The sequence below is a fragment of the Mugil cephalus genome, chromosome 10 (genome assembly GCF_022458985.1).
Source record: "Mugil cephalus isolate CIBA_MC_2020 chromosome 10, CIBA_Mcephalus_1.1, whole genome shotgun sequence".
NCBI classification, from domain to species: Eukaryota; Metazoa; Chordata; class Actinopteri; order Mugiliformes; family Mugilidae; genus Mugil; species Mugil cephalus.
Window position 1 is genome coordinate 7,688,786 of NC_061779.1, and position 122,163 is coordinate 7,810,948.

The 122,163-nt window shown below is 41.2% G+C and overlaps 2 protein-coding genes across 5 annotated transcripts; both read right to left on the minus strand.

Moving 5' to 3' along the window:
* Positions 1 to 5,508: 5,508 nt before the first annotated feature.
* On the minus strand, positions 5,509 to 93,467 carry nrn1la (neuritin 1-like a). Its single transcript, XM_047595339.1, has 3 exons — positions 93,236 to 93,467; positions 30,954 to 31,104; positions 5,509 to 12,342 (listed from the first exon to the last, which is right to left on the minus strand). Exons 1-3 carry the CDS (start codon positions 93,291 to 93,293, stop codon positions 12,054 to 12,056), a joined length of 498 nt encoding a protein of 165 aa, XP_047451295.1. The 5' UTR covers positions 93,294 to 93,467; the 3' UTR covers positions 5,509 to 12,053.
* Positions 93,468 to 94,665: 1,198 nt separating this feature from the next.
* Positions 94,666 to 120,237, minus strand: edc4 (enhancer of mRNA decapping 4). Of its 4 annotated transcripts, none has more exons than XM_047596664.1 (30): positions 120,048 to 120,237; positions 117,185 to 117,344; positions 116,984 to 117,095; positions 116,620 to 116,719; positions 115,508 to 115,694; positions 115,171 to 115,318; positions 114,856 to 114,960; positions 114,164 to 114,276; positions 113,972 to 114,055; positions 113,761 to 113,856; positions 112,024 to 112,120; positions 111,647 to 111,827; positions 111,489 to 111,555; positions 110,826 to 110,917; positions 110,431 to 110,615; positions 109,902 to 109,981; positions 109,371 to 109,503; positions 108,988 to 109,283; positions 108,627 to 108,857; positions 107,919 to 108,020; positions 107,662 to 107,805; positions 107,139 to 107,175; positions 105,905 to 106,052; positions 105,516 to 105,671; positions 104,311 to 104,426; positions 104,052 to 104,217; positions 102,280 to 102,466; positions 100,358 to 100,577; positions 99,291 to 99,454; positions 94,666 to 96,760 (listed from the first exon to the last, which is right to left on the minus strand). In XM_047596664.1, exons 1-30 carry the CDS (start codon positions 120,133 to 120,135, stop codon positions 96,577 to 96,579), a joined length of 4,179 nt encoding a protein of 1,392 aa, XP_047452620.1. In that variant the 5' UTR covers positions 120,136 to 120,237; the 3' UTR covers positions 94,666 to 96,576. The 4 variants fall into 4 exon arrangements, with proteins under 4 accessions (XP_047452620.1, XP_047452621.1, XP_047452618.1 ...); XM_047596665.1 differs by having other exon boundaries at positions 113,972 to 114,079; XM_047596662.1 differs by having other exon boundaries at positions 117,185 to 117,374.
* Positions 120,238 to 122,163: the final 1,926 nt, after the last annotated feature.

Genomic DNA, 122,163 nt, shown 5'->3' on the forward strand with positions numbered 1-122,163 from the left:
TCTTTTTTTTTTCTTTTCTTTTTTTAGCACGCCACAGAGAGTGAAGCTGCAGACATGTTAAGTGACAAGTGTACCCTGTGATGTGCATCTAGTTCATCTACTTACCGCTGGATGTCTTTACGTCGACAATAAATGAAGATCAGCGGAGAGCAGCCCTTGCGCTCAGGAATGTAAGATCTGTTCTGTCTTCGTTACTTTGGCATGAAGCAGAACGGACGAGAATGCTGCGCCGCTTATTGATGTCACCTTAAAGGATTCCTGAGTACCAAAGTCCAAAATGCTAAGATACTTATCTCTTGCAGCCATTCGAAACAGTAAACATGCTGAGTTGCCCTGCAATGCTTTAATTTAGAGGTATGAATTGTCACAGAAGGACAAATAAGGGTATTTCCTAAAATGTGAAACTATTGCTTTGTCTTTGGTTATTTAATGTGCATAAGTCAATTAGTGCACCTGGTAACATATTTTGTTTGGAAGGAACATATCTGAGGGGTTTTGGTGTAGTTTTTTTTTTTTTTTTTCCTATTTCCTGTTTCATTTTCAACAATGGCGACTGAAACTTTGGGCTAAATTTCACCGAAGACGAGTCATACAGATGTTTGTATCTCCGAACCACCTCGGTGAACCTTTCCCCAATGTGTTCCATCTTTATTGATCGAAAACAATGAATTGGAGGATGGCAGAGATGGAGAAGCATCCGGAAATCAAGCCGACCAATCTTACGTTCTGTGTTGACATGACACGTAGTTCTATTTCTGGGGGTCTGCATGGTCTAAACTGCCTATCAGTCTCTTGCATCTTTAATTATCCTATACCTTCGACCCCTCTCATCCCATTCCCTACCTTTCCTCTCCTAACCTGGTCAAAATGAACTTGGTTGTACCTGCTGAGGTGTGGTTGTATTAGTGATGAATAAATTAGCGGTAGAGACCATCGCTGCTTTTGTACTAGCCTATAAATGTGGTTAGTTCTGCTGTAAAGTTAGACATTTTACCATGGATTGTGAGAAGTTATTAGTACAGTCTGTACATGGGAAAGGTCATCAGACGTTGCCCAAATATTGTCCAAATGCCCAGATGTCTTCTCATCCTGCCATTTAATCACCAGTCACACAAAGTACTCCAACTGCAGAATCATCATCCGACGTCCTCCAAAGTTTGTACCTCAGTACCAAACTTGCCAAATCCGAAGTTTGTAAACTTTTCTGCATACAATGCCTACCCTTGTGTTTTTTTTATTCCCCACCAAGTCATTGTTTGTTCCTCCCTTGTGTATATTCCCGTCTTTTGCCAGTTTGTCTGTTGACTCCCTTATGTTGCTGCTTGAGTTTTTTTTTTTTTTTTTTTTTTCCCGGTTCCTAGCTGGTATTTCCCAGTGTTTCCTTCCTGATTCTTTGTATCTTTGGCTCCCCTTAGTTTTATTTGGCTTTATCCTGCTGTAATGCCTTGTGTTTGTTGCCTTTTGCCTTTTGTTTATAAAGTGTTAAAGACCTTCCTCCTTGGGTGCCCTGTGCTTGGATCCCACCATTTCTGTTAGGAAACCTTAAACCTAACATCTCTGGGGTTTGCCTATTGGTCTCCCTGGTGACTAGCTGCAGCACAAGTCATAAGCTCCACCCCCTCCATGTTAGTGGATGGGACTTGGCTCAAACTAAAACACTAATACACGTCAAATATTTCAAGTAAGTTTCAGTCATTATTAATATAATATTGATGCATATTCAAGTATCCATTTCTCTGAGAAGTTTCATTTTAGTTTGTTATTTGACCCTATAGAGGATGTGACATAATGGCAACCACTAGTTGCCATGCCAACCACTCTGCGAAGGAGTCCCGTAGGGGTGTGAGAGTTGGAAAAAAATTATTAAATAAAAAAGTACAGTCTATAATCCAACATGTTCTTATAACTGGTAGAGGTAAAGAAAAGTGTAGGATTAATTACATGAAAACGTGAAGTGGGAATGCACTGTCCATATTTATATACAGTCTATAAGACTGAGTCACTTTTGGAGCCAGCCTCAAGTGGACATTAGAAGTAACAGGAAGTACAACGTCACTATGGAAACGAGACATTCTGATGACACATGACCACTGTCTGTGTTGTACTCTATTTGGATCAAATTGGATGCTTTAATTTGTAATTATGAGAAAAAATCTCTAATTTATGTTTTTCTTTGTGAGAAACACTTGGCTGCGCACTACACACTTGTGTGTACAGCCTTGTGTTCACACTGAAGAGGTCCAGATAGTTAAGGACAAACACGAACACTTGTGAAAGTAATGTCTGTTGCAAGGACGCGGTCAAAATTGTCTAAAATGTAAGAGTAGCTGCTACAAATACAACACAAAGACCCGGCCACAAAATACTTGGAAGCGTGCAACCTTAAACAGTGTTGAAAAAGCAGTGAGAGTGAGTGCTCAATGTAGAATTTTTATTCAGTGACTTTTCCTTACAGCTTATCTCTTTTTAAACCCATAAAGATTGAATATTAGAAAATAACATGAACAATTAATCAGTCAGCACCAGTTTATGGATTTTCTATAAAGGTAGCAAAACCTACTACACATAGACGGATTTAAGGGTATACAGTAACAAAACACAAATACCTGTAAAAAGAGCATAATGGTGAGATGGGCAAGGAAAGACGAGAAAAGAGGAAGATAAGCCGACGCAAATAAGACGACAGACAGTCAAGGATAAATACAGAAAAGCTTCATTAACATCCTTTTAAAAGCGGAAAACGATACGTCTGCATCGTTTGAAAAGACTCTCGACTCTATGCACCGATGCACAATACAGAGCGTTGGTTATTGTCCACAGTAAAATGCAAGGATGTGATGAGGATGTGCACAGACCTTTTTTTAAAAAAAATAAAATAAAAAAAAACTTTCAGCCCTGGAAAAGTTCATCCTTCATCAATGATCCCAGATGTTCGGATCTCCATTGTGTTTGATTCAAAGCCTCCAAACAGCCTTGACACATGAGCGTTTTTTCTCCTTTCTTTTTTTTTCTAAAAAATTTAAATCTCAACTTCACATTTAATGGAATTTAATGTATGTATGAGTCAGAGGACCCGTACATGATGTTGCTTTTAGCCTTGCTGTTTTGTGTGCCTCTGTCACGCAAAAGAATTCAATAAAATCTCTGCATGCTGTTGCTGCAAACAAACAAGCCCACAAGCCCAGGGACGAGTGACATGACGAGAAGAAGGTTCACTTTAATCAGCAACAATAAAGCGTGTCATGCAGATAAATGATTGATTCAACAAGCTCATTCATACCACGGTGAAATAGCTGATCCCTCTTCACAGCAGCGAACGCAGGAAACAAACACAACGGTGAGAAAAAAGACAATCAAGTTAAATATCTTCATACATTTTTTTTCTGCACACGTGTCCGTCTGAGTGAGTTTAACTCAGAACGTGACACGATGCCGTTTTCGTTAATTCAAATAACACAGCATGTGTTCGAGTCAGCCTGTGCACGTTATTCCTCGCCCCGTGAAACCAAGTTTCATCAGTCTATGAGAAAAAGCTTCGCGGGAAGATTTTCAGACGATTTATTTAGTTGTTTGCCTCACGCATTTATCAAAACACATTTGTCCTGACGTCTTAAATCAAACCAGATGAGCACAAACGGCTTCATTCATATTAAAAGAACGTAACACAACCACGTTAGATACAGAGAACAACCAAAAAAGAGACGGTACACTATCACAGGGCCTCCAGCCAGAGGGTCTCCCTACATGACCTCGCTTCTGTTTCAGGTTTTTGTGCTGTTAAAAGGGAGTTTTTCCTTAGTGTTTCCTCTAAGGGTTCAGGCAAATGTGAAACCAAAGCAAGTAGAGCTCCCCCTGGTGACTGGAGGCTGTAGTGTAGGTCATAAGCTCCGCCTCCTCCATGTTAGCGGAAGATGCACAGTTGTCCGTCCAACTAACCAGGTGTGGCATTAATGTACTAGGCTAAACAGTAGGGTTGAGACAAACCAAACCCAGCTCAAGGAGCTACCTACGGTGATGGTAGTCATCTCGTATCAAATTTGCATTTGAATATGCTGCCGACAGCCAACAGCACAAACGCTTTGCATCTGCATGGCAGGAAATAGGTCTTCCAATTTGAATTTTGAACTTGTTTTGCTTTACCGTTGTCATTTTCTTTTTGCGCTCTGATTGTCTAAGCTGAACAACCAACCAGAGTGAATCTCTCTGACCGTCTCGTCCAGCCACCGAATTGGCTAAAACGTCACCATCAGGGGTTTAACTAGTGGCTCCTCCACGTGTGTCACAGTGCTTCTTTTTCACAGGAAGAGGAATAACGTAGATAAAATGTGAAATAGAAAACGTGAAAGCTTTAAAAGTAGCACTTGCCAGGCATATATGAGCGAATATTTACACATGTGTCCATTATATACATTAAAATTAATAATTGTATCAGCACTATACACAGTGATGAGATCTTGTCAGTCTGTGTTTCTTGTCATGAAACAAGTGACTTGACTCTCTGTATTAAGAAATGACTTTTTGTGGGGTGTTGTATTAATGAAGGCATTTCAGTTCATTTGAATATTCCCTTCTGTATTTGTAATACATTCATGGGGAAAAGTAGAAATAATATCTATCATTGCCTTCCTCAAGTTTCACAAAATACAGGTGTACGCGGGTCCCTAGAATTCTTATCTTGTACTTTCCGAAGTTTTTAGTCTCCCGTAATTTCTTTTTTGTCTTATCAGTAATTAAAATGAGAAGGAAGTTTGACGTATGAGCCTGATGAGAGCGCTTCCGTCTATCTGTCTGTCTTTTCTCTAGTATGAAAATGTCTTAAAAGATTAATCCCAGTTAATTTACTAATTTCTCCACCTTTGTTGTGGAGATTCAGGGAATCAAGGAGTCACAGTCTCTGGGGCTGAGAACAGCTTCCAGAAAGTGTCTCTTAAAAGTATGTGCAGCCCTTTAGAAATTTATACATTTCTGCTTAAAAATGATTCAAAACGTCAGTGGATTTTCACACAAGTCCTGACAGTGGAAAAATATTAGACTGGTGTGTTTGTTTATTCGGGAAAATGAGCCAATATTACATATCAGTGAGTTGGAGATGTTGTTCCAAGTTAATTTCAAGGCCAAATTAGTATCCATCTGTTGAAAAGTGTATCAGATGGCGGTCAGCGTCTCATTTTGTTAAAAAGTAAATCTGGGATTTGTCTCAGCCTGATTTTGTTGGAAGTGTGTGATGCCACGGACAAAGGAGCGTTCTGGCGATCCCAGACTAAAGGCGCTTTTATGGTACTGCAGGACTTTGACGCCGTAACCTACGCACGTAGCCAGCGTCGGTGCGAGCCATTTGGTTTTGTGTCTTCATCTGTCTGGCTCGCTCTCTGAGACAAAACACCACCCAAACACTGGTTGGTGATGTGTCTTTTTGCCAGTTGGGTTAATTTTCCGACTTCACGTTCCACTTCCCGCTTCACTTTCAAACAACACGAGACGTACAAATGTCTGTATCTCCAAACCTCCTCAGTTAAACTTAGTAATTCTTTATTGATCCAAAACAATAAATTCAAACATTTATTTAGTAGTTACATTTCTGGGGAGGATACGGCGCTAGGCCCTGAGAAGGCTTTGTGTAGATGTCTGCATTGTCGCCGCAGCCTCTCCACCAACTTTATGCAGAAACACAAACCGCCTATAAGAGTTGGTGTTGCTCATCAGGCTGGAAAAGGTTGTTGGAATCAACAAATCCACAGTCAGGCAGATTGAGAACAAATCTCTTGTTGTAGAAGGACCCAGTGCAAGCAATTTATGCCAGGAAACCCACTGACATGTCAGAACTGAAGCAGTTCTATATTCAGAAACGAGCAAAATTCCTCCAAGACACTGTAGATGACACGTAATGGAAATATTTAGCTGCTGTCTCTGCAGCATACCTGAATATATAAATGCACAAGTATGTATATACAGTATATTCATTTGGATTCTCTTGGTCTACGTTCAGGACTTGAGTGAAAATGCATCAGTTTTATGCAGAAATGACAATAATTCCCAGGGGCGCAAATACCTTTAAAGCGATATTGCATGTGTTAATGTGTGATGTGTGAAGTCTAGAAAGCACGCCTGCATCTCTCCTTTGTTAGACAACTTCTCATCTAAGTCTTGAAAAGAAAGCAAATAAGTGTCGCTGAGCTCCTCTCTGTTTAACGTCACTGAACTGGTTCTGATGCGCTGACGTTAATCACTGTGAACAACTGATTTCTAAGAGGATTAGCACAAAGACAAAACTGTCACCTTCTACTCTGTATTATAGCTAATGATACACCAGCGAGAAAAGATAACTGCTTTACTCTGAAGCTCAAAACTGAGAGAAATGTTTGTGTAAAGAGTGAAATATTAAGGTTTTTTTTTTATACTTGAAGGATATTTAGGTCTGGCAGGCAGCTTCATTTTTGTGTTTTTAATCACAATGATTAAATCCCCAGATACGTTAAGCTCTGGTGCTTTTCAAATCAAATGAACAAAAAAATGAATAATAACTAAAAAAAAAATAGACATACACACACACAATAGGGTAAAGTTAACAAAATTAGCAAAAGTTGGCAGACCGTGGCAGCTCGGGCTTAATTGTGATTCGTGCACACTTTAAAATCTCCCAGTGACTTGATGAGTTTCGTTAAAACTAACATAAAAGTGCGGGTGCTAGTAGTAGTAGTGTGAAAATAAGGCTTGTGCGGGGGATGTAATAAGCATCTGTTGACCTTACAGTTATGTGGCATTCAGCTTAACCATAAGACAAAAAGGACAAATCTACATCAGCTACTTCAAAACAAGCCTAATAACAAAGTGCATTTGGTGCTCGGCAGGTTTTTATTTATCTTTATATCTGATGAGAAATAAATCTTAAAGTAAGACACTGATGCAGGTAGGCGGACGACTCTCTGTTGCTGTACGGTTAGTATTTCTGCAGCCTGGTGTTCCCTGTTGGCCGAAGATCGATTGAACTCTGCAATGTCAAGTGGATAGTAAGTGTTCCTGCAGGTCAGAGTAGCCTCCACTCAAATGTCATATGTGGTCTGATTGTTAAACGCTGAAAATAAATGAATTAAAGATCTGTAGGGATTCACGTTTGATTAACAAAAAAAAAACAAAAAAAAGGAAAGAAAGAACATAAAGAAATGGCATCATCTCCAGATGTAAAGTGCCACTAATAGGACAATGATATATCGGTGTTTCTGACGGTTTCTCTTTCTCCTGCCATCATTTCTGTTCCAATTGAAACTATTTGTCAGAGCTGCTGCTACTGGAGGCGGAGAGATGTACAAAAGCCTCAGATGCAGCGCTGGAAAATAATTCCTGCTCTGCTCCGATCAATAATGTTACATTTACACCGCGGTGTTATTGAGAACCAACTCTGAAATCGGATTTGTTCATACAGCATAACTTCTCATAAAAGAGATTTCATGAGTTTTTCCTCTGTGTTTCGGAGCAACTCTGTGCAGAAATTGAACTACTTCTATTCCCATAAAACAACGCCAGCTCGTAATGACTCATCTCACTGTGCTGTAGGTGTGGATTTACACGAACGCGCATCCAGCCCGAGTGTCCTGTGCAGGGTCGTGTTTCTAGTCGACTCAGATTTAGTATCTTATCTGAGCTCCGTGGAGACACTTCTGAAACTGCTGCACCTTAGTGAATCAGCCGCGGAGGCCTCTAATTGCTAATTCTGTCAGTTTAATTAAAGTTCAAAACTACGGCAGCCTCTTTAAACCATTCAAGCATAACTCCGGTTGAAGTCCCTTAAGTAAAAAGAAAAAGAAGAAGAACAGGAAGCAGCTTTGGGCTGATTGGGCTTCTTTTCTGCTTTGATTTTATTTTCTGCCGAATTGTATCAACCAGGGTAAAAAAAAAAAAAGTTTCAGCTTCAGTGTGACATGAAAACACAGGTTGAGAAAACTGCTTTTGACATTTAAACTAAATGACTCTTGGTTCAACCCTGTAGGTCTATTTCACAAAGTTGCCAGTGGCGAAGGTAGTCGGGCTCTTTCAGCTCTTGAGGTGAAACACATCTCTCTCTGGAACTCTTTGTCTAATACATTTTTATTTATTTCCATCCTCTCCTAAAGTTAGTGCAAGGCTGTGGCCTTTGGGGATTTTCTGCTTCTGCAAAAACTTGGCTTTTAAAGTCAGCCCTGGCTTTGATTCTATTTTATTTTATTTATATTTTCTTGAAGAACAAAAGGGAAAAAGAAAAAAAAAACATATATCCTAAAGCCCCCTTGTGTAAGACGCACTCGCTGCTAGACAAGTGGATCCAATCTTCAGCTAGGCACAACTGTGTTTGTTTTCCAGGTGTGCTCATCTCTCGCTGGCTGTCTCTAATCTGATAGTGTTTCTGATCCTGCGCCAGACAGAAACAACTGTTACCTGCAACCATTTAGAATAACAATCAGTTTCATCAGGCCTGCAGGGCCAAGCTTCGACTGCGGGAGCATGAAATCCAGTTGGCAATGTGAGTGGCTTGTGATTATGACTGGAGAACACGCTGGTCCGATACTGTAGGACTACAACACGGGCTGCCAAGGAAGAGCCTCGGGAGATTTCATACCTGGGGAAGCACCAGATGAAAAACAAGCCCGGTACACTTCAGCTCAGAGAGCTCAGGTTTTCTTCACTTCATTATTGGAAGTTATTATAAGTTGATAAAGCTGATTCTTTTGTTCATGTGTGAGTCTAATCGTTTTAAAACTCCACATGACTAATTTGAGAACTGCTTGTATCCATCATTCTCCATCTTTCTACAGCTTTGCAGATGTTCCTTCATGGGTTTTAATCAGTCCTGTACAATCATCCTGTTTGACAGTAATGTTCAGTAGCAGGTATTGTAATTGATGGAGCAGTCACTGTCAGTTTGATGACTCTCACATTCCCTCAGATGATGTTCATCAAAGCCAGCTAAAGAGTGTCTAGTGCTCTAGTGTTAATTTGAAGCAAAGAAACTAGTAAAATAAAACCCAGTTTATAATGTCGTATGCATATTAGCTAATAACATCTAAGGACTTTAACCTCCTGAGACCTGAACTTTTATTTGGCATGCAGGTTTAATTTCTCCAAGGTATTATTGATAAGTAGGACCTCAGACGTCTGAAAATTAAGCATCATCTTTGAACAGGAAGGAGCAATTTTTGAAAAAACAATGTCCTCATATGTGGACACCGGGATTATTTCATTATTTATATTATGATAGTCAAAAGTCACCAATGTGTGACAAAATATAAAACAGTTTATTTTAATACCTGAACATGGCTGAGCAAAACCAGAATTGCAAACTATGAAGTCCAAACGTCCTCAAACAAGTACCTGCTAATTAGAAACAATTGCCTAACTTGTTAAATTTGCACGTCATATCAAGCTTGATCAAAAGCATGATAAATAGGTTTTAACCTTTGACTAAGACTTAAGTGTCCACTAATGAGGACAATGGGTCTAAATGAAGCTAAAGAGGCTGAAATAAAACCTAAAACTTAATGCCTGCACATAAAGACGCAGGGTCTCATGAGGTTAAGAAGATGTAGATTAACAGTTAGAAAACTGGACTTTAGGACTGGAGGGACATTGGTTCGAATCTCCTCAGCAGTTGCAGGTGAAGTGCCACGGTGTTTAACTGCTAAACTGTTCCCTGGGTGAAGCTTGTGTGGCTGCCCAACGCTCCAAGTGTGTGGAAAAACAATCGTGAGTGGTAAAGAACATTTACATTTTGGTTCACATTTACGGAGACAAGATGTTAACCATGGAAGTCTTTGGTCCATTTTCTAGTGATTCCAAATTACGGGAGTATTTGTACTCCTGTAAAATATTAAGCGAGGATTCCTGACTGGAATTAAGAAGGAATTGTCTCATATAACCACACGGACAGAGAATAGTTTACGATTGTATTATATTTCATTTTAGACTGATAGCTTAGTTTCCATGAAGCGGCTTTGTATGAGGATCTATGGGAGGAGTATTACCTACAGTAGATGGTGGTCAGCTTGGAGAAGCAGACAGGAGTATTAGCTCAGAAGCTGAGCGATGAACTACTCACTGGGGAAACGTATTTTTAGCCACCTAAAACGATCATGTTAAACGTGAGCTATATTTAGACTCTTATTACTGCTTTACCGTGCCATTAGACAGAACATTTCCAATGGGTAACTGAAACGTTGTATTGATCTATGCTCTCTTAGCCACGTCTCTCCTGCCATCAGACTCTATTGAGAACAACAGTAATTTAACTTAGCAGAACACAGACGTTGCAGGGCTACAGTTTCTTCTATCCTTTGGTTTCTTTGTAGTATTTTATGACTTATATGCATTAAAAAACTCACACAGAGACAAGGAACTTGCGTTTTGCAACGTGAAATCGCTGAACTTGGAAGATTCAGCTTTAGTCTCATTAGAAAAGATTAATCTGACGACCAGGTGAAGTGTAATATTCAAAATATGGCGAAAATTTAAACTGAGGTGGGCTTTGTTTGAGCTTCTGTGCTGTTACTCATCTCAGTTTTATAGAAGCTTTGTATTGGCACAAAGCTGCAGCAAAATGCATTTTTAGCCACCTAGATCAATCGACATACACTTGAGCTATATGTAGAATATTATAACTGCTTTACCATTAGACAGACCATTTCCAATGGGTAACTGAAACCGTTACATTGATCTATAGCCATCTCTCTCCTGCCCCCAGACTCCATTGAGAAAAACAGCAATTTAACCTAGCAGCATATGACGTTTGCAGGGCTACAGCTGCCTCAAGCTATAGGTTCATGAGTGACTTTTTTGTTTGACTTGTGAATAGATTTGTTCAAAAACTTGCACATGCTTTAGTCGATGGAGTCTGGAGGCTAAGAAGCCGTTAGAAACGTTTCTCTGATGAGCAGGTGAAGCAGTAAAACTCAAAATATGGCATGCGCTTGAATTAAGGTGGTGCTTGTTTGACCTTCTGTGCTGTAACTCATGACTGCTTCTTCAAACTGGAGGCGTGGCAATCTATTTTAGGTAAAATGCTAAATATGAATGAGTACAACCCTACTTACAAAAAAAAACAAAACAGAATTACCTCTTGAAAACGACTGCACAAAATGAATCATGCCAGAGCTCCTTTGTTGCAAAATATAAATGTTTCAGGAGAAGTGGATGTTGGACTCAAAGATGGTGTCTGGTTGCTGAAATTAAAATAGTTTGTCTAGAAAAACACTGGATCTGTGATGGGCATGAACTTGCAAATTTAAAGAAAAATGTCTAATTTCAATCATGTTCACAGGCAACATGATCTCAGTGCACCCTCTTCTTCTACAGGTCTTTAGTAGATGCAGATGGAAGCGTCCATTAACGCACATTTTCTTTTGCCAGTTTTTTTGGAGGGGGGGAGTTGATGTGAGCTTCGACATTGGCAGTGCTCAGAGACCAGAACTTTTTTTTTATGTCAATCCACTGGAGACCTAAGAGAGAACTAAGGCTTAGTGAGAAATGTTGGATTTTTCCATTTATCAGATGGTCGATCAAGTGAAGCCCATTAATCAGGGAGTTTAACTGGAACTGGTTGGGGCATCTGGCCTCTTCACCACTTCAAGTTCTATCAAACAGGACTCCTTTTATTATATCTCTCTTATATACAGACACGGAGACAGGCTCTCCCTGAAACCAACACATGCAAGCTCATACTAGATAGATTTAGAAGGAGCGACAGATGACATGAGGCTGCTGTACGCATCTGTTTAACTATGTATGTGTTTGCAGGCGTGTTTGTACAGTGGCTGTGTATCTCTGCATGGATTTTTGTGTGTGTTTCGAACAGAGAGGCTAATTAAAAGGCAGAGAATATGCATGAAACGACACAGGCAGTTTAGAGATACATTATCAAAAAGACTGTCGGGCCTCGCAACATGCAGTTAGAAATATTCAACCCCTGGCAGAGCAGAGGAGGAAGAAGAAGGAGTGGAAAGTCTATGGATGTGTGGAGGAGGAAAAAATAAAAATACACAAAGTTTTTTTTTTAATCTATTCACACTAGTCCCATTTCTTGAGGGGAGTTATATCCAAAACAACAAGAGCAGTAGCAGAGGAGACAGGAACAGGGGAAGGTGGAGGCTGCTGGCCAGGTGATTGGCGTGCCCTCTTAGAGACTCCTGGTTGATCTCCTCCTTGTTCGGGGAGACTGAAGGTGCTGGGTGGATGTCGCGGTTGGAGCACATGTCGTAAAGGTTTCCGGAGAACTGCATCTTCTTGGATTCCTGGCGGAGAGACTCCCAGACCGCCGCCGCTTCGTCTGGACATCCAGCCATCGCCACGTTAGCGCAATCGTGGAACTCGTCCCATGACCTGCAAACGGAGATGTGAGGAAACCAAAATCAGAATAGAATATAGAATAGAATATGGCTTTAATGAAATTGCAATAGAATAAAAATGTTATTGCGCAGCGTCTTTTTTCATATTGTCCCATGGTTGTCGGTGTGATTTGTTTAGTGACTGGATGGCTCTCGGGAAGAAACTTTTCATGACCCTGTGTGTGTTTTGATGGCTCTGTACCGCCTGCCTGAGGGCATGAGGTCACGGATGATTCTATGACAAATGGTGTGTTACAGTATATACTGTGAACATACCAGTAGTGGGCCATCAGGGCCTGCAAAGCCTCCTCTGCTGTGCATTTTTTTAATTAGCAGGGAGTTCGGTGGTGTTAGGTCATTCTCTCAAGATGGCAACAACCAGAGACACCACACTGAGCTTTAAAGCCACTCAGGTGACCTCCAGAAGGTTTGGCAGTCTTCATAAACACTGCCTGATTTTGCCAGGCATAAGATCAGAACATCTCAATGCACAGATTCTGCTTGCACATGACATCAGTGTACGTCTTTGTGCTTCTCTATATATCACCACAATTCAGACAACTGAATGTGCAATAACTTATCATGACAAATAGACAATTGTTTTTGCAGCACGACTTATCTTATCACTCTTTTTGTATTATCAAACATTGCTCCTCCACATATCCGTCGTACAGCATCTACCCAAAGGATGCTCCAAAAGGTTGAAGACTCCCCCCATCTACCAATCCATAAAGATATTGCCAACCCAATAAACATCTGGTGACAGACCCCACACAACAGGTCCCTGGCACCGAGCTTTCAAGGAGACAGTGGGCAGCTATAAATAGATGTAGGACTGAACATGGTCCGTGCTTGGCCAGCCTTCACAGAGCCCTAGCCCACTATGTACTCATAGAGAGGAGCAGACAATGGAACACATCATCGAAGTGTACCCTTTCCAGAGGATGAGAGGAGGATTAGCCGCCCTTCACTCAGCCAACCAGGAGGTAACAACTTGGCTGAAGGATTCTGCATTCGCTATATAAATGAATAAAATCAATTTAATGCAGACTGAAATATATATATATAAATGTATGGTACCCAGGAGCTGAATCCTAGACATATGAATCTCATGATGCCACATGTTTTTAAAGGCAAATCTTAAAAACTGCTTGAGGGTCTGTTGGATCCCTGCAAATTCAAAAGACATTCATGATCCCCAGATGAGATGAAATAACTTTGGTGATCCTTTTTCATCTCTAGTGTGCTTTAGCCTTTGACTAATTACCTTCAAATAATAATGAGGTCTCTGTGTGTTTTAGGAAATGGATGATAACACAGCTAAGCATTAACATAATGGCTTTGTCAGTTACCCCATTAGCATGCTGACATTAGCATTTAGCTGGGAGCACCCCTGGAGCCTACAGTAGTGCTCCATTCAAATCATGTTGGATGGAAACTTCCAAGTTAGCGTGGATGAAAGACATCTTCATCTGTCAGGCAGCAACGAATATTTGAAAATGGATGTATGTGGACGGCTGAGTTGTTTCCTGATGAGCTGACTCTCCTGCGTTGTTGATGGGTTGTTTGGTTTCCCCATTGTACAAGACTGTGCATTCCTCCTTGCAGTTTTGATGCTGATGCTGCAGAAACAGGATGTGGGATCATGATGGCTACCAGTTGCCATGCCAACAGATCCAAAAACTCCTTGTAGCTGGTGCAGGTAGAGCAGAGTGCAGTATTAATTAAACAAAAATGCAAGTGTGGGCGGGTGGACGCCCACAAGGAAGTGGGCATGCATTGTCCATACTTATAGAGGTTATGCACTGAAGTCACTGCTGCCCGGGGCCACAGCCCCCTGAGTGGCAAAAACATGGTGAAATGTATCTGTAAATACAGCGAGACCAGAAAAATGTGGATTTATCAGATCAAATTAAGGACAACTGGACAACTGGAATCCATATGAATCAGTTGGAAAAGTGGATTAGCCTTCTCTTTTTTCTTTGGCAGTAGGAGATATCTGTAAAAAATATATCTCAGACTGCTTTTCAAATCTGTTGTTACAGTCAATCGTACAACTGCTCTTCCTCATTTTTTAAATTAATTTTTAATTTTTAAATTCATTTCGATACTATTAAAGCCATTGATTGAAAGTAATGCCGCTAATCTCCGTGCTCAACTGTTGTTGCCACTCACTGGCCATAACCACGGAGACTTTGCTTGCTGTGACGTCATGTGCATACCCTCTATATGTGGTTTATGGTTTTACAGTGTCACAGAACCACTAGCAAGCTTCAGAACAGGGGTGTCAAAAATCTGGCCAGTGGGCCAAAACCGGTCCAGAAAGAGTCCAATTTTAAATTAAAAGTAGCTCCACTTTCCACCAGAGATCACACTGTTTTAGTCATAACACAACACTGAGACACAGAACTAAACAGCAGACAGTAGCAATGCGCTTATTTTTCTTAAGTAATTTCAAGTTGCTCATAAAATGTTTTGTAAATGGATAGTTCATGAAATTAAAAAAAATATAATATACCTCCTTTTATTAAAACATTTACTGAACTAAAATCAGAATAGCTTTTCAACTCAACATCTAAATATCTGATTTTCCCTCCAGAACCCTCCAAAATTTTCATTCCCTTTGCTTTTTAACATAATAAACTCATGAAACCCGACACGTGTCATGCTTTAAGTATGAAGAAGTCAAGCCAATCATCTGCAGATCATCCTGACTGACTCGAGCATGCTTGAATGATTTAACTAATGAACATCTGAACAGGCAGCCCCCAAAATAGCTGATGGAGATGCGGGTGACAGTGAAGCATTAGTCCTTTCACTGAGTAAATCAAACTCAATCTGTTTGTTTGCACCCTTGACTTCCTCTGGTAGTTGCCAAGAGACCATCTGCTGATCTTTGCCACTCTGAGAGCAAAGGTTGTGCTGTGGGCTAGACTGAAACGTGGAAAAGCCTTCATTAATTCAAGGAATGGAGCTGGGTGTTTGTCGGATCACTGCTGTGTTTTATCCGTCATTTCAAATACTTCTTTAGACATACTGAGAAGGGGACAAAACATAGGCATAGGCAGCATACAAGACAAGAGGTAGGCGGGGAGGAGGAGGCATAAAAGGAGTAATATCATGCAACAACGATGTCTGAAAACTTATTTTCTTAGTAAAACCCTGCAATAAAATTTGTTCCAACAACCTTCAAGCTCCACATCCACAGCCGAGTCTGTCTGACTGTAATTGGCTGCTAATTCTTCCTCTAATCACGGATGTGTTGGCTTAAACTGTCTCTGCAGAGAGTTCAGCAAAACAAGCGAGACGAGGAGGGCTGGTGGAGAAAGCAGAAGCAGATGACTGTTCAAAAAAATCTGCCACAGAGACACTCCAATGCTGAAAAACATGAGTGTTTTTATAATTATTACCAACACAAGCTCGTCCACATGCAGCATTCAGACTTTCATAACTGGAGAGACACGTTTTAGTTCATATCATGCAGCCAGTTACCCGGGATGATGGTGTTTCTGCCAATTATTTTTGAAGTGTGCAAGTCAAAAGCTATTTTGTTTTTGGCCCCTGGTGTTTGGTGGCGGTATAGGTCATGAAATCACACTAAAATATAAAAAAAGACTAAAAAAAAATACAACAAAAATATAATTTCTGACTTTCTAACTTAAATTTTTCCAGTGTTGCGTATTTTCAAGTTTTGGATTTAGTATTCAATGCTATTAAATGGTGTGTGTTGTCTTGATTGGAAACGTAGCACCTGTCGGCCCTGTCCTTGGTAATAGTACGTTTAAAGGCAGCTCCCTTCACTGTCCTTCTGCATTAAACTACACTAAATGAACCTCATTCAAAAGCTCAATAAGCAGGAATCTGCTCACACATTCTGTCTCTATCCCTCCACGTTCAATTTGGACTATTTCTGCGACTTAGGGTTATCTCTTCCTACACTGCCAAAATCCCATCACTCTCAATTTCAGCATTGCTGCTCTGTTCCAACTATCTGTTTGCCCACATACTCTGAGTCCGGGCCGACTCAACTGAAGTCAACCTGTCTGCCGGTTCTGTCCATGTATACTATCTTCATCTGAGACGTCACTGTATGTGGTCAAAATATTCATTCTAACAAGCTGCTGTTATTTCAGAACCGAAAGAAGCAACTTGCGTAAGTGGACAAACTTGTCCAGTGGCTTTAGGCTGGCTTTAGATTTGCAGTGATCTGGATGAGTGAGAATCTCCACAGACTCTTCATGATTTTGTTAAGTTTTTCCAAATGTAACTCCTTATTTAACTGATATTTTGAGAGGGCATTTGCAGCATTTACTGGATTAATCATTTGTGTTGTTAGTAGTGACAGCACCGACCAGACCAGATATTGTGACCACCTTCCTAATATTGTGTAGGTCGCCCTTGTGCCTCCGAAACAGTTGTGCCTCATCAGAGAATGGACATGGGCCTTCTCACAGTGTCCTGTGGTGTCAGGTAGCAGAATGTTGTTAGTGGGGGTCTTTGGGTCCCATTGGTTGAGGAGATTATCCCACAGATACTTGATCAGTTTGAGATCTGGTGAATTTAAAGGTCAGGTCAACACCTTGTGATGTTATTCATGTCTTTTGAGTTGATCCTAAACTGTTTTGTTTTTTGCTTTGTGTCTGTGCCAGGCTGCATCCTGATGGGGATGGCTCCTGCCATCAAGCAGCATCATTGTTATGGGGTGGGGGTGCCTGATCTGGTCTAGGTGCTACATGTGTAAGTAACATCTACACCAATGAATACCAGGTCCAAAATCCCAGCAGAACAATGAATTGCCACAAGATGGTTGATGTTATTTACTTCTCCTGTAAGTGGTTTTAATGTGAATAGACCTCTTGAGTTCACTGAGATTTAAAGAGAATTCATTGGGTACTTCCAAGAAAAGTCCCAACCTCATCACTAGGTGACAGAGACCTTTCTCTTACCCAGGCTCCTTTAGAAACAATGATCTTTGGACATAGTTGGGACGTAACCTGTACACATAAACATAAAACTACCGTAGTCTCCACAAAACTGCTGTGATTGGATGTGCTTGCATTTTGAATGGCAACGACCACACAACAATGATCTTGCCTCTTTATAAATTTAACATTAGCCCTTACGACAGCAGGACGGGGCTCCCCCCAATGCCTCTGCACGACTGTGTTTTTGCGTCCCTGGCTTTTGTCCAGGACTTAAACTCTTCGATGGTCCAACTCAGACAAAAACAGCTGCAGCAGGAGGACGACTGCTTACCTGCTGCTGAGGGAGGAGCAGCTGAAGGAGGGGAGGGCGAGAGCGATGGCAGCATCTGGCCATCGTCTATGTTTGAGTGTGTGCAGGACGTGGAAAAGCACAAAGTCGGAAAGAGAAGGCGCGATGTGTAGAGGTGTTTTCGTGTGTTTGTGTACGGGTCTTTGTGTCCTCCTGAAGTGTTTGTGTGGACATAAGAGAGCTCACAGTCACAGGTGGTGCAGAGGCAGCAGAAACAGAGTGAGGACCTTGACAGACAAGCAGCTGCGTTAACAATCATAAAAAACTCCCGGGAGGATTTCCGTTCCGCTGCTAACATCCTGCTGCTGACATCCGAAAACCTCCAAACCACAACTCTGAGCTTAATTTTTGTTGAATTTTATTTCCCCAATATGGTCATCTGGGTGATTCAACTCCTGACATGTGGGGGAGCCTATAACACACTGCTGCTTCAGGTGATTTGAGAAGACAAAATTAGAGCGAGAGGGTAGGATGGAGGAGAGGTATTAGAGAAAACAACAAAAAGCTTTCAAAAACTATAAATATAAATACACAAATTGGGTGTATATTATGTATTATGAGCAGAATTATCAGCCGAACAGAACAAGAAAATTTTACTTGTCAAGACTTCCCAAAACAAGTTAAAAATATCTAACCTCAATAGACCAACAAACTCCTTAAATTAGTGTATTCTCACTGATAACAAGGACAATTTTATTCACTCAAGAAATATATCAAAACTATTTTCTCAAGTTATACTAAAAACTACTTCATGTTTTGAAACATGACTAATCACTAATAAAAACCAAGTAGAAAGTAACGCTGTGCAACAATGAAATCTATATTCTTGATCAATATGTTGTGATCTGCAGATATGTATAGCCTGTATAAAAACAAGCTCAACACCGTCAATAGCATTTAATAGTACTCCACAGCAATCCTTCTCTGTGTACTGCAGCTAAAGGTCTAATAACAAATAATTGATGTGCAGCCTCCTTTTGGTGAAGTTTGGCGAAGTTGTTAGTTGTTGTTAGTTCATATCCAGAGGATTTAAACCATTCCTATGCGACCATTGGTGTTAGCCCTTTCAGATGCATTTTTTTTTTTTTTTTTGTAAAGATCAAATTAAGGACAACTGGACTTGACAATGATCCATACGAACTAGTATGGATTTGGAAAAGCGGATTAGCCTCGATTTCAGTTAGTTAGTTTTAGGTCATTTCAGTTATGATGAATGTATCTAAATGAAAGATGCTAACACTAGGAGCTTTACAATACTGAAGCATACAACCAGATGTTAAAAGGATGACAAGGAGTGATTGCACATTGCATAGGGAGCAGCATAGCAAAATGCCCCTTTTTCCCACTGTTGTGAATACTCGAGTGTCAGTCAGTGTAAGAAAGTCAGACGATCGTTCTTTATCAGGTAGTTTCCTAGGTAGGATGGGATCACACCAAGGTTGTTGTATTTCAGGACTAACATGTTACAGTAATATGGCCTTCAACTTCAGTGAAGTATTTCCATAAACTTGATGCTGATAGTTTCCTGCAATGACCCACTGGACTTCACACACTTGTCTTCTAGTAGGCGTCCATTCTGTTATTGTCATGTGATCGGTGAGTAGTTGACTTCATGCTTAAAGCACATTTAAGTAAAAGAAAATGGAGAACAGAGAACTTCTTGTGAAATTTCTTTAGCTAATCTAAATGAAAAAAGAAGGAACTGACGTAGATTTGCGAGTGCAACCCATCTACTGGGATCTTTCAAGTGTCTTTCAAACCGTTTACCCAAGCGTCATTGTCAGAAAATAACTCAACATGGATGTAAAAAAAAAAACTTAATTGTCAGAATAAGTGGCTATATATTTTTACATCCTGCAGAAACCAAAGAAAGCAAATCAGCGTGACTATTCTGTCCAAGGTTGATGTATTAAAAGGTAAAAAGTAAAAAAAAAAAAAAATCTGTCGCAGCCTCTGAGCTCCAGCGAGTTGCGCGAACTGAAAAGCAGCAAAGGAATAAAAAGAATTCAGCTATTCTTGGTTGAGGAGTTTGACAAATCTTTCATATTAAAACCAACACACTTCAGCTGCAGTGGCCTTCAGCGGGGGTAACAGGGTTGACATGCTTCGAGAAGGTTTCCTTCACTTTGTAGAAGAGAAAAAAAAATGTTTTTCTATTTTCCACTCGCGCATGAATTGATCTATATTTTGCTGCTGCGGTATCTAAGCAGCACTATTAAGTTCTAAAAGACTATCCTGATACATGTTATAAAATGAATTTCATGTGAAATGTATAAACAGCAAAGCCTTTTGACAACCTCCATACATTTTTATTTATTTTTATATATATTCTGCAGCAAAAAGAAAGGGAAAAAAATGTGAAAACATGTGACACACAAATCTACTTTTTTGTCACCTTAAATCAGAATACTATGGCCTCTTTGTTTGGCGCCAGCTCCAATCCTAACTGCTTCTCCACGAATGAAGTGACTTTAAACTGAGGCCAGAAATAGGAACAGAGAGAGAGTTGCAATGAGATGCAGTGAAAGCATGAATGGCCTTATCTAAATCTGTGGAGAATAGAAATAGAAAGACAAAGGGGAAAAGGAAGACGGAGCAATCGTCAAAACTCTCCTTGTACAAGGGGAGTTTTGACAATCGCTAGACTCACGCTTTTGTTCCTGCAACCAAGGTGACAAACACTGCGTTTTTATTGAGCTCCTTTATTTATTATGCAAAGAATGAGCACTTTTATATAGGATATCTGGACATTTAAAAGAGTTTGGTAGAACCGTAATAGGTCCTAGTCTTTCTTGTACGTCTACTGTTTGTTCTGTGTTTGCGTCTCTTCGTGTCTTTCTTCTACCTTAAAGGTACAGACACATCAGAGAACTACAGGCAACAAAAGCAGTCTAAAGCTTTACCTCACAACACATGTGTCATTACAAAAAAGTTGCACTCAAACACACCGCAAAGACCCCAGCCTACAGCCCTGTGGCAGATCCTGAGTGAGAGGAGATATATTTTCGTACCAGCAGGGGGCAGTAGTCTTTGTTCGTTATTTAAAAGGGTAAACTGGAAGAGGCTAGCTGGGAGGCATTGGAGGCTAGGAAGCACTGCAAACCAGCTGACCTCTGATTAGCTGATCTACAGTTATTCATTCTAGATGATCATTTTGTCGTAAAAATATTTTGAATTTTGAATGTGCAGATCATGGACTGAAGAATAAATGGATGACATGTCACGCCTCAAAAGTAAGGACCTAGCATGTGGAACTCCCCCTGGTGGATGCCTTCAGCGTAAGTCATACGCTGCACCTCCATGTTAATGGGTCGGACTTAGGCCAAACTAAAACACTAAAGGAAATGCCAAATACATTTGAATGGTTTCTGCCATTTTAGGTAGTTAATTTAATACAGATGTACGCTCAAGTGTTCATTTTTATTTCAGAAGTTTGGGTTGAATTATTTGATGCTATAAAAAGCAGGATGCCAGTGACAACTGAACTACAGTTCAGTAGGACAGTGAGAGCTGTTACAATAATAAAAATAATAATAATAAAAAACTTATCAATTAAAAGCAACTACCAGTGAGTCTAGAGGAAGTGTGTCATTGATAACGTGGCTACACCCTTGGAGATTTCAAAACAAACTTGCAAGATGGTGCTGCCCGTTTCCCTGGGATACCTGTGCCAGTTCGACCAATTGGAGGACATGGAAATGCTGCGTCCATTTTTTTTTTACAGTCTATGTTTCAAATGAGATAAAGATGAAGTGTGTGTGTTTCTGTGTGTGCCCTTTGAAAAAGATGCAAACTGGGGTCCAACCAGCGCAGGACACACCAGTAAAACTAGAGTAACAGATACTCATCGGTGGCCCGACATTGACAAACAGCTGTCCATCAGCTTGGTGTGTCTGGAGGCCCTAAACTTCATCAATCAACATAGATTATATACTAATTATATACAAATCTACCACTGCAGTAAATCTACCTAAGCAATACAGTTTCAGTAACCAAAGTGGTTAGGGTGAGTTCTTTTAAAGTTTTTGTCTGTGATTCAACCAACTGGATTAAAGCCTCCTGTATCTACGCCAAATTTACTCCTTTAGATTTCATATTTAATTCTCTCATTTTTAAGCTGCATTTTTGATAATAGATTTCTATATCGCAACTACACCTTGCCTCTTTTTCTCTCCGTACCATGCTGTGTGAATGAGCACATTATTTGGAAACACGAAAAATGGGTAACGCTGACCTCTGGCTCGAGGCCTCTGCCATTCTGATCTCTGAAATCTCAAAGCTGACCCTCGTAATTAAATTCTGTGTCGGCGCTCGTGGAGCGGACTGGATGTGAATGTGAATATGTAGAGCTTTGATGCTTTGCAGTATAGGCTTTCACGCTGTCACTCCACACATGAAAGCGCTGGGCTCAGGACAGCAGGGAATGGGAAAGTGACAATAATAACTTGCTGCCCAGTAGATGGGCTGGGACGGACGACCCGACGCTCAATGGGGCGAGAGAAGACTTTGCTGCTGCAGTGTGAATGGCTTCTGAATTAAAATATGTCTAAACCATTTTTAAGGTGCCAATACCACAGTAGCAATAGCTCGTTACTTTTGTTATAATATATATCTATATATATATATATCTATATAGATAGATATCTATATAGATAGATATCTATATAGATAGATATCTATATAGATAGATAGATAGATAGATAGATAGATAGTGCATGCACATCAAAGTAGCTTTTATGCAACTTTTATGTTGTCAGATATAGGATTCACACAAAAAAAGCTTCTCCCAAGAGAAACGGTTTCTAAAAAATAAGGTGGATGTTAAGGTTTTCTTTTGTCCTAGACCCACATCTTGGTGAATGAGGATGTACAAAACACACTTGAACGTCAACTGTCCTTAAAATCTGGACTACCTTGGATATACTGGCAAATAATGTGGACTAGGAGATAGAGAGTTTTATGGAGTTACAGGACCACCCGAATAGTCTCCTAAAACTAGATTTTGACACACTTCTATTTCCTCTACAGTTATAGTTTCTCATTTATTAATTCAAATTATCCTCAACTGCTACGTCACTACTTTCATCCAATTAACTATTTGCCCTCCTCCTCCCCATCTCCATCTTCACGGTTAAACTCTTCAACCATCTCCCAACTTATCTTCTCTAACACAGTCCCTATCTAGAGTCATCACCCCAGATTCAGGTCTATGACACCATTCCTCTTAAAGTCATGTTCACGTTTCCTCAATAAATGTTTCTTTCACCCACTTGACCTCTCCTCGCTGAAATTCATTAGCCTAGAAATACAGTAATGAGCTGGAATGGGCACGTGGTCTAAAGAGCCAGGATAAACCAACCGGCCATTTGCCAGTGTCGGGCAGTCGGTAAGTGTCTGAGACCCTAGTTTTGGCAGCGTGTCCTGTACTGTTGGCACCAGTCGGACCCCCGCTTTTCAGCTGGTTTGGCATGTTAAATTAAAACAGAATGAGCTGATTATGATTCAGAGGAGGTCAGCTCTGTACGATGGTTTGTAGCTCTTCCTAACTTTCCAGCTAATAGTAGCTCTTTCAGTTTCCCCTTTTGACTGACGAATACAGGCACCTGCCATCTGTTATTTTCTTTAATGCAGGAAGTGAATTTATGTTTCCTTGTTTCCTTGTTTCCAGTATCCGGTTTTGTAGCCTTTTCCAGCCAGTTGAGCAACAAAAACAACTCTTTCTCTGAGCACTTCAGAAAGATCCTTTGTCTGGCACATCACAATCTTCCACAAACATGTGTTGTGTTGTGTGAGCCAAATCCCTGATTTTTTTTTTTTTTTTTTTTTTTAAATGAAACAGGACACTGAATGACCCCTGAGTCTCATTGTAGAACACAACAGCTGGACAATCATTTGGCCTTTAAAGGACCAATATTATGCAAAATTCACTTTATAGAGGTTTTCTAACAGTGGATAGATGAGCCCGTCCTCTAAAATTACCGAGCGAGTGCCATTTTTTCTCGCAGCAAAGATACGAGCAAAGCACGGCTGTTGCTCTTTTGTCGGCTGCATCAACGAACCGTAACAATTACCAGAAACTGAACTTCTTTCTTTCTGGGTCAGATTCTGGTTCAAACTGGTAATGTTGAACGACAGCATCTCTACCAGCCACATTCATAGATCCACCGTAAACATTACCCCATGGCAACATCAGCGAAAGCCACATCCTTTCCCTGAGAGGGGCGTGGAGTAGGCCTGGACAGACAGAGCTCATTAGCATTTAAAGGTACACCTTGCAAACAATGATGCTGGATCTCCGAAACCTATATGAAATTGTTGAAAAAATGTATAATATGGAACTTTTAAATTAATTTATAAACCTAAAGGTGCACTTACTTTTGCACCTCACTGATATGTAATATTCCTTATTTCTCATTCCTTACTTCTCATTTTCCTTAATGAACAAATACACACACATCATATTTCTGTCTCACTTGTTTAATTACTACTTTCAGGACTTTTTGAATCGTTTTTATGCAGAAATGTAAAAAATTCATTTAAAAATAAAACATTTAAGCTGCACTGTATATGCCAGCTGGCCGTTGGGTGTAGTCTCTGTCCAGACACAGGTGATGTGAAGCACCATCCCATCACAATCGGCCTTCATACCCAAATTTGATAAAACTCACACATTTGCAGGTTCATACAGCCATGAATTACGGTTAAAGTCAAGTTTTTAATAACGTTTCACCCGGAGACTCCCCAGGACGCCTGTAATCACAAATGAGAAAGGAAATCCAGTGCAAGACAGCAACTCATGTACGGAGGCGGGTAAAGACACATAAAGCAGCGTTAGTAGCTAACGCTAAATGCTAGTGCATCTACACTGAAAACATCAATATGAGAAGGGTGATGACGCAGACTCAGGAGCTGAGGCCAAAATGTTGTCCAGTTCATTCTGACTGTTGCATTACACCACTTAGCAAAAAGCATAAATAAATAAAAAAGAACCTCATTATTTATTGTATTCACACAGGATGTACATGCACCATTTGTATGTACATGTAAGTGACAAACTATAAACCCTATATAACATAAAGCGGCAACACTTATTCATCACGAACCCCCTCTGCTCCTTCTAAAGCTCCCACAAAAGGTTACTCTTTATTTCTATTGAGTGTAATTTCCCAGTACGTTAAGCCCAAAATATTTCCTTTTCACCTCACCTTCTGTGGATCCACAGTGAGTGATTGCAACTGCATAATGCCTATTGTGGATATGAGGAATAAAAGCAGTGCTCCTGCGCCCCTGGGACAACACTGACAATGGAGCAGCCTTGGCCTAGATGCAAATCATAGCCTCTCATACGAACTACACTGTAGCGGAAAACGGGTGCACGGTCGAGCGTGCACGTGCTTCTGAGTCTTCGGAAAGGGAGCTACCTCCTCATTAGGTGAATCTGATGGAAGCGCTAAAACCATGGAACCAAGGAAAACACAGAGGAGGGAAGGAGGGAGGCGAAAGAAGACAAGAGGGAGAGAAAAAGGGAAACAGAGAGAGTGAACAAAGAGGAGAAGGAAAGAGAGCTTGAAGAGAGAGAACAAAAAATAATTAAAGGAAGACGTGAGGTGAGGACACAGAGAGCGAAATTGGGGTAAGTGTGCGTATGTGGACATGAGGATGTGTGTTTGTGAGTATGTGCCTGCAATAGGCAACACTCACACTAAGGTGGCTGGTTGCAGGATTAGTAGTTTAATTGGTACCTCAAGGAATAGAGGAAACTCAACAACAGTGGAGTGGTACCAGGGGTGGGCTGCAGGGCTGCAGGGCCATGGTGACACACACACACATAATTATTTTTTATTACGATTATTCCACTTGCGAGGAAGTTGTCTTGAACTATTCCCTTACTTTTAATCAGATGTCACCATTACGGTGGTAAAGTGTTTTTTGAAAACACAAAGCAATGCACACATGCGCACACACAACCCAGGGATACAAATGATGCGGAGAAGAAGAGGAATTAAAGTATAAAAGAGAGAAGAAACGTGAACAAAAGGAGTCAAGGTGCGAGGGGAGCAAATAAAGCAGAGAGCTATGAAACACCACCAAGAGTCTGAAGCCATGCCAGCTGCCCTCCGAGGCTGCACTTGAAGTGCTTCATCAGAGCTGCTCGGGTGGTTGAATAGCTTCAGAGACATTTTTTCCTCACCACCAACTTTCCGATGTTGGAATGAAAGTCATTCGCCTGACTGCGTGTGGGTTTGAACACAATGAATGTCCTCCAACAGGAACCGTATGGATGTTGTTGTTGTTGTTTTCTTCACATTTATACGAGCACAGAGGTCGTCCGCTGTGTTTTCTACTGCTAACGCGTGGAGCATTGCTGCCTGACTGCAGTATGCACTGAAGCCTGTGCAAGTTTATTGTGTCTGAGTTTGATTCTGCAGCAGTCTGCAGAGAAAGGAGGGAGAGTTCATGTGCTAATGTGAACAAAAGTAATGGACTTAAGATACAGTATAAATCTCTCCAAATATCTGCCCCACTACCAGGCCATGATTGATTTGGCTACAAAACGCCCATAAAGGATCTCAATGGCCGGGGTTTTTGAGCCACTACTAATTTTCTTCTATAGAAATACACTGATCAGCCACAACATTAAAACCACTGACAGAAGACGTAACTAACACTGAGCCCCTTGTGACAACCCAGTGTTCTGCTGGGAAATGCCTGGACCTGGATTTCGTGCGTATGTTACCACCCACTTATGCTTTTGCGTCAGTTTGACGCCATAGCTACCGCAACAGCCCAGACTCCAAGCAGACCCTACTGCTGTAGCCTGACAGACACCTCCCAAGAAATGTAATAAGAGCTGGGATTGATCCGTTCAGTAGTAGTGTGTTTCCACTTTTCCGCTTTAGTATTTCCGGCTGCTTCTCCATCGCCGCAATTTTTGAATTGATTGTTTTGGTTCAGTAACTCCTCTTTGGCGAAAGTTTCAGTAGTTGTTAAATGGCGATTCTTTTCATATCAAACTATAGATGTCCTAAGCAATGCACAAGACTGAACCCATGTCAAGAAGATCAACTTCTCAATCTAGTAAATGACAGTAGTCATAGACTCGAAAGGCACTGAAAACGTTTTCGTTTCAACCTCATATTTCTCTGAAGTGGGCATTTTCTGCAGTGAACAAAAACTAAATTTATGGCATGAGGGAGTAAACTGTTACCGTCTCCCATTGAGATGTATTCCTAAAAAATTAAAATTAAAATCAAAAGCTGCGGTTCAAGGTAAAACATGCATGAGTACCTGCACAAACGTTTGTGGATATTTCATGCAATAATTTTTGAGATATAACAGCCACTGCCACCCTTAAAGCTGCACTTGACCCTGCAACAAAAAGGTTTTCCCATAAGCTGCAGTAAATAATATCACTTAGATGACTGATGACAGCAACAAGACACTCACACACATACACACACATTACCAAAGGAGGATATTTCCAGTATACCTCCGTTAGGTTTTTCCTCAAGGACTGTAATGACATGCTTTGTAGACCTCAGTGAAATGTTTCTTGAACAAAGCAAGAATCCTCCTTTGAGTTGGATTCTGTGAGTCACACGTAGCGAGCTGAGCGACCTGTGAATTATACAATGCGTGTAAGCTGTATTATGGGGGAAGCGTGTATGCTGTCACTGCCTCATCGAGCGCTCTTTAGTTTGCACAAGCCTCATTCATAATGTAGCGAGAGGAGAGTGCTAGGTGGTCACAGTTGCAGCTACGGTTCATTAAATCACTATTTAAGCTGTCAGCTCTGCAGTACGACAACTTTTCCAGGGTGTAACTCCCAGTTCCACCTCCCTGGTTGACTCTGGGAGTTCAAAACGATTATTTTGGCTCGGTACAAATTTTTGTCAGACTGGAACAGAGGCCCTATTCTAAGACACTTCCCACGTGAACATCTCCTTCCTCCGGCCGAGAGGACTTTTTCATGAAGATAGATGACAGAGGTATGTATAAATAGAGTGGGGAGCGGACGACAATAGAAAGCGAGGGACAAATGATGGATGGATACAGGATATAGGGAAATGAAGTGGTGAGAGATGGAAAAGATGGGAGGAGAGACGGGAAGTGAGAGTATGTTTAATCAGCGCCGTCCAAGAAAACGAGAACCAAAGAGTGAAGATGTGCAAGGACGAGACCAGAGGCAGCCCTGCTCATAATTAAAATGATTAAAATGCATTGTGGCTACAAAATCAGTATATTCCCATAGTAAACTGTAATTAACAAAAAGAGGAAATTAAAGTTTTCTTTGTTTTTCTGCATAATGAATGTTTGGTTTAATGGTAATTTGAATGGTGCAATATCTGTGAGTGGGCACTAAAAATAGTTTTTAATATAACTTAAAGGAAAAGTTTGACATTTCATGGAAATACACAGAAAATGCAAGAAGATTTGTTTTCTAAAGCTGCTGGTTTCATTTATTGTTTTGATATTTTATTCCCTGTGCAAAAAACATGAAAATGTAAATAATTTTTGGGAATCAAATGTCGGTTTTAAAGCATCAAAGTCAAATTTACCGTTGATTGAAATTAAACGCTGGAAAAGATAAAACTTGTTGAAAGTGATTGTTCGTCCATTCTGTTTGTGCAAATGAAAGCCACAGTCTTTGTCTCATACAGTACTAGTCAGTTAAATTGCTTTTTATTTTATAAGGCCGTATTCACGGGCCTGTGGTGCTGGCCTGTCAAAGCCACAGCCCGGAGGGAAATGAAAATTTAATTTGCAACAGCGGTGGAAGAAATTAAAGAAATATAAACAGTTTTGATGCCAGATATGTGTCGCGACATCTTCAGTACTGTGCTGTTAATGGCACAGAAGAAAATCTAAATGCTGCTCTCTGAACAGAGTAAGTCTGCATCCATAACTTATAAACTCCAATGCTCGCTCTGTGTATTATAGTTTCATAAAAGGTGTTTTTCATATAACTACAAAAGACTTTTAGTGAAATGTCTTTCATACTGAATGATTCAAATGTATTTCAAACCATGGATTTTTTTTATTGGCTAGCATTATGAAGCTAGCCGCTAACATCCCAATGTCCAGTCAAGATTCATAAGCTAGTCAATATTGTCCAAAGGCGAGCCAGTAGCATTGCTATGCTAGCCATTAGCAAACTTAGGCTAGCCACTACCATCTGTGGGTTGGTCAATCATAACCATAGGCGAGCCAGTAGCATCCCTAATCCAGCCATTAGCATTCCCATGGTAGCCAGTTCTATCTATATGCTCATCAGTAACAATTCTAGCTCAACAATTGGCATACCTAAGGTAATCAACAGTATCCGCAGCATGGTCAGGCTTACCTTTAACAAACCTAGACTAGCCACTAGCATCCATAGAGTAGTAAATAATAGGCTGTCCCTGTCGAGCCACTGATATTCATCAGTTGCTTAATATTATCCATAGCCTTGTCAGTAGCATTACTATGGTCGTCACTTGCATCTCCAGGCAGGACAGCCCTCTCCCTGGCCACATCCACTAGCTCCTCTGGAGGAATCCCCGGGCACTCTCAGGTCAGATAGGAGATGTAATCTGGGCCTACCCCGAGGCCTCCTTCCGATAGGACATGCCTGGAACACCTCTAACGGGAGGCGTCCTGGAAGCATCCTTATTAGATGCCCAAACCACCTCAACCCCGGTGCTGTGGAGGAGCAACGGTTCTACTCTGAGCTCCTCCAGTGTGTCCAAGCTCCTTACCTTATCTCTAAGGCTGAGCCCGGCCACCCTGCAAAGGAAACTCATTTCGGCCACTTGTATTCGCCACTTGTTCTTTCGATCATTACCCAAAGTTCATGACCATAGATAAGGGTTGGAACGTAGATCAACCAGTAAATTAAAAGCTTTGCCTTTCGACTTAACTGTCCCTTCACCACTACAGACCGACTAGCAGCTCCGATCCATCTGTTGATCTCCTGCTCTATCCTACCCTCACTCGTGAATAAGATCCCAAGATACTTGAACTTCTCCACTTGAGGCAGGACCTTCTCCCCGACCCAAAGTTGGGGGACGATGGCTTCAGACTTGGAGGTATTGATCTTCATCCCAGCCGCTTCACGCTTGACTGCAAACCAAGAGCTGGAGGTCGCAGTTCGACCTCTATCCACAAAAGCAGCCCCCACATGATGCCTCTGGGGACACAGTCGGAAGCCTTCTCCAAATCCACAAAACACATGTGGACCGGTTGGGAAAACTCGCATTTCCTGTCCCGTGCCTGAGTGAGGGTAAAGAGCTGGTCTGTGGTTCCACAGCCAGGACGAAAACTGCATCGTTCCTCCTCGATCTGAGGTTCAACTATCAATCGAACCCTCTTTTCCAGCACCCTGGCGTAGACTGTCCCAGGGAGGCTGAGGAGTGTGATCCCCTTATACACACCCTCCCAACACCCAAATCCCCTTTCTTAAAGATGGGGACCACCTCCCCAGTCTGGCACTGCCTCTGATGTCCATGCAATGTTACAGAAGCGTGTCTGCACCTGCTGGTGCCCCTGAACCTGACTGACTAGGGCAAAGTATTTATAAACATGATATCAGACTTGATATTGAAATGAAATCTATTGACAATTTAGTCTTTATACTATACAACTAACCTACTACTACTACCACCCATGGTTTCAAGTGGACAGTGAAAAATAATATAAACACTATAAAGCTGCAATATGGGAAATGCAGTTTTTCCTTTTTATCTCGATGCACATCAGCAACTAAAAGTCTGGGTTCATCTAAGTTTGGCACATTCAATTTGAACTCTGTGGTGAATCAACTCAGTTATACTGTATATGCAGCTAATTGTCTCAGCAATTAATTGGGGTAATAACACTGAAGAGTCTAATAAATAAAGTCTGAATCACGTATTAAACACCTTTAAAGCCTCGTTCAATGATTGCGCACATTTACACCATCTAAATCTCCTTTACAGTGACTTTACTGCCATTTCTGATATATGTTTTAACTTTGGAAGTTTTATTAATGTTCACACATTGAGAGCATGCGGAAAAGTCATGACTAGTGAGACGATAAAGAGCCAAGATTTCAATCTTGTGTTATTGTACTGATGTTCAGTCTCGATGCATGTCATTGATATCGGATAACAGATTGACATTGTGGAGACGTAAAATGCTTATCTAATCTTTTCTTTGCTTCTTTCTTTTGCCTTTGTTTTCCGAATCCACCCTCCAAAAGCAACTGGATACTCACTTAATACTGAGCTAAGTGCCCTGCGGGTGTGAGAACTGAAAGTTGGCAGACCTAAGAGATAGTGTTGAATTTGGCAGCAGTGTATAACAGTGAATGACCTGCAGATGGAGTGTATCTCGTGCGTGTCCTCGTCCTTGCGAGCGTTGTCGGTCAGACTATCGCCAAGAGCCATCAGACATTGTGCGAATCCCTTGTAGATAGAGTGACACCTCCTGGCTGAGGCTGCAGCGACAGGCCACGGGCTCAACACTGGAAAACACACACAAAAACACACTAAGCGTAAAAACTACATGTGCAAAAAAGAAACCCCAAAAACATATCAACAGAGAGAGAAAAAAATAAATTGAACGCTCAGGTTGAATGCTTGGTGTAACATGAATCAATGAGAAGCAGACATCCGCAGTAGCCGACAAAATTTTAATTTCTCTCAGTGTCAGTAGAGTCAACATCTGTTGCCAAATGGGGTTTTGAAATAGTGACTCCTAGCCACAGCTGAAATCATATGAAAGTCCTCATATTTGCAGTATTCTGAATTCACCCTTTGTCAGCATTGAAAACCTGACAAACAGAGTCTAGACATCTAGCTTTCGCAGACGTGCTAACGTTAGTAGCCTCTATACCAGTCTTCAGGTTTTTTTGCCATGTGATAGTAAATCAATTTTACAACTTCAGAGGGTACAAAATTCACCTTTTAGGCTTTTAATCACAACTAGTAAAAGGGATCATATCACTCTGGCTCCCAGTATGATTTAGAACGTTTAAGATCCTACTAATTACTTTTAAAGGGCTGCATGGCCGAGCTCCCGGCTATATCATTGACCTTTTAGCACCGTGCAGGCCAATGCATACCTTGAGATCCACAGACAGAGGTCTGCTGTCTGTTCCAGGGGCCCAGCTGTTATCAAAAGAGGACAGGGCGTTCCCAGATGGCTGAGGTATGATCAGTCTGAGGAAACCAAGTCAGCTGTTCTCCATTATCTCCTTGAAATCTCTACTTCAAACATACTTTTATTGGAGAACTTTGTGGTTGTAATTTGAGTTTTTTAAGAGTATTGTTGTGTGCTTTAATGTTTTCATTGTTTTTATTTACTTAGTTTCATGTCACTTTTTCTAAAATTAGCCATAAACTGCATGTTTTATGGGCATGGACCCCCTCATTGCTATTGTTTGTTAGCAACAGTAAAATAGGAAGTCAAACCAATCAGAAGGCCAACAGAGGGTCACTTTAATGTCTGTGGAGGCACCGACTGAGGCTATTTGATTTAGGAGGTGATGTCAGACAGCATCCCTGTAATTCCCACTTATTAGCACAGGGGCCGTCAACTTCCAACTAACACTGTGATCTTTAAAACTGGTGCTTTAATACACTGCCTGGCTGAGGTCTGGACTCTGTGGGGGCAAATGCATGTGTGAAAATGATGTCTTTAACAATGGCTGATGAATCCTAACATTGTCATCTTGGAAAATGCTCGTGCCATCAGGGAAGAAAAAAATCCATTGACGGAATATCCTGTTCATTCAGTATATTCAGGTAGTCAGCTGACCTCAGTCTTTGAGCATAATGTTGTTGAACCTAGACCTTAGCAATTACAGTGCCTCCAGATCATAACATTGTCCCCCAATGCCCCATCACTCTGGAACAGGGTAAATCTGGACTCATCCGACCACATGACCTTCTTCCATTGCTCCAGAGTCCAATCTTCATGCTCCCTAGCAAATTGCAGCCTTTTTTTTTACAGATAAGTGTCATTGATTCGTGGTTTTCTTAAGGCTACACAGCTGTTCAATCCCAGTCCCTTGAGTTCCCATCACATTGTACAAGTGGAAACACTCTCACTTTCACTATTAAACATAGCCCTGAGTCCTACTGTTGTTTTTCTTCAATTTGATTTCACCAAACGTTTAAGTGACCGCTGATCACGATCAATCGGGATTTTTTTCTGACCACATTTCTTCCTGGAAGACCATGGTTCCCACTATCCCTCCAGTGAGGTGTCTTTCCACATGGTTGTTTTAAGAAATGAGAAGCTACTCATTGCATCATCTCATCTCAGGACAGGTATCTGGACAGGTCGCCAGTCTATCGCAGGGCCTCATCGCATCAGTTGGGGTTAAATAACTTGTTGTCAGCTGAACAGTAATCACCGAATGCAGTAATTATTCTATAGGGGGGTTCATACCTGTTTGCTTAGTTAAATCCAGGTGGTGACGTTTTTTTTGGCCAGGCAGTGTATTTGCAGCTGCCAAATAGAAGACAGTTTGTGCAGAGGGGGGGCTACTGCTGTCTATGCTACTGTTTGTTCTTTGTTGAGATATTGTGTATTATCCATCATAGACACATCGCTGCAGCAGACAGCTGTGAGCCCAACTTCAATCCTCTCCCCTCTCGCTCATTCAGGGTTTAAAGTCTGCTCCTGATCTATTGTTCACAACATGAGACACGTCAAGGCTCGTTGACCAGGAAATGGAAAATACATCAGAGGAGAAAAGCCCAGTACGACTCGTTTTCATCCTCAGCAACAACACACACAAATCATGTTTGAATACATCCGTCACTCCACACTAAATAAAGCTCACTCACACACACACACACACACACACAAGCAGCCTATTTCCACCAGCGTATACAGATATTTTAGTCCTGACATAGAAGAACGTATACTGAGAAACCGAGCCATTATGGAGAACAACGTACTGGATGAGACAGAGACTGTGGTTAAAATATAAGAAACACTTGCAGCGTCATTAAGGTAGCCTGGCTTCACACTTGCAAATCAGCATTCATCTCAGATATTTGTTCAGAGATTGGAAGTCTGGTATTGTTCCTGCTGGTGGGTGAAGAACAAATTAGACCAATTAGAGCAGGGTACGTGGTTGCATGCTACTTCGACACAAGCCTTAAGCCGATCCCTGAGAGTGCAAAGACCCTGTGACCCCAAGTCAGACATACTACTTGGTGGCAAAAAGTGAATATTAAACAGATGTAACTTTTCGAGCTAAGTCAAAATGAAGAAACAACTATTTGTACACGTAGAAAGTGATTCCTCTGTAACAGCATTTCCCATCATTTTAAATCTGCTAACAAACATGCAGTAAAGGTAAATGGGAATTATGTCAGCTTTTTAGTGGCATATCCCAGAACCTAAATAGAAACAGACCTCCATTAAACACTGTTTTTCACAGTCCTCTGCTACTATACAGCTGTCTTCACACATGGATGTTGAGAGGGCAAGTTGGCCTTTCACACATGCGGCACACAGCAGGAGACTGTCAGATGAAAATCTCAGTGCTGGAGGTACTCTGTTTGGTTTAGGGTTTACGCTTGTGTAGAAAGTGCACAAGGTAGAATATAATGCAAAACAGGCAGCAGCAATCACAGTGTTTTGTTTAAAGTGTATTAAAGACAGTGGATAAGACTTCCAGCTCTTCTGTAATGAGTATTGTGTATTTGGAAGTTTTTAGAATATCAAGAGCAAAGAAGCAAGCAAGAATGGTGACTGCAATGTAATGAATTAACAATAGATGACCAGACGGTACAAAAGCCTATTAGGGCCACCCATGAGAAAAAAAATTAGAGGTGGTAGATTTTTTACCATTGTGCAGAAAAAAGTAGAGATTATGAGGTGAAAAAAGACAAAATGTCGAGGAAAAAAAGATAAAATTTCGAAAAAAAAAAAAAGATCTAAATATAATTTCAAGAAAAAAGTCATAAGTTTGAGAAAAAAATTGAAAGTAGAAAATATACCTTTAAATCGGCAGTACAGTATGTGCATGGCACCGCAGATACTCCACAGAAGAGTATTGGGGCTTAATTAATCATTAATATTAAGAATTTAAATTTGTATTGTGATTATTTTTTCAGTTATATTGCTGATATATTAGATTGGACTGATATTGGAGTGATGTGGATATTGTTACACACTGTTGCCTTGTCTGCTGAGGAAGAGATGTAAACTCTGAGGCTCAGGAGCATGTATCTATCCATACATAGAAAATGTCGTCTTTTTTCAAGAAATTGTATTTTGACTTTTTTCTCGAAATTTTGACTTTTTTCCTCAAAATTTTAATTTTTTTTCAATGTGTATGATGAAAACAAAATCTACCTCCTCTATTTTTTTTTTCTATAGGTGTCCCTAATGGTCTTCCATAGTGGCAGTCGCAACATGTTACATGTCTGATGAGAGGTGTAGCTACCATAGACTGTAAAAGAAGTGGACGCCATGACTCTTCAAAAGTGAAGCCAAAGCATGTGGACCTCCCCCTTGTGGCTGGCACATCAGAGTACACATTTTACTTTAAAGATAATGAGAGTTAATGTAAAGCATGTTCAGTTTTCATTTTAGTTATTTGACACTACTAAAAACAGGATGTGACATCATAATTATTGACAGTTGCCATTGACAACTGCTCTGTGAAGCAGCCCGTATCCCTAGAATTTTATCTTCAGTTTGACCAATGAGATGAAGTGGAGAAGTGCTGTCCTTTGTTTTCACAGTCTATATTAGCTCACAAGGTTCAAAACTAGCTTTAGCATTGTGACGTAACTGCTTTCACAATCAGTTGATCCACTGTGCAAATTAAAATATCATGTTGCACATTAAAATATAAACACAGTGCCTTAAGAGTCTACATGCACTGACAGCAGAAACTTGAATAACCTTTAAGAACAAAAAGAGAAGATCCAACCAGGAACCACAAAAATGAATCTGTCAAATGTCAAGTAGCTCAAACGGCATTTTGTCAGTTGTCAGCTGGATTGTCAGGACACTTGCTGATGGAGAACAAGCAATGCGGGGTGTTTACTGTCACTTCTAAGCAGCTATAAAGATTAGGGCGGATGTGACATGCATGACAGCAGAGGAATATTTTTAATGACAGGTGTCAGGGTGTAATGTAGGTTGCACACACCTACGCTTTATACTTTATACTTAGCACTTCATGCTCATTAGTAAAACATAAATGTTGTTTTCTTCATTAAGTCGTAATAATGTCAGATTTGAGGTCAGCAGTCCACCACATGATAGATCTTTTTTAAAATACACCGCACCAGGTGCAATCAAAAACCATTTAGACCTTTGCTTCTTGTTTATGTCTATGATCATCAAGCTCCTCTGAGGATTTTCAGAAAATCAGCTGCTGCAGTGCGCTTCCTGCACGTACAAACGCAGACACACACACACACACACACACACACGAACCCAGTCTCACACGTCATTTACTCTGTACATGGGTATTTACAGCAACTCACCAAACCCCAAAGCTGTTTGTTGAGTCAGACTCAAAGAGGAGAAAATCCTTCCAGAGAGACGTACAACTGCTTGATGTACTTTGAAATAATTCATTAGCAATTATTCAAGTGTTTTGAGGTCTTTGTACTAGTATTTGCAGAGGCTTGAAATGACAGGAAAGGAAAAGCTTTTCATGCACACACTGCAGAGAACCAGATCTCCTCTGGGGCGCGGGCACCACTGTTTGGTTAGACTGATCCTTTCTCATCTTTTAAGCAGCAGCAAATGAATATGAATCAGAGTCCTGGGAAGACTACGAGGACTGTGAAGTGTCGTGAAAGGAAATGGAATTATTCCATTTCAGGGCTTTTAACTTTTTAATCTCGTTGGAGTGCAGTATCAGAAAGCAAACTATTTTTTTTAAGTTTTGTAGGTGGAATTTGGGTGGAACTTTTAAAACATAACACGATGAAGTCACAGGACTATCATGTCTGCTCACATTGCCTGTGTCTGGAACAAAATGTTGCACTTGAACACAGCTCAAAAGCCTACAGCCAAGGACCAGTGGGTATGTGCGTTGTTGCATTTGTACGACATTTCTGACTTCCGAGTTGAGATTTTCAACTTAAACGTCCCCCGGAGTCGAATTTTCTACTCAGAAAGTCATAGAATCCTCACTATCCCTGAGCTGAGCTACCAAGATGGCGGCCCCGTGTGTAAACAGTAATTAGAAGCCTCTTTAATGTTCCGTTTATTAACACTTCTGATCAGTTTTTGTTACATTAAATCTGCTGTACAGATGGTATTTGTCACATACATATGTTGAAATACTGTTACAGTGTAATTTAAGTTTTTCATGTGTATGGCAACTACAAGCCCATGTCACGCTAACAACAGCTAAAAACAATAGCCTGGTAAAATCAAAACAGTGATTAGTACTGTATTTTATTTCTACATTTAAATTGAACAGTTAAGACTTTTGAATATTTTTAGGAATTTCTGCCTCATGTGGTCTTGTAGATTTCACCTTAAAAAACTCATGAGTTGGTTCAAGTTATCTGTTCCATTTAAAATGTATGTAACTCAAATAGCCTAAATTTAGTTTCAATATTATAGCAATAATATCAGTTAATAAAAAGATATTTAAAAAACAAACAAACAAAAAAAAATTTCATTTCACTCTGCACTTAAAAAATGTAGATATTGAACACCGCCTATTTCCACCAAGACAAGACAAGACCTTTCATGGACACGGCTATTTAGTTTTCTGACTTCTGTAACTGGATCACTGATAACTCAGATGTGACGTCATTCCCAGTGCCAACTTCTGCTCTCCAAGATAAATGGAATGCACCATACTGTATGTGTGTGTATGTGTGAAAGAGAGTAACTCTCCATACCTGCAAGTGGCAGTAGTCTGCACTCGATATTCAAAAGGTGAATCATACTCATCTGTTTTTTCCTTCTAGATGGTCATGTTGATGGGGAAATATTTGACTGTTCAGTTTAGGTCGAAAAAGTGCGCCTTCTGTTGTTTTGTCCACTTTTGTTACTTAACATCTTATTTCATGTGCTCTAGTTCTTTAAGCTGAACAGTCAATTAGAGCGACCTCTCAGATCGACTCATTTTGCTCACCTAAACCAAACACTGGAAAACATTTGACTGTTGGCCCGGTGCGTCACAGCCTTAAGGGAGATCTGACACTGCCAGAGGCAGAGGAACAGTCTAAATCTATCTCTAGACAGTAGTCAGTTAGCAGCTTCACCAAACACTTTATGGTACCAGTACATGGAGTAGACCTCAGAGGACTATTTTTCTTTAACCTGGCTACACCACAACACTGTGTGACACTATTAAATGCTATTAATGGTGCTGACTTGCAGCCTGTTTTTATACAGACTATACATTTTTTAAGCGCACGGCACGTAGTGTATGAGCTGTCTGTTCTCAAGCATTCAGGTCAAGAATTTAGATTTCATATTCAAAGCATTATTTTCTACTGAGTTTTTATTATTGACAGCAGCAGCAACTAGTCTGTGTATGTGGTGGACTTTAAAAAATGTGAACTCATGCAACCCCCATCTATATGTACCAGCAATAATTATACAGCTCCATTTAATCATTAGTCATTACACAGAGTGGCCCATCTCGGACTTAGAGACACGTTATATTACTGGATTTAAATTCCTGATGCATTAATGTGTTCATCACTGGTGAAGGTGATTTCGATGGCTTCATTTACTCCTGGGTAATTTGATCATTTATTTTTTTTCCACTAACACAGGGCATTATTATTAATATTTTACAGTTTATAGTACTGTGTAAGTAGAATGAGAGCGAAGATTTTACATTTTAACTCATTAAAACATTAAAAGTGAAGAATGGGGTTGGGCAGAAAAAAAAACACTTCAGTCTTGACTGAAAATGACGCATCAGTCAGTTTAATCAATTATAATAGCAAAAATTAATGACGTTCCCTATACAACAAAACAGTTAATATGAACAGGATGTCATCCGTTTGAAACTCAGCCTGATTATCCGGCCACAACATTTCCTCATTAGTCACCCTTTCCTTCCAGACCTTAAAATAGGTGCGCCTGTAGAGATTATGTCTCTAGACTCTCATAACATGGGAGACATTGGTGTTTCTTCAGATGCAGGAGAGACAGGTGATCAATAAATAAATCATCTTTCCTTCTGACGTCTGTGTGAATCAACTGTCACTTCAGCTCAGAGCAGAGAGGTGACGGGTTAAAATAGAAATACAAAAAACGTGTGACTAGCGCAAAGCTTTTTGGATTATTTTTGTTCCCCTACCTCCACCCTCTGTCTCTGTCTCACTTCTGATGGAAGAAGCAAGGGAAGGTGCGCTGAAAAGTTTTGGCAGCTTCTTTCTTCAGCCATCTGTTGCTTGTTCCTGTCTGCCCTCGATTTGAATTCTTTCATCTCAAAGCTCCTGTCTCACGACGAACAGCGCACACCAATGACTTGCCTGCTCATAGAATTACAACGTTTGAATAGTCATCACCACTGAATATATTCACGAGAGAGGGGGGTTGACTAAAGGTGAGACTCACTCTTTATCTTTACCCTGATCTCTTTAGTTTAATAGTTTAATTGTAACTTTTAGTTCGTTTATCTATTATGTAAAGGCTCTAGGGGAAGGAGCACCTGAAGTCAATCAAGAAAAAGACAGAAAAAAGGATAGAATGAGATGAAAGAAAGAAAGAATGAAATTAAATAAAGTGAGATAATTGAAGACAAAAAAGAAAGACAGAAGCATGGATATTTAGATATACTGCTAAGATGAAAAAGAGTAAGTGGAAGAAAGGTAGAACAGAGAACAACTCCTTATTTATGAATTCATCATTTATGAATAAATTAGAGACGTGTTTCTACTAACCAAAGCCTCATGGGTATTGTAGCATTTAGAGTTGTCATAATGATTGACTGATCTATAGAGTTCATATAAATTAAGTTGAAATGATTAAAACTGATGGATAAAACATAAACAGGAACAGGGAGGAAACATGGTTAAACAGAGTCAACATTTCTCTGTTATTACAGACCTTTCCACATGGATTCACCTCGTCTGTCAAGCCGTGAACTTCAACCTGCAAACCTCTCATCTCGTCCTTAAGGGAAATGGTGGAGGTTAACACATAAATATTGAATGAAGTTTTGATATTAGATCATTTCTCAAAACACTGATGTCAGTTTAACTTTTGAACTTCTTACAAGAAAAAAAAAACAGAAATTTAATTTCTGTTTTTCTTTTTTCTAATGCTTTACAGCTTTTCTTATACTGCATGGAGACATTATTGAGTTACATCAGTCTATAGCCCTAGGTGTCCTGAATCTATAGAGGCATTGGACTTCACTGTGCACAGAAAGATAAAACCACAGTAAAATGGCTTGGGATTCAAAGGGTTAAATTAGTTTTCTTACTTTGACCTTTCATCTTATGGTTAGATTTCTTTAACAGCTAATGCAAGGAACATTATGACAGGTTTTAGTCATTAAGACTACATTTACGAAGTCGCAACAGGTTTGGAAAAATTAAACGCTTAAATCTCCACAGACATGTTTACAGCCTGGTACAACAAACTGTCTCTATAACTAATTCCTCCATTAACCTCTTATCATTCCAGCCTTGCCTAAAGTAACTTGAATGCTGTTCATGAACATTTCGGAGCTCATGCACAGTCTTGGTCTCTATCGAAAGCCAAGACTCTGAAGTTTCTATCTTAAAAGTCAGAATCACTCTGTGTGGTTATACACCTATTGTTCTTGAGTAAGCAAAGATGCAACACAGTTAAAAAATAAGTTATTGGGTTCGCCTGAATTTTTTGGTTTGAAAAAAATGTGTTAGTTGTGTCGGCTACTCTTGTCCCATATATGACTGAGCAAAATGTTAACGGGTTAATGACGAACTGTGCATGGGAGAATTTTTATATGCAGTAACTCTTCTGTTTAAATTATCAAGGCTTATTTTTTTGCATAATTAAAGGAGTGGCTGATTTGAGTGACAGGTGGACGTCTCAGGTTTCAAACTCTGTTGTGTCTCTGCTTCACACGCCGGCTTCAGCTAGGACGGCCAAGATGGCGACGCCCAGCTCCACCACACTGAGCTTCAAAACTCCTCTTCAAGTATCCTATGGGGGATGTCATGCAGGGTTTGTCCCACTTTATACAGCAGCACAACCTCAAAAAATCACTTTACACGGCAGTTTGCTAAGCATTATATATTTTGAATGAAAAATGTAATTTAAGTATAGCTTACATTCCCAATAGCACCAAAGAGTAGGCTGATCCCAGAGGAGCCTCACTGCATCATGTGACAGCCAGCTCTCCTGAATAGAGAAACCATTTTGAAGCCGGTGCTGACCAATGTTTCACCGAGCCAAGATGGGCCTCTTCAAAAGTGTGACAGGCACAGATGCAACGTGTCATGATTAGTGTACAAGACGACAAAGATAACACTCCTGAAGAGTGTGACTGTTCCAGAAGAGGCTTGTCGTGACGGGTAAAAGTCAGAGCGGAGCCATGGCTGGAGCCTGGCAGGTGAACAGGAGATGTTAATTGGGTCAGACACTGCATCACCACAACCCTCCCCACCTCCCCAGAGACCTGCTGGTTAATTTTTAATAAACCAGACCTCCTCCCACCACTCGGTTCTCTTTGGATATTTTTTATTTATTTTTTTCCCAAGGAAAACCTATTGATTTCAGGCTGGGTTGTTCGTGGGGCTTGAAGATTATTGGCTTCACCCATCTCCATCAAGTTTTAATGAAGACCTGAGGAGGAAAAACAACTGGGGGAGGAAAAAAGGAGATGTATTTGAGAGGCGGGAGGTGGGAGGAGGAGACAAATAATGACCAATAACGGAGATAAGACAGAATGGCCAAGAAGGAATGTCGCCGAAGGACGTTCATTCATTAGGTATCATTGAGAAACAAGCAAAGGCTGCTTTTTTCCCCAAGGATGTAAGATCACTGCTTTACTCTGAGGGCCACAAAATACCTTCTTTTTAATTCAAACACATTCATCAGCACCTCTAAAGCATCACATCTCATTGTGACTGCTATATCTGCAAAAATAACTGAGTAACTCCCCCTGAAAGACAGGTAAAAAAATGAAACGTAACATGCTTATAGTGATTTTCCTGATTGTCCACTTGAGGCAGACTCCAAAAGTGAGTCAATTTTCCAAGACCTCCTTCATAAAATACAAAATTTTACAACTGAAATAAACATGTTTACAGCAGACAATTCTGCAGTGGAATGATTTTAATATAACTTTAATTAGTATCAAGGCGCAAAGTGCTGCATAAATAAGGTTCTGGTTACTTTAAATGATAGTTGGGTGTCCTAAGAGGGTGCTAGGTGTCTGTTTCAGCTACTCATGCTTCACCTCTTTTGACTACTTTTGAATTATCCTAGGATTTAGGTGGAGTCATGTGTCACTACCAAAATGGCAACACTGGCTTCAAACCTGCTCTTCAGGAAATTTATTGGAGACGTTATGAACTCTTTGTCTATCTATACACACATCCACATCTGTTTTGGTCTTCCTTTGCATTTTTTGCTATTAATTTGACTTTTCTTCAGTTTGGGTTTCATGCATGTTCTTCCAGTTTTACTGTGATTGCTTGCTACACCCTCATTGCTTTCACTTGTGTTTGGTCAACTCATCAGCCTTTGTTAAATTCTCTGTTGAGCTACCTGCTTGTTGTGCACTTACTTCTGCCTATTTACCATGTCATTTAGTTTTCGATTGTAACTGCTCTCCTCTGCAGTATCTATTGTTTGTTTTTGCACATCATTAAATTGAGCTTATTCATATTGCCTTTTTCTGACTGTGAGTCTTGCATTTTTGGTCCTACCCTTCTTGACATGTGACCATCTCTTGATGTCTGGGCTTGTTTTAATGTGTACACATACGATTCAAGTCTATTTCAGCTCATTGTGCATGGCGAAATCTATAGGATAGTCCCACAGTGCACTGCTTTGAATACATTCACGTCTGTGGAGGACGTCTTCTTCAGAAAGGCACTCTATGATTATCTGCACGAGTCTTTATTCAAGCTGAAATGAATTCTGGGCGCGCAGTTGGGAAATCAAGGCAGGGAACTACAGCTGCTCAACTGGCAGGAATGTGTCGTTCTGGTTTGGCTTGTAAAGGAGTTATCTGTTTGCTCAGCCTGATGGAAGGTTTTCTAACTGTGGTCTAACCACAGTCCAATGACTGGCATGCATTTAAAAAAGGCCTTTGGTTTCCCAGGATCTTTATGTCACAGTTAGTTAAATAAGTGTGATTTAATAAATTTGATCATTTTTGGATTAATAGAACTGCATGTGGTTTAATTCAGCTGTTGCATCAGTGTAAACACAGCAGTTCAGCTTTTTCAACAGCAGTTTGTTGTAGGTTACCTTGAAGACATACCTGTTGCTCAAAGAAAGAAGGGACAGATGATGATGATGATTTCAACGAATTAAAAACATCCGTTTGGAAGTCAGGTTATCGGATTTAACAAACACCAACCAGACAATGGTGAACTGTACAGATGTTTCCAGAAGCCTTTATATGTGTTCAGCCTTCAGCCTTGTTTGAACATAAACTTCGCCTTCTTTACTTGTGCACCTCACTTATTCTTATTCTTACAAGTGTGAATAAAAAAGGAAAACACTCCACCAACTCCACCAGTGTCAGTTACAGACCTTACAATATACTGCCCTCATCCGGCCTATGTATATGGGCTAATGCTAGCTTCAGCCTTACCTCACAGTATTAATACATGCAAACTCTCTCTGGCCATTAAAATGAAGAAAAAATGTGTATCAATGACCAAAAAGCATGTAAACAATGATAAAATACTTATAAAATACTTGAAACTAGTGTGCGATTTAGGAGTTTACCAGTAGGAGCAAAAGTTGGAGATAAAAGGTTTGAGACCACATCGAGTGGAGGATTTAATAATTTCTCATGAAGGGAAAGATAAAACTAGGTCATTCAACCAGGAGTGGTTATAGCAGAAAACGTGGTTACCAGGGAGCTCGTCAGAAAGGTGTTTGGTGAGTCTAATTTATTTTTAATATTGTTTACTTATTGTTTAAATGATAGGAATAGAATGGAATTTGTGTGTGTGGGGGACACAACCTCACAAAGCTGTTCACCTGTGTGTGGAGCTCAAATGTCTGTTTGTCTGTGGTATATTGTGTGTGGTGACTTTGTATATTGATTGCTGTGTGTTGGGTGTGCGCCGTTCACACCGTAAGTTGTCCATTGTGTTTTTATTGTTGTCACGTTAATGTTCTGATTCTCAGTATTTGATATTGAAAACTTGAAAATCATTACCAAAATAAAGGCATAAAGGCACACAGGTGATTTGCATTAGTAAAAAAACGTTTTTGGAATTTTTGGAAGTAATCTACATCTGGTAATAGACAGTGTTTATCCTCCCAGTTAGCTAAGCTAGACAACAACTCTCCAAACCAACAACAAGAAACTAATGGAAATGAAGCCGTTCTGTCACATGGCCACCTACTGTCATGGATGGGGGAGATGTGGACCCAAATGCAGGACAAAAGGATGATGAGGCCGGGGTTCCAAATAAATGTATGTAATTAAAAAGAAGAAGAAACAAGACTAAACACACACAGAGTGAAGACTATAACACTGAGACGAAACAAATAGACTAAACAACTCAACAGTGAACAAAGGGAAAAGCACAAGAGACACAGGTGAAACAAATCAGGGCAATCACACAGACAGAAACCAATAAGCAATCAAGGGAAAACCCAAGGAGGCACAACAGACAGGAAACCAAGGAACTTAACAAAATAAAACAGGAAACCCAAAACATGTTCACAAATAAAAGACAAAGACACAGAACCATGACACCTACTCCCTGTATTTGGACCAAAAAGCTGCACTTGAAGACACACCAAGGACTACAGCCAATGATCACCTGGGATATTTCATGTTTTTGAATGTTCAGATTCGAGGAAAAATAAGAAGAGGCTTTTGTGTGTGCACAATGCTGAACTACATTGTTTTGTTGAGTACTTTCGTGGCTAGCTGTGTCTCTTCTTGTGCACTGGTTTGCTAAACTCAACAGGACTCCACCACTGATTCGATATGACTGCGATGTCGCCAAAAGGAGGCTTGACTAGTGTTTGTGGCTCAGGACACACCACAAAAACTTGCGTTTGGCTTGTCATCGGTGTCGAAGATACTGATACATTTGAGATACTGGTATCGGCCTAAAAACTTCTAAATACTCCTGCGGTCATAAAGGTCAAACAGTTCACCTGTTGATAAATGTAATTGGTTTTGCATTCTAGAGTCTGACCCCAAGTTCTCCTTGGTGCATGGTGGGACAGCTCCATTCTCTTTCAGAGGGGATAAGCAGGTTAAGAAAATAAATCATTGAATGAGTCTAAGACACAGCCAGGTCTGAATTTAAATAATCTGGGTCCACTGAGAATTATTAAAACTCTTGCAGGCTATTAGTCCATTAGTCAGTAGCAAGAATCTGCCAAGGTTAGTGCAGATGTACGCACACTGGCCTGAATTTGAATGGACTTCTCTAAGACTTGGTCTGAATTTTGGAATTAACAGCTTTTGAAATTTTGATTGTTAACACAATGACGTAGACATGGGCCAAAAAAATACATTGACATTCAGGGCAGAAGAGGCTAAGATGTGGATGTAAGCAGAAAAGGCTAAATTAAAGAGTAGGAAAAAGGGGGGAAGAGAGAGGGAGGTAGAGAGACATAGTTGAAAATTACAAGTGCTTATTGAAAGTATAACTCCCAACTGCAGGGGACTCTTCAGTGCAGAGAGGCACAGGCAGATCAATGAAGGGACAGCTGATCAACTGCTTCACAACCTGCCTTGATTAATATTTCATATCTCAACTAAGACTGAGCCCAGGGAGCGAAAGAGAGAAAGAGATACAGATGGAGGGAAGAAGAGAGCAGCAGGAGGAGAGGTAGTGACTGATTGATAAAGACGGTGAGATAAATCTTCAGGCTTTGCAGACCTGATAGCGTTTGGAAAGAGATAAAGGGGATCAAAAGAAATGAAGAAGCGTAGAAAAGCACTTTTCTGACAGAGCTGATGAATTGCATTGATAAATAGTATTTGTTTGGGAGTATAGATGTGAGGAAATGTTGTTTTCACTGCATCCCCTACATCAAGTCATAACAGCGACATGACAGATGATAAAGGATGAGGCCGATTCTCTGCAAATCCTGTTGAAACCCCAGTGTGGAGTGTGCCTCTTATCTCAACCATTCCTGAGGCACCTAACCCAGTGGTTCCTACCAAACATTATATTTTACAAGCAGCTATAACATAATGATCACTTACAGGTCATGGGCACAGGTCAACTGGCTTGATATATTCAGCAGCAAGTGAAGATTTTGACTTCAAATGACGTGATAAATGAATGAATGAGTTCAAGGTGTTTACTTGGGTCCCAAACCCCTCAGATCACAACAGGTCTTTTTGTTTATTGCTAACCCACTCAACCTTATCCAACCCAGTTATACCACATCTTATCCACATGTAACCTGAATGTGAGCTTTGAGTTGAGAGGCAAAAGGAAAAACATGTTTGTAGTATCAGCGTTCAAACCCATTAGCATGTCAGCATTTCAGTGTGGAGTTGCATGTTCTCCCTGTGTCTGTGTGGGTTCTCTCTAGGTATTCCAGCTTCCTCCCACCGTCCCGAGACTTGCCCATTAGATTAACTGGTGATTAAGGCCAAGTCGATTTTTGATTATGTCATGATGTCATGTCCCACGCATAGGCCTGGGATATGTACTACAGCCTTCGTACAACTAGATGTGACTTTGCAAAGGATCCACTGTTACGGAGAACAAAATTCTCAACACAATGCCAAGGATAACCAGAGAAAGGAAGATCGTTTTGCTCTTTTGCTCAACATGGCCTTAATTGGCCGTAGGTGTGAGTGTGAATGGTTGTCAGTCTCTCTGTGTTAGCTCTGCGATAGTCTGGTGGTCTGACCCGGGTGTACCCCGCCAGCTCTAGTTTTGGCAGTTCGTCCTACACCATTGGCATTTGTTGGCACCCCTGTCAGTGGCTTTTCAGCTGATTCAACATGTTGAACTAATGACGAAATAACAGCTCTTCACACGCCAGCTGCTCCAGACGCATGGCACTGGTGTGTAAATGCAACAAGGAAACTGGTTACATGGGGACTCAGGTGGTGGATAGAAAGTCTTTACTTCCAAAAGAAGACAAAGTCACAAGAAGAAGATTGGAACAATACTGATGTGGGGCACAAGCTGGCAAAAGAGGAAGGAAACACAGAGACTAAATACGCAGGGATTAATGAGGTACAGATGTGACAGTAAATGTGCGGTTGTGGGTAGAAAGGTGGCATATAAAAATAAAACCATTCATCATTTAACATATTTGGTTATTAAACTCTAATCATGTGAGTTCTTTATTAAAACCAAAACTCCTCACCAGTCACTTACAGTAGAACCGAAGAAGCCATTTGGATAAAACGCCCTCAGGTCGTACAGTTGGCTTTGTTTTAGCTTTATTTTTTGGACATAACCTGGATGACTCACAATCTTCACGAACCTCTGATCAGATGCTACATTTCCGTTCCCCCTAGAAATGCACGAAACCCAAATATTGCAAAAAATTGGCAATGAAAAACACCTACATTTCGAAACACCTCTCAGATATCTAAAACTTTTATGCTCTTGTGAGGTGGATTTCCAGACGTATCGATATAAAAGTGTATCGCAAAAGTGCAATGGAAACACTATTTTCGAACTTCCCCATCACCGGCATCACCGTAGATGACGCAAGGGGTCATGTGACCAGTTCATTTTGAAGCCCATTTCCTTAAAGTGAAGTCTCGCGTGATGAGAATTTAAGAGAATTGTGGGATAACGTGAGATGAGACTTTACGAGAGTTACAGCTCATTCGCAAAACACCTTTCGATGGAAACGCGTACAAACTGTACTTGTATCGAAATTTCAGAAATATCGCTTTTATTAAAAACTGTATAAGTTATAGGAGGCGATATTGACATGTTGCCCATGTGAAGACAACTTTCCCCTCTGACAGCCACTGCACTTTAGAGAGCAGTGATCCACGCCAGGCGCTCATTTACCTTCACAAACATCCAAGTGAATGGAATTGTAATAATTTACTTTACAAAATTCAATGTGTTGGCAGCCATCACTGCAGATGGATATGAGCTCTCAGGCACTTCTGTGTGGAAGAGAAAATCCTGCAGTAATTTTCCTTCCCATTTGGACTGAACTAAGATATTCAGTTCAGCTGCAAACCCCAGATCTGGAGATTCTTCAACTGAACAGACAATTATTTCCAGGAACACAATTTATGTTGAATGAATTTCCCATCTTGAGCAGTGCACCAGATAATTAGAAGGCTAATAGGTTGCTGATCATGTTTTTATGAGTCTATACTGTTAATCAATTATTAATAGATTTTAAAAAATACTTTTTCAGGCACTTTTATTGCACAGCGTCACAAACCTAATGCTGCAGTGGTCACTATTTTAATGCCTCTCCTGTAAATCATTCTTCCATAGCACAGGATGTAAACTAATGTGCACCTAAATATAAAACCACCAAAGATGACACAGTGTACCCAAACACACATCTTCATCCCTACAGCAATTTCAGACATTAAACCGGAGGAGGTGTGGAGGTCAGGCAATGAAAGGCTTTAAGACCCAAACTTGTTTTCTGTTGTTTAAAGCGATGCCATGAAATGAGCTTGAAGGTCGACGTCTGCTCCGTCTTCTAATCGAGGAAGGGATCAAAGCGAAGCTTTCCGCCCGGGCGCGCTTCCTCTAAATTGTACGTTTGGTTTCATTTGAAACAAATCAGACGATCAAACGAGCCGCAGCTTGTTGTGTTTCACACCAGACTAAGCAGCGCAATCCACCAGTCAACCTGAAAATCAAACCCCTAAAATGTGTGGCGCTGCTAAATTGATTCCGCAAAATGTTGAAATTAACAAAACACCAAAAATTAAACTTCTACAAATAGTAACGTCACGCCAACTTTAATGCAATGAAACTCCACATCAAGCCACAGAAACACCCAGTGAAGTCTTATTTGAACTAAGTTTTGTTCCTATATCTTGCTGGTGTTGATAACGTTTTGTGTTGTAGCATGTAATGACTAGAGCTGCCCTTCAAAAACACAAATACACAAGGGTGCACTAGAGAGGCCGGGCCTATTCGTATTTGTTGAAAGGATGTGAGCTATACGTAGATAACGAGGGATCAAATTAACAGAGATGCAAATATACTCCTGGTTCCCTTCAGGTTTACCTCCAGGTTTCCTTTACGCAGACACAAAGGACTCTCCTGGAGTGCATAAGTATACAGGTTATTATATTGGATTAAACAAGAGTTGCAACTAAAACAAATATAAAAACGTCCCTGCTTTGTTTTCAAGTCTCTAGAAACCTTTATATGTTGCTGGCTGATAATGATTTTAAGGTAGAACTGAGGATTTGTCTATGTTTACAAATGAATGTATTTATAGATGGATGCAGCACATGAAGAGCTGTTTTGAAGCTCTGTGTGGCGTCTCCGGCTGCCGCCATCTTTCATCATCCATAGATAATAGTATAGTTTTTTTAATCTTGTTCGTAATGAGCAAACTACATGTAGAAGACGGAATATTTATTCTGTTACTTTATTGTTTATTTTATTTATTTTCTCATTTACTGTTATTTATGTTTCTATATTATTAATTTTGTTGTTCTGTTTTGCTTTGTTTTTTTTTTTGTTTTGTTTTTTTATGTTCAAAATAAAGAAATAACTAACTAACTAACTAACTAACATATGGTGCAGATAAAATGGCGGTATCCCTCAGGTGGTTCTTCTACCGCCTCTGTTTACCTTCTTCTTCTGTGACTGACTTCCTTGGATGTTTTTCTTCTGGTGTCATACACCAGCGCAGCTGTTGTGGAGCATGTGCACATGTGTTGTCCAGTTAAAATCTGATAAAGGCGTGTACATGCCAAGGAACGCGTTATCTGTCTTAATCAGATAAGGAGAACTACAATTTTAGTCAGAGTAGCACATTTACATGGATTTAAGCTGCCCGGTTAAAGTCAGGATTAAGACAATAATTTTTTCACGTGCATGTAAACGTACTGATTGAGGTTTGTGTGGATCGACTCACTTTTGGAGTCAGCAGACACTTGAGTAACTGCAGCTGCCTTTCATTTTTCAGCTTCATCTTCTCCGTTCTGTTGTTCCCTTCAGGAGTCGCCTCAGCGAATCATCTGCTTCCACCTCGCCTCTGTCCTCCTCTGTACCCTCCTCTCTCATCCACTACCTTCATGTCTTCTGTCACTACATCCATAAACCTCCTCTTTGGTCTTCCTGTAGAACTCCTGCCTGGCAGCTCTAACCTCAGCGTGCTTCCACCAATATATTCACCATCCCTCCTAGTGAACATGTCTAAACTATCTCAGCCTGGCCTCTCTGACTTTATCCCAGCTGTCCCTCTAATGTACTCAACCCTGATCTTATCCATCCCGGCCACGCACAGAGAAAACCTCAACATCTTCAGCTCTGCTACCTCCAGCCACTGTCTCTAAACCACACAGCCTCGCTGTGATGGAAGAGATGGAGGAGCAACTTGAAACAGAGATCCAGGACTGAAGTCAAACCATAGATTTCAAGGACAAGCTAAAACAAGGGTGCTATCTTCTTGAAAATGTTTCACCCAAGTAGCTTCTTCAGTTTTAAAGAACTGGTGGGGACTTGGGTGAGAGGTGAAACATCTTCAATAAACTAAGTTGTTTGAGCATTGAGCACTGAAGATATTGCTTTTGTTTTGATTTTTATTCTTTTTATTTCATTATTATTATTTTTCTGTATCGTACATGCAAATCTCAGATTTTAACAGAAGATTATATCCCCAGTGGATGGTTTAAATAAAAATATTTACACACATCAACCACAGGTTGGCACGATAATAATGGTAAACACGTTTTAATCCATGAGCCAAGAACGATCATTCGGATTTTCAAGCGCTTTACATCTCTAAGTTCCTTTGAGGCTGCTGCATGTATTGTTATAGGCCACACCCACTTCTCCCCTGTAGTTTTCACGCAATATCCCAAAATGTGTGACAGGGCCCTGACAGACTAGTTTATTTACAAATTGGTCACAGTTCGTCACAGTCAAAGCGAGCTGAACTTTATGAACCTGTGCTGCTCCACTGGTGCTTGTGCCGTAGCTTAATGCAGCTCAGGCATTGTTCAAGCAGTTCTTTTCTTGCCTGCTCCACTTTCACAGCCGTGTGCTGTTGTGCGGAGTGGCGTGAACACACAGCGACTCCCTGCTGACAGCACTGTGTTCAGAGGAGGCCGAGCGCTGCTGCCATGTTTCATGAAGTGGACTCGCAGTCACCGTGATGTCCGCGGGTCTGGGGATAGCAGAATGCAGATGGCATCCAGACACGCACATAGCATGCACATACACAGCTACACGCACACACAGACACACACACACACACACACAAAGTACTGATCTATTCATGAGTCCGGGCGTGCAGAGGCTGGCAGGATCACTGCTGACTGGACTGAAATGCTGCTGATGCCTGCTGCTCACCTCACCTGACAAACAAACACACGCAGCAGCGTCTCTGGGGACCACATTCACATTGATTAGACCTGCAGCTATTTTTCTTCAGGTGTCAATCCATCCATGAACGATGCACATGGATCTTCGTGTCTCTCCCCCTCCACTCACACACAGCACGGCACAGCACAGCGCAGGGTGTTTTTTATGGGACGCTATGGTAACTTTCACTATGGAGACTTTACCAAGGATGAAGAGCTAATGACGGTGCTCAGGGCGAAGAGCCTCATTGCGTGAGAAACAATGTCCCGTTGAGACTGTGGACATTATTTACATCCAGCACTGTGAGTACTTAAAGCAGCTGATCAATATATATATATATAAAAATTAGAATATGCATATGCACATATATTACATATTTGCAGCATATGCCTGCATCTAAAGGCATTGTGTAAAAATGTGCAAGCATGAATGTGAGTCCTGCATGTTCACAGGACCAGAAGTGAACAACAACACCCTATAATTAGACCGGTCCAGGTCAGGTGACTCCCTCAGCGTGACTGGGTATTCTCCTCTATAGTGCCTTTCCATTAACACCTCTACACGTGTGTGTGTGTGCGTGTGTGCTTTCCCGGTGCTTGTTATCTCTATGGGAGAGGACAGGAGCCCGGGATGGAGCGAAAAAGCTAAAAAATGAAAAGGAAGCAGGGAAGGTGCCCAATCAGCAGTTCCTTCATTAGTGAATGGCAGCAGGTGACAGACTCAGAGGAGCGCGTCACCTGTGAGGAGGGAGAAAAGCGCACCGAAAGCTTTTGTGGGGCGACTGAAGCGGCCGTTACCACAAGCAGATAGAAAATGTGTGAATGTGAAGGTGAGCTTTTGGTGAATTTGATCAAGTCGCTTAAAGAGTCATTCTGAAGCGGCATAGCTCTTCCCACACAACTTAAAATTCATGTTTTATCCAAGTAGACACAATTCACGGAGTTAAAATGAATGTGATTAAAGTAAACTCAGCTGAACCCGAATGAGCCAACAACCCTACCACATTCAAGGACTACACTTCCCACAATGCTTTAGGGCTTCTAAACTGATAATGAAATACTGAAAAGGGTTAGTTTAAGCCTGTTTTACAATAAATGTATGCAGATTTAGCCATGTAGTCATTTGTGCATATGTGTATTGCTGTATTACGTTAATTTTGAAGAAATTAAAAATAAATTTTAAAAAAGGAAAAAAGAAGAAGAACTCATGGGCAAGGCCAGTACATTTATTTCACGTTCCGAAGAGTTTTCTATGAACATTTTTTTGTGAGGAGATTTTATTTTATCCCTGAAAAGTGCGAGTTGCAGCGAATCTCCAGTTATGAATTTAGAGAAAACGCTTGAAGCTGCGTGTTGCTGCTGCTACCACCACTAACTGTGTTTATGATGGATCAAATCTACAGAGCAAACTACAGCACTTAACGTCCTGTTGTTTTCTAAACAGCAGCGTGCGCAGGTCCCACACTTCAGCTTTTTGTCTGAATGTTTTATGTTTTTCGACTGTGTTACGTCCCTCTGCAGATCCTTTTAGTGGCTGTGCAATAATCTTTGTGCGGTTAATTGTCACTCAGTAAATAGTAAAGTCAAAACAAATTATACACAAGTTAACACATAAACACCTATAAAACATGATAAGCAAATCAGTTCCTTCACCTCTGAGAAAGAAGTGACTGGAAGCTCAATTGTCCATGCCTGGCCCTTGACTTCTAATGTGCCTCTGAGTAGGGATGGGTACCGTTAAGCTTTTATCTGGCCCCAACCGGTTAATTAACCGGTTAAAATTCAGAGCAAACCGTCATAATTATCATAATAAAAACAGCAGTCTATCAACTACCTCCTCATGATGCTGTCTCTCAGGTTGTCAAAGACGCTACATTTATAGGCTTTTAAAAAAATGCTATGCGTCGTCAGATGTTTAATCAAATTTGAGGTGTTACCTCCTTTGCACAATATCACCTTCGAGCACTTTGGAGGTTGCAGGTTGCTGAGTCTGCATCTTCTGAGGTGAAGTACAGCCAAACTTTTGGAGGTTCACTTCTATTCATGCAGGTGAAAAACTGACATGACGTCATATGTGGTGACGGCATACGGGCTCTTTTTTTCCTGTTATTTGCACTAATTAAAAATTCAGTGGCACCAAAATGAAGCACTAAAATCTGCATTGCTTTGCGTCAGCATGGAACTGAGTATCGGTGCCAATCCCTACCTCTGAGCAACGCTGCACTGGAACTGTCCTGAACCGGCTCTGGTCATGGCATGCTGCTTCAACGTGTGTAACTGCGTGAATATGGATAATCAGTAAAGATACTGAATAACTGATATTTGGCTTAAGGTATAAACTCACAAATCAAAGGCTGACTCTGACTTTTGGACTAAAAAGATGCACCTGAACATGAAAACTGCAGCTGAATTAAAGGAAACCTGTCTTTGTAATGGAAGGTGGAAGTGGAACGTCTGTAATCGTCAGTCAAAAAGGGGAAACCTGCAGAGCTATTGTTAGCTGGGAGGCTAGGAAGCGATACAATAAACTGATCCACAGATGGTGTTGAGAAAATATTTGTGCATCTGTAAATTCAGATGAGCTTAAGATGAAAAATGAGAAGAGCCTGCTTTCTTTACTTTCATCACTTCTGTTTTTCTTCTTCAGCACTGACCAACTTTAACGACCTGACATCAGATAAACATATGCTAATATGTTTAATCTGGTATTATGTAATGGTATCATTTTAATCTTAGTCTCTGCTGCTGTTAACAGTGAGATTTTTCCCCATTGTGGGATGAATAAAGGCGTATGTTATCTTATCTTATTTTAATTAGAACAAACATTTATAGCACACCTTATAGGAGCTGGTCTTCAATACGTGACTCTGGGATTAGATGGGAAAACATATTTACTCATAAGTAAACAAATCTTATGTTTAAAAAAACACGTGTTTCAACATCCAGTCTATCTGGTGCAGTTCAGGGAGTATTTGGTTGTTCGTTTCGGTCGTTTTTGAAAGCTATCAATCAGCGGTGAGGGATTACTCCTGATATCTCTTGGCAGCGCGTGTTTCCGTCCATGTTATATTTACGCACATTTTCAATTTGCACACAAGAAATCTTAATGCTGTTTTTCCACTCGGCCGAGTCTGAGATGTAGTCGCGCCAATAAATAAATGCAGCGAAGGGAAAGAAGAAACAGACAGAACCAATAAATCACAACATATACACAGACACATATAGAGAAACCTGTTTGACTTGATTTACATTATCTCATTGAGCTGTTTTCTGCTACTTTAATGGATATTTAGAAGCCTCCCGTCACATGGAAACTTAAACGAGTGCACTACAGTTGGATGGATTTTTTAAATCTTTGTGTCAAGATCAGCTGACCTGAACTTCTTACACACTGATCTGACAAGATATAGTTATAGTCGGAGACAGAGAGCAGTGTTCCCCCTTGTATTCATGTCACATTTCCTTTAAATCTTCACTCTTTGTTCCGTCTCTGTCAGCCTGTTTTTTTTTTTGTTTTTTTTTGCTGTAGCATATTGCTCAGTAGTTGGTGCTTCGGGGTCGTCTGCAGAGTTAAACTTGTTTAAACTCCCACCATCACAACCTCTAAAATTGCAAAATGCACGCTTTTATTACATCACGTTTTGCCGGGTGTAACAATTTGTTCACCTTTTCTTCTCAGCAGATCCATGTAAAAACCGTCTTTAGGATGACATTAAATAGCACACAGAGAGAAATATAATTCCACAGACTCTCCCTCACACGTGGGTAGACTTCAGTAAACGATACACAAACGAAAGTCGGCAGCGCCGGTGTGAATGTTTCCGCGGCAGACAGTCGATAAAACAATTTGTGCTGCGGTTTCATCACAGCAGGTCAACTCACAGACACGGTGCGTTGCCACGCATCCATGTTTTCACCATCGCCCGACAAGCCGCGAATGGCAACACAGCGCAAACGAACACCGCGGTTCAAATATCGATCTGCAGCAGACAGATTGTTAGAGCAGGAGTCATAACTTTAAGAATCAGAAGTGTTATACGTTAATGTCCTCTTTAGATTGTCACAAACACGTAAGGGAGTAATACTGATATTGAACAAACAAGTGTCAGTGACTCACTGCTCTGCTTCTACTTCTAATGCTTAAAAATAACAACACATATACAGTGGGGGAAATAAGTATTTGATCCCCTGCTGAATTTGTAAGTTTGCCCACTTCCATAGAAATGATCAGACTCTGGTTTTTATGGTTGTTTACTGGTTATGGGTATAGACAGAATATCAGTCGAAAATGCATAAAAAACACACAATCTAAAAGTTATAAATTGTTATGTATTTTATTAAGGGAAATAAGTATTTGATCCCCAAGCACAACACAAGTCAGTACTTTGTAGAGAAACCTTTGTTGGCAAGCACAGCGATGAGACGTTTCTTGTAGTTGGTCACCAGGTTTGCACACAGCGCAGGAGGGATTTTGGCCCATTCATCTTTACAGACAGTCTCTAAATCCTTCAAGTTTCTTGGCTGCCTCTTGGAAACTCGGAGCTTCAGCTCCCTCCACAGGTTTTCGATCAGGTTAAGGTCTGGAGACTGACTAGGCCACTCCATGACCTTAATATGCTTCTTCTTGAGCCACTCCTTTGTTGTCCTGGCAGTATGTTTTGGGTCATTGTCATGTTGGAAAACCCACCCACGAGGCATCTTCAGTGTTCTTGCTGAGGAAAGAAGGTTTTTGTCCAAGATGTTACAGTACATGGCTGCATTCATTGGCCCCATAATGCGGTGAAGTTGCCCTGTACCCTTTGCTGAAAAACAGCCCCAAAACATGATGTTTCCACCTCCATGCTTAACCGTGGGTATGGTGTTCTTTGGGTCATACTCACGTTTTTTCATCCTCCAAACACGGCGGGTCGAGTTAATGCCAAATAGCTCAACTTTGGTTTCGTCAGACCACAGCACTTTCTCCCAAGCCTTCTCTGAGTCATTTAGATGTTCACTGGCAAACTTAAGGCGGGCCTGTACATGTGCCTTCTTGAGCAGGGGGACCTTGCGGGCACTGCAAGAGTTCAATCCATAACGGCGCAGTGTGTTGCCAACTGTTTTCTTGGTGACGGAGGTCCCAACTGCTTCCAGATCATTAACAAGCTCCTGCCGTGTTGTTTTAGGCTGCTCCCTCACCTTTCTCATCATCATCCTCACTCCATGAGGCGAGATTTTGCGGGGAGCTCCAGACCGAGGACAGTTGATGGTCCTTTTATGGGTCTTCCACTTGCGAATAATGGCACCAATAGTTGTCACCTTCTCACCAAGCCTTTTGCTGATGGTTTTGTAACCTATACCAGCCTTGTGCAGGTCTACAATCTTGTCCCTGACATCTTTTGACAGCTCTTTGGTCTTGCCCATGGTGCTGTAGAAGTTGGAATGTAAGAAACTGATTCTTAGAGCAGGTGTGCTTTATATACATGACGAGTTAAGATCAGGAGTATTGGTAATTAGTTGACTGAGCACAGCTGTGTGCCACATGCGCACCAGCCAATCTGTAGGAGCCTGAATTCTAAGTGAATTGTTGGGGATCAAATACTTATTTCCCTTAATAAAATACATAACAATTTATAACTTTTAGATTGTGTGTTTTTTATGCATTTTCGACTGATATTCTGTCTATACCCATAACCAGTAAACAACCATAAAAACCAGAGTCTGATCATTTCTATGGAAGTGGGCAAACTTACAAATTCAGCAGGGGATCAAATACTTATTTCCCCCACTGTATATAATGAATGAGCCCCTTGCGGAGTCACTCATATGATTGCTGAAGGATGTTTTTGAAGCTCGGTTGGGAGTCCCTGGCAGTTGCCATTTTGACAGGGCCTCTGCTTTGTTTTCAAGTCTCCAGAAACCATCATCTTTTTTCAGGCTAAACAGGATTTTAAGACGTAACTGAGGATTGGTTTTAGAGATCGTCACCCATGGGAGTCCTGAAGAGTAGTTTTGAAGCTCAATGTGGCGACTTTTGGCTGTAAAATCTGGACTAATCCACTGCTGCAGTGCAGCTGCAGTTGGAAAAATATGGCTGTAAACATGTTTATTTCTTTATTTCTAAAATTGGACATTTCAAAACTGAGGGCTTCGAGCTTTGTCACGTGTTTTAATGGCCGCCATGTTAGATACATCTAACCAATATTCACTCATAGAGATCGGGAAAACAGGGGGGGAAACTGCGCTGTTTCCCCAGTGAACAAAGACAGAGAAAGTTATGGGAGCAGAAGATTAAAAGGAAGAACTGGATGTCAGCTGATTTCTCCCTATTATGTGAGGTGAATGTCATTGTCTCTCATGGATGTTTGTTAAGATTTTATGTAGGAAAAATAAAGTCATACCATCATTAATGTGAACTTTGATCTCAAACACGCCCAACACTGCTTTACAAATTAAGTTTGAAGTTAACCAAGCCTTATGCTAGCCTTACGCTAGCTAGTTATCTAGGCAACCCTCAACACTCAAAGAGCCATTTGGATCCGTTCCCCACAGAAATGAAAACACTGAGAGCATCAAAACCCCTTTTCATCTAAAATGAAGATAACACTGCATATATCGTTTTTACCTCTATGCTAGGCCTATAGTGTGTTGCATTTGTGAAATGAAACAACTGCTACAGAGAACACGAAATTGCATTTATGTATACATAACAGGGATTTATCCGTGGTTGTCTTACCTGGGGTCGAAAAATTCAATAAATAGCGGGCTGGACCTGCCGGCGAGTGTGGCACGTCGGCAGTTATGACGTATATTTTGAGCGACAAAAAATGAAATACGTTTTATTTTAATGTTACAAGATCATCATCAATTCAAATTTAGAATTATATTTAAAAAAAACTAACACACTAAAGTAAATATACATTTGAATTAAATACTCGACAGCAACTAATGAATGTGCTGCAATGCACTGTGGGAGTTCAGTGTTTTTTGGTTACACAGTATATAATACAGCATATAATACCTAGTGGTATTTAAATAAATATTTAATAAATAAAATTATTTATTATAAAATAAATAAATAATATACAATAAATTCAATGGGTAGTATTAACTGAATGCTACATTTAAAATATTAAACTAATGGTTAAATAGAGACAAGTTTAAATAAATGTATTTGATCTGGAGTGACGCATTAAAACCAAAATCAAATACAGGATTTAAAACCTGACCACACCCAGTTGTTCTCCACAGAATAAAACCCAGAATCAAAGCTGCCTGCACGCCTCTTGTCTTATTCGTTTTATTTATAGCTTCATCTCTATTAATTTCACCAAACTACTGAATAACATAATATATATTATTGATTCTGAACAAGTATAACTGACTATTTCGACCTTCAAACGTGGCATGATAATCAATAGGCAGAAATCCTATTAGCCGTCTTCTCTGCTCTTATAATAAAATATTATTAGTGCTGTAAACAGCAGAAAGAATGACTTTCTCACAGTTTGGCTGGAGGCCGCATTTATACCAACAAGCCCATCAGCACAGCTCTGCAGAAGATATTGCACTCACAGACAGATCCAGCTCTGATCTTACTACGTTGGGCGCATTGGACATTTGGCAGGGGCGAGATGTTTAATTCAGACTAGGCGGATTGGAACAACTTTCCTTCCAAAGCAGAGATGAAATGAAACGAGTTTCAGAGTTTACACGGGGCTTTTAAGTCTGATAAGACCTGTGATCAGTGATTAAATTGGCTTTAATAGCGGGGAGGTCTGAGCATGTGTGGGTAAGCCTGTGTGCGTTTGATATAAATTGGTCAAATTGGGGCTCTTGGCTGTATTTTTCAACCCCCTCTCCTCTTGCGCTGGAGCACGTGCTCATAATGAAGACAGAGAAGCTCGTCTTTGATGCTTTGTATCAAGCCTCTGCTCCTCGCAACTCAAGAGGTAAACGCTTACTCGTCTTCTGTGAAGACAGAGGACAACATGAGAATTAAAGATTTTTCTTTTCTTTGTTTGCCGGTGACTGTTAGGTGAATAAATATTCATCGACCCGCCACCCAAGCAGAGGTCACAGCTGGAGTGCATCCTAAGAACACGCAGGAACTACACCCACCCCGCGGTGAAATATGGCTCCTTCTCCTCCTTCTCCTCATGGGACAGTTAAATCCTTTACACATGCTAATGAGCCGCTGTGACAGCCACGATCGCGAACGGGAACTGCTGATTCAGGCGTTTCCGCAGCATTATAATCATACGATGAAATATAACTTTAACCTTGTGATTCAAGTCTGCAAAAGTCGGGCGGAGGGGCGACGCCATGAGGTCGACGATGAACGGAGCAAAAGGGGGGAAAACGCTGAAATAAAAAACCTTTTAGCATCGTTGCCCCCTAATAAACGTTGCTATGGTTACAGCATGCCATGGCCACACTCGATGTGCCATGTCAGCAGAACATCCGCTTCCACTTTGTATGCCGTTGCAGTTGTTCCCCCACAGCAACGCTTCCAATCAATTCAGCGCCACGCCAGGTACACACTCGTGACCACGCGGCTAAATAACCCCTAATTTAAGAACTAATCTTAAAAACCTGCTCGAACCCCTGCTAATTTCACCGCGTTGCTAACAACCTCACAAACTTCAGACGCAGAGCGATCACTGGGGCAGAGGTAATGAGGACGACTCGCTGTGTCTCCAGACTCTGAATCTTCTTTTTCAAACTGACAGGTTTAGTTCACTTAATTGATCGGCTGCTGCTGTCAGTCAATAGCTCCCAGAGCCGAGGACGGATGTCGTCTATATTTGTGGTCTGCTCTGCTTTGCTATTGTGACAACAGCCGGCACAGGAGATTCTCTACCAGTCGCAAAATATAAAACACCTTTCTTGTGTTGTTATTCCCTATAATTGTAAATCCCAGTTGTTTCATTCAATCAATTTGGAAGGTTTTTTATTGCTCTCTGCATAACCTGAAATAACCTGCATAACCTGAAATCCAGATGAAATATGAAAGACGAAATATCTTAAATCAAGGCACAATATGCCCCTTTTTTGTCTCCCAACATCATTCTTCTTTCTTTCTTTTTGTTTCATTCTTATATGACTTGAATAAGCTAGTACAGGGGTTTTCAAAGTGTGGGCACTATATTATTATTATTACTTTTGATGCCTTGTATGTGCCACATACGATATGGTCTTTGACACTTAGTTTCAATATGACACATACTGTTGTTAACTTGCACCTCTTTACAAATAATAATGCTCAGTACGTTTACATGCACGTAAAAAACAAATTATTGCCTTAATCCGACTCTAACTGGACAACTTAAGTGCACTGCGTTGGCATATGACCCTCGAACAAAAACATCCAAGAAAGCTGGTCGCACAAGAGGAAGGTAAACAGAGATGGTAGAAGAACCACCTGAGGGACCTTTAGGCACTGAACTATTATCTATCTGGTTGTTGTTTGAAATGCCGGTCTGCTCCATGCACGACTCCTGTTGTGTATTATTTGTCATAATAGGTCAACCGGAAAGGGCGCCTTATTAACCTGCTGGCAAGACACATATTGCCACCTACAGTGTGGAGGAAGAGGAGGGCATGTTCCAGACTCCGTGTCCTCTCTCACTTTCACTTGACGCAGCCTCCTAAAAATCGACCCATTTTGCCCCTCGCATGCACTGTAATATAACTTACAATAACTTGTTATTGAGATTTTCTCACTGATTAGTTGAGTTAATGTCTCCGGTGGCATGAGTCATGGTGCATCATCACACAGGCACACACAAAATAAATGGTTTAGGAACAGCACATTAAACATGAAAAACAGCACAGGGTTGATCTAGATTTCAAACTGAACAAGTATCTGCGTGATGATCCACAGAGGCCCCTCCCCACAACCCATAGGACCCAGAGACCCCCCACTTTACAATACACTCTCAGAAGGCCCATGTGCATTCCCCAATGAAACTGTTTTTTGGGCCACAATAGAGACCGACACAAGGTGGTTATAATGCCATGAATGATCAGTGTATCTGTGGGCTGTTTGAGGCTAGATACAATTGCTTTTTTAAAACAACCTTGGCAGGTCAAATGCTCCTGTTAAATTGGCAAACCATTTTGCTTATTTTAAGTAATTTATACCTCATTTTGAAGATTTGTTTCTTGTTGTTTTTTTAAGCTGTATTGTTGCAGAGATTGTTGCATTTAGGACTGAAAGTTCTATCTGTGGTTTGTCATTTCGGAGGAGATAAGTCACTCTGACAAATCTAGTAAACTGCGTATCTCTCTCCAGTGCAGAAAAACAGCAGAGAAAGAATGGAGCCCACCGAGTCAGAGTGGAGTAATTTACTAATTGTTCTAATTGCTGTCTTGACTGCATCCTGAACCACCAGAGTCTGTGGAGATAAGGGCCAGAAACAAGCTGCTAGGCTGAGAAATGTCGGAGGTTTTTTTTTTCTTTTTCTTTTGCAGCTACAAATACGACTGATTGTCCAGTGGAGTATAAAATTAACTCAGGCAATGAAGTCTCACTTGGATTACATTAGTAATTATACTCTGACATGATTTACAGAACAATGAGAAATGTTAATTTTTCTCTCCTGTGAATCACTGAAACATTTTCGCTCGTTATCATGTCTGACACCTTGAATTCTGTGGGTATGCAAAAAAAATGCATGCTTTAAAACAACCTACATTAAATTCGGATGAAGAATAACAGTTACTTGTTACTTGTGAGGACATCAGTGTGTAGCTGTTGCTGGTAAAATGTTACAACAGACGGTGACATTTCAGTCATGATATTTTACAGAATGAACGCTGTTGCTACATTTGGTTAAAAGACTTCAGCAAAACAACTTGATTCCTTTAGCATACTGTATCGTTCCATGCAGCTGTGAAGTAGCTAGAAGACGTAATATCAGGATGAATGGCGTGCTGTGACTTGGTAGCAGGATCTCAGCAAAATATTCTGTGGTGGAAACATCCAAGGAAATTTCCCTAGAGACCAGGAGCTGGAGGTACTTTCCACTGCATGGACCAGGGTATGCATTTTGGTGAAATTAGCTCACTCCCTACTTTGGGTTCATATTTCACAAAAGCACAGGAAATGTTGAGGTGGAGGTTTGAACTGCTGAACATTTCTGAATGATCAAGTAGACTTCAGTGCCTTCGGTGCCCGATGACGTGAGTCCCAGACTGCCACAATATTAAAACCACTGACATATGAAAGAAATAAAATAACCAATACAATGTTCTGCTGGGAAACTGCTGGGAAACTTTTCGACCTGGCATCCATGTGGATGTTACTTAGACATGTAGCACCCACTTAGACCAGACCAGGCACCTCCACCCCACAGCAATGACACTCCAGGCGCAAGGGAGACCTACACAATATTAGGGAGATGGTCACAAAAACATTTCTGGGACTAAACGTTTTCAGTAATTTGGGTAGAAACGTGGCTACAAAAAAGCAGATTTTATGAAAAATCATAAATAAATCTCCATTTTCATCCGGTGATCATACAGTTAAATACACATCCTGTGCAGAAGACATTTGAAACAATCTTGTGCTTAGTGTAGACATGTTCTTTATGTTAATAACAAAATTCTTTAATTTTAACCACATTTAATATATATGCATCATTGACCACCTCTGCAATACTGAGTATTTAGTGTCTTCTGCTCCAAATAGTAGCATAAAAAAACAATTGTGCCACAATGCAGTAATGTGCAAATACCCCAAAACTTTTTTTAAAAGTTTACATTTCCTTATTTGTAATTTATGTAAATAGATTTTTTTTTCTTCATTATGCCACTTGGTTATTTATTCATTGTTTCTTGTACAACACCTTGTAATCTTGTTAGAAGAGGAGCTATATAAATAGGTGTGTCCACAAATCTCATTAATTTTAAACAGAGCAGTTTCACGTCTTGTCTCTTGACGACGTCACAGACAAGACGTTTCTGGCCTGTTTCGCACCGAAATGTTAAAATTGCTGCATATCACAAATGCAGATCTCCAGGTCTCTGAGCCATTAACACTGCGCTGTGCTGCATTACGACTGCAACATCTTCCAAACTCTCTGCTTTTATGAGCCTCTTTCACTTCACCAGGCAAATGTGCCGCACTGAGGACCATCCTCTCTGTTCCAAAAGAACAAGAAGCTGTTAGGACGCTGCTGATGTGAAATGACTGCTGCTCGCTGTAGCCTCCGGTGACTGCATGTTGCTGATGGGTGTACTGTGTCTCCGCCAGGTGATACCGTATATGTCTGAGGCATCTGGATCGATGGAGTGAGTGCAAGATGCTGGAGGAAGACGTGACAGTGAAAACCACTTCTTTTCTTTTGGTCGTTTAAAAACTTTGCTAATTGACGTGTTTCGTCATTGTTTTATGTGGTCCCTTAATTCATGTGTTACACTAATTTACAACATTCTGCACTGCATATCCTAGAACCACTGGATCAAATCCCAATTTGGTGTAGGATTTACTGGGGAATAGCTGCGTAATAAGGCTCTGTCTTGGCTTTAAGTTGCTGGTGCATAGCCAATTACACTGACTGACTGCCAAACCTATATAGCCCGCTGACAAACAAACATCGGGAGTGTGATTAAGGTGGGTTGAAGCCCAGACAGGCCGGCACCACTAACAAAGTTGGACAGATCACAGGGAATCTGAAATGAACACCAGCCGATACTGGTGGGATTTGGCAGAGTGACTGTCTCAATCAGCTACTCTGGCAGATAATCAACAAACCAGTTGACTGGTGGAAAAGATTAATTTTCACAACGTGTTGAAATAAATGAAGGAAGTTATAAATTTGACTGATTAAAAGCTGCGCTTCCAGCGCGTGGACTGGCAGAGTAGTTCATCTCCTGAGAGCACATTAAAGGGATTTTTACACCTGACCTACCTGCGTTTATGTGGGCGTTAGATATAAATTTGAATAAAAATGCCTCATTTAACCACTTCAGTCAGAACGGACTTATGTTAGATTAGAAGACATGTTCAATCAGATGCAGAGGGGTGGTTTAAACCTTTGATAAATATGATCAATAGGGAAATCTCCTAATAACCTTGTAAACACAGGTGTCAAATATATGGCCCATGGGCCCAAAGGTTCTAATCTGGTCCCGGATGAATTTGCAAAGCGTAAACATTACACCGAAAATTGCAATCTTTCCAGTAAAAGTAAATGCTATTGCTTGGGTTCACACGGTTTTAGTAAGAGCCGTGGAGACAACGCAGCACTGGACCTAGAACTAAACAGAAATTATATTTGTTTTTTCTAAGGAAATGTCCAGTTGCTTTGTAAAGGTGCCGTTCATTAAACATAAATACTTTCATTGTTCTTCTTTGCACTAAAACAAAGGGAAACATTAGGAGTTCTTGTTATTTATGGGTTAATTTGCTGTTGTGTTACTGGTCTGCCCCCTTAGGATGAAACCGGGGTTTATGTGGTCCCTGAACTAAAATTAGTTTGACGCCCCTGCTTTAGGGTAAACAGGGGACAGGTTTCCAAGAGGGATAGAAACAAGGAAGTAGAAAAACAAAAAGTGTTTAAAAAGACAAACAAAGCGTGAATCAATGAAGACAGCAACATTAAAAAATATAGAGCCGTCATAGTCGTCTTCTTCTATTGAATCAGTTCAGTTTGGGGTAATAAAACCTCTTCATCTGTTAAATTTCCCACAGATTCAATACTCCACCACAGCAGAACCACTTTGTCAATAAAGTTCTGCAGCGATTGATGTTTTGGGGCATATAAACACATTTATCTTGTCAAATCATTTTATTTAGTGCCCATGTAAACATTTTAGAATCTCTGATCAGAATTAATTTAATCAGGTAGAAGAAATGTTGTCCGAGTAAACATAGCTAGAGTTGTACATCTGTTGGTATATACTAAGGTCAGTCATTTAAAATTAGTATGTGTGTGTTTAACAGTGACAGTGGGTGAAGGTTTAAGTCAGTTCAGAAGTGTCCTTATTATTAGTTTTGGTCACAGACATTATCGACTTATTTTCTTCTTAGCCCAGCTGCTACTTAACTCTGTTTAGCTTCAGACCTTCAGGCAACGACAAATAACATGAAAGTAGTAATTTCTTTCATTAAAATCCATGTCTAAATAGAAAACGGCTTGCAACCAACATTAATCACACACTCATTTGTACTAATACCATAATAAACTCTAGAAATACGGCTTAAAGTTACCTTAGCTTGACACTATTGCTAACTTTAGCTAACACATTAGCCAGCTTCCTAGCTGGCTTGCTTTCATGATTAAACGGTGAATTTAGTCCAGATATTTTCAAGTTGTTGAATATAGCTTTGCATTAAAACAACCAATTTGTCCAATTCAATCAACTTATTGATGAAATTTTTAATAAGTTATTAGCATGTTTGCTACCGCTAACTGTAATGTAGACTGCCAGTCTACATTACAGTTGGAAATGGAAATGCACTGCAACTTTAATAAATGCATGCAATTAAACAACATGTAAACTTATGTTTACGTACCCTTCATCCAAACGATGCATTGTTCATTCACATTCCTGCTGCAACATAGCAAATTTCTCCACTCTTGGATAAATAATGAATCTGTTATTTTTTATCATTATTATTATTTTCATAGTAATATATGATTATCTCTTAATTACAGTTACAAAAAAATTCCAGTGACAAAAAAGCCACAAACTTGGCTGAGATGCATTTAATACTCACAAGTTTTGGACTTTTAGAGTAGTTAATGTTTGCTGAAATATACATATTATCAGTCATTTATTTATTTTAACATCCTGATTGCATAATTCTTTATCAGATATTTGCATAATATTAGCTTGCCAGCTCACATATTTGAACAAAATGCACAATTTCCTTGCGAAAATAATATCTTTAAATAGTTTCAGATCCTTTTCGCCACTTTTTGATGTCCCTGTAGAAACATTCCTATTCTGCACTATTTCTGTTTTATGACCAAGACGTTTTCTGAGATTGTGTTTGATACAAATGACAAATTCAACCTTACTTTAATGAAAACCTGGGCGATAAATAAAGTAATTTATACAAATGCTGTCATATTACGGAAGCCATAAGTGTTCATGCATTCATAGATATTATATCCTGCGTGTTCCCGTGATAACGAGTTAATTTCATCTGTTATTTGTTTTTTTTCGAGATCTCGATATATTTAATTTGACAGAGTTTCATCATATGTGACCTGCCAAGCTCACTGATGATGCCCTTAACACTTATAATGTAGTAATAACAATAATAATAGCCTAATGTAATAGGCAACTGTAAGATAAACTGTTTGTTTTGTGCTTTAATGTTTGATAGATACCTTTGTTTCTGGGGATCTCAAGAACACAAAGCTTGTTTTTCCCGAGATAACGAGATAAATAACTGAAGATCTTGAGAAAACACAGGAAATTAACTCGTTATCACAGGAAAACAGAAGAAATGATATGTATGAATGCATGACCGCTCAGGGCTGCTGTATCATGCGGCGTAGCATGTAAAATAGCTTAATAAAGTTGGACGTAAGACTTTGAACATTTTTGAAAATGCCGAGTTACATCAATGAATATGTATAAGGCTCGGCCTGAACCGCAGCAGCACATGTGTAAAGTGAAATCCTCCAGAGACAAACTCTGATGGGTACAACCCCACTCTCGCACAAGACGATCTAACGGCGGCCTCTGAGTGGAAGTGACTGATGCACTTATCTGAGAAAACAGAAAGAGAAAAGGGGAAGCCAGGAAGAATTTTAAGAGAGGACAAAAAAAAAAAAAAACAACATTGGAGGAAAGTTTGAGGAAGCTCTTGGGAAAGCTGGGGCGATGGAGTGAGAAAGAAAGAAAGAAAAACGCTGCTGTGAGGAAGGGGGGAAATGGTAGTGGTGAGGAGGAAGAGGAGGAGGAGGAGGAGGAGGAGGACACCTTGCGAAGGAGAAAGAAGGAAATGACAGACAGCGGGGGGAAATGCAGACGCTCGATTCAGATCAAAGTTTTCTGCCTGGAAGTTAGTTAAACACGGAAGATGGAGAGAAACCAGACAAAGGAGTGAAAGAGAGGAAGCAACAGAAAAAGAGTCATAGTTGTTCTGCCGCCATAAATATCTGTCAGACGCTCCTGTAAAACAAAAGGAGGCAGCGATGTGTGGCCATGATTGTTCTCTGTGATTTCCCTAATGGTCTTGCACACCATTGTAAGTGTTGACAGCGTAACACCGTCCTGCCTCAGTTTCAGTCCCCTCAGAGCAACGCTGGGGTGATTAAAAAGACCTCTGAACAAATACCGTTCGTTTAGGACTATCTGTGCGTGCAAAGAGCAGGCGTGTGCGTGCAAAGTGGTCGGGGATCCTCCCGACGTTGAATAGCTGAATGCACACACACACACACACACCTCAGTGACTGTTGTACCTCAAGAGGTGGAGGATCTAATCATTCTGGCAGGAAGCTTTTAACGTCTGTGCCAGTGTTTTATTCAACAGACCCGCTCCCATCGGCCCCTCAGCGCGTCAGGACGGGGCCTGACAATAAAACAAACGCTCCGGGCCACAGGAGACCAGAGAAGGAGGTGGGGGGGGGTGAACAGAAGAAGATGTTTCTCTTCCAAAAATCACACAAAGCATCAGCTGTTTCTTGGCAAACCTACATCTCATGCTGGTGTGGAGAGGTGCATCGGCGTCAACCACCTCTGCTTCCGCCTCATACCCAGTTCCCCGGCAGACAAAAGCAAATTAGATTTCAACTTCGTCCGCAATTTATTCCAAACGTGTTTTCAGTCGTCTTCCTGATGACTGTGTCAGCTCTGTGGGTGTTTAACTGCAACCTGCTGAACAATAACCCTGATTCCTTGTGGTAACATAAAAAATATAAATATATATATATATAAAAATCGAGACAAAACTTAAACGCTTGCAAAACAATTTGTTGACACAGAAAATTAAACACTGACTGTCTCACCTCAGGGTGGCCAGAACCAAACTCAAAGTTTCTGAGCTCTGAATTTTTGTTTTTTTGTTTTGTAATTTTTATTTTTGTGCCTACATGCTGAGATACTCTGAGATAATTACCTTGTTTATAATCCGCTGTCCATAGTCGTTTCGAGTTCCACACAAAGCTTATGCAAATTTGGTCTTGCTCTAAAAATAATTATCACAGATCCTGTCAGAATTATGCACAGTTACAATATGGGCTTTATTCACAAGTGCCCATGCAGCATTATGAGGTTTGCAGGAATACACAGCATTATATAACAGACTATCAGGGAGCACTGAAATGGCACAAATAACGCTCCAGACTACACTGCACAGAGCAGATTTAGTTTAGACAGTTACGGAAACTAGCTTTTCACATTAAAAGACAATAAGATAATCCGCTCTGGCGCAGAATGAATGTCAAAACAAATACTGGAGCATAAATCTGTGACTTTCATTATGCTCAAACTGCAAATGTGACACAGAGGCTTTTAGTGCTGCGCCTGTGAAGTTCTCCTACTTTGATGCTTTTTTGCAGTTTAAATATCATTAAGTAACAAGGTGATCTCCTTTTATGTGTCCACCTGTCGCTACTGAACCACGGCATCACTGACACAAGAAGATATGTCACAGATTAAGTGGGTGGGAGTTTAACGTTGGATTTGTCTGGCAGTATCAGACTCTCAGTCGCTTTAGCTGAACAATTAGGGGGAGTAACGGTAAGACCACACCAAACCGATATTAAAGAACCAACAGCAACGAAAGCTGACTCTGGCTTTGCCTCATGTCTTTGGCATCAGAGCCAAAAAGTTGTACATGAACACATCGCAGAGGCTACAGCCAACAGCATCTGGCACATGCTTCATGTTCTATGTCCTACGCCTCAGAGGAAATAATCTTCTGGGAAACTGAAGAGCAACTGTTGGCTGGAAGGCAAGAAGCTAGAAATTTGGAAAAACTAGGGCCAGAGATGTTTACCGACCGCCCATCACTAGACAGGGACTGACCTTAGAGTGTAACAGCCTTCATACCTATTGCCAATGAAACTGGATTTACCGATACAAGAGATCTCATCATAGGAATATGATATAGGTGTTGGAATCTAGCGTTGGATTTTTCTGCCAGTTTCATAAATTTTGCTGCGGCATTACCTGCATCGAAGGTTGACTGTGACATGACATGACATGAACACACCGAGAGCCTACAGTCAATTTCCAGCTGGCACAGGCTGTACTTTCTGTGCATGAGAGGAAATAACTCCTCCACGAAATTAAAAGGGCAACTATTAGCTGGGAGGCTAGGAAGCTAGGAAACAGACAAATCAAGAATCTGAATTGTCTGGTGACAGAAGTACAACTACCACCAACATTTATAGATGGTCCAAAACTGCAAAAAGGCAGGCTGACGGTTTGGTATGTTCAAGCATTTAAACGTCCGCCTATCACTGCTAAAGTCACATTTAGCAATAGAGGGTATGCACATGAAGCCACACTTAGCTGAAGTCTCCATGGTTACGGCCACTGAGTGGAAAAAAGTCACAGTTGAGCATGGAGATTAGAAAATGCTTTAATCTAAATTCACAGCAACTATTTCACTTCCAGCAATAAATAACAATAAACAGAATATCTGTGATCACTCCTCGTCATCATTTTAATGTCGGTCGAACGCTACAGTATTGTATGGGTAACGTTACTTCTCAGTAAAGCTCTTAGCTTTAGCATCTTTTATTTAGCTACAATTTTCATAACTGAAATGAACTTAAACTAACTGAAACTGAGGCTAATCCACTTTTCCAAATCGGTACTACTTCGTATGGATCATTGTCGAGTTGAGTTGTCCTTAATTTGATCTGATAATCCACATTTTCCCGGGTCTCGTTGTATTTACTGCTACATTTCACCATGTTTTTGCCAATTATGCATATAATTGGTTGACACATCACCCGCTCCATTGAAAACGTATTGTAGCTTATTACTCTATCGCTGCTAATTTGAACATAGCATTAGCTGCAACACTGTGGAGTTAGCAGCACACGTGGTCATATGGAACCATTTGGCACATCACTTTCACTTTCAAACAGATAGACTCACTTATCAGCTACCTGCAGCTCTGAAAAGCATTTTAGAGTCTTTGTTGGAGACTTCGTTAGAGTCTGTTTTGCATTTACTACCTGCAAAGTTGCTAACTGAAGGTAGCTGTTTTCAGATGATTATCCCTGATTGCTGGTTCATCTGTGAACAAAGCTTTTGCAAAAGTGAAAGCATGTGTTATTATGTGACCACGTCTACATCTTTTTTTCAGGTAAGTATTAAATTTCACGTATGTGCACAATTTAGGTGTTCAACAATATCCATTTTGAAATCTGCCTCTATTTTCTCCAGGCACTTAAGTCTGTCGACATCCTGTGGAGAAGGAGCTGAAGAGCCTGAGACTATTAAAGATGGATAATTCCATCAGGAGAGATTAAAGGGAGCGTTTAACTGGACTGGATGTTCATCAGGTGGGCAGAAAAACACGACTCTGCCAAAGCTAGCGCTGCTGCGTGTCTGCTGGACGTGTAAATAAGATGCTAGTTTATTTTACAAGGTCATTATCAGTCGTCCAGATCCCCTGCAGCCTCTGGGGATTTCACAAAGGAGCCGGTGATAAAACAGCGAGGACATAACTGTATCTAAACACATGTGATGCAGCCAATTTGCTCACACAGTAGACATTTACCAAACATATCCCAGCTGGTTTCCTCTGCTTGTGACTATGACCTCAGAGTCATTACAGCCACCACACACATTCGAGTATTGATTTACAATATGTTAGCTTGTTTGACCGAATGCTGGTTCCTAATTAAACAGAATATAGATCACAGCACAGCGGGGCAGTGGTCCACCGTGCCGCATGTGAAGTTATCTGGATAACCCTTAATCTTAAACCTGGCAGCCCACCTCCAGGGATACGGGGCCGCTCGCTGCAAAGCCAGTAGCAGCATATGGGTCACTGGAGTGACTACACACTTCAACATGGACACAAACTTAATATCCATACAAACAACTAGTGTTCACAGACCTGCAGAAGAAGCCACCAGTTGGTGCATTATTCAGCCTAAAAGCTTGTTAAGAAGAGCGCGAGATGGCGTTGCGATTAAAGATTGATATGCCAAAACAAAAAAAAAAAAAAAAAAACAGTTTAGTTAGCCTGGGTTATGTAAAGCAACAAAGCCACGGTTGGGAGAAGGGCGGACAAAGGCGGTGGGGAAAGATGGAAGATCTGAGGGGAAATTACAGGCTGGAGATATGATGACAAGATGACAACCAACAAGGAGCGGAGGAATGAGGAGAGTGAGCGGCAAGGAAAGCAGAGCAGAAAGAGAATCCTAGAAAACCAGAAGCTTGAAGAGATGGACTAGATGGAAAGCGACTACACAGCCAGAGAGAGATGTCAGATGAATTAATGAAGTTCTCCCCGAGGCGCAAACTAACACCATCAGATGAGAAACACGTTCTTCAGACCAAACACAAGTCAGCACAACACAGAGCATCACAGAGCAGAATGGTATACCAGAAAACTACCCCCAGTATGTAGTAGCAGACCAACTAAACCACTCTCATCAGGAAGTGCTCTCAGCTGCTGCTCCGGGATGAAAACCATCTGCTGCTCTCTCGACTTGTTCATCAGTTTTTGTGTCAATAGTTTTAAAGCGCGCCACAAACATATCAAGGATGCATGTCTGGCTGCTTTAACCCGAGATGAGGGCACAGTTTCGGGGGTTTTTGAACTGAAAGGTTTGTCTGGGAAAAGAAAATCACAGCTACTATTTTTAAGTCTCGAAAAGAGACTCAAAAGATATTGATACTGGTCATGCTATCTGATTCAGGGTAATGAAGAGTTGCACAAAACAAGCTCCCTGCAAGCTTTCCAAAAAGAAAAAAGAAAAAAGTCTGATTGGGAGAGACCACCTAGAAACACACATTCCACACGTTTGTTGACATGTGGAGAATTATGAGGACAATCGTGATCATCCTCTTGCAGTTTAATCTGATAGTTTTAATTTTATCTGTCTCCGGGGGAGCTCAAACCAGACCAGCTGCCTTTGTTTTAATTTGTTTTTAGTGGAACCTGTTGAGGCAAGACTTGAGAAATTTCCATGTGCCCATGGATAAGAGTAATCTCAGCTTTGGAACTAGAAAAAGGAACAATTTGTCGTTGCTGGAGACATTTTCTTGACTCTCCAACGAGTCACTTTGCGGTCGAAAATAAAGCAGAACCAGCCTTTAAGATGTTATGAAGAGCCAGCGACCAGATTCCGTTTGTTTGATTTGATTTATTAATGGAACTGTTTAACACAACATGCTTTGCTTGTGCAAATGTTAAGAGTCACCTGACTAAGGTCAGGCAGTTGGCCCCGTCGAGGGAGTGTGTGAGGGAAAAAAGAGATTAAAGTTTTAAGCTGAACCACAGAAGCTGTAACCCGCGACTCGATAGTGCTTTTAGTCAGTAGAGGAGAAGTTAGTTAAGAAAAGAAACCGTCTTCACCTTACAGTGCTTTTTCTACCAGTGAAAATGACACATTAAGTCTGGAGTATGATGCTGAAACGAGACCACACACTGATCAGGCATAACATTATGAGGAATGGACATGATCCTTCTGATGGTGCCCTGTTGTATCTGACAATACAATTTTGTCAGTGGAGACATTCAGGTCCTATGGGTTGAGGGGAGGGGGCCTCTGTGGATCATCCCACAGATACTCGATCAGTTTGGGATCTAATGAATTTAGAGGACAGATCAACACCTTGTGCTGTTTTTTTTTTTAAGTTGTTCCTAAAGTGTACTTGTGTGTGTGTGTCTGTGTCAGGCTGCTGCCATCAAGGAGTGTCATTGCTATGGGCTGGAGGTGCCTGGTTTGGTCTAGGCGTGTGCTTCGTGGTTTTAATGTTATGGCTGATTGGTGGAGTTCCCCAGGCAGGGGAGAAATCGATCAATAAAAAGGTTGACGACCAATTTGACAAATTCATTCATAATTATTTGTCTTCCTCCTTCCCTCCACCCTCCACTTTCTCCCCTCTTCTCTTTGTAAAGTCAGAGGAAACGAACTGTGCCATCTGATTGATCCGGCAGTTCACACATACTAAACACGCAGCACACACCACTCTCACACCTCTCCCCTGTGAAGAAGACGAAGTGGGAGGTATATTGCGGTGGACGGAACCACTGACCCTCTTGTTGAGTTAATGAGCTTTTATTGACTCCAGCACCTGAAGCTGCTGCTGTAACTTATCACCGTTAGCGCCTCACTCCCCAGACGCACAACACACAGGGGAGCGTCCGCACGCACACGGAAAACTAACACACACACACACATACACAAGGTATTTGTGTGTGAAAAGATCCATGGAGATGGGAAGAGATGCAAACACACGAAATGCAAACACACACACCTGCAGCATGTATAGCTGCAGAGTCTGCCTGAATTCAGACACATGTGAAATTACAAACAACACAATGAGATGCGGTCAAATATGACATTTGTATTATTTTAATTTTGCACCTGTCAAGTTTCATTGTGTGAGTTTGTGTACTATATTCACACATAGGGAAGAATCAGACTAAGCAGCAACCAACAGAGATAAAAGATGAAGCCAAGTGCAGTTCCACTAATGTCCACTAGATGCTGACTTCAAAGATGAGTCAGACCTTCATGTTAAAAAAAAAAAAAATCTATATATAACTTTACAGCACAAATCATAATTACAACCTGTTACAAAACCCGATTTGATCTCCATTGTTGCTAATTTCATTGACATTATATAATTCAAATGTATCAAGGCTTATGTTTAAATTATTTTGCAGTTCCAGAAATGATGCTGACGGACATACATAAATTTGGTAGTCAAATTTGCATTGACTTTATGTAAAGATTGAGCGGCACTCTCACTGAAAAATGAAGCGTACGTGTAAGTGTCAAAACTGCAGCTCTTCAAATTGCCATTAGAGGCTAGTGGCTTCCAAAGTGAGCCAATTTCCATAGACTTCCATGTTAAAATGTCCAACTTTGCAGTAGAAATAAAGATGTCTACAGTCTGGTATAAAACAGGGCTAATACTGTATCTCCATTCATGATCAGTGTACATGAGGCGAATTTTTATATATAACTCACACGTTTAATTTATGTCAAGGCTTAAAGTTGTGAATTGCGTTGCAGTTCCTCAAATGGCCACAAGAGGCTAGTGGCTTCAAAAGTGAGCACATCTCCAGACCTCCATATGAACTTCACACCAGCAATAATAACATATTTACAGCTAAGGCGTTAAGCACATATCAAATGATTGCAACATTCATCAATTTTTTCTGTGCTCTGAAATGAAAACTTTGGGTTAATTACTCAACAAACAAAGCTAATATTGTAATGTGATTAACAAACACGGCATTGCTCAGAAATATGGGTCAGTAAAGGCAGTGATTATTATTTTTTTTATTATTACATATTTTGTTTCTCGAGATCTTTAGTATCGGACTGCAATTTACTGAGAAGTACTTTTAATATTTTGTTCTCCTGTGCATGGATCCTAGGAACAGATTTGACCATAATGCAATTCAGCTACACAAAAATAGCCACTTTTGTCAACAAAATACTTAGCCTATTGTACGCGTGCTAGGGTGCTGGATGTTACAGAAAATGAATGAATGAATGTTGAAAACCATCGTGATGTAGATGATAACACTGATAATAATACATAAAGACATTTGTCCTCATAGGCACCATTTACCCACATCGACGCAAGTCTCTTTCTGTATGTACGCCTCTTAAGACTTCAAGAAGTTACCTTTAGTCAGAGGTGAATTCCATGGAAGAAAGAAACTATACAGCTGCAGAAAACTGTGGATATAAACAAGTCGAAAAACTGCAGGGAGAAGGTGAACAAAGGCCACTACATAAACAACACCTACTGGTGTTTATTTTTGACACTGTCTTTGTGTGTGAAACATAAAGGAAAGAACCTGAGCGTCAAAGTTTCCCAAGTTTTCGTCATGGAAAGGTCGCAAGTTATAAAAGTCCTGTTATCCATGCAGCTGCGTACATCTAAATGTCTGTATAGGTTGATTCACATGAACACGTCTCTTGGCTCGTGTGTCCCCTGTGTCGTGTTGATCTGGTCTGGTCTGTACAGTTTCTGAAGAGTCGATCGATTCTGCTCTTTCCTCCGTCTCGAAGCCTTTAAAGCTCTTGCAGGTGCAGATCTGGATTGTGTCCACTTCACCTCCCTCTCTATCCAACAGACACAAAGGCATTCATGCATGCAAGTACACACACACACACACACACACACACACAGGTACACAATGGCCATCTGCAAGCCTGCATATATGTTCATCCACGGAGACATGCACATCTTTTATTAATGCTCAAGGCGCTTCACATCCTCAACTTGTGTACCTTTATTCAGACCACTTCCATCTGCGACACCGTGCATGCAAACAAAACACAAAAAAGTACTTTAGAAAAAAAACTTAACTGCTAAGGAATCTCTACACTTCTTACTGAATGTAAATCAGCACCGTGTCTCACTTTAGAGCCGTTCATTTTGAACTCTGATGAGAACATACACTGCAAACAATCAAATGCAGAGAATGAATAATGTCATGTCCTTTAGCCTTAGGGCCAAGACAACAGATGGACTTTTGCCAGTGTCAGGCAGCATCTACAACCAGTTTTTGCGGCTTGTCGGGCAGTACTACCATTGGTTTAGTTGTGTCATTCCTTTTTCTTGCAGGTGCAGAAAGCATGTGTCAGTAGGCCATTGGCTTTAGTATTTACCATGTGTTTAAGTACATGTCTTTGGTCCAGACACAGCAGGTGACGTCACTTCTTCAATTTGAGTCCAATGTGTCCAGGCCTTTAAGTCTGGTTTATTCTCCTACAACAGGTCTACACCAGTGAAAGTATTTATCCATGTGCAATGACGTGTCAGCATTGTTCTGTAATTGAGCCACTAAAATGCCAGACTAAAGTTAGCTGTATTTAATTTCACTCTGTACATTACACAATGGCGACAGGAACTGAGTAGCTATGTGAATCAAAAGTAAGACTAATCGGTTTGGCTACTTAACTGCTGTGCCATGAGGCCCAAAAACAATATGAAACCTCCTAGAAGACAGCCGAGGAACCCAGTGAGTCACTACAGCAAACTTGCAGTGCTTCATCAAGTCTGTGGAAATATTTCACTGGAGAGGAAGTCCATATTACCATGACAGTTCAGTCCTGAAACAGAATAAAAGTACTAATGAACAGTGCTCCATGGAATGGGTTTCAGTGGCTAAGCAGTGGCATCCAAGCTGTACATCACCAAGTGCAATGTACTGAGAAGCAGTGGTGTAATGCACACTGCCACTGGACTCTAGAGCAGTGGAGACGTTCTCTGGAGTGATGAATCACACTTCTCCATCTGGCAATCTGATGGACCAATCTGGGTTTGTTGGTTGCTAGGAGAACAGTACTTATCTGACTGCATTGTGCCGGCAGTAGCTCAGGAGGTAGAGTGGTCATCCAATAACCGAAAGGTCGTTGGTCTGTCCGTTGTGTCCTAGGTCTGTCTGTTGTGTCCTTGGGCAAGACACTTAACCTACCTCTCCCTGGGGTGTGATTGCAAGTGAGTAATGTTTGGTGGTGGTCGGAGAGGCCGTAGGCGTGAATTGGCAGCCACGTTTCCGTCAGTCTGCCCCAGGGCAGCTGGGACTACTGAGGTAGTTTACCACCACCAGGATGTGACTGTGTCAGCGAATGAATAATGCATACAACTGTAAACGCTTTGAGCATCTAAAAATGGAAAAGCACAATATAAAACCAATGCATTATTATGATTTATTATTAAGTGTGAAGTTTGGTGGAAGGGGAGTTATGGTGGGGGACTATTTTTCAGGCACTGGACTTGGTCCCTTAGTTCCAGTGAGGAACTCTGAATGATTCAGCATATCAAGAGATTTTGAAGGCTTTTCAATGCTCTGAACTTTGTAGGAACAGGAACTGTTCCAACATGACTGTGAACCAGTGCACAAAGGAAGCTCCATAAAGACATGGATGAGAGAGTTTTGTTTAGAAGAACTGTCTTGCACGGAGTCCTGACTAGCGATCGACCAATTATCGGCCTGGCCAATAATATCAGCCGATATTCTGCATTTTTTGCGATCACTGGCATCGGCCGCTTTTTTTCACTAATAACCAATAAAATTAGTTAATGTAATTTAAAACACGCTCCTTTGGCTCTGATGCAGCCGTTTCTCTGCCTGGAGTCACCACTCTCTTGGGTGTGTATGTCCTGCCCACAGCCCTCACTGATTGGCTACTTGGCACAAGTGAGTCAGTGACAGCCAATCGACACTGAAGCCTCTATATGCAGCGCCACAGACAAGGAGGAGAAGCGGACGACTGCTCCGGTAGTAGAAAAAAAGTAGGTAGGAAAACCTGTTGTCTGGCAGTGGAGATGAAACTGTTCACAACTTCAACACGGCATAGGCTATTTCATGATGGCCCACTGCTACATTATAATTGCTGCAACCACTTTAGAGCTGGGGCCAGACGCACAGTAATAATATAGGCCCTTGTGGTTATCATTACTTTGTGGGAATAATTCATCTCCTAACGTGTGTCAGCCCCCCCCCGGTTTATCAATAAACAACACAGAGGTCATTAGTCATAAGTTTAACACCACATACTAATGTGTCCTTGTTTGTTTACAATCGCCTCTCCCTCACCTCTCATCCTCTCACTAGACTATGATCAACTTAACTACACAGAATAGCCCAAATGTTAAATACTTGCCTTTTTTTTTTCAGTGTACACAAACAAACAAACAAAGAGTATACTGTGTTTATTCTAATCCCAGATGTATTACTCTAAATTTTGACACCAAAATTTCAAAGTAAGTAAACTGACCCTAGGGCTGAAATGAAGGGACTACCATATTTTACAAGTTGTGACTACAGTACAGTATTTTTTAGTATTTTATACAGTGTTTCTGATTCAAATTTCTAAAAATCAGCACAGTGGTGGGAGCATGATGTTGATGGGAAGCTTGTCAGCAACAAACCCTATATGGCTAAGAGTAAAACTGCTTTATTTTACCCCTTTTTAAAAAATCTAATTGTATATTTTAAATTTATTCACAGTATTTTGTGGAAATCTGTTCAGGACGTTTTATTTATTTAATTATTGATTTTATAGACAGTGTAGATGGGTAGAACTCAGGATAGAATGGAGTGAAGTTCTTCCGGCCCTCACTGATGATGTCATATTCTTTTAGAGACCTCATTGATGATGTCACAGTCCTATGGTACCTCAGCATTCCAGAGTGTAAAGAAAAGCTTACACATTCAGTTAGTATTCAATACAATGAGAAGACAGTTGGTGATAACTAAACTTTGTTCTGAAAAGATATTTTCAAGACGCAATCCTAGTTTGAGTGATATGGCAACGAAGACAACCACTGCCATGGACCAAACAAGCAGTCCACGGGAAGAGGAAACTCCCCTGACTACAGTGGACAGAATTCGCCCCGTCATGGATTCCTTCTTAAGATGGATTGAACCCAGGCAGTGGGCACGTTTGCTCTCAGGAAACCCTGATGACGAAACCAGGTACATGCTGGCAGAGCTGCTGACAGACATCATGGCGCTCTTCACAAAATCAACGCTGGCAGAAGTCTCAAGGAGAGGAGTCGACCCTTGGGATGACCTGTTGTCCAGTTTGGAGGACGCACTACCTCGAGCTTTTGCTCAAGCTCTGGACGTTCCACACGAGGTCTGCCGGGAGACCTCGAACTCTTTAAGGAGCATCATGTACAGAGAAATAGGAGCAATGTGTGTCAACTCCATTTACCGGAGCATTTACCCTGTGACTCCATATAGACCCACGGCTATCCTAACACTGGATGAAATGGTAGCTTGCACCATTAAAATCCTACAAAAGTGCACTGAGAAAAAGAAACTGATGTACAAACATCAACCCCTGCAGCTGGAACTCAGCCTGGGTAAAGACACAAGACACACTGAAGAAGACCAGAAGAGTCCATCAAAAGTGATGTCGCAAACACTTTGGAAGAGAGACCTGCTCCAGTTTCTCCGACAAGCAGGACTACAAGCTTCTTCAAAAAGCCACTTCACACTGCGTCACCTCCTGCACCGGAACAGACGCCCGACATCACAGAGATCACCACTGTGGACGTCTTTGTGCCTCTAGACACAACGTCGGAAGAAATATTTATAAGCAGCATAGCAGAGAACCTGATTTCCCGGGCCCTTAAAAAGTCCAAGAGGACCTGCGATGCAGAAACCCTAGACACCATGCACCAGAGGCTGTTCAACAAACTCTGGGCTGGAGTTGAAAGACAAGGTTATAACATTAACATGGACAAGCTGAAGGACGTGGACAAGACCATTTTCAAAGACATCTGCAAAAGGCTGCACGGTCCCAAATCAGCTATGTGGGTTCCCATGATCTATCGAGGTCCACAAATGGAAGATATCATCGCGATGTCTTTTAAAAAGCAACTGAAGAGACACTCGGAGGAACGTGGCATCATCGCAGCAATATGGAAAACTTTCAACAACCATACAGTCAGCCCCACAGTACCTGTGTTTTAAAGCTGAACATCATCATCACTGGTAAATTTTTTTTTCCTGTTTTTTTCTTTTTTTTGCTCTTTTGTTCCCTGTCACTGTAACACCCTAATTTCCACACAGGGATAACTAAAGTCTTTCCTTAAATTATCTTCCTAGACGATTCCAACAGAGAGCTCAAGCAGGAGGTTACCTACTAGTGAGGATACCTTCCCCTCCGCTGACTGCTGCGAGACAGAGAGCAGTGGAGGGGTTGGTTACTTACGTCTGGGGACACCTTCTCCTCTACTAGTCGCTGCGAGTCAGAGATCAGTGGAAGAGGGGGTTTACCTAGATGTGGGGACACTTCCTGTTCCTGCCTGTTTGTGGGATTACCCTTTCCTCTGCTGGAATCTGCTAGACAGAGACCAGTGGAGCAGGGGGACGCCTACAAATGGGTCGGGCCTCAGCTCATATCGTCAGCTCGATGGACACTGGTACCTCCTGACAACTAGAGAGCGAGGGATCGATTCCCCGACTTCCTTGAGGCATCTGTGCTGCTGCTCCTGCTGCTGTTGCTGCTGTTACTGCTTACTTCTCTTCACCTGCTACTTGTTATTGCATTAAAAAAAGAAAAAATCGGTTTCGCTTGGTTATTAATAATCGGTATCGGCCCTGAAAACTCCATATCGGTCGATCCCTAGTCTTGAGATCCCGTAAACACAAACTTAAACCTTGTGGAAAGCATTCCTAGAAGAGTGGAAGCTGTTATAGCTGCAAAGGGTGGGCCAGCGTCATGTCAAACCCTGTAGAGAATGAGATGCCACTTAAGTTCATATGCATGTAAAGGCAGATGAGCAAATATTTTTGGCAATATAGTGTATTTACATCACTGCAATACTGTTCTGTCACACTCTGTAGATGGGAACATTATCAGTCTGAAGATGCTACATAATCAGGCCATTTATTACACTAACAGGCTTTATCTCATTTTTGGGCCATTTAGAAGGACGCCTGATTGCATTTTGACTGATGACGACATCACTGGTCGCTGCATGTCCCCTTGTCTCCGTTTACACTGCTAATGTATAAAAGAAGTCTTCCCCTGACCCTGGGTAGTGGAAATAGATTTCATCCTCATCCGTCCTTCATGAAACTGCCTTGACTCTCTGCTTCCTTCTTCCATTCCTCTCTCTGGTGGGGTTTTAGTCAAAGTTTCCGGAGGTGGAAAGCTTTTGCAGGGAACTCTTTTGTTTGCTTCAGATCATATTAAATTGAATTGTCGGTAGGCTGCGGTCAGTGATCCATGATGGTCCACCTTTTTCTGACAGGCTTGATAAATACAGGTCCTGATCTCTTTCTGCCTCTCAATTGCTCCGTCTCTCTCTGTTTCTCTCTCTCGCCTCGTCCTCTGACTCTCTCACTCACCTCAATAACACTCCTCTCACTTGTATTGTGTTCCTGTAAACTGCATTGCAATTTTTCACTTCTGCCTTTTTTTTTGCGCTGAAAGCAAACTTTCTCTCTCTGTGCACTCCTTCCCTCTGGACCCGTGTACTTGAGAGCTCATTACTATCTTTGTCCGATAGTTTGATGTTTAGTTGCTGGGATGGAATGCATTTTGGGAAAGCGACGACAGTTTTTTGGCACTTCAAACTTTCTGATAAATATTCAAAAGGATTGGTTGAAGGTTAAGTCTTCATTTCAGGATCAGGTTTTTCGTTTAGGGTAAGAGTTGTGGGGACATGAACGTAGGGAGAAACTTGGATGTCACCGAGGAACTCAAAGAGACAAAAAAGAAAAGCTCCACTGACCTTGACACGTTATTCTCCTCTTTCTATTTGTGGTGTGTGTGTGTGTGTGTGTGTGTGTGTGTGTGTATTACCCATGTTGGGAAAACATGAACACACATTTTGAGAGCTTGCATCGATTTTTGGGACGAAAAGGATGTCCACATGACACAAATCTAAGGGTCAAGGTTGGACCATAGACTCTATGCACATGTGAACATATTGAAGCAGAGAGAGTGGTTTTGTTGGAGCAGGATTAAGGATGGATAAGATTTTATTGATACCGATGCCATTATCGATTCTGCATATCGATCTGATTCTGCATCGATTCCCTTATCAGTTCCTCCTGTGAATTTTTGATCTACGATCTAGGCGTCTGTGGTTTCATATAAACAACAACAATTTTATTGAGTTTCTAAACAAGAGATAAGAACTTGTGTTAAAAAAAAAACAAACAACCAGGAAATTGGTCACTGGATCCTCAGTAGTGCTGCTCTGCTGAGACTTAGCGATAGCTGCACTTGTTGGAGATTGTGGAACACATGGCAGTCTTGGTATTTGATTCAGCATGTTGGTGGTGTTGCTGCCCTTGCTTGAAATTACGGTGCTGCATAAGTTGCATGTTGCCCTGTTACAGGAGATGTGAAGACAACGTTCAGTCTCAATGCCATCACATCTTACCGCCACCATCTGGACTGGGACGTAAAGATTTGGCACGAAAAGAATCGATAAGAGAAATCGATAAGCATGAAGGCTAACGATATCGGTGAATTGAACCAGGTAGAACTGGTTCTTTTAAAGAACCGGTTCTCGATGCCCATCCTTAAGCAAGATGATCCAAATATGGAACATGGTGGAGCAGGAGGAATGACACTTGAAACCCACCACAAGTAGCTAGGTCCTAAATGCAAAGAACACACAAGCAACCAAGGGTTGGATGAAGTAGTGTTTAGTAGTTGTAAACAGGCTGTATGATTTAGAGGTTGCATATGGTGGAGGATGAAGGTGACTCGAGAACAGAATCCCTAACTGGGGTGCACATTCAAACACACAGGATCCAATAGGATCTGTTTATTTGTATGACTTAGAGATGGCTGGTAAAACAACAATACATTATGTTCTTATCATTTCCCCTAAAGGGTGAGTGACGTGGATGAAATGATAATAAAGGTTTTGATCAGTAGGATGGTATGTGTGCACATAAAGCCTTGAGAAATTAACCTTTTTCTGAACCAACTGGATGGAAAGCTTCAAGGCTTCATCAAGGCTTCATCTGGCCTTCACTAGTGTTTAGTTTAATTACGACCTATGATTAAAGTATCAAAAATCGCTGTAGAGCGCAGCAGGACAATCCAACCAACCATCAAGCATAAAGAAAACCAGACCATGGAATCACCCAGAGCTCTACCAAAATATTAGGATAAATAAAGAGGTACATCAAGAAAAGTGAGTGAACAGACTAAGGCAAAGGGAACGGCAGGACTATTTATACATAATGAGGCTAACGAGGCACAGGTGAGGCCACTGAGGGAGAAGCACACAAGGAGAAACCAATAAAATAATCAATGGAGGGAAAACACGGAGAGGAAGTAAAGCAGGGCACAAAACACCAAGGAGGAAACTTTCAAAACAGAACCAGGATTACAGAAACTCTCAAGAAACACAAAATGTTCTGAAGTCAATACCAACAAACTACCTTTAAAAAAAAAAAAAAAATTTACCATGCATTAAAAATGAAAAACCAAGGAAAGAGAAATGGTTAAAACTAGATAAGTCAAAAAATACATATATAAAAAATATATTATTAATTCAAATCTGCAGAGTAACTAAAACTATCATTAAGGTATAATATTAATAGTGGAAATGGGAAGTAGCAGAGTCAGTAAATCTGAATGAAACACAGAGTTTATTTATCCCGTACGAATAAGCAACATAAAACTCAGAGGTAAGGGGTTTATTTCCTTTATGATGTCCCCATCTAAAATGAATCCCATGAATAGAACTGAAGACTCTACAGCAGATGCAAATGGGAGGGAGAATGATGACAACACTCATGATATCACAAGTGAATCAAAACGAGTTCTGAATGAGCCTCGATCACTGCAGATCAGATGCATCAATCAATCCAGTCACACCTTCAAATATATCTCTCACTGAGGTCTAACATCTACTTAGTTCATGGGTTCTTTCAAAATCACCTCCATCAAACTGACCATAGGGCGTGGCAAAACCGGTTTGACTTGAGAATTTCAATCAGAGAAGTCGACGCTTTTTAAAGTTAAAAGTCGACTTGAGCCAGAGATTTCTTTGGAGCCAGCACCTCGAGATCAGAGGTATTACACTTTAAGATACTTCTGCACCGGCTTCGGGTTCAAGTCGTCGTATTCGCCCCTGCGCCCGGGTTCAGAGGGAGGTTTTAGGGATGTAGCGGTAATGGTTCTGCGGGAAATTTATGTAAAGATCAAATATGCACATCAAACGCGAGCCCTCAGTTTAAAACTTCAGCTTCAGGAGCGACATACCAGCACACATGAGCACACAGCGAGGCCAGGAGATGAATTCAAATAGAGTGATTACAGTTACTTCTTTATACAGTGTGTATGTGTGTGTGTGTGTGTATATGAATATTCATGCTCAGGCTAGTTCGGGGATAAGGAGAAGAAAGTCATGCTCGGCTGGTCCTTCATTACTTGGTATTTGTTAGAAGAACTCCATCTCTCTCTCTCTCTCATATAGGAAGCTTGTTTAAATGATCTTAATCCAGGTCGTGAAGGATGCACACACACGCAAACACTCACTCTTTGGTTTCATGTGAAAACACAGACATACAGTCACAATCCACCTGGAGGAGAGCATGAAGACGGTACATGAGTACGCAAATATTTATGAGCTTGTGCTTGCGTGTTTACAGCTGGAAGATCCAAGTGTGTCCTCAGACACTTTGAGTCCTTGTGAAACATTTAAACACGTTTGTGTGTGTGTGTGTGCGCGCGTGCGGTGAATTAACATTTATATGGTAGTGAAAGACGCGGGTGTGTGTAAGGAAACAATAAAAGCATATATAAAGAGAGAAGGAGGATGAGAGAGTCTGAATTTGCGAGGCAGACAGGAAACAGGAGGGACGCGTATGTGCACTCACCAAGGACTTTTTAATTCATGTAGTTATACAAACGGCCGATCACGTGGCAGCAGTGTGGTGGATAATATACTGTGGATGCACATTTCCAGACAATATTCACAACAAACATCTGAATGGAGAGGAAATTTCAGTGCATTTACTTTGCACAGGTTGGTGCACCAAACTAAAACCATCCTTTGAAGAGCAAATATGCACAGGCATAGGTCTTCAACAGGGGGTCTGCCACCCCTACGGGGTGCATGGAGTTACTGCGGGGGGGTCATAAAATCTTTGATTGATATATATGTTTTTTTCTTTTCTTTTTTTTAATTTTCCCCCACAAATTGAAATTTCTTTATATACATATTAACATGATTGCAACATAATTTAGTAAAGGGATAAATAGAGGCAGAAGACATTAGAGAAGCCGATTCAGGAGCTGTCTCTCAACAGCCTGAAGAGGCTGTCAATCTAAGCGTCCTGTATACAGTAGGCCCCGCCCCTATCGTTGCTGAGCCAATCATGATGCCGCATATTACACGCTGACCCTGTCAGGTTCCAACGTAATTGGCCGAGAGCCTATTCAGTCTATTCAGTATTAGCAGAAGAGAAGCTAACAGTGCAGCTCGCTCCCATCAGCCAACTACTAAGGCCAAAATGGCTCGCTTTGTTTTAGTTTCTTCATCTTTTCATCTTATGTGTGTGTGTGTACAGATATACAGAGATGTATGTTTATGTGAAAAAAAAAAAAATATTTGAATGTATGTATTATTTGGATAGCTTAACATTGAATGCGAAATGATATTAATATGTGTATTTATAAATACCACTAGGCTGAGTTTAATATAGAACACGTATAGTAGGTAGGGGTCCCTAATTAATCTCTAATCAAGACTCCTTCTGTATGGGAAATACTGGGTATGGATCATAAAGTTCAGGACTAAATAAACCTGATGCTTCTTCATATTCACAAGACAAACGCTCAGAGATAAATTCAGATGACATACCTTGCATCAAAAAGTCTTCATTTACATTTAAATATTGTTCCGAAGTCGTGTCGTGCTCCATTTAGACCAACAGACCAAAAAATAATTCACTGCTGTGGACAACAAACTACAAAAAAAAACTTTTTTTTTATATGACTCAAATAATGGCTGTTTTTTTTTTTAGTCTCTTTCTGTTTTTATTATTTTTTTTATCAAAGGTAAATTAAATTATTTACGATTTTTGTTGTGTTTGCTCTTTAAATTGAAAATCAAATAAATTCTTATTGATTCATTTCAGAGTCCAAAACCAAACTTGAAATACCAAAAAACTCAGACCTAACCAGGCTTTACTAACCTACCAAAACAACTGGATTCAGATCGGACTCATGAGTGAAGACAAAACCACACAATGATCAATCTTTCCAGACTTCAAACGAGGCATCGGTTGTTAATCTACAGAGGCTGAGGATCGATCAGCTTCCTGTGAGGAGGAATTATTGCCAGATACAATCGTGCTTTATGTAGAGTAGCCAGATGGGAAAGAGGTAACATTTTTTTCTCCATCACACCACCGGATGACACTGCGCTTTTTTGGGTAGCCTGCAGATGCAAGGGATCCTGGGCAGGGAAACTTAAAGGTGAAACCTGGAAGCGGGAAGCCATGTTGTTTTGGGTAATGATAACTGAATGAAACTGGAGTGGGCGTGGTTAATGTGGAAAAGTGGAAATGCTAATGTGAACTACCAGATGCTAATATTTTCAGTGTCACTGCTAATCTCACCTGTGTAGAGACACTTTGTGTGGGTGCATACTGAATGAATGCTGAAAAGCAAAAATCACCCCCAGTACAGTTGTCATGAATAGTGAAATAAACTATTGAGACCAAAATCATTTTTTGGACCAGACATGTTTAACATCGCCGTAAAGTCGGGTTTTTTAACATGGGGGTTTATGGGGATTTTCTCCCTTTTGGAGCCTCAAGTGGCCACTCAATGAACTGCAATGTATTGCACTTCCACATGGGCTTCATCGTTTCGACCCAGAGGTTGCCGCCTGGTCTCCAGGAGAATCTCCGTGGAGATCGGCACTTCTCGTGGAGTTTAAATTACCTGACAAAAACTAACTTTTTTCTTGTTCTGTCATAGATAGATAGATAGATAGATAGATAGATATACAAAGTACTAAGTCATATGTCTAGTAATACCCATGTTACCTGAAGGCAACGTAATTGAGGTCCTCAGTCATACTTGTCATACTGTCACTTTTAGCGTATGCTATGCTAAACTAAACTACCGAAATACAATTCTGAAAACACGATCTACAGCTGGAATTTGAATAGTACATATCATAAATCAAACATAAATGAAAGTGGAAAAGGGAAAATAATGTATTCATAACCATGCCAGAACTGAATCAAAATTATCTTTGAGCTGAAATAAACTTCCCCTACACGTATCTCTCGTTGTATTCTTCAAAGTTCTGAAGCATCAGGTTAAATCCTTAAAAGAGCGGAGAGCGACTCAAACTTCTCATCTATCGACTGAGGCTGCAGAGGAGAGAAAAAAAAAAAAGGAAAAAAAAACCTTTGATCGATCCCGGTTTCTGCTGAGGCTGCAGATTGTCAGAATTTGGCATGAGGAGCAAGGACCAACCCAAACTACCTTAGAACCACGGTCCAGGCTAGTGAATGACTCAATCACAAAAGATACAAGTGAAGAGGTAACTGCAGAGGCTGCTGCTGTTAGACTCAAGAGGCAGATTGACATCAACTGAACTCAACAATCACCAATCAGCCACAACATTATGACAGGTAAAATGAATAATATTGAGCATCTTGTGACAATTCAGTGTTCTCCTGGGAAACTTTTGGACCTGATATTCATGTAGATGTTAATTAGACATAGCAATGAAACTCCAAAAATGGTTTAGGAACAACTAAAAAAACATGAAGAACAGCATAAGGTGTTAACTTGGTCTCCAAATTTCCTAGATCTCAAACTAGATCCAGCCGTGGTCTGAGCTGCAACAATGTGAATTGGCTGAATGAGCAGGTCAGTGAGGTTGAAACTCAGTCCAAAAGCAAAAGTGTTCCATACTTGTCAGAGTTTAGGCTGGAAAGCAGACTTCTATTGAAGCCGCCTGACAGAAAAATTGAAATGTGAAATGCTGCACTATCAATACTTTTGGTCCGTGATAAAAGCAGCAGACACCACATCGCAGCATCGCTCTGACTCTGTCCTGATCCCTCCGATTGCTCAATGTGCATCTCCTGCCTCATGAACGTGACATGTTCGTTTGGTGGTACAATTTAACCCTGTGCAACATTAACGCTGCGCGAGACAACCATGCAACCAGTGTAAATAATGAAGGAGGAGGAGGAGAAGGGTCCCCATCGTCTTTGGTCCAGAGCATTAATCCCTGTGATGTTTCTTAACTTTTTGATGTCGAGCTCACACGTCATCAAACAGCGCGGCCCATGAAATATGCATATTTTAAAAACCTTGGCGATGACGTGGTCTTTGCTTTGATTTGAAACTTTTTTTTTCTTCATATTTATCAATATTTTTGAATTCCTGATGAAAGAAGACGGAGAATAGAGAGAAAGAGCGGGAGAGTGGGAAAAGGGGCAGAGATTAGCGATGGCACAAGTTTGGGACAAAAACAATGGAAAGATGGGACTGAGATAGAGAGAGACTTACTTCAAGTAAGGAAAAAAGAAGCAATGAAAGAAGGAGGGACAAAGGAGAAGTCTCCTTATCTAGGAGACTTCTAAAACATTAAAAACTTGTTTTAATGAGGGATCCTCCACTTCATGCATCTGAGCTGCAGTTAAAGAAAGAAACGCTTGAGTTGACCCTCACACAGAAAGAGAGAGGTTATGAAGTGTTTCCTGGGGAGAACAATTAAAAGCTAAATATAATCTCCCTCTCGCCTATGGATGGGTTTTAATGTGATTATTGGGGTGCTGATCATGCAGAGAGTAAAAGCTGCACCCAGAGGAAACCCCTCCCTCTGCCTGACCCTCTCTGAGCTCAGACAGAGGAAACACACCGATACACAACTAGTAGGGAGAAGAAGATGGAGCCTGGTGCTGAAAGTGAGACTGTATATAAATATGCAACCCATCCCCACTTCCTTGCATTGGCCAAACTGTGTTTGGAGCCAGAGTGTGAGCGGTACACTACTACAGTGGAGCCATGTGAAGCCGCATGATTCACCCACTCATGTTTTTGTTCAGTTAATTACAAGGAAATTTGGATTATACACTGTACATTTTTTTCTTCATTATGTCACAGCTCATCTACAAGTGAGATTTGAATGTGCTTCAACATTATTATATATCAACTTCCTAAAATGAGAGAAACCGTCCTTACAAAATAATAATAATAATAATAATTTGACGTGTATTTTAGTGTTTTATTTCAGCTTACGACCTGTACTGCATCCAGTCACCAGGGGGAGCTCTACTTGCTTTGGCTTCACATTTGGGGGGCAGGTCCACTGTCCAGCTATTTTCTTTATTTATGACAACTGATTGGGGGAAGATTTATATAAAGCTCACTTTTTAAAATTATATCAAGGCCTTTGTTACGAGTTACGTTGCAGTTCTGCACATGTCCACTAGAGGCAGGCTCTAAATGTGAGTCAATCCTCATAGAGTATAATATTAAAATGTCCAACTTTACAGCAGAATTAAAGATGTTTTAAATAACAGATGATTGTCCTCACAGGTTGCTAGCTTTCTGCCTCGAACGAATGAATAACTAATGAATGCAGGAAATTTAAAGGTGTTTAGCGTCTGTTGCTGTTAAATCTCAGGCGTAATTATTAACAACAGTTATGTCTGCAATGATTTATATTGTTAATATTGTTTCTCTGCTTTGACAAGTTAACTATCTACTTATGATGTTATCATCTCACGTCTTTTTCTTTTTAGACGAACAAACACATCAGCATGAACTACCTGATGCTGCTTGAAGAAGAAGAGCAACACACACACACACACATATATATATCTGCCAGTCAAAGCCCTTTTTATGTCTACAATTGTGCATCAAACCTCGTCCTTTTTTCTTTGGAAAAAAAAAATGTTTTTGAGAAATTCTCCCAACGGGACAGAGCTCAAACCTGCAAGAGACATTTTTTTTTTTATTATTATTCTGGGATACGACACGTAGGAATACGAGCTGTGTGTTGTAAAGATCCACAGCGAGCTGTAAATACTAAGATAAAAGTTAATAAGGAAAACGGTTTAGCTGTTTAGCTGTTCTTTTAAAGTAGAAAGGGGAGTTTTTTTCATTCACAAATATCCTGAGTCTTTTTTTAACAAGAGCGTACTGGGTTCAAATGTGGACCTTTAATTATGTGTGGAGTTTGCATGTTCTCACCATTCAACCATGCAACCAGCCACGGGCAGTAGCTGCAGCTGGCACCGATCAGCCACAACATTAAAACCACTGACAGGAGAAGTAAATAGCATTGACGGTCTTGTGACAGTTGTGGGAAACTGGCATCCGTGTGGCCTCAGAAGGTCCATGTCCACACTCTGATGAGTTGCAACTGTTTTGGAGGAACCTACACTATATTAGGAAGGGGGTCATTATGTTATGCCTGATCAGTGTACTTTTGTGTGCTACTTATACCAATCGGTGGCAGCATTCACAGGAAGAGCTACAAGCCAGCTACAGATCTGGTTCATTAAGCTGATCAGCCAATCAGAGACATTTCACTCACCACCTTGTTCTGCCAGCGATTTAACACGAAGACCCGTCTGAAAAGTGACCATCAGGAGTCGGATTAGCGTGTCACGGTCAAAGGGTTCATTGACTTCTAAACTGGCAGCAGGTACACATGTGAGGATGTGGCTCAATACCAGCTAGCGTATGCTCCAGACCCCCGGGGATAAGAGGTTATTAACAGATGGAAGCCACAAAAATTATTATCTGTAACATTCAGGAACATTTGTGAAAGGAAGCCGTTTAAGATCTACTGGAAACCCAAACCTTTCACCTTTGAAAAAACACCAGAACCAAATGAAAAGCAGCTCCACAACAAACTCAAGGACTTCAGAAATGTGAACAAATCTTCGCCTTCTAATCATTATACATGAAATTTCTACTGCAGCCAAATGAAAACTGTGAATTAGGGCATAAAGAGTGACTTTATTGTTCGAGATCTTAAAATGCAGACCAAATTTGATTCAACAGAAGTAAAAACCATTCAATCAGCAGTACCAGGCGCTTAGACTCGGGTTGTTTTAGGAATAGGAATCAGGGTCGATCCAGGCATTTTTAAAATGATCAAGCTTCAGCCAAGCCTATTAATTATAGGTCTGCCATGAACCAAATCTATGTCCCTGTAGCATCAAAACGTCTTCTTCTTCTCTTTTATTGGTGATTGGCTACCATCAAAGCTGCCAAAAATTGAAGAAGAAGAAGAAGAGGAACAAAAGTCATGTGGAAAATAATCCAGAGAGGATTAGGGAATTTATAGCGTTTGACCACCGAAACATACATACAGCAGAGAGTGCAGAGTACAAGCTACCCTCTCCACACTAACGTTACCTTTGACAGGAATATTTATCGGAGAATACAAGAAAAGGGCAAAAAAAAAACCTTTACATTGTGGCTTGGATCGACTGATACTGAATATTAAGACATCAGGATCGATCTTTATGGGGATTTCCCTGGTGCAGACTGGCCTCAGGTTGGTTTCTAACTGATGGATACAGGTGTACTGTAAAGGGTTAAAAAGAGTGTAAAGGGTTAAAAAAAATGTTTTGTTGTAAACCTTTCTGTATTTAATTAGTTGTCTGTGGTTCCAACAGGTTTGAGTTATAACAGAGTGAGTCAAAGGCGACAGGAAGAGCTGATTGTTCACACACACACACACACACACACACACACACACACACACACACACACACACACACAGATTTATAGAAACTATCCACAACTATCAGATCGCATTAAAACATAAGCAGCCACTTCTCTCTCTGTCTGTCTGTCAGTGGCGTGGAGAGTGTTTGACAGACAACAGCAGCAGCAGCAGCAGCAGCAGAGCAGTGTTCTCCGGTCAGGTTCAGAATGAACAGAGAGTCTCCCGAGACTCCACCGAGCAGAGGGAGGGAGGGGGACAGATGTGATTCATTCATCATTTATCTCTCCACCGCTGGGACCTTTTCTTTCTCACTCTTTTTTTTTTTTTTTGTTAACCTCTCACTCTCACAGGAACCCCCGTCCCATCCACCTGCTCATCTTCATTCATCAGGCATCAGCATCAGCACCAAAGACAACGAGGACGATGATGATCAGCGATGATGAAGACAGTTTAGCAAAAATGGAGAAGGTGTGTGAACACCCGGTGCTATATTTAGGTCAGCGCTGTCTGAACGCTGAATCATGGCTTCTAAAAATGTTTTTTTTTTTTTGCTGGACTGAAAAGAGGCAGCGTTTCGGGAAAAACAGTCACAAATATATCATATAGTCACGAGGCCTAAATTTACCCTTCAAACGTCACCTTTTTTAATTCTTAAATGTGAAGAGAATCATGAAAATGCAGATTTGTTTTGCACACACAAGGGTTGAAATGTCGCCTCTTGTCTGTCCAATAAAAATGTCTCTGATGGTCTTGATTAATTTGCGGATACCAATCTTTTCCCCCGATGATCATAATTTTAATATTTTATGTTCTTCGATCTCACATTGATTAAGGTTTGATGTGAATCAAATGTGAATCCATTTAGTCACAAACCACTCTCCAGTGTGTTAAAAGGTGTGAAATGAGTTTGCACATAAATGAACTTATTACTGAAAGAAAGAAACACCTGGGTGCAGTCTATTTGCTGATTTCTTCCTCTCACTCTGGATTCTCCTAACTTTTACGCTGTGTAAATCGCGAGAGCGCCTCTTAAACCGAACACATTTCACTTAAATAAACTTACAAATATTATCAAACTTGCACAACAGGAACCGGCGCTTTAACACCTGCAACTGCCTTCTCTGCGTAAAAGTAACCGGAATGAGCTGAAAGTCGGAAGGAAACGGTTAATCAGCAGCTGGGGAGGCGCATCCTGATCCCACTCAGTAAAAAATCACATCACTTTGCACAGCGAACCTGTTTCCACCTCTGGGAACAAACGATCACCTAGAGCAACAGCTATCCTGCTGCACTCACAGCCTTAAAGCTATGTTTTATCTGCTTTTATCTGAGCGGGTTGCTCCTGGAGCTGCGGCACATGTTCCGCTGGATGCTGGAGATTCACGAGGGAAGCTACGGGACGCCACAACTTGCTGCGCGCAGACAAACGACCCAAACCCGGGTCTAGGAAACGATCAAGGTATGACACATTTATTTTGTTCAGCAGTTTGTTAAAGCACTTAAAGTCAGTGTCGTCCCGTTACGCACAGAGAGACTCGCAGCCACAAAACTAATCCTCCCTCTGCTGCTGATGGTGATGATGCTGATGCTGATGCTGCAGCGGAGAGTTGTGCACTCTCCGGGAAAACGAGTTTCGACTAAAATCACAGAATTTACTCACTCAGAAGCAGAGCAACAGGCAAGAACAGGAGGCACGCAGAGTTCACCAGAGATGCCATGCTGAGCCGACGGTTCGTCCTCCGACCACACAAGTTTCAGGTTTGCTCCGGAATTTCCCAAGTTGATTTTTTTTCTTTTAAAAAGAAAAAAAAGGGTTAAAGTCAGTCCGGCGTCGCGCTCCTCTCTGCTGGCCAAAGAGTTTTCCTGCTGTCCTTGTTGAGGCTCTGCGCTCCAGTGAGGGGGAGATCCACGGCGCGCTCAAACGCACCGCTGAAAGGGGGAGGGCGCGTCCGTGCCAAGGAGGAGGAGGAGGAGGAGGAGGAGAAGGAGGAGGAGGGTCCCTGATGGGATGTACATTAGATCTGGTCTTGATGGATGCCCTCTGTTTAAAATCAACCCCAAATAAAACTATTTAACTGCTATTATCAATCAAACTGTTATTAGATGGTTGAAGTTTCACCATATGCAGTTAGTCCAACATCTGTTCCCTCCAGAGGATCCGCGATGAGTTTAATGCATCAAAATGTTATTAAAGCAGGAAGGAACGAGGGTTTTCTGCACTATTTTATATGTATTAGTTCATTTTTGACCTTTACGTTTTAGCTGATTTAAATGTTTAAGCCTGGAACGGTTGAGAAGTTTAAGAAAAAAGAAGCAAGTGAAAGCAGCTCCAAGCTAAACTAGAAGAGTCAGCAAAATGAATTTAAACATTCGAGGTAAGAGGTCATGATTAAGAAATAAATGCTCCCTGCGCCTGATGGACACTTTCTCTCTGAATTAGTTGGTACAGACTCACAAATTAAATGTGGCCACACGAGTCGGTGTAAAATGTGTTGTTTTAGTCCTTAATAAAGTATTTAGATTTTTAAGGTAAAATTTTTATTTGATAATGAACGAATGTCTTCTAAACTTTATGCCACAGACCCAGGTCTGGTCAGCCTGTGGTGAACCTGTACTGAGGTGGTCTCTGAACAAAAAGCAGAAAGTGAAAAAATACCAAATAAATCCTATAACTGTCCAAAAAAAACAAACCGAAACAAACTGGTCCAGATTTAGAAACCTCCGTTCAGGGTGGAAAGGGCTATGAAACCTTTCTAAATTTAATTTCTCCAACAGATCCCTGCAACTGATACATGTCCGTGTTCATTACTCCACCTCATTTCTTTAGGGATATAAGGGATTAGGGGAATACCTACAACCTTTCCTTTAATTAACATGCAACTCTTCCTGTCAGAATAATAAATACGTACCTGTCCGTCCATCCCCGGATAAAGTACCTTCCAACCCACTCAAGAGAAGTGCTGCGGTGAATTGTCAAGAGCTAGTTAACCCCTAGTTCTTCTTAAATCCTAAAGAATAAATGGAAACAATGGAATCAAAGAGCTGTAGCTTCATGTGTGTAAGCCAATAAAAAAACAAAACAAAGACATAAACAGTTGAAGTGTTTTTCTTTTTATTTCCAAAACGTTCAGGGTAAAATAAACCGTAAAAGATGCAACAGAACCAAGCGGAGGGGGGAAAGAAAAAGAACACGATGGAGAAATGAAACGAACATCCACGCGAGCTTCAGTTACTCTTCCCTCACACAGAGCTCTCAGTGAAGCAGCTCAGTTTGGTAGTAGTCAAAATATTACTTCTTTCTCTCTCTTTCTCTCCCCCCCACACACAGAAACCAGCGTTCGAAAAACATCAGCCGACTCCCGTCAAATGTTTGCAAAGCGAAACGTGCAGGTTTCTCCCCGCCGTCGTGAGACCTTACTGCAAACGTTTACCGACAAACGCTCGCAAAAGTCGTTCTGAACTGATAAAATACAGTAAGGCACTTGCTAGACAACTGATTCTAAACACACGGGTCAAATTAACACAACTTTAGTTTTATCTTTACAATCGGCTAAACAGTGTGGCCACCCTGTAATTACACAATGACGTGTGTGTGTGTGTGTGTGTGTGTGAATGGGGCTGTACACAGATGATCACACACTCTCCTGGTCTGGTCTGGTCTGGTCTGGTCTGGTGGGACAGATACTGTAAAGAGCAGGAATGAATGAATTCAAAACCTAAAATGTGAAGCAGGGGGCCAGGTGGGCCTGCAGTCTGACTAAGGGCTGCCTCCTAGAGCCTAAGAGAAGTAACTGCACATTTAAGTTTACAAACATTTGGAATATCCTGGTAAAACAACATCATCAGTAACAATTATGTGTAGGAAGCTAATTTAACAAAGCAAGTATACATGGCTTACAAATACTAAATGTTTATATAAAAAAAGGGAGTGACGTACAGAAGAAAGGTGGGAGGGGAAAGGGAGGAAGGGGAGGGGGGACAGAGCTATACATGTGGACGGCTGCTGACTTCCAAACATGTCCAATTATTTATATATTTATTTATTTTTTATTAAGGGGGAATTCTTTTCAGCCTTTCGGAGGATCCTCGCAAATATTTAAGTTTCAGAAACCGTCATTCGAGCAATTTCTAAAAACAAAGCCGAACGAAGGAAATCAGAAAGAGGCATGCATATTATTTAACTTGTCGACCCTCTGCAGAGATCTGGCCTTATTCCACCTATTAAGAAATAACTGAAAATAGGAAATATGCCGCCTCTGGGTGTTACATACTTCTGGTTGCCAGGATTAGCTTTAAAAAAAAAAAAAAAATAATAATAAAACAAACTACATAATCCTGCCACAACTGAATTCCAGGTTCCAGGATGCTTGTTTGTGTTGAGGGGGGTGAAAAAATGCCGCTGATTACTTGTCGAGGTGTTTTTTTTTTTTTTTTCTCGTGGACTTTACTTCCAGAAGTAGCTCTCTGCGTCACAGTTCCTTGTGTCGCAACAACGACAACAACAAAAAAAAAAAAGGAACGACATCTGGTCAGAAGAATCTTCGAGTTTCGCCGACATTTAGATGAAGCGTCTGCGTTTTTGTTTTTTTGTTTTTTGTTCTTTTTTTTTTGCAGGTGGAGGGAAGACGGAGACGAACAGATGAATCAAACTCAAGACTGGAGGCAGAGATGAAATGGCCAGAAAAGGGTGGAGGAAGTGGAAAAAAAAAAGCAGCAGTAATGAAGGTCTGGAAGTATCTACAGGGAACTGAAGAGTCTCTCGAACAGATATCCACAACAATCTTTCTGTGCAGACAATTATTGTCTTGCAGGAAAAACAAGTAACAAAAAAACTGTCTTGACACTTCACTGGCGCAGCGGAGGAGAAGGAGGAGGTGGTGGAGGAGGTGGAGGGGAAAGGTCTGGATTTTCGGGGTGTAGCTGTCCTAGGTGCTCCCTCTCTCCTCTTAAACATTCGACAGCAGCGGTCGTCGACGAGGAGGAACCCGTCGGAGCGAAGGACTAGTGGTTGACGAGTCCCTGCAGCATCATGATCAGGCGCCGCGCCCTCTTGCTCAGCGGGCTGTGGGGGTCCTGCTGCAGGAAGGTGAAGAGCTTCGGTCTGACCTGGGCCAACACTGAAGACATGTGGTCTCTGGTCAGGGGGTCGCCGTGGTCCAGGTTCATTATTGCGTCCTCCAGGTAGCTGAGCACGGAGAGACAAGAGAGGTCAGAAAACAGAAAAAACATTCACGATAAGGACGTCCCGCTCGGTATCGGGCTTCAGACGAGCCCGGTCTTTTAGTTGCACGTTTCAGGTCTTCATTAAACTAAAACCATGTCTCTGTTGCATCAAAACTTCTTCTTTTAACTAAGGTTGACTTGCTTAGAACTTTATTCTGGAGAGTTAGGTCAGTCAAACATTTACAGATTATGCAAAGTGGATGTTAGACGCGGTGGTGGAAAGAGATCAGCGTTCATCAGCGTTTGATGCTACTTGAAAACTACGGAAAACTACCACTTAAAACTTAAAAATGACACTGGACTAAAGAGAAAGAAAAGAGGTCGCAGTATCTTTTGTTCCGACTCCAAATCAAAAAGAGTCTTCAGTAATTTCGATATTAGCAATACGAGTGTAGCACACACCGACTTTGACCCTTAGAGAAGCTGCAGGTATGAGTGAAGCAAATCCTCAACTTCCTTTCATATTCACAAAGTCAGACGCGTCCTTGACTGTCTGTCTGGCTGCATCCAAACACACATTGTCAAACACGAAATGCAGAAATTGAGTTTTAGCCCTGTCCTCTCTCTCCGTCTCTCCGGGCTGCACTACATTTAACTCCTTAATTAATAGTCTCAGTCGGACATCTGGAGGGTAGAGTGTCCAGCGGCAGAGTTAACGGCCATTCATCAGCGTGTCCGGAGCGCTACCTGCTCCCGATCTAACATTAAGAGCCGCTCCCGCGTCGCCAGCTGGTTTCCTGCCAAGTCCCCATGACGCACATCATAGCTCCATCAACTGCCAACGCGCTCGTTAATGGGGGGGGGGGGGGGGGGGGGGCGTTTAATGTCACTGCTCATAACGGCCCAGATACTCCGTGTCTTTCCCAATGCTAATGTTTAACGGAAAAATAATCTGGGTGTAGCTACAGTTTGTTCAACGCTCAAAAACACATTTAATTGCAATTTCGCGCCCGCTCTCCTCCACATCATTCTCACGTCCGTTTGTACAACGGCGCGTTCTTCACAGGCAGCTAACGAGTCCGCTAACGGCCACATATTTTCAGGGGATAATGACGCCCTTTTGTAGTCCCAACAATCCCAGCAATGCTTCTGGGAGTCCTTTATAAAAATTCTTCTGAGATAGTTCTAAAGTCTAGCCGCAGACAGACGCTCAGATTAAAACAGCTGTTACAGAAAGCAACACTGAGAGTAGTGGAAGTTGAAGTGGGACTGTAATTTAGCCTGTTCTTTTTTTCAATTGTAACGCAATCCTAACACGATCTCTGATCGTCTCCGTTCCAAAAACAACACTTCAAATTCAGCCACACCCTCTCATCTCTATCTACAGATGGCACAGAGCAACACTAGAGGGCCATAAGAGCAGCTGCAGCAACTCGGAAGCAGACAGACGATCCAGAGACGGAGCGTTGCAGTAAACGAACACGAGGACTGAGAAGAGGAAGAGAGAAACGTACAGACACATTTTGACAACAGTCGAAACAAGTCCAAGAGTGAGCAGGGTAGCAGGATAAAGGATGAAGGACGCAGAGAGTAGAGAGCGAAAGCAGCGCTGCTATTAATGGGATCACCCCAGCTCCCCGGACGGCCATGCAGCAGAGCTGCAGACGGACCCGGGTGATGGGGGTCAGCACTTTAACACCGTTTAGCCCCCGGGAGACGGCGAATAATGGACGTACGGTCGAGATTAGATGGGGAGCAAAAGTCTGGCTTTTATTACCGGATCGAGGGGCGAGAACACGAGGCCGCACGAGAGCGAGAGAAGGATGCAATTCAAAACTTATAATTAAAGCGTTTGGTTGGGAGAAGTAAACCGTGCACAGTTCACCGGCGTCATTTTCCCCCCAAAACTGGGAGTTCTGCCTGCTGCACCCGCAAGACTACAGCGGTATGAGAAATGAAATAGAATTAGGATGGCGTGCAGCATCACCAAGGCAATTCTCTTCACAAGGAAAAAAAAATAGTGAATTACTGCAGGTCTGAAAATGATTTTAGTTACTTTAGGTCCTAAAGCAGGACTTGTAAAAAATGAGCTGAAAGGCTCAACAGTAAAATACACATAGTGGTGAATTGTTCCAAATATTACACCTCTTGGAAGTTATAAGAAGCTTGTTTTAAATAAAAGTAAAAACTTTACGTGGGGTGTGGTGACTGAACATCCATTATCGTTCAATAACGAATTAAACTACGATCAAGGAGACAAAATAGCACCCTTATAATTTCCTGGCTACTTAATGAATCCTTTGTTTTTTAGGATTAAGTTATTACCAGTTCATAAAGTTAATCCCATGTAAGTGTAGATAATCTGTTTACTAGCATTAGTTTGTTCTTTTCTGGTAGCTCTTTGTTATTTCTAATTTACAAAGTCCACGTTACGTCCATTGTGCTCTAATTTCCCATGAGTTCACTCACAAATCAACCACACGCACAGCGCGTTTCCTCTGATCCTGCTAATCCAGACACTCTCACAAACGACAGGGAGACTGGTTCCTCACCTCATCTTGAGCTCAGAGCGGGTTGAGAGGTTGGAAGAAAGCTGCTGGATGAGGGACAGCAGCACGGGCTGGCTGAGAGGACAGGGGTGCTGACCGAACACCTGCTGAGAGTCGATGGTCTCGCACACGTACAGGACCAAGTTCAGATCTGTTGCAGATAGAGCCTGGGGAGAGAGTGGGACACAAACTCAAATTTACTCAAACTCAGTGCTTTAAAGCTACAAAGAAATACAGATCACTGCACCAGCAAGCAAGAAAAAGTTTTGCAACTTGTTTCTGTACTTTTATTAAGTGTCTGCTGCAGAGATTTGGGAAAAACAAGACTATACTAAAGTTAATCTGCACAATTTCACCTCAGAATAAGAAAAGACTTTATTGCCAAGTAGATTTGCACATACAAGGAATTGTTCTTGGTGTTTGTTGCATAAAAAATATAAAATAAATCATAAACATGTACAAAAGTACACAAAAAATTGTATTTTCACTGTTTATACAACAAAGGGAACATTTAGAGTGGGATCTAACTCTAATTGCAGGTGTGTAACGGGTCGTTAACAGACGCTGGTCTCGTGAGTTTCAGGTGGGCACCAGCAACAAATGTTTCTAATAAAGAGGTTCGGACTGAAGAAGAAACATGTTCAGTTGCCTTTAAGATTTAAAAACCTCTACGTCAAAACAAGTTTTTGGGGTTTTAATAAGTATAAACAAAGTGTCAGTGTCAAAACACAAGTCAACAGATTAACAACTGAACTCTGTGACTCAAAAAGACAAAAAAGCAAAAGTAGAAAAAGAAAAATTCTGGACCACAATTTAAAAACATTTTAAATGCAAACCAATGCGGGGAAAAAAAGCCAAACGTTATGAATGCCTGCAGCACAGCTAATGCTCAGGTGGAGTCTGCAAGAGGGAGTGTGCAGTGGTCACAGTATAATGGCTTTTCTGAGGCCTGTGGTCCTGGTGGACACACCGAGTATGAACACACATGTATATCAAGAGAGCGCCTGCAGTGAATTCATTATAAGTTCTGCTGCAAAGAAAGCTGCAGTGTGAGTGTGTGAGTGTGTTACCTGCTGGAAAGCCTGGTTGAGCTGGCCCTGCTGGAGGAGCTGCAGGATGTTGGCTTGCTGCGTCTGGTAGTCGAGGTGCGCTGTGGGGACGGGCGTGCCGGCCGCCGACCTCATCGCCTGCATGATGCTGGAGGTGACGACCGCCTGCTGCTCCTTCATGGCCAGGCTCACCTCTCCTTTGACAATCCGCTGCACGTGGCTAAGAATAGACTCCTGCAAGCTGAGGAGGAGGAGAAGGAGGAGAGTTATTCTCAGCCACTGTAGCGAGTCAAGAAACAGAGAGATTATAACTGAGCTTCAGGAACAATTCGCTAATCCAGTCTTTTTATTTGGTGTATTAAACAAACAGCATATCATCTTAAATCTGTCTCTGAAGTTCGGCTCCGTCGCTTCCTTCTCCAGATTTTAAACTTGTATTTGGCCGACTGCGTTCCCTCTGCTCCGGCCCCCACACAATCTATAAAACTCCAGAGGCCATGAAATTAATTGCAGAGGGAACAAGAGACTTGATCGAATTCATGTTCTTACATTAGCCCCAGGATTAAGCTTTGCTTGTTTTACCCTCCAATCCATTAGGCACCTGCTCAATAGAGTCAGCGAGCGCTGGCATCCGCATCTGCTGACATACCGTGACATCAGATATTCAAAATGTCTGCTTGGGATATCTATCAATGCTTTCAGATCAATCGCTGTGAGCCGGTGTTAACTTTGACGCCCACGTTTTGATTCTAGATGAAAATGCTCAGCAGTCTGAGTCACATTTTAGTCATTTTTTATCCTTGACATGTTTTGCTGATGAAAAGTTGCTGCATTTTTGTCAACCTTTAATTATTTCATATATTTCATTTCAACATTAATTATGGCAGTTTTTAATATAATACAAAGTAGTTATCAGAGTTTTCCTCACTTTAGACCAATTTAATTAAAACTTATATTATAGTTTATGTAGCAGAAATTTGAATCCAGGTGTGAATCAACACATCTTTTTCCACAGTTGGATGTCATCAGCCTGTTGTGTCACAGAGAGGAAGCATAACACAAAAAAGGATTCAGTCCAGGAGCTGGAGTTAGCTGAAAGCTAACACATGATACACTCTGCTGTACGTCATTTAAATATTTGTTAGTAAAAAGTCAGCACAGGGCAATAACTTCATGCAGCGCAAAACGGCAGCTTGTGAAGTTCTTAGATGAGACTTATTGCATAAATAGAAGAGTGATGATCCTTCAAACTTCGTGTTATTCCACAAAATTTGTTAGTTGGCAGCAACCGCCTGAGATTAGACAAACACCTCTTTTCCAATCCAATGAAAGGAGCAAACGTGTTCATCCCATAATGAAGAGATCATGTATTTTGAACGTCTGATATTCAAATAACATTCTTATCTTGTCTAGTTGATATTTTGTCATAATTTCCTACTGATGTGTCTTCTCAGTCACAGAAAGAAAATTTTCGTGCTTGTATGACTAAGGCATAGGTCTTCAACAAGGAGTACCAAAAACTTTCGGTGATTAGACATTTTTCATACATTTTGTTTCATTTTCCACCCAAAACTTAAATGCACATTAACATGAATCCAACATATTTCAGTGGAGGGATAAATTGAGGTTATCGTTCATTCAGCGATTCACTGTCCCTACTACATTTAGCTATGTTTACAGGTATTGTTGGAAATTTGAACATGTATTATTTGAATAGTTTAATACTGAATGCAAAAAAATAATAAAGTATATTTATAAATAGCATTAGGCCAAGCTAATATAAAATCTCTCCATCAGTTTGGAGGCTATTGGCCTGAAAAACGTTGAAGACCCCCAGACTAAAATAAACTGTATTCATAGAAGTAATGGGGAAAAAAATGTAAAAAGGATTGGGGGGATTTTCCCCAACATCTGGGTCAATAAATAACCGCTCGGACACTTACTTTCCCACCATCATCTGGATCTGGTGCTGGACCTCAGCCCGGACATTAGCTGTGATGTTATTGGCGAGCTGATCAGTGGAGCTTTGGAAGGAGTCGATCATCTGCTGGAGCTGCCCGACCATGGGGTCTCGCGTGTCCTGCTCTCTCTGCTTTTTGTTCTTCATATGAGTCTCGAGCTGCTGGATGTCTACGCAGATAAAAAAAAAATATGAATGAATAAATAAATAAAGGGGAGAAGAACATTTCATCCTCCGATCACACGAGTAAACCCATCGTGAAATACATTCACAACTCTGGTGAGTAATCATTTTTTTTTTATTAACGCTGGATTAAATGAGTCAGCGTAACAAAAAAGTTCCTGAACCCACTGAGAACAATTTGTGCTGCAGTCAACCTGACACCGATACACAGACAGTAACGGTGGAGATGTTTAGCTCATTCACACTCAAAGGTCACAACATCAGATTTATGAAGGTTATTTTGTCTCGATCATGTGACTTGTGTTTGTGTTTGACCTCCAGACTGGATGTGACAAAGCTCTGTGGAGGGAAACTTATTGAGTCGCTTATGATCTCGCTCACAATCAGAAGAAATGCATAATTTAATAATCTTAGGAAACAAATTATATTGTAAGAGTGAAACCGATGAGTTAGAAATCGCTTTGTGGTTAATGGCTTCTGTTTGGTGAGGCTCAGAATGAGGATTTAATTATAAATGCGCACTTGACAAGAAGCTTGACGAGGTCCAATTCATCTTTTTTTAGCTTCTGCGCGCAGGAGGAAGATGACCCTTGTAGCCCTTCGCAGCTCCTTAGCTTCATATCATGTCATTGTTTTCTATAGGGTTTGCATATGTATCATACTTGTGATGGTAATGTTTTCTGTGCGTGGTGTTAAATATGTCTGAAACATCTAAGAGGGAAAGTTGGCCATTAGTAACAGCGCTGATGTAGCTACATGGTAGCAGAGACATGAATGGAAATAAAATTGGAAGAGAGGCACTGTGACCAGTTTATTTACCGTCTACACTCTATACGCATCATGACAGTTTCCAGCGGTGGGCTCAAGCACAGACTCAGGAACAGGCCAGTACCAGGAACAACTTTCATGCAATGATCCTCCCTCGCATCACTCCCAACTCAAACTAGAAGCCCTTTCAGTCAGTCTATAGACAGGCCATCAAGGTGCTGGATACCAAGCTCAGACACCACCATATCTACAACATCTTGCCCAAATACCATCTTTTGACAACTGCTTGACCTATAAAGTTCTGAATGGATTTGCACCTTCTCCACTGAGCTAAGTGATAGAATAACCAGAGCAACAGTTTGTTGAGATGAAGAGGAAGTTTAGCGAGTTACTCCACCATCACACATAGGACAGAGCACCACGTACAGGTCCTTCACACAGGACCTCAAAGCCTGGCTCATTAACAACCAGGTCTGTCAGCACCAACAGTCTCATGTCTGCCCTGCTGTACGATCTCCTCTGTCTGCAAAATCGTATTGTACAGTGTTGTTTGTTTCACTCGTAAGTGCATGCTGTATGTACTGTTTTTTCTAACGCACTGTATTTGATGTTTTAGGTTGTACTCACAATTTATCATTTATTAATGTGCAATGTCCCTGACAAATAAATCAATAAATAAAACAAACACAACAATGCAAAGTGCCTCAATAACGACAAAGATGTTTAAAGATGAGCCACCAGAGAGATAATACAAATATGTACTTTCTGTGCATGTCAGTAAAAACATAACACGTGGCGCCTTACATTCTTGTGTGCCCTGTTTGAAGCTGTCATTGATCTGCTGAAACATGGACTGGCAGCCTCTTTCAAAAACAGGCAGCACGATGCTCTGGAAGGCGTCTTTGTAGGCTGCTTGGATGGGTCCCTGCATCGCTTCAGCCGCTGCTCGACCGATCGCATCCGTTGTGTTCTGCGGAACGAGAAAGATGGAGTGGGATTTGTTCATGACGCTCAGAAAAAGAGAGGAAATGCGGACGGGCGGTAAAGTAAGCCAGCCACCTACTTTGGATTTGGCCACCTTCACCACGTTGTCCTTGAGGATGACCTCCACGGCGGCCAGCCTGGCAGCGATCGTGTTGCTCAGCTGACCCGTCACCGGCTCCAGACTCTTAGAGATCGCTGGAGAGAGAAAAGAATTAGCGAGACAGATTAGCAAGAACTCCTCTATAATTAGGCACACATTCAATGCTGGAGGGACAACAAAAAAAAAAAAGAAAGAGAAAAAGGAAAGAAAAACAAGACAGGACCATCTACATCTTAAATTAGAGGCCAGGTAAGAAATAATCTCTCCGAAGACGACTTAATTTAGTGTCTCAGCCCAACACACCCAAGCTGCTCCTGCTATATTTAATGTTAGACACACATAAGGATGATCTGAAAGCACAGTAAACAGTGAATTTATTGATCTACAGCCCAGTGAGCACTTACAGACTGTCCATTTTTATCCCCTGCTACAAAACAAAGCTGCAAAGCAATGAAGATGATGATGACATTTTGTTGAAATCTACAAAATGAAGGAACCATTTCAAATTTTAAACGCTACCTAATGACACCATTTGTGACAAACATTAAGATTTATTCAGTGCTGTTCATTATATTCTAATTTGAATTAGCAAAGACAGTGTTGAGGATGATTTAACTTAATTCTGAGCTGTATTATTTATCTGCAAACGGCAGCTCACACCCACTCAGAGCATAAAATTAAGGGAAATCTACATGTTTTCATGTGCACAAACAACAACAACCACCGAGACTCACTGTAACAGACCAAAATACTGACACAGCTGTCAGGCTTGAACCTAAGCACACATTCCTCAAACGTGGATCTACTGTGCACAGACACCTTTCTATCAGAACCAGCATTAGCATTATTTTTTTTAGCATTTTGTGCTACAGTAGCTTGTCAGTTAGATCAGACCACACTAGCAAGCCTTCACACCCATCATGCATCAACAACCCTGTCGTCTGTTCACTGCTTTTCCACTTTTGATACAGTTGTACTGACCACTGCAGACTGGAGACATCCCACAAGACGTGCAGTCTTGGAGATGCTTGTCCTGCCATCACAATCTTAGTCTCTTAAATTCTTCCACTTGTCTGTTTTTGCTTTTCTTGAGCAGAAAACGTCCACTTCATCCACAACACATCCCACCTATTTATTTCACCTGTCATAACGTTATGGCTGAGTGTGTGTTTGTGCCTCCTTACTCTGTGGGACCGTCTTCTTCATTTCATCCCGCAGCACTTTGTCCATTCTGCTGGTCAGCGCTGAGCCCAGGGCGTGGCTGAGCTGCTGGCTGAGCTGTTCCTGAAGCTGCTGCTGGTGATTCTGACTCTCCGCCAGCACTCGCTCTAGTCTGTGGTCTGAGGTTGCGAAAGGTCAAGGGTGCTCACAAGAATAAAATTACCAGAGAAACGTTGCTGGCTGACACGGAGGAGAAAACAAGCTGTTACTGCTTCAAAGACTGAGGTTACTTTTCTCATTCTAGATCTAATACATTATTCACAGAGCTTAATGTGTTTTGTGATGTGGAAATGCATAATACACAAACTATCGTAAATAAATACAGAACGAGTAAGAAATGACTGAGGGATACGCTCTTGTTCCTGGTGGTTCGTCAGGACGTGTTCCACCTGAGCCATGATGGAGCTCTGCATGGTTTCAATCTGCCCTCGTAGTTCAGTTAACTCCCTCTGCTGGCTACGCAGCAGCATCAGCAACTCATCCTGCACCTCCGTGTTGAACTGCAGGCAGATGGAGAGAAAAGTTGAAATAAAGGAGATCAAGAACTGGTGGAAAAGATGAAATATTATCAAATGTCAACAATAAACCACTATCTTGTACACATCATGTATCAGATGGACTGGTTACTGATCACTCGTCTGTCAACCTTTGAGACTTTTTTCACTTTATGTATATTTGTAGACTTTTCTGATCTTTTCTGACCAGACATATTAAAAAAAGATGCTTTGATAAAATGTGACTAATTATTAAATACGTTGTTCCAGACAGATTTACACTTGGATTAGAAGTATATTTTTTCTTAACACAGAGGTAAAGTAGATAACTGTACAAAAATTAGCCTCAAAGTGAGTGAAAGGCTCGGTATCCTCGCTGGGAACATTAGGACCCGTTACAGCAGCTCTATCGCCCTCTAACGTAAAGCGCCGCAGGAGGTGGTAAAATCAGTCCAGTGCATCAACCAAGTCAGAGCCAAGAATTTACAGCCAGCGCTGCAGCAGGACGGCACAGCAGATCCTCTCTGACCCCATCTACAGACTTACCAATTTACACTCCTAACATATGGCAAGCGGTTTCAGAGAACTTGCACTCGAAACAGCAGGTTCAAAGACATTTTTTTAACCACAAGTCATCAGGCTACTGAACAGCTAATTTGTCCTTTTAGCCACATATCTTTTTTCATGTTTGGAAATGCACATGTTAATTTTAACTCGGTTCTTCTGAAGTCTTTCAGTGAGCCACAGCTTTTGTTGCCATATAATCGGGTTGCGTGCATCTTATTTAGGAGAAGAGTCGTTGGGCGTTTCTCAGTATAGTGTTTTTGTCCGTACTTGTCTAATCAGTCGCTGGTTAATTATCAATCTGGGACCAAATGAGCCAGAAGTGTTCTTGCCCTGCCCATTCACCACCCAAACACACCTGCGCTGCTACTCTGAGGCCAAAAGGGGATGAAACAAGGTTTGTTTCTGAACGAATGAGTCATCTGAAGATAAAAATGTCTCTTTTTACCATTAAAAAGAAAAAAAAATGTGCCTAATCACCTCCATTAGGGAGCTATTACAGGCGTGTATGGATATAGATCAACTTACCTGAGCAGAGTCCATGTGCCTGGCCTGAGATGATTCACTGTAGAGAGGGGAAACAATGTTTAAAGAGCTTTTACACTCAAACCAATGAATTAAGTTCATCCTGGTTCTTGAGAGTAGATTTAATGGAGTTCTGCACTCTATTTTGGTTCATTTATGCTATTTTCTGAATGATATCCATTCCAATCATGTACATTTATGTATTGTGGGCTCCAGCGGCTGAACTCTAATTTAATTATGTTGAATTAAATGAATGGATGGTCTGAAGGGACTGTAAAATAATCTTCTGATGCACCCGCGTCTACCACTTAAACATGAAAGGCTGCCAAAACATTAACAATCCTGAAGAAGCTATTCCAATCTAGACACAGATTGAATTTAAGGCCGGGTGTAACTAGATATTTAAACAATCCGACGTTCAGCTGATGTTTTCATGGCATATTTCTATCTTCTGAATGGGTTCCTATCTTAAATCGTAAGCTCCTTCTTTTAACTGCGCAGCATTCCCAATCAAACACAGACATACCCGTCATCTTTCTTGATCTTCCTTTTCACTTTTGGTGAGCCTCGAGGTGAAGCCTTCCAGTCCTTCACCGGTAGTCTGTGAGAAGAGCGAGAGCCGCAGTTTCCAGAAGATGACGCTAGACTGGCCACCTCATCATCAGGGTCACTGAGTCGAGAAAAACAAAACAAAAACAAGATGAAGCAGATATGTGCCACACGCTCTGAGATACACTAGAAAGGACAGTAATGTTTGTGTCGTGGTGCGTTCACTGGTCTTACCTCTGCTCGGTGCCGGCATCCTGACTGTCGTTCTGCGTGAGGTGATAAGAGCGTCGATGGTAAGGTGAGCTCAAGTGCCTCTCCTTCGACTCCTCTCTTGAACTACGGCATAAATAATAACAATTACACACTTTTTCATATTTTTTTTTTAAGTTACGTACACATCGAAACAACTTCAAATAACTAGTAGTAAGGAAGTTTGACTGGAGAGGAGATAACCCTTCATACCAGCAGGGGGCAGTAGTCTGTGTTTGTCATTCAATAGGGGAACATAAAAGAGCTACTATTCACTAGGAGGACAAGAAGAAGTTGTCCTCTCACGGGTCAGGTCTTCAGTTTTGTAATTCCAGATTAATCTGATCAGGAAGATGAATTTTTAAGATGTAAAATTTACATAGAAAACATTCGCAGATTTCTGCAACGTGCTGAAATTCCACTTTTCTTTTTAGGTCTTATTTGTACTAAAACAAAGAGGAACATTTAGCATTGTTGTTATTTATAGTTTACTATGCTGCTGGTCCAGCCAGCTTGAGATCAAATTGCTACTAAATCAAAATGAGTTTGACACTGTTGAACTAAAGTCACAGACCCTCAACAACAACTGGAGAACAGCAAACCAAGGGATGTTTGCTCTAGCGCAGCCACACCAAGTATGGTAGCCGTGCATTTATTATTGTTATCACACTACTTCTTGGTGATATTACTCACCAGTCTACAAGACCGTTGTCCCTGAGGCTGTTCCTGGTTTCCCTGGTGATGTCTGGCGCAGCCGGCCAAGAGGTGTGGCCAACGCTGCCATCCGAAGACCCTCCGCCCGCCCCGGGATTTTCTTGCGATAGCGCGTTCTCAAGTAGAGACGGGGTATGGCTGAGTCTGGGCTCTGACTCTGCTGCCCCGCCCACGGGTCCGTCTGCTCCTCCGAGTTCAAGGGGTAGCAGGCTACGACAGAAAACAGAATCGTATTGACTTAAAGTCCGTATTTAAACATTTAAACAAGATTAAACAAATTAAATAAATATCAATGGAATCATGAAGTTGCTTCTCTGATTTCCGCTTGTTCTGAACATACTTGTTGTTGTTGGCAGTGCGTGGTGAAGTCAGTAGGTGCAGAGCAGAGGCGGCAGAGGCCATGCTGTCCGTCTGGAGGGCAGACAGAGATAAGGGCTCCAAGCTGGGCAGTAATCCGCGCTGAAGCTGCAGCGTCTGGGAGGCGATCTCTGGCATGTCCTGGGACATGGCCGTGGAGGCCGAGGAGATGACGTCAGGTGACCGGGCCCTCGTCGGAGAGCCCAGCGGCGGCAGGAGAGGAGAATCCAGGACCTGAGGGTTGTCTAGTGCCAGGGAACCACTTGGGGATGCCAAAGCCTGGAGATGGGAACATGTGCATTATGTATGGAAATAACCTGGAGACGGATATGAGGTTGCTAGAAATAGGAGAGTGTGAGAACTTACCTGTAGGTTCTCGAGTCCAGGCAACAGCACAGCAGAAGCAGCTCTGGGGCTGCTGGTGGAGGCAGAGAGAGTCAGACTACTACTGCTGCTATTGTCTGCTCTGTTAGGACTCTGACTGACATCGTCCATAGCTCTGTGCACAAGTAGACAGACATACTTATCATGCGTGTGACTAGAGGACAAAAGAAAGACTTCTGTGCCTACAATAGAAAATAGATCTTGTTTTGACCTGACATTGATTCATAAAATCATTTCCTGAATCTCCGCATCAGAAATTAAGGTGCAGTGACAAATCTGTTGAGGCCACATGACGAGCTGATTGTCCAAGTGTGAGGGAGATTCAAAACATGAGTCACAGCCCTGAGAGGTGAATGGATTTAAAAAAAAAAAAAATCTATATATTTGGAAGGAAAACATTGTGGAGATCCCTCAAACCCCTGAAACCAATGACAACTTTATTTTTGTGAAAATCTCTTTCATAACCAAGGGAATTACAACCACAACTCTTCAAAACCACTCAGAAAAACTCACCTGTTAGTTGAGTCAGAGTTGCTACTGATAGCGGTCACTATGGTCAGGCTGCTAGCGCTGCTGCCAGGAGACGCAGGTACCTTGAAGATGACAAAATAGTTATCTAGTCAACAAGTATGTTTGGAAAGTAGCTTCTCTCTCTCTCTTTCTAAAAATATAATATATATACATATATATGAACCGTGGGACGCCTCGCATTGAAGTTTGTATTTCATCAATTCAATTAACATCTCCCTGCATCTCAGTCTGACAGATCAGAAAGTTCCTACATTTAAAGTGTAGTTTAACATGTGTATTGACATGTTATGGGACCCTGTGTTTTGAGTGCTGCTAACAGCAACAATGTGGGAGGAGATGCTATTTATAGGGCGAGATGTTGCCAGGCAATGACTGAAAACATACTTGACACATAGTGTAATTGCTGAAGCTGCAGGATTTCCAGCTGTCGCTGCAAGCGTGAAACAGCTCGTTCTCTCTGTTTAAGAAGGACGGACGGTAAAATTTGCTCTGGCTTTTTGAGAGTTTGTACCGAAGTGCTTGGTGTCATGAAGGCGTCAGGCGTCATCAGCTTGGGCATCGCTCCGCTGCTGGTGGCAGAGTTCGACAGGAAGTCAGAGGGAGCAGGAAGCGATGGGATCTTCCTTAGGTCAGTCTGGGAGCCGCTCCCCGAGTCCTTGTCAGAGCTCTGGTCAGTGAGATGGTCCGAAAACCCGGCTGGAAAAAAAAAACACGCAAAGTCAGCTGTGTGACCATATTTGATTTAAAATGCGAATTTAAGGGAAACGCTGAATGAAAAAGATGGAAGGAAGAAGAAAACGGAAAGCAAAGGGAGATCAGAGCAGGAGCTAAACAAAAATGCCTCAAAACCAAGGACTGGGATTAGTCTTTTAACAAGAATAAATAGCGTGGGTTTATGAAACTTACCCAAGCCGTCCTGAGAATCAGAATGTGGAAGGAAGGCTGGAGAACTGGAACCAGCACTGGGTTGAAACAAGATCTGAACATCTTGCAGACTCCTGAAAACACACACACACACACACACACAGACAGACAGACAGATTAAAGACGACCATAAACCAGGTATAACTGCCTGCACACCTCCTCCACCAGTAAGTGATTACAGCTGCTTCACTGATCAGACTTGTGCCTTAGAAGCTGCACTGAATGTGACAAAACACAGACGAAACACACAAGCTATACAGTGGAGACCATGGAGCCACTTTTAACAAAGACACTTTCTTCTTTGACAGAGGCCTTCCTGTGAAGCAGTTTGTTCCAACGCACACACCCAATATTGGGAAACAGTGACAATTGCAGGAACAGTTACAGTCCATGTATATGATGCATAATCTGCAGAAAGCTTGATGAACCTTTTTAAATCTATTTCTACTGAAGGTTGACAAATGCTATAATTACACCTTCCTACACATTCCTTATTTACCCTCTCATAAATCATTAACATAACCCACACATAAAAAAAAAAGGTAATCCTGGCTATACATGGTGTGTTATAGTCTTGACTTCCTTGATGACATGAATTGTTCTAATGAACATGAAATAAAGAGTGACACCACACAGAAAACTTACTTAGTGTGAACACAGTAGAGTTTAATCTGGATCCCGGACTTGGACTCGGTGGGTCCTTGAGTTCCTTCTAGATAAAAAAACACAAAAAAGAAAAGCAATGTAGCAACAATTAGCAACATTAATGTTCTTTCTTTGTGTATGTGTGCGCAGACACACACCTGTAGTCATGCTCTCGCTCTCCTCCTCTGCTGGGAGGACCTCGGTGTGTCGCAGCCGGCTGTGGCTCACATCCCTGACCCCAAAGCTAAGCACAGGGTGGGTCAGCAAAAACTCTGACACGGCCGTGAAACCCGCCTTTCCTTTATCCAGGTCCTGTCGTAGCTCCATCACGTACAAAACCTGGCAAAGGACAAGTCAGGTATAGGATGGAGAGGATAAGAACAGAGGGAAAAGGGGACGGACACACAAGGCCTAGTTCCAGTTTTTACAAGATTGAGTTAACTTTTCTTCGATGGGAGCCTTTACATCGAGCAATATTACTGGTATAAAAAAATACTCATGAATATTCCTTTACTGCTGTGATCGCTCTACTAACCTTCCTCTGGACGTCGGTGAGGATCAGATACTCAGAAGACAGATCCAGACTGGCCTTGAGGCTTGGCAGGGTTGAGTTTAACGGATCCGGAGAAAACCTGTGAGAGGAAAAACACTCCATAATTAGAACTTTTATATTGTGTTGTTGCGGCGTTTACACAGAGACAAGTATGCCACTAATCATTATAATAAAAATGCCTCATGTCCAGAACACACTGGTCTGACAGGAAGATGTTTTCGATTAGATTGAGAGAGATGAGTAAACTGTCTATAAATCTGTTCAATAGATAGACATTAGCTTCTGATCTGAACTTGATCTGCTTTCTGAACATATTAGCTCCACATAAGGTAAAATCAGATGAGGAGGGACAGAAACATGGAGGTAGAAAAACAAGAGTGTCTTAAAAATAGTGTTTAAACAGATGAACCAAGCTGGAATCTATGTGAACAGCAACATTGGAGAAATGGAGACACCTTGGTTCATCTCCTATTGAATCAATTCAGCTTTAGGAATAAAGTCTGTGGTAGAAAAACACCTTCTGTTAAATTTTTTCCAGACTCTTTGTCAGTGAAGTTCTCTGTTGTTTGATATTTTGGGGCATAGAAAACACATTTATTTTATCAGATAACGTATATAAGCTTCATGGGGTATTCCAAGCAGAACTTAAATATTATCGTTATGCCCAGTTAGAGGACTCCAGCCGATCATTTAGCATGGACTGTGATGGTATTTCCTCCAATAGATGCACCTTCAGCAGCTACACCTGTCCTTATGTGCTGGACTGGGGCCACGTTTACACAAATACGCTTAAGTCTCGCATGTTTAAGCCGACCGCCATGAGGGAGACACATTTTTCAGGGACTGGAACCTTTTTGAATCCAGATCCCAGGATGAAAAAAAGACAAATACAAAGCCTGTGTGGTTAATGTGTTTTGTTCGTGTGGACGCCTGATAAGAACACAATGATGTCATCCCCAGATGATGTCATCGCCAGATCCCTAGACCCTCAACCAGTGGTGTTTTCTCCTGCAGGCCAAGGGAAGCCATGCTTTCTCTTTCTTTCTTTTTTTTTTTTTTTTTTTAAATGAAAACACTCCTCTAAACAGTTTCGCCAATTCTCTGTTGTGTCATTTCGTCTCTTCCTTATTTCTCTTCTCAAGAATGATTGAGGATTTTTCAATGTTTAAAACAGCGCCCCTCTACATGTTATGTAGCCAAATTGCGTATTACACTGTGGTCTAAAAGGAAGCCAAGCAGAGTTGGCGTCGCTTGGTGAAAAAAAAGAAGAATGATGAACCAATCAGGTGCGTCGGTTAGATAACTCGTAAAAAAGGAAACTGGGCGCTCACTGCCCTCAACCCCCCGACGTCTCATAACAACAACATCATCACTGGTGGACTACAGGCTTGTGACGGTGCTGCATCAGATACTGACCATTGTTGGGTGGCTATGGTAACACACACTGTTAGTTCTCCACTACGATGAGCTAAAAAGAACTACAGACTGTAATCCAGACTGTATGCTTGTATACGGAGTGCAGGGTTGATGCACTGTAGCTGAAACAGCGCCAAGCACAGGCCTGGGATGTGTACTACAGAGCTTCGAGAACTAGATGCGGTTTTGTAAAGGATCCATCTTTACAGAGAATTTCCAAATTTACTGAGCAAAGTTCCTAACATTTAACAACTAACAGGGAAAGACAGTGGTTGAAATATTGAAATAAACTAAAAGAATAACCTGATGGTTTGTAAGCAGGTCCAAGAAACAGTGCACCACATCTTCAACTCCTGGTTCTGGTCTGCTCCAGTTATCAGAAACCTCCAGAAAGGAACCCTGCAAACAGAGGGAGGGATAAGAGGTGAGAAATGAGAAGAGAAAGATAATACAGATGAAGTATAAATAATGTACATGTGTTATAAATTTCAGTGGAAGCTGTGCCCATACTCACTCTGGGTCCTGCCTCTTGTGGTTGTCGCAGAAAAGTAGACAAGAGAGGGGACGTCCTCCGTGTGGCCGCAATTCGTGAAGACACCTGGATGACGGAGAGGAAGGAAAACTGAAAGAGTGAAGAACAGATAGGAAGGGGCAAAACTAGAGAGCCGGACAAAATCTGTGACACAAGGTCGTCCTGCTTGCTCACCTGGGCTTGTCCTGTCCCCCCTCGATGTATATCTGCCAGAACTTGATGTATCCGTCGTGGCTGGCTGTGGCTAACACCGTCCCATCTGGAGACAGTGCACCTTCGCTGACTCGCTGGAGGAACAAACATTACACAATGAACATTTACATACATGCATTTCACACATCACTTAAGCATGGAGAGCAGTGGAATGAAAGCTGTGAGTACAATGCAGAGGAAGAGGAAACAATACATGAGGCAGCATGTTACGCACATTGCCCTCAATAACATTTGACTACATATCTGTAGCACCATCACCCAGATCTACTTCCTGATTGTATGAAAGCAGGCAACAGCTCCTGGCTGATGCTTTCCTTTATACATATCAGTATAAAGAGCGACACAAAAATTCACAAGTCGTGGGTTTGTGTCGCATCTTTTTAAAAAAAAAAAAAAACTTACAAACTAAAATTTTTCTGTGATAAGGTCATGCCACAGGATTCAAACTGATCCGCTGTATGAAAGTTAAGAAAGTAGGGTCCATCCACAATTCAGTGTCCAGAAAAAAATGAGGTATGCATTAAACCGTGAGCTAATAGTATTCTTTGATCCCTGAGTTTACTTTGAAGAAAACATGAAAGTATTATCTGGAACATGGTCAGAAAATCCTTGAACTGAACTGTTTTGAACTGAGCTTTTATTCTGTGTCCTACCTGAGTGTGTCCTTTGATTGTGATGAGGCCATCTTTCAGTTCTGTGTCATCAACAGGCCAGCTGGTGTTGTTTGCCCTCAAGACTTCCAGGTCCCATACCTCAGCCTAGAATAGTAAAAATAGAGATGAAAAGTTTGTTCGTTTGATGTAATTTATCCATTTTAACTTAAAAACAAGGCAGTATTCATCTGAAATCATTGTTTATTCTTATACCCAAAGCTGCAAAATCTTAAATCTGTGTTGTAAAACTAAAAGTTTCTGTGTATTTGCTATTTCTGTGCATTTTCCATCCATTTCTGTGAAAAGCACTCGTACCCTGTCTTCATGTAAAAGGGCCAGGGTCTGGCTGGTGTCGTCCTGGTTCTCTTCATTGTCATCCAGGATGAACGGGCACCAGATGAGGCGGCGGTGGGAGTTCAGTGGGGTGTCTTCTGGTCGTCGGATATGAACCACTATCTGATCTCTGCATGGAACAAGAGTTAAGGAAAGCGGTGGAAAAGGACACGACCTGGACAAGTTCCTGTAAAGATCGGAGGTTTGCGTATGACCAGTGTGGTTATTGACGCTTCAAATAACTTTAAAGCATTTATATTCAGTTTAACAACCTCCCACTCTTTCTTTTTGGGTTTCTCCTACATATATATCAGGATACAGTATCTTGCTTCCAGTGCAGGTGAGCTGCCAGACCATCAGGTTGCCCGCTTCGTCTACACAGCCCAACAGGGAGGAGTCGAGGTGGGCAAAAGCCAGATCTGTGACGGCCCCGGTGAATCCTTTGAGCAGGGAGCGCTCAGCGAATTCCACACTCAGGACACGGATCATTGCATGGTTGTTGGCTCCTGAGGAAAGAGAGGTTGCTTTTAAAGACAAAGATAAGACAAGGAGCCCGCGGCATAACAGCAAAGAAACACATCACAGTATCCACATGTTAAAATAAACTAGTTTAACAAGAGACATTTTTCATTAGAATCAGAAAAAAATTTATTCAACCCTGAGGGGAAATTGGGAATTTTAAAAAAAAATCTCCAGTTGCTGGTGAATTATCAGGAATAAATAACTTGTGATCTTTATTAAAACCGATTCTGAGATCTGAAAGTGCAAAATAATTTGAAGCAAACTAACCAGAAATGATTGCAGAAACAGAACTTTATCTCCCTAAAGGATACCGGTCCAAACCATAAAAGCTATCCGCTTTCCAAATATTTTTGAAAAGTCCTACACAGCCCTCCCAAATCCTGACCTCAGTCAGAACGAGCATGTATGCGGATGCGATGCTTCAGTGTGGATGAACTAAAAGCTTTGCTGGCACCAGCTGTTACAGAAACTGGTTGACTCCGTGCCCAGATGTTGTCAAGCAGTTCTGAAAGCTAAAGAATGACAAACCAAACGCTACAGGACCGTAACCTGAAGGGAGTGAGAGCGAAGCCACTACTCTGTGTTCAAATATGTTCATCTTCATCTCCTTTTCTGGAATATTTTGCTTGCCAAGTGTAGTGATATCTGCTTAATGTCACATGCTCCATTAAACTTCTTCTATGTGTCAGTGCTTCTAATTCTTTTTGGAACCATATAATTCAACTGAACAAAGGGCTGCAATACATGAAACATTCACAACCAAAAAGAAAGCACAACATTATGAAAAGCACCAAACAATATATTCATTTCCAAATTGTCTGTGATTGCAGTTCTCTATTTGATGTCAAAGGATGGTTGTCATTTAAGGATAACCATAAGATAACTAAATAATTACTCCAGGACGCTCACCTCTGATGGCATAGGCCAGGAAGGAGTTGGACACAGCTATCAGTCTGCCATAATAATACTTGTGTTCCCAGTCGTACTTGGCAACCGGCTGAATCTTCACCTGGATGAAACACAAATTAACAAATAAAAAAAATATATCTCTGAATAATGACTTTTGTTTTTGAACTGAGCACACAATGAAGGACTATTCAGGTTGCAAAATAGGAGTGCAGTTTGTCACTTTAAGAAAGAAAAGCTCAGGCCACTGTGTTGAGTCATCACAGAGGCAGGTTTTCATCGATATAAATAACAGCCGCAGACCCTGACTCTCCAAATTTCAGGCAGAGACGGTGCCATTTTGTAGCGGATGCGTTGAGTTTCTTACCTTGTTGCTGCCTCGAGCCTTGCTGTTGATGCTGGAATCTTGACTTGCCACAATCTCCACGTTGTTTGAGGTGATGGGGATGCAGGTAGACCCGTCGTCACCAGAAAGACAGCTAAAATTACAGCAACATCAATTTAGATTCTAAAAAAAAAATAAAGCCACAAATGTTACATTGCCATGGTGGTTTATTGGCCAACTCACATTTTCTTAGTCTCCTGAGAGCAGCTCATATCTGTAGAGATGGGTCTGCTAGTTTCTGACATGGTTGACCGATCAGTGCTCCCCAGCAGCCCGACTCCCAATAAGCCGTTGAGCTCTCCGTTGAAAGAAGGCTTCCTCTGGCCTTCATTTGTTTGGACATCTGAGGAAGACATTGAAAGAATGTATTGTGCTGAGTGGCACAAAGAAAAGGGATTAAAATACTTGCAAGGGGGTCATCATCATCATCTTACTTAAGCATTACAGTGCAAAAGAACTAGACTTAAAGCAAATTTAGTGACGCAAATTCATTCTCTTTACCCATGTGTCATTCACATTTTGATTATATACTTTACTTTTCAGAGACTGAAAATGTACAACTCTGCTATTCAGTAAATGTGCATTAGATTTGATTTAGTTTCAGTTGATATTAGTCTTGTTTTCTACCAACTTCATTTAATTTATAGATGTACTTTTATACATTACACAAAATGTTCCACTGGAAAATCACAGCATTATAAATATTTATATATGAGAAATGTGGTAGATGGTTTAGTTTTAGTATTATTGATGTATTTAATTACTTGGGTAGACAAATATTTTTATGAAACAGTCGCTAATATGATTTTAGAATAAGAGAATGGCGTCTCGCTTACAAACATCAATCACTCTCTATCTCATTTCAGGAAAATCATTTAGTGAATTTAATATATTTGTAATAATAACTGTGCTCAATTCATCTGAGCAGTTCTAAAGCCCTGCTTGTGTGCATGCTGGCTCACAGCCATTAAACCTTGTGCCCTCCCAAAACATCCATAAAATCCTCGTACAGCAATATTTTCTTCATAAATCAATTAAACAACTTCAGACCTGCTCAAAAGTACCACATTTTCAATAGTTTTCAGGGTATTTTTTTTAAACAAATAACAAACAAACCAACACAAAAACTGAATTATTTTCCATAAAATAAACAGTAAGTGGACGGGGCTTTGGTAGTGACTAGAGTCTGGGATATGTCAAAGATTAGCAATAAAAATTGATTTGATTGTATTAGTATTTTTTACGTAGTGCCAGATACTCCCTCTGGACACCTTCATGGCCAAAAATGCACTGCCAGTACTGCATAAAAACATGCATTCTGTAATGTCAGCATTTCATTTAGAAGAAAAGTTGTGATATTTTTTTTGAGGGATGTTTTTAAATTTAGTAGCAGTGTGTAAATTTGAGGAGTTTAGGGGTTTAACATCTAAACAGCAACCGAGCCCAGCCAGATGGTATTAAATGCAGCTGCTCTGTGTCACTAAAGATTAGAGGCAATGTCTTATCATATGCGTGCCCGCCCAAATTTCCAACATTAAATAAATTAAATAACTGTAATTAGTATCACATTGAGTGCTTGATACCCAGTGGTTAATAGGGCCATCTATTACAGAACCAGCTGCTGTAGTATATGAGAATATCTCCCAAAACAGTGGGTTCAGGGACAGGGCAGCTATTTTATTATCATTCACCTGGGAAATTAGTCCTGACTGACGGGTTTAAATCAGACTTTAGGTAAGAGTAAGGTTATAATGTCGATACAATGCACTGACTAGGCAGTTCATACGTTATGCCAGTGAAATCAAAAACCTTATTTTCGCTGAGGTTATGGTGTTCACAGTTTGTTTAAAATAGGACTGTGGTTTGTGAGATTATTGCATATGTTGTGTTGTACGGACACATGCTTAAATTATTGCGACAGGCACATTCTAGTCAGTGGGCTAGGTTTAATAACAGAAACACTTTAATGTTTAATTCAATACAGTTCAACAGCACCACAAACACAAAAATTATCATGCAGTTGAATTGGAGGCAAATTTAGTTTGGGCTATATTAGAATTTTGTTTTCACTGGTGTACCTTATTTTTCTATGTATTAAATGTGTCTGTCCCTCCATAGTCTACTCTACTGTATTCATTAAAAAAGGAATATATAATATCTCCCGCTGTATTATTATCATCAACAAGTTCCCAAACTACTCTAACTTTACTGCTTTGATTTTCCCATTTCAGTGGCTTTTAACAAAACAGTTTGAGCTAAACACAGAGAATATGGCGTCCTCTTCCTGTTCAACCAAGGAATTAGTCAAATTAATATGGTGTTATAAGGTTGGCACGGGGACAGGGAAATGAAGCCTACAACACACAAGAGTTAACACTTTTAAGACACCTGCCTTTTTATTTTACATCAGCTTCCTCAAACCCGTTCATTCCCCTGTTACGGCACTTTATATTTTTTACTTTTCCCAAATAATCGAGTGTTACTGCTAAGAAGGAACCAAAAAAAAAAAACAAAAGAACAAACCTGAAGTGGATTAATCAAATTAGGCAAGAACACCGACCTTCTACGCAGTTTATGTAGGCTCAAGCTAATTATGGGTAGCATTGATATAATCCAAGCTAAACCACGATAAATAGAGATTAAATGCACTGATTTGGATTCACATGGGTATATGCAGCCCAGGTAGTTTTAGATAAACGAAATATTTTTAGTTTCCCCCGCAACTCACAGTAGAAGAGACAGCTTTACTACATCACAGAATAGACTGTGACACAGGCTAGCTCGTATGCTAGTTAACCCTGAGGACGGCTAACTACTTTCCGAGCGCAGCTAGTCCGCAAACATCATGACGAATTTGGCGTATCTCATCGTTCCGGGGAAAATGGAGTCGAAATAGATATGTCAATTTATTGTTGAGTTAGCATAGCTCAGCAGCTCGCAAAGTCAAAACACATTTGCAGGGCATCAATGCTAACTAGCTGGCAACTAGCTGCTAACTAGCTGCGGCCTAAACAGCGCAGCCGCTTTTATTCCCGGTCCAACTTACCGGCGCTGTTCCCGGGACGGTCTAGCTTGAGGATGTCCCGGAGATGCTGGGTCGCACCCTCGATATCGATATTAGAATTGGACGCCATAGGTGAGGGAAAGGGGGAGACTGGGTTAATTTAGGGGGAAGAGTATGATTTCTTGTTTGATGCGATACTGTCACTGTGTTCACCCAGAGCAACCGTCTAAACTTCCGGTTTGTACGTTCCGTTGATTCCGACTTCTCTCTGCGTGTCAGGTCAATGGTTCCTACCTCAAAATGAAAAGAGGTTCAGATACACTCATAAAATATCGCCCTCCACAGTAAGTAACACAGACTGTTAGACATTTTAACTTCAGAATATGCACTGTATAGCTAAAAACATTCACTCCATTCATCCAAATAACTGAATTCAGGCATTCCAGTCCAGGCTGCTTTTACAAACATTTGTGAATGAATGGGTCAGTCTCAGGAGCTCAGTGAATTCCAGCATGGTGCTGTGATAGGATGCCACCTGTGCAACAAGTCCAGTCGTGAAATTTCCTCACTACTAAATATTCCACAGTCAACTGTTAGTGGTATTATGACAAAGTGGAAGCGATTGGGAACGACAGCAACTCAGTCACGAAGTGACAGGCCAAATAAAATGGTAGAGTGGCATCAGTAGATGCTGAGGATCGCATGGCACAGAGGTCACTATCTTTCTGCAAACCTCCAAACTTAATGTGACCTTCTTCAGATTAGCTCAGGAACAACATGTAGAGTGTTTCATGGAATGTGTTTCCATGGCTGAGCAGCTGCATCCAACCCATACATCACCAAGTGCAATCCAAAGCATCTGATGCAATGGTATAAAGCACGCCACCACTGGACTCCAGAGCACTGGAGACGTTCTCTGGAGTGACAAAATACACTTACCTGGCAATCTGATGGACCAATGCGTCAAAGCCACATTGACCAATGTGTCAAACCCACACAGTTGCCAGGAGAACAGTACTTGTTTGACTGCGTTGTGCCAAGTGTGAAGTTTGGTGGAGGGGGGAGTGCGGTGTGGGGTTGTTTTTCAGGAGCTGGGCTTGGCTCCTTAGTTCCAGTGAAAGGAACTCTAAATGATTCAGCATACCAAGAGATTTTGGACAATTCCATGCTCCCAACTTTGTGGCAACAGTTTGAGGGTGGCCCCTTCCTGTTCCAACATGACTGTGAACCAGTGTTCAAGGGAAGCTCCGTAAATACACAGATGAGAGTGTGGTAGTGTGGAAGAACTGGCCTGACCTCAACCCGATAGCACACCTTTGGGCTGAATTAGATGAAGACTGCGAGCCAGGCCTTCTCGCCCAACATCTGTGTCAGAGAAAGGTCAAAAAATCCCATGAACACACCCCTAAATCTTGTGGAAAGCCTTCCCAGAAGAGTTGAAGCTGTTAGAGCTGCCAAGGGTGGGCCGACGTTGTATTAAACTCTTTGGATTAAGAATGGGATGTCACTTGAGCTCATATGCGTGTAAAGGCAATACTTTTGGCAATATACTGTATCTTTATATTAGACCACAAATATGCAACAGCTTTGAAAATTCCATAATGTAACACTTTAGTTTTAAAGAGTATCAGTAGTTGCTTTACACTTAAGTTTGGTACAGAAACTATGAATGTCTCTTGTTTCTTTAATATATTCTTATCGCCCTGCTGCTTTTAACAACTAAATTACTCCTTAGAGATCAATCAGGTCTTATCTTGGCCTGGTAAATGGTTTTGTATTTATATAGCACTTTACTACAAGACACAATGACCCATCTATGTTCATTTACACAAGGGCACACACGCCACTGCCAAGCATTGGGAGCAACTCAGCGTTGTCTTGCTCAAGGACGCTTCAGCATGAGTTCCATGTACTGGGGATCAACCTGTTCTCTGTACCCAGTCACACCCTCCACACACCTCATCTTAAACAATAAACAGCACAACTTGTGCTCCATGTCACAGTGGAAAGTATAATTGTTTCTTGTAAATTTGACTTCTACCTTATTCTTCTGTCTAAGTCTTGTTCATACAGGTTTTTCTTATCACAACTCCTTGGACAAAACAATTTCCCTGCAGGGATTAATAGTGATTTTAAAATATCTGAGTTCACCTGTGGC

Excerpts from the sequence above, each read along its gene's own strand:
- nrn1la (XM_047595339.1), bottom strand. The coding sequence starts at position 93,293 with ATGGCATCTCTGGTGAACTCTGCGTGCCTCCTGTTCTTGCCTGTTGCT. Across the intron at positions 31,105-93,235 it reads GCCTGTTGCTCTGCTTCTGA|TGTTGAGCCCGTGGCCTGTC; the intron begins GTGAGTAAATTC and ends TGTGTTTTCCAG. Across the intron at positions 12,343-30,953 it reads GAGATACACTCCATCTGCAG|GTCATGGGACGAGTTCCACG; the intron begins GTCATTCACTGT and ends CTCCGTTTGCAG.
- edc4 (XM_047596661.1), bottom strand. The coding sequence starts at position 120,135 with ATGGCGTCCAATTCTAATATCGATATCGAGGGTGCGACCCAGCATCTC. Across the intron at positions 114,277-114,855 it reads CAATCAAAGGACACACTCAG|CGAGTCAGCGAAGGTGCACT; the intron begins GTAGGACACAGA and ends TTGTTCCTCCAG. Across the intron at positions 96,761-99,290 it reads CGCTCTGAGCTCAAGATGAG|CTACCTGGAGGACGCAATAA; the intron begins GTGAGGAACCAG and ends CTCCGTGCTCAG.